Here is a 139744-nt window from a genome sequence, read left to right as displayed (position 1 = left end):
GGCACGGTGACTCCACATCAGCTCACACAGAAAACGTTGTTACTGACATGCAGCATTACTTGACAATATTCACAGGTGGAGGTAGAATATAATGACTAAGAGATCCCTTTATTGTTTAGTGCGGCCGCATATTTTAAATGTACACACACGCACGTCGTCCTGTCTAATGAGGTAATGCTTTGCATAATGACACATGTAATCAAGTGTTTGCTTTTGCTGTTAAACAGACAGCTTATAGAATTTAACACGTTCGTCATGTCTTATCCTGCAGTTCCAGTTGTAATGTACTGGAGCAAGAAGAGCTGTGATTGATTAGTTAATCAACAGTTTTTCCTGCGATTGACATTTGATGGCATTAACTTGTGATTGCTGTTTCATAGATTAAACAATTAGCTGATCAAACCCGAAAAGCCAACTAACTGATTGTTACCCTTGCACTTCTATAGCATATTTACATTCCCCGTGTTCTTAAATGTCTATCATACTTAGTCATACTTTTTTTTATTTATCCCTTTTTAACTCTACTCTGCATATTTATGGAATATTATAAAAGAATAAATCATCTTAATGCTGATTTTTTAATCTTTAAAACCCCTTACATTGCGTCTTTCTTCACCTTTGCCCAAAAACTAATCAGCCAGGTGTCAAAATCTACAACTAACTCATAAAAGCTTATCAAACACAATTATCAAACTCCAATGTGACTTCATTCATAAAACAAATCAAGTGAGGTCACCACACAGACTGATAAAGGTTTCCCCTGATAAGGATGATTCACGTGTTTTTCAGGTTTACGATCTTCCTAAAATAACAGGATTTAGAATTTTAAAGTCTTGCCAGACGTAAAAAAAAAAAGGACACATGTCTGTGCTGCTGTCAGAGCGGGCTCGTGGTGAAGTTTCGGGTCAAAACCCATTGTTACGAAAGCGCTATGATCATCAGCTGTTCTCCAAGTGAGGTTGGATGGTTGCCTACTAAGAAATTATCGGCCCATATCACATCACTTCTAGATAGGATCTCACACTAAAACGCCCACACGATGATCCCATAAAAGTGGTAGCAGAGGGAGCGTGGGTAGCTCTACATTGGACATAAATTTGGCGGCTAGCCTGTTGTCAGCCATCTCATCAGCTCTCCACGGGGAGCCTCAAATAAAGGCTCGTCAACGTCTCAAGAAGTCTCATGTCTACATGTAATGACTGCCCAATTATCTGCTTATTTTGTGCCGCGTGATCACAGCCCACAGATGAATTATTGTTGAACAGCAGCAGAGAAGCATCAGCGCTTTTGTCAGGTTCACTTTCTTTAACTCCTGCTTCCTTTTTTTTTTTTTCATAAATCCCCTTATGTAACCCTAACTTTCACATTAAGATCATATTATACTGCTGCTGCTAACTTAAAATGTTACATCACCTGGAATCAATATGAACACATTTGCTGATGGCAAAGATAAGCTGCATGAATCACGAGAGACGATCTTAGAAGATCTTTTTGAAGTGGAAACCAACACTAAAAAAGCCTGTTTCTGTGAAGTGCGTGTTGGCCCAAGTTCCAGCCTAGTGTAGGAATTATTCAATGTGTTGCGAAGGCAATGCTTGTGGTGAGCTCACAGTCCTCTGCATCATGCGTAGCTCTCCTCATCTGTGCGTGGAGAGCGCAGGCTGGAGCACTTACATAACCTAGTTAAAATATACCCCAGTCACATGTAACATTCAGCCCTGCAGATAGATATCCCACTGTCGCTTGAGCTGCTCTGGCAGCCGTTCAGATATTAGAGAGAGTATAAACACACACACACACACACACACACACACACACACACAGACGCACACAGAGCCATAAAAGATTTGACAGTGACTCGCTGCCAGACATTCTCAACTGCCTGCATGTGAACTGTCTGTGTGGAAAATGGTCAGGGAGCTTTCTCTCTGGGTGAAGCACATGTGACTGAGTGAAGTTGGACCGGGAAGAAGGCGCAGAGGGAGAGGGGAGGGTACATGACGGGGTGCCGGAAGTCCAACCCTTTAAAGTCACAAAAATGCGCCCAGTATCACTTCTCCTCTGACTACATAACCTCGAAACATCAACTCTAAACGCGATTGGCTGCATGTACAACTGGCACTTTCCCCCCCACACACACTGCTGCAGCGTGCCCACACTACATGCAGTCACATTTCTGGTGTGTGGGTGGGGTTAACTTGCGGAACTAGCATTTACTGTAACAGGATGACATATCTGGAGGAGCGTACAGTCTATGTGGAGGAGTAAGCTGCACTAGTGAGAAGTGGAAGACACGTTTATTTAACCAAGACTAACAGGAGTTACAGAGTCCAGACGTGGCGAAGCTCTGATCAAATGTTATTGTGCATGTGGAACACAATAATCAAGCAAAGGCATTTGGAGTGTTTCCGTGCTAAAAAACCTTGAGTATGAGATCCAAGTTACAAAACTCTGTTTCAACTGCACTGATGAACACAAATTAGATTTTAATCCTCTGTAATAGCAGATATGCTCAGTTTATTTCAAAAGATGAGAGGTGACTTGAAGCAGCTGGTCCAAGGCTTTGAAAACATTACAGAAAAAAAAAATTATGTAATCCTGTTATAATGAGGCTAAGAATCGCTGCAAGGACGGAATATTCTGTTCCAACATCAATTGTGTCCAACCAACGAGCATCTTCAAGGTCTGATCCTCGCTGTCACGGCTCACATGTTTGTGTTTATGTTTACGCTGCCTGCACCGGCTTCAGTTGTCGTTATGCAGCTATGAACATTCCAGCCGGGCTTCTCCTTCCTCCGAGCTCAAAACCAAAACCCCGGCCTGGGTATCACTCCTGCTATTAGTGGTTGAGCAGTCATAATGTGAACAATGCTGCGGAAAGCCTGCTGATTGGTGTCCCAGTATAGAGACACACAGTCACACACAAGTGTGGGTGCAGGTTTGGGTGCAGGACAGCAGCGTGGCCCAAAGCCAGGGTGCACCGAGCTGAGTCATAAGCATCTATCTCATTGCAGGGGACAGATGCTAGTAAGACACACAAACATGTTTTCCGCTGCCAGCAGCCCCCAAACGCTCTCACATATAATTCACTCGTATCTACTTGCAACATGTTTGCAGGTAAGAACTTGCTCTTCTCAGTGTACAGCATGCAAGCAAAACAAGTCTGAAGCTACTCCACACGCAAGTGAATGCTGTTTATGGCGAAGCGCTGCATTAAGCACGTCATGCCGGCTGAAAATGAGAAACACATTTTGTAATACTGCGAATTGTACGCACATGTATGAAAGCCTCGAAAGGCCGCACGGCTTGCAAACTTATTTCGATCCATAGGGAGAGGTGTGGCACTGATGTTCCCCCCACGCACACGTGCTGCGTTTTTCCAAAATGGAAGGTTAGACAGGGACAGATGTTCAGTTTATGCCCTATAATAAAGTGGGTGTGAGTCTCTGATTGGGCTTTTATTTTTTATGAATGAGAGAGAGAGGGAGAGACATCCGGTGTCTGTGGGATACAGACTCAGCCAGTCTCTCTGACAAATTGAAAATCGCAGTGCCAGTTTGTGTTGTTGTGACTCATCTCGGATCCTGACGGGAGAATGCACAGATAAAAGAGTTCCCTTTGTGAGGAAATGGCAAATTGCTGCTGTTGTTCTTTATGTGTGACAAATTGCGAAATTGCTGCTCAGCTGAATGGAGTTGGATTATTGTTAATACATAAACATTCCTGGAGATCACAAGGAAGATTTGCCGAAACACTTAGGACAATCTGCGGTTGACGCATTAAAACACTTTCAGCAAGAGACAATGGCGTGCCGTTACTTGCATAAATACAGACGCGGATTTCCCTCCATGTTATGCTTTGTGTGTACACTTAAACATGCTGCATGTATGCACACAAAATATCTCTTTGATCCAAAACAAATGTAGATGACTGTTTCCTGAGCTTTGAAGTGGATGTGATGTATTCCACAGCGACATGGAAGCCTGGGAGACAATAGGGAAACGAGGGTTTGCTGGAAAGCTGTAGGAAGCTCTCTGTCGTCACTGAGTCTGGGGTCACCGGAGGATCTGAGCCTGGGGAGCAGACCTGCAGCAGACTGTTTATGGGATGTTTAAAAGATTGCTGCGGCTTACAGGACAATTAAAATTCAACATGAGCGGCTCTCTGTGCCAGCAGGCGTGTCACCTCGACCAGCTTAATGGGTGCTCTGGTGTCTGTGGAGTGCATTCTTCACAGCAGGATGCGATTAAAGGCACAGCAGTAACCTAGGAGTAAACCCACCGTGTGGACACCAGGCCTGCCGGTGCCCTTGTCCTGGCGGCTCCCCATTTTGACAGCAGCACATAAAGCAAAAGTAGCCACATTCGCTCCTCTATGATCACTTGACCACAAATTGCTCTTAGAATCTAATTACCGTGGCACAAGCTCATTATAGAATGCACAGAAGACAGTCCAAGAAGTCCGACTGAATTTTATGTCAGGCAGATTTGCACCCGGTTGTTAAAGCCGTCTGGGCAGCGTCGTTGGGCTCTGTAAACATCTCGCAGAGCTTTTTTTTTTTTCCACATGTGACCTGTTCGCTCTGGAGATACAGGAGGGAAGAGAAAATGTGTTGTTGTTTTAAATCCTGTTCGTCCTCATTGTCAATTGAGAGAGACGAGCAGAGGAGGCTGGTTGTGCCTTTGGAGTGGGTGTCTCCCTAGCGCACGTGATCCCGTTTGCTGTGAGAGGGTTCGTGACTCACTGGCTCCAGGCTCAGGATTCTCGTCTGGCCTCTGACAGAGTGCTCCTAATCCCACCCTCTCAGGCAGTCAAACAGGGGTCCTGTGAGTCATGCTTTTACCGTCACCGTGCCTTGAAAAAAATGAAAAACATGCACATTAAACACACCGTGCATGCCGTTGTCAATAACAACCAGGTTTCACTCGTGAAGATGATTCAGATTGGATGAGTTTGGCTTGTAAAGAAGAGCAACGTGAAACAATAGAGATTTAATTTGAGTGTAATTCATCTTGATTTAGCACTTAATCAGATCACTCACAAATTAGTGACGTCTCACGGAAACGGTGGAAATGACCAAGTACATTTACTCTAGTACTGTGCAGCTTTGCTACTTGTATGTTGTTATTTTATTCTACTCTTTTTGTTTTGCTTTGTGGATTAAATTTGTAACTACAAACTCAGTTTATAAACAATGATGCACAGTTACTGATTAAAATGACCAAATGGCAGTTGGGCTATAAAGCTGTTGGTCAACTGTAAAACAACAATAATCTCATAATATGGTTATATTAAAATCATATAAAGTCTATTTATGTAGCAGATTCTACAACAACCTGAGTTGACCAAATGTTATAAGGCAGCAAACAACAAAAATATGTGCAAAACGACTCGGAAAATCAATTTCTAAAACATAATAAACTAATATAAAGTACTAGAAAAAAAGGTAAAACAACTTGTAAGAGCACATAATAAAATATTAAGAAAAAGCGTCTGTCTCAAAGTTAGTATAATACTACCACCAATCCATTAATTTATTCAAAATGAATGCAAGTACTTTTTATACCTCACTCTCTCAAACAAAAGTTCAGGCTAAATAAACAACACAACTGTTTGCGTCAATCTTTTTAAGCTACGACAACCAACAAACTACACTGAGTTCGAGGAATTAGCTTCTCCTCTTTGGTCAGAGCTATTTTTAATGACCAGCCTTAACTGTTTGAAATAGTCCAGGCATGTTCAGTCATTAGAGGTGGGGACTTGAAGTAATGAAGGGAATTTAACCCTATTCAGGACTTTCACGTTACCGTACATAGAGGGTCTTTCGGGGTCCACTGGACCCCAAGAAAGAATGCATGCAAACTATTTGTTGGTATTCATTACATACGTGTATACTATGTTAAATAAATGTTCTGATAAGTTGATGTAGTTTTGGTTCCAAATGCATGAGAAATGTCCCTCTTTTTATATTTAAAAAAAATAAATAAATCTTCAAAATTAAAAAACAATACCTGCCACCTAAACCAAACGGCCTGAGGTCCAAAAGTCCTGAACAGGGTTCATGAAGCTACTTAAATTTAGTTTTAAACCAACTGATATGAACACACTACTAAGTTGGTGCAACATAACCCTTGTAAATAATGCCAGCAACTTATTTTATCTAAATTAGTAAATTAGATTTGTAACTTTCCCCCCCACCACAATGCATTTATATAAGGAACACGTCCCTTGAATTACTTCTGTGCTTTCAAATGCAAGCAACTCTAAATAACTTATTTAAGTCTCTTCCTTGTATTCTAAATGTAGCAACCTGACTGTCTAGAGCAAAAGAGCAGACAAAGTCCCAGTCTGGATATAGTCTTCTTAAGTGTCCTTGAGCAAACTCTCTCACACACCACCGGTTGTTGCTGCTGCTGCTGCTGCACAAACTGCTGACTGCGCCTTTAGCGGGGCTCAGCTCACTGACTGGATGCCTGGAGTCCGGCATCATCATCGTCCAGATGATATAATGAGGAAGAATGCCTGCAGAATGACCAAAGCTGGCCCCTGGATTGACTTTTCGCCCAGCTGCTGAAGTGAAACCGATCCGCGTGTCCACGTGTTTGTGTCATTTCCATGTCATTTGCATACATGTAAACCGGCCTCGCCTATTGCTCCGCAGCTGCACCGAGCGCAGCAGCCGATTTGTCGGTCGAGGCCGCTGGAGGAGCAAATGGGAGCGCCGGTCCCCGCTAATCCCGCCCTCCCAGACACGTTGCCTTGGGAGAAGCAACACGGGCCGATCACTGGCTGTTCTGCCTCCTCGATCACACGCCGCACGTCCGAGCTCACCGAGCGACTCTGCGCCCCGACCGACCGACGCTCCTGCTGGATTTACCGCTGAAACAAAGGGAAGGTCCGACCAGCAGCTCCATCCTGGTGAAGGTAGGAAACCACCCCAAAAAAATAACAACAAAAAAAAACAACCTCAGCTCCGATTCTATTCTAAACGGTTGAGATCATCTTATTTGTGTGTGTTTAAAAAAAAAAAAAAAACCTCTCCAAAGGAATTTAACCCAGACGAGGTGATCAGCAAATGCAGTTAAACGTGTTGGAAGGACTGTTGACTACCACTGCTGCCTGCTTTTATATAATCTAACAGTGCATGCTGCCAAATTTACTATGACTGATGAGGAAGTCTATTGTGTCTGTTACCCAACTGATCTGAAAGCTGCATTTAGGCGCATAGATCCGATCATCCACCTTATCTTGGTGCCTTTTTTTTATTGTTCTCTTCTCTTTCTCTGCTTACAAACGTTTGACCTCTAGAATTATTCTCCTATAATTCTGTGTGTGTGTCTTGACTGGTGGACATCTATTTAGGTGCCCCACCTACACAGGTAGATGGAGATCACGAAGCTTGTTTTACATTTTGACATGGACACATTTTTTGTTGGATTAAAAAAACACACACACACACACACATGGTGGAATAACGTGTTATCAGTATTACACCAGCTGCTATTTGAATTTTTATCCCACCGCAGGCCTGTGAGTTGTATTAAAGGCCCAGGGCATGTGGATATTTGGACGAGCCTGGCGTGTGTGTGTTGTTTTATAACAGCAGCACGTGAAATCAGTGGTAAAAACAAGTCATGGCACTCATCTGATGCTTTATCTTCCAAGCTGTGTTGGATATATAATTGACAACAGAAAGGATGAGTGGCTGCTTTTTTATTTTCTCTGCCTTGTAATTATTTTATATCAAAAAAGCATCCATATGTGAGTGAAAAGATCAGCTTATTAGAGGAATTTGTGAGATTTCTTTGATATGTAATGTTGTGTTATATAACACAATTTGTGCAAACATATAAAGCTGAATTGCCCCTGTGTGTGTGTGTTACATAATGTTTGTGTGGTTGTCTGGGATTGAATATTAAAACAGGAGAAATCAGTTTCAGCCAGTCTCGACTCTTGAAATAGTGCTCACGTTTAAAAAAAAAAAATCTGTTTTCACAAAGCCGGTCACCTGTGGTCTCTATGAATCTGCAGTCAGACATACGTGTCTAAAAATACACAAATTAGTTGTCTTGTGTGTGTTCGCTTCAGCAAATCTATAAATCTGTGCTCCACCCTCCTCTGTAACAATAAGATCAGAAGGTGGTCATCCTGAGACAAAGAACTAGGGAGCAATTAACTCTTCTACCCTCAAATCTTCACAGGAAGCAGGAATCGTGCCAGGCATTAACCGTTCAAACACCAAAAATAATCCCTGTGCTGAAAATGCTGTTCTCACTTCCTTCGTGTTCTAATCCCTGTGGAAACACGCCGAAGATCTCACCAGCAATTAAAACATCCGTGAAGAGCATTTTGGTTGCAGGAGTTGTTTCATACACGAGGCATTTTTTTCTGTCGTGAACAAACAGCGCTAGTCTCCCATTTTGTACTTTTTTTTTTTTGTGGCACACAAGTGTCACTTGTGCTGATGGGAGGTCTGCTGCAGCCTATTGAGGCGCTGGTCGCCATGGTGGCAGACCCCTGCCCCTCTTGAATAAACAAGCTAACAATGTTTATGAATGAATGTGGTGGTAGCAGCTGGCGGGCCAGCTGATAGGGCCCGAGCGAGGAAAAAAAAAAATACTTGGGGCTTGGCAACTGTAAAATGTAGAAATTTGTTTGTGTGTGACGTCATGGCGTGGAGGATCACGGCCACTGTAATTCGGAGGGACAAAGATTTGAGTATTTGAGAGCATAGCAGGATGGTTTGGTGTTTGCTTTTGATGGTGGCTAGCCTGTGTTTACTGGCTCAGGTGTTGCATCTGCAAAACAAACAGGTCATTGTGGTCTCAACAACTGAGGTCTCTCTGCCACCATCTGCTCAGAGCGCTCCGCTGTCTCTCTGCCTTTATTCATGTCTGCTTGGCTGGAGATGCAGTGTTTTTTGGAAGGTTTTCGTCCAGGCAAACCTGCAGTGTTTGCTCAAGGACGCTTCAGTTGGTTATTTTGGCTATCGGGCCTCGTATTGGTTACTTTACAGCTGCTGTTCCTCATCTTTATCGCGCTGATCACTGCTGCTTCTTATTCCTTTTTCTGTATTGCTGCAATGTAGTAACGATGGCTTTGTCTCCCTGCCAGGTCAGTGATGGTCAGTGCTAGTTAGAGCCTGCAGCTGAGGATGTCGGCTACAGATTCGGACAACTCCATTGACTGGCTGGCTAGTGACAATGAGGAAAACGAGAGCGAACAGGAGTCTGACTGTACCAGAAAGCACAGCCAGACAGATTCTCCTCCGTCCCCCGGTGCCCCTCCGCACCTGGGCCCGTCTGACAGCAGCTGCCGCCGGAGCAGCGAGTTGAAGGAGGGCGACGGTAACTGGAGCGAGGTCAGGGAGGTCTCCAGCCGGGGATCCCCCGACTGCGTGGAGAAATGGGACAGAGGCGCTGCCACCGGACTGTGTAGAACGCAACACGGGGAAAGGATGAGTGGCAAAAGCGCCCAGCAAGCACTGAAGAGAACTCACGGCTCCACGGAGGAGGAGCGCAGAGAACGGCAGCTCATTTCCAACACGTCAGAGAAAGACAGGATTTTCAGCAGGAAGGTGAGCCCCTCCGTGACTCATGTCTGTGTCCCTCAGGAGGGGGTTGACAGTGTCAGCAAAACTAGAACATGCCCTATCACCTATATCAGCTCCCCTGCTGGTTGCACAGGGTGTCTCACACACACTACATTTCCAGTAAACATGACCCTCCCTTCCCCTATAACTATAGAAAGCACATTCGTCATGTTCTTCTGAAGAACTGGAGTCACTATATCACCAGTCGGTTACCACGCTAAGCAACTTTTATATCTAAATGAGTAGCACTTTGTGAAAGCCGGTGTGCTTTTCAAAAGATTTTTAGATATGTTTTACTGTCTACCTACAAATCAATCTCTTATCATTTTCTCAGTGCATGGAGCTACAATGCTACATTCATCCACTGTCATCAATCCTGAATGGCCTTCGATCAGGGAGATACAAAGAAAGTAAGTCACTCATTTCGAATGTCTTCTGTTTTTTTTTTTGTTTGTTTGTTTTGGATCTCAACATATTAATGCTGTTTCTGAGGCGAGTCCACTTCTCTCTGTGTCTCACTTCTTTCTTCTGTCTCCGAGAAAAACAATAGACTGAATAGGCAGCGTGCCCGTCTTTGTGGAATATGTGTCCCTGAGATTTGAGAGTGAGACGTCTGAAACAAGTATTGTTGTCGGTCTGACTATCACGTTACCACAAGCATTCCATGTGTGTCTTTTATAATGGGGCGCATTCTGGGTAAAGGTTCGCTTAGCAACCACATTGTTTCAAAACTCTCCAAGAGAATAAAAAAAAACAGCTTAAAACATAATTTCTTTTCCCCCATTGAGAGCAAGAAATGTCACACTTCAGATTTCCTTTTAAACTCTGCTTGGCAGAGGTGAGTGGGAACACACTGTACCACCGTCTCCATTAAAGCAGCTGCTGTTTGTAAGTTCTCAGATAGGCGTTATAAGAGCCTGTGGAAGATAGCACCGTGTTCAGACAAGCTCTGAAACTGCTTAGTTTGGGATCTTGGTCAAGCCCAAACCTTGTGTGACCCAACACTTCCTGGCCACAGAAGCAGGGAGTCTGTTCTTTCACACACACACATTTCAAACAACCCATCTGCTGCACAGACTCAGCCCTGCTGTCAGCGCAACTCATGTGGCTCATTCTACAACTTTCTTCTTTTCCAGGACTCAGCAGTTTCCAGGAGAGCGTGGCCATGGACAGGATTCAGAGGATCATGGGTGTCCTGCAGAACCCCTACATGGGGTAAGTGTCCTCAGAGTGACCCAAATACTGTTCTACAATGATATTCAATACTATGTATATGTATATTATTGTTGCTACAAATAAATGGTGAGGCATGTGTGTGCTGCTCTCAAGAGTGGGTTTTAAACCTGGATCACAGTCTCAGCCCCTCATATACATTTACAAGTGCTAGAAATGCTGTTTGCTATGTGTGGGTCAAAGTGGTCTCCATTATGTTTGTGACACATGGCTCACAGCAGGTTGCTGCTACCCCCACACATTCAGGATAAATTTACTGCAGAGATGGTTGGATCTCACTATAGCTGGGCGTCTTGTTAAAAATGTATGAGGCTCCACTGTGGGAGTAGCACACTTGTGTCTGCTTGATTAGCTCTCCACTGGCCAGACAATATAATGGAGGATGATATGACCCCTTTAGAGGAGAAAGTCCCTGCAGTATGGTAATTTTCAAATGTTGTACATCATAAAATGGGAAATAGCTGCCCATTCTCAGGTTCTCTGTTATTGATTTTTTTTACACTTAAGCACTTGGGAATATGGTTCAAATCTCCATCACAATATAAATAACAATGTTTTCTGATGAAACATTACACGGCAGTGCACAAAGCCTAACCTTTACATGTGTAAATAAGAATCTTCCATAACTATTCATTATGCCCGTCACATTTTTAGAGCCCAGTGTGACATTTGAAAATTGCTGGTTTTGTTCAGCCATCAGTTAAACGCCCAATAAGATTTTAAATACAATTCTATAAATAAAAGCAGAGAGTTCTTACATTTGAGAAGCAGGAGTCATTTGTGCGCTAAATTAGACAAGAAAATCTCTCGCATCTAAAAGCACCTAATGATCATATAGACACCATGTGTTTACGCTGAATGTCTTTAAATGAAAGCAGCGTTTCTGATTTGTACACTGAGCGTAACGTGTGTCTTGCTGGGCAGTCAGTCACTGCAAAGCTTTGCATCAAGGTGTACTGATATAAGACAAAGTGCTGCTGAGTCTGGCACGGACTAATTGCAGCCCTCACCCACCAGCTGCTGCCTTCATATGGGAGACAAAGAGTGGGTGTGGCAGCCTCCCTGCAGACAGCCGGGGCAGAGGCTGGGAGGTGGACTAAAAAAACCCCTCCCTCCGTCGCTCCCTGTGCCTGCTCTGTGTTGCCAGCTGGCAGCCCCTGCAGCAACAACAATGGCAGATAGGATCAAAGTGACTTTTTTAGCAGTCACTGTTGTGGATAATCTTTCACATGAATTTAACATGCCCCGAATGGAATACAGCAGGAAGGTCCCGATCATATGACACCGGCTAATCCCTGCTCACCATCTGGTTTTGGCGGGTGGGAGTTAATGGGACGCTGCCTATGCCCACCTCCAACGAAAAACTGCGTCAACTGCTTTATTTCCACAATGACGCTGTCGGAGCCCGCTGTGGCTTTGGTGTTTATATTTAGAGGCGAGGAGGACTATTATACATCAGGCCACGTGTGAGCTCAAAACATGTGAGAAATGTTCTTAAGACAAATTTCCCCCCCCCTACACACACACACACACACACACAGAGGGCAGGCTGTGCAAAGCGAGCAAGTGTGTGTTCACTCGCTGTTCAAGATTGCATATTTCCTGTGTGAGCTTGATGGAGAGATAAGATTTCAGAGAAGAGGTCGGCAAGATTTTTGGTAGATTACTCAGATTCATGCATGATAGCTTGAGTAAATCCCTCTCTCTCTCTCTCTGTCTGTGTCCTTCCCCGCCTCCCCTTCCTTCCTTTTTTCAGGGAAAAATACATTAATATAATCCTTAAAATGGAGGAAATGCTGAAGAGCTGGTTCCCTAATGTAAAACTCCAAGACCAACTCGCTACCACGCAGACAGAGGAAGCCGTTCCTACCAAGAAACTGAAGGTAAAGTTGTGTTTGAAAAAAAAGAAGAAAAAAAAAAAGCAGAAGTGTTGTGTAAGAGCTCCTCCGTAAGATAAAGGCTGCTGCCAAGAACATATGGTGGCGACGCGGTGAAAGAGCGACTAAAATATCTATTATTATTTAATCACAGGTCTGGGACAGGGAAAGGAGGATTAAAAGCTATTTTTACTGAGGTAATACTGCAGTCTCAGGTTCGCTAAGAACAATGACAGAGGAGAAAAGGTAATTTTGGAGGAGTGTCCCTAAGGGGATAAGAAAGGTCAGAATACTGTGGAACATTCCTTAGCTGTTAATTGGTAAGGATTTATTTCTGCGGTTAATCCCGACACACCCTCAGATAAGCAGGAATTTCATGTTTCTCCACAAAGAAGTTGTTTATTTGCTCGGTATTGACTGTTAATCTTCAATCAATATTGTGATATCAGTAATGAGATCATTTAACCCTCCTGTTACCTTCAAATTTACTGACGTCTTCTATCCTTGGGTTCAATTTAAACCTCCAGAAAATATCATAATTACAATTGTTACCCAGGTTTATGTGTAAATAGCCCTTTAAATAAAACTGAAGGACAATGTCAATAACTTATTTAGAGATGTTTAACATTGAATGGGATGATATTGACACCAAAGATAACAGAAGTCATGTGAAAATGTTCCATCATAGTGAGTAATCCTTTGACGTCATGCTAGATTTCTTATAAGTCTGGAGTGCTTTTAATAGCTGGCAGATGGAAATTAGCACAACAGGCAAACGCTGGCTCATTTCTACTATTTTTGATCAATGAGAATCGAGGCTAAGCTGAGTTTCCGTCTTTCCTAACAGCTATCTCCAGTGACCACCAATGCGGCAGCGAGCCCCGTCACTGCCAGCGAGCCTCCAGCCGGCGCCAAAGCCCTGAGAGTCACCGACCTCACTCCTCCCGGAGCCTACTCCGCCAATAACCTGAAGTGGCTCCACACATCACCCATCTGCTCCCCCACAGCAGAGCAGGCCCAGGCTGGTCCCAGGCACCTGCTGTCCCCCAGAGACAGAGACCTAACGCAGGACAGCGCTGTGTCCTCCAGCACGGACAGCCACACTAAGACAGACTCGGTGCCCAGAGGCCCTCCGCCGGGCAAAATCAACGCGCCCTGTCTAGAGAGGCTCCTTAAATCAACAGACAGCATCATCACACGCAAGGGGACAGGCGGTTTGATGGACAGCAGCTGGTCCTAGTCCACACAGAGGGGCTGGGCGTCCAGCGCTTTAGCCTCGCCTTGCCCCCGACACCGCCGGGGAGCCAGTCAGCTCGCTTAGCTCATTCCAGCCTTCAGGAGAGATGGGAGCCTTCAAAAGGGATGTCACAGATTCCTTTGTAATGTGGAAGGAGCGTCGACAAACACGTTGTACTCTCTGTTTGGCAATGTGCCCTCTCTGACATGACAAGTGTCTGCTTTAGTTCCCTTTTGTTGACTTATCTTCGTTTTATCGTTTGCACTCTTGAATAGCGCGCGCGAGAGTCGGAAGGATAGATTTTTACATGCCGAGATAACCGGAGCAAGTATTTTTCACAACTGAATTGTTCCCCACTGGCTTGTAGATGTAATAATCCAGTTTGAGTATCTGTGAAACTGCCATCATGCCTGAAAGGGAAAAGAACTGCGGGAGAAGTTTGATGCTGGGAGGAAGTATTTTCAGATGTCCAGACATGTCAGTGGTCTACATATTGTTGTGCTGAAAATGTGGGTGAAATGTGATGTTGCCCTCCTCCCTTCCTACCCTCCTTCCCCTCCCCTCCATCCCTCCCCTCCCCTTCCCCTCTCTCACCCTCCATGACTCCACTCTTAAGTTTATTGATGTGACTGTTACACATTTGTATTCTTTATAAATAAGTCTTTTTTGGTACAACTGTTCTACCTCAGTGAGCACCACGTCACGGTTAGTGAGTAGGAATGTGAACACTATGCTCAACGTCTGGACACCTCACCGGGTCTGCAGTGAGCCAAACGGCCTCTGACAGCGAGGTCCGCGGTGCAAGTCGCCCTGCTTGTACAAACAGAGGATGCTCTCTCCATAGGGGACGCTCTCATGGCCTGACTGGTGCCATTGTAAAGAATGTCCACTGCAGATTTCTTTTTCGAGTCTCCCTGTAGAAGGCAAACAGTGCCTGTAACGTCAAACTGTGCCTGTAAGCCGGTTTAATAAAGAGAGAGAAGAACCGTTTAGAATACCTGCTCCTCTGTGGGATGTACAAATCAGGAATTCTCACTCTCCTGCCATTTTCCTGTATTGAGTAAATTATTCGGATCTTGCCAACTACTTTCTGTGGTGGAGTAGAACAATTGCTATTTTATTTTGCCACAGAACTGGACAGTATGTTAGACCAGCAGAGAGGGACAAGGTATTTGTCTGTGTAAATCTTACAGAAAGGTTGTCAATTTACCCTGAAAAGTGGCCTTTATAGTGTGAAATTTTATACTTTCAAAATAAATGTGGTTATATTTGTTTGATGCAAAATGCCTACAGATTTGTTTGTGATTTTCTGCTGTTAAAATGCCACCAAAAGGCGCTTTAAACATTTCCTGTAAAGAATTAGTAACCATCATAGCCCACATATGCCTTTGTTTGCTCACCTTTATGTTGAGTAAACTGTTCATTACTACCCAAAAGGCTTGTTCTAGAGGATGAGACAGAAGCCATCTGTGTCAGCAAAAAGAATCCAGCCAGTTTTTTTTTTTTCAAACCTCACCCGACATCTGAAGCAGTCAATTATGCATCAAAGAACTCCAAAGAAAAGGGCGCTATCTGATTTATATCATAGTTGGACCAATTACAGGGCGAGTCGACGGGTAGCACTCAAAGGCAGCTCACTTCCTGAGGGAATAATAAGATTTATTGTTTGTAAGGCAGGGTGTCATTTTAAGTACCTCAGTTCTGCTTTACAAAGTGAAATTGCTGCTTTCACAGGAGTGGAGTGAAATGTACCAGCTCAGTATCACTTCACATTTCTCAGGAAGTGTCGCCACTGAGGTGCTTTCACATGCCCAGACAGAAAAAAAAAAAACACCCTCAGTTTTATGCAACGACATAACCTGCCTGCACAACACAGAGCGTCTTTGCATGTGTAAAATATAACATTTTAGAAACTTTTCCGGCAATAAGCACAACCGCTGGAGGAAAAAAAACACAATTTTTTTCCCCCCCTGCTGTGTTATATAGCCATAATATAGGCAGTTAACTCAGCTGAACTCTGAGCTTGGCCTCGAAGAAACTCTACCTACACTGGCAGAAGGAAACGCTACTCCTGCCAACTGTAAGTCGAAAAGAAACAATTTACGACTTCAAAACTTAGACCGAACACCGCCATCTGTAGGTGAAAGGGTTACTGACGCGAGTTCCTCCTCTGCCGCCCTGCAAGCCGATTCCTGAGAAACGACACATTCTTACAAACTGCCAAGCAATTCTGCTTTGTCGTCTCTTTCGTTTCAGTTTTTACATTTTTTTGCGAAACCGCTACACCGACTGCGGCTTCGGTTTCAGTCAGCTCATGCCAGACACATTTTTCTTTTTTGTGTGTCAGTTTACGTCTATAAAAATAAAAAATCTTATTCACAGAGGGTGAAAACAGAAGTTCGTGGGAGTGCTGCGACCTAGAAAACAATCTGTCAGGAAGTTAAGGAGATTAAAAAATGGTAGAGATCCACTCCTCTTTTGATATGAATTACACAGTAAAGTCACGTGTCTCCTTTTTTTTTTTTTTCCACTCTAAAAGGGCTGATTGGGTCGATTACCCACACTGCATTGTTTCATCGTCGCTGCCCCAGATCCCATCTCCCAGGGCAAGGCTAATGGTCTGGACTCACGTGTGCAGACGACCTGACAGCATCCATGTCCAACGACAGCTGGCACAGATCGCCCCTGAAAACGGAAGTTGTTATGAATGATAGGAAGAGCTGCATCAACAAAGAGGCACCTTTTCTCATAGAGTTTGGCTCAGTCACATTGTGCAGTGATAAGGCTGCCAACATGTGATGTGCCGGGAAATTGCGCAGAAAACACAGGGCAGGGAATATAAACGTAATCAAAAAAAAAAAAGAACGATTCTGCAGACGTGGGTGTGTTGGAACAAAAAATGTGAGGTCACGAGGAGCTACAAGGACATGCTCTAAAAATACTGTTACTTGCGGCATACTTCACATATTTTGCCAGTTTAAAAAAATACCTCACGTAGCTCTGATCCAAATAAGGAAGGATTTCCATTACTGGTGGTTTGTGAACCTAAAAAAGGTAAGTCACGAGTGCACAAAAAAATAAGCAAGTGCCTGAATACACCATAAGTGACGATGAATTAGACCCTCATTTAGTCAATTATGGTCAAATGTTGGTTCCGCATTTCGTCTGTAACATTATAGACGGATATTACCGTGGACAAGAAATCATATTGCTTTTCAAATTAAAGGGTTACAGAGGTTACTCTTTATAAAACTGATTGATGTCTAAGGTTTTTTTTTCCAGACTACAGTATGTGTGGGCAAAACTACAAAGACTAATCATTACTGGAGCAGCAGAGATGCGAGCCTTTTGTTAAAAGCATTCAAACGCGAGTGGGAGAGAAAAAAGGGGAGGGAGGAGGACAGGTCCATGGTTCCAGTTGCAAAAAGCCGGAAGGAATAATAAATAGGGCTTCATTCTCTCTAGCTACTCTTTTATTGTAAATTGGCCTTGATTTGAGCTCCAGCTGAGAGTGAAATGACAAGAGGGTGAGCTTGAATCACAGCCAAGGTGGCGGCGCTTCACTCGGCTCTGTGCGCTGCATTCATGGTCTCTCAGACAGAAAGAGGCAGATGTTTTGCGTGTCAAGTCACTTTTATCAGAAAATGAGAGTGTAAACATGTGTAAGAGAAAGGTGCATCATGTCACACTTTGTGCTATAAAAAGGACTGATGACAGTCAGTCGGTACAAGTTGGGAACAAAGGGGAGACGGTTGCAGCACTGTTGCTACAAGCCTTTTAAAAATCTTCCTCAACCTGTAAAGTATCAGTCAAATCTTCAGTTTGTGTTAATGCTCAACATGGATCTGCTTTTTTTTATATATATATATTCCAATGCCAAAAGGCAGTCACAACCAACACAAATACGACATAATTACATGTTGTGACCACGTATGATTTGCCATCAGCAGATTGTAACCTCCGAGCATCTGAGACCCAAACAGGGATTAGCTGCTCTGTTATTAAACGCAGAGTCCTCAATGTTTGATACTACAGCAACAAAAAATTCATAGAAAATGTGCAGTTTTTCTTCAAACAGCAGGATCTGTGCAAGAAAGAACAGCATGTACAGAACATTCTGTAACTTTTACATGAGACCGTGGCGCCGGTTTGATCCGATCCCTGCGTAGCCAGGAGTGGACTCATTATGTTATTATGAACTGCAGCTGCTTCATTCACACTCTGCAGAGATAATGATCTCATCTGTCAGAGAACTGAGCACCTTTAATTAAGAGACCTGCGAACCCAAAATATCTCATGCTCAATTATTACAAGAGCAGGTTATACAAATGATGAAACAGCCACGGCAATCCATAGCTGCTTTTTTTCACTGGGAATGCCAATCAGCTCTCTGGTTGCAGTTTGCATAAACAATCTCAGCTTCGGTTCACGACAGAATCGTGACATTTAATGTTTTTCTCTCATTTGTTTCGTGCAAAACAATATATACATTGTTTAATTGATCTGGATGAGTCAGTGCTTCATAAGGGAGGCTGTTGTATTTTCCTGATATTGCCGTGGCAACATTCTGGTCTCCAGAGCCAAATGACCACCAAGTACATTGATCACTGATAGAGATGGTGGGGGCCTCCGCAATTCAGTGCAGCGCAATTGATTTTGCCGTCTCCAATAGGTTATCCTCAGCCCTTTTAGGAGAAAGAACAATGTTCAAAGAGCACCACTGCCATTAGCGTGGGTTTTACCAGCAGCATCGATATTGTATTTTGCTTTAAATACCAGGGTTTTTGATATTTCAAAGAACAGCCCAGTGGTGAATGGTTGTGTGAAGAGAACGAGCATATTGTAAAAGCTACAGCATGCATAAGTAGTTGCCAAGGAGGCCGTTATACGGATGATGAATGCCTCAGAGTGCACGCTCGCAGCACAAATGATGAGGCTCATAAATGAGATAATTAAACATTTAATCTAAGTGAATTAACACACGAATGATAGTAGTTTGAAAATACGGTGACAAAACAAATGACTACATTCAGCAACGTTCCACTTGCGATGTGTGCTCTCATAATGTCGCCACCTTTCATTGATCCGTGTCTTACACGTGTTTTGTTTTTCATAGTGTTTTTTTTTTTTTTTTTTTTCAAAGTGTGGACCATTAGCACCTCAGAGACTAATTACGTGAACGAGGCATCACAAAGTCCTGACACCAAAACCATCCACATATTGCCAGCTAATTACCTCTACTTAGTCCTGTAGCAGAGGAGCACAACTGATTCTCGTGGGCTTTTGATCTCTCTGTAAGCAAACGACACTTTAAACGAACAAACAAGAAGCATTTTAGTCCGGTTCATGTGGGACTTCTGGGATTCTGGGAACTCCTTTGGGTGCATGTACATTCTGCGTGGATGTTTTCCACAACATGCACCTACACATGTGACAGCAAGGAGAATGAACATCATAGCCTTGTACCGGTGGGGATGCTTAGAGGCATAAAGGATCATCACACCTTCAGCAACAATAAGATAGCCAGTTCTTTCTTGACAAGAACGTTTATTTGGCCTCTAAAAGGGAATTTATGTTAATCATTATGAATATGTATGAAGATGGAACATATAGCACATGCAGTCCTACTGAAATTAATTAAGAATAATGATGTTGCCTAATGCAAAAACTGCAATCTAAGTTTGCTTTGTCAGATCCACAGCTGCTTTTCCAGCTGCGAAACACAACTTTAATGCAAAGACCAGTCAATCAAATGACAGGATTTGCCTCAAACGGGAGATTCTGGGTATCCTAATGAGCAACACCTCCCCTTGGGCAGGTGAAGCAGAGGATGAAGCACTGACACAGACACTCCACTCGACGACATATCGAGAACACAGGTCCTAAATATGCCCCCCCACCCCACCCTTACTCCTCATTAGGTCTCATTTCCAAGAATAGGGGGCGGACTGTGCTCTTGTAGGTATGAATAATGGAAGCAGCCTCCAGGAGCTCATTTCCAGAGAGTGATCATCACACTAAAGTATGGCCTAATGATCACACAGATAAAGTGAGAGGCTGGCATTCATGATTAATGCCCTCAGGTCCGTCTCCAGAGCTACACGGCCTCGTCAGATCCTCTAACCGCTCCGTTCGCTCGGCACACAGTGTCAGATGCATCAGGGCAAATAAGATGCAACTGTGGATCGCTGGAGTCAGCACATGCACTGCTAACATTTGAGACAACTCACGAGGCGAGCTGTAATTTTAGATGCACTGCATAATCAGTAATAGAATTATTGCACCAACAAGGATTCATATCTCTTCCATGTGGCACGTATAGTTGTGAATATATGACATTAAAGCCTGTGTTGTTTTGCAGACTGTGTTAATATTCATGCTTTTATTATGTTTATATTGTACTGTGCACAATTTATCACTGAATGCACTCATGTGGGTTTTTATTTTGCTTGTTTTTCCTGCATGTTTGTTATATTTGCAATTTAAACCATCCTTGATTCATTGCTAATTTCATCCTAAATTTGTTTTATTATTATTATTATTATTTTACTTTTGCATATTTCACATTGTGTTTTTTTCTCTGTATTGTTTTCTTGTAATAAATTATTTCTTTTAGGTTCCATCTGCTACCGATATTATTGGAGATGTCGTTTTATGCGCACTAGGTGGCGCCATCGTAAAGGCGAAAAAAAAACTAAAAATGCTGCTAAGCAACTTCTATGACTGGACTCTAATTCCTGAATATACAGACAACACATATGGAAATATGTAATGATCTCAGCATCTCAAAAGGGTGGAAACGTGAATATTGGGATTCACTTTCAGCAGAGATCCAGCGTTATAATGACACAGTACATTTGGAAAAAGTCACCATCTAAACTCTGAGTGTGCTCATATCAGACTGCCTTTCAGTGTTAAATGACAATTGTAAGCATCACGATGGTACTTCACTCTTTCAATCCTGCTGGTCACTTACAGTTTGTACTGAGGTGAGTGCACACATAATTCTTATTCCAGTTTGGCCTCCTGACACATCACTGAGTCAAACGCTGCTTAAAAGACATTTCGAGGGACACGTTTCTAGTTACATATAAGGAGCACGGGATTTCTGACAGCACGCCTTATTTGTCTGTGTGAACAGATCATCCATCATCATCCTAACATAAGTCTGCTGGAATACCTTGATCCCACTGAACTGATCCCACCTTACCAGCTGTGACTCTGTTATGCGAGATGCTTCAGACCTCGGTGTAACGGCTGACTGGAAGGCATGTCATTTCACTCTCTACCAATGACAAAGCCACAAAGGACTCAGCTCACATTTCAGTGAGACACGGCTGAGGTATTTACAGTCATCGGCCTGGTCCAACAGGCGCGATACAGAACCAAGCGTGCACTAAATGTTTTCTCTTATCTCATCCTATGCCAGTAACTCACATGCTGTCATTAAACATTACTTTAGCTGCTAACGCAGAAACGTACAACAGCAGCAGTGTGATGCTCAACCTGACAGTGGCAAGTTTAATTTATTCTAGAAATACAGGCAGAAACAAGCTGAGAAACATTAGAAACAACAGTGATTGTATTGGAAGAATGACATTTAATAAAAGGAGACACTGGTACAAGTTCTATCAAAAAAGATGATGATGTATTTGCCAATGTATATGAAATTACAAGAAACCACAAGGTTTGAATTACGTAAATGTTGTTTTGTAAAATGATCTGTGACTAACTTCTTCCGAGGTAGAAACCTTTCACAGTGCTTCTTGTAAACACGGAAACCCTGCCAGCTTTGACATGTGTAGCAGTGTGAAGATGACTTGTGTTCCTGCACTGACATTCGTAAATTACAGTGGAAACACAACTGAATTCCATCAGTACTGTATTGTCTTTCTAAATATTGTCAAATCGGCTGCTTTTTTGGAGCCAAAAAAAAAAAAAAAGACTATTAACAACAAACAAATTGAACTAAATGCTTTTTCACACAGCACCTTGAAGTGTAGTGACTGGATTTATTCAGCTATTAATTTTACACTGAGGCCCTGAGATAGGTCCGTTTATGTGTTTTTTGTTTGTTTGCATTAAGTTAAATTATTTTCCCTTAGACAATAATTTATCATACTTTGCTGCCTTTAAATAAATGTTCCCAATCCACAAAACTTGTCCTTTATCCTAGATGTTATATTTTTAATGTTAACATACAGATTAAAGACATATCGTTATATGTCTGCAATTTACAGCATTGTTTATACATTTTAAAAGAAGAAAATGTTGTAATTTACAGGCAACTACAGTAACTGTTAATGCTGACTACACTGGCAGCAATATTTGAATACAATTGGAAAGTCGAGTCTTAGCATTAAACCTCTTCTATAGACTACTATGATAAGTTATTTTGTAATTAGCTGTTCAAAACTGTGTTACTTCATTCTACTCCACATTCTGCGGTAGAATGAAGTAACACATTTTGCAATTAAGTGTTTAAATCGACTATAACAGCAGCACTTTAAAAATACACTGAGTACCGCGGCGGCTGCCAGTATTTCAATGTAATTCTGTTATTGTATGCTGAACATTAAGTAATTCTCTAAGTGGATGCTGAAGCACAAACAGGCTTACAGATTTCAGACTGACCCACTTGTTGATTATGACTCCTTTCGCACCATCTGTGTGGAACTGGCCTACATTGTGCCGCTGCCAAAATCTATTTAGTTCAGGTCAAATTATCCCTCCAATCTCTTTCAGCCCAACTGAGCCCAAACAGCATTGCTGTTGTGAGCATAAATAACTGAACGGCAGCCAGAAGAAAAAAGACAGAAGCTAACACAGAGAGTGAATTATCACAATTAGCGCTCGTTGATGTTCGGAGAGTTATTGACTGTCAACATCCACGGGGATTTGTGTAACTCTTCCAGTCTTACTTTGGTTCAACCGGGTCACGGACTCAGGACATGACACTGTGAAATGTACGCAGCGTATTTATGGTCGTCTCATGTGGATGTGATTACACCTTGACCGTGGAATCAGATTTTATAAGACAACCCTGAGAGCCAAACGATAATGACGACGTACAGAAGAGGTCTGTTCTGGTTTTTACACTTTGGTGGAATCATTGATTTATCACTTTGTAGAAGAAAGCACTCATGTTCATTAATTTATTAAACACATCCTCAATTTACAATTCATACAAGTATACAGAGAAAAGGTTTGTGTGTTGAAAACAGCGAATGCTCCATTTACTGAGCAAAGATACGAGCAAAAGAGAACTTAAGACGTTTGACAGACTTTATGTCTATTTACACCATAAATACATCAAAGAGCCACTAACAACTGCATCGAAAATTACATTGCAAAATTAGCTTCACATATGTATATTAAGTACTTATATATGTACACATAAGATGAAATGCAGCTAATATAAGAGTCATTTACAGCAATTAAACACATCCTATGTTACATACAGTAAACAGATGCCTCTGAATAGTGCACAGGCTTCAGGTAATTAATCTTGAGGTGGCAAATGAAGAGGTTTACAGTAAACAGTGCGTTTGCGCAGACATCGCCGCGTATTAAGCAAAACAACATGTAAACATTTGGTTATGAAGACATGCTACCGTCTCGTCATGCTGCAGTGGTAATCTTATTTTATACCCCCATAAATCAAGCCATATATGCAGCCTGCACAAAAAAAAAAAAAAAAAAAAAGACTGACTCTAAAGCCCCTTTCAGACCTGCACTTCTTTCCGTTACTCTGACATCTGAACGTGTTGGTTTCACGCCTAAAGGAACACCCTGCTCACTTTTCTGTAAAAGTTGAGACATAAATGTTAGTAGGTCTGACCGAGTGCCATTTACGTCACATCATTCACAGGTCGAAACCACATGTAGTCGCATTAAAAGTCCCATATATTCAACACGTATAGTCAGTCATCCTCAGATGTATTCATACCCTTCCATTAAAGAAAAGGCAAAATTCACAATAGTCACTCAAATAACTAGAAACTGAAAAAAGTAATAATAAATAAAAAATTGCTAAATTATAATTTAGTGAAATAAGACATTGCTTTTGAATTGTGGTTGAAAAGAATAATTTAAAAAACTAGACCAGAGCACTTTGTTGATGAGCAGTGGACCAAAATAAATGTCAACAGGTGCAGAAGTCTGATTGAGAGTCACAGAAAACACTTGATTACAGCGAATGGCTCAAAGGGTTGTTCAACAAAATATTAGTTTACGGGTCCCATCATGCTTGTTGCTTGTTTTCTAATATTTCTGTTGAACCACAATTCAAAAGCAACGTCATAAAATTTCACAATTTTTTTTATTTATTATTACTTTTGTCAATTTCAACTTATTTCAGTGACAGCTGTTTGTTTCCTTCTTTAATGGGAGGGTATGAATACATTTGAGGACGACTGTATGTATAAACCTGGAAGAAAGTAAATAAAAGTTGTGAATACATACAGATGTTTACCCACAACTAGTTAGCCTTCCAGCTTTACAAACCATTTAGAAGTTGACCCAGGTGCTGTGCAATATCTGTTAACCAACAGTCTTTTAGCTCAGACAGAGTTTTCTTCCTTAAGGGGGCAGGAACAGCAGCAGCTCATTGGTTTTCTGAGCAGAACTGTCTGTTCAGAGCAGCCCCAACACCAGGAGTATGTATACAGTCATGGTGAAATTAACTGCTTGTAGTATTTTGGGCTAAAAACCTTAAAAATCTCACTGTGGGGACATGTGAGACTTTGATTAATTTGCTTAAAAAGGGGAACAATATGTGAATATGTGACAACATTACAATACTGACATAGGAAGCTGCTATGTTTAGTGGATGATATGACAACCGCAGAAAAAAAAACAAGGTTGTTCTGGAGAATCCCCCAAACAGCCATAACATGAAGAAAAAAACCAACATTTTTACTGGAACACACTCATGTTGTTGTAAGAAACTCTTGACCTCATGTATTATATGTGACTTGATGTACTGCCCAGTCTTGCGTTTACGGCAAATACTGTCATGGATATGTTTGGATGAAGCTGTGAGGAACAGAAACGTAAAAGCGACCCGCGGTACGCCTGAATGACAGAATACTGTGACTTTAAGAGATTGATGAAGCCAGCAATGTCCCGTGTCTGAGAAGGGATTAACTCTGTGTCAATACCCACATGTCAAACAACAGCTGAAGGACTTTTAAGACTGCAGTTATTACAGGAAGCCGTCTACGTATGTGCTAACATACACACGGGTTCCTGTCGACGACGATCTACTTATATCTTCCTATGCCACAAAACAGTAGCTTCACTTTAGAAATGGCATAAGGCTATTTAACATACAACAGATGATGAGTTGGCTTTGTGGATGAAGCAGACAAACAAATTTGCCTTGACCTGTAAAGATGCTGCCTTAACAGCAGTCACTCAAATAGACACTGTAGTTGATCTTTGCGACAAGCAACAGCTGCAAAAGTGTGCTTTAAAAAGATGCCGAGTCACCGTTTCGCAACTTGCAACACGGTCAACAGACGCGCTGCTCTCAGGAAGTGCTGCTTCTCTTCCTGGTCCTCGGCCTCCTCTTCATGATTTCTTCTTCTTGGTCGCTTTCACAGTCCCTCTGAAAAAACCAAACACATGCTGGAATTAAGGAACAGCTGTACCACTGGTAGAGATGGTGGTAGCCTTAGAGGCCCACAGCTGGAGGAGGCGCTCAGAATGTACGGATTAGGATTTTTTTTTTTTCCATTTTACAGCAGCGTCTAGAATTACAAGCTGCACCAGTAATATGTCGATGTGCTGAGACCAGTGTTACACAGCTCAGATAGGAGCTGTTGTGCTATTGTTGCAAACAAATGTGGCAGAACACAATATCCACTGTAACAATCACCGGTACTCCTAAAGAAACTCTATAAATACTGGATATTTATTTACTTTTCTTGCCAAGAAAGAGACGACCTTCAAGGCTCTGTACAATAAATACATGGCTACAGTCAGTAGTCATAAAGTAGCTTAGCATAAAGGCTGGGAAACAGTTAGCCTGGTTCTTCTCTTAAGGAAGCAAAATCCACCTGCACCTCCAACCTGCCAGATGATTTCAATGAAGCAGTGACTTTCTGGAGTCTTGCTGTCAATGCAAGACTTCTAGCAACCAGTTGAGACTTTAAGAAGTCGTTACATCCAGTTGATTAAAAAATCCAGCACATAACCCCCATACAAAGCACGAATGTTTTAACACTGCAGTGTTTGTATAGATTCATTATATAGTTGTATAATTATAGCTAGATGGATTATGGATTAGGCAGTAATTATGGCGCTTTAGAGGTGCTGGTAGACAGATCTGGTTACCTTGGAACAGAGTCAGGAAGTCTGGTTTACCCTGTTTCCAGTGTTAGAAACAGGGCTGTCGTCATACACAAATGTTTTGTTTAACCTTCGCCAAGAAAGCCAGCATGTAAATTTCAACTGAATCACTTCCAGTGTATTCCTACCCCGTCCTGCTCAGGCAGCTTCTGACTCTTCTTCATTATCCGTGTTAAGTGGTTGCACAGCGCCACGATTCTGAATGACAGCTGTTGAGCAGATAAAAGCAAAGTGAATGAGTCATGAAATCAGTCAAGAGCAACATCTTAGAGCCATGAGTGTGAACCAGATACTGTTCTTTACCTTCCACCTGCGTCTGGCGTACTGTCTCCTAAAGTTCTCCAAGTTGACCACTGATAACCTCTTCACCATGGCCTGTCTGGGATTCAAGGGCTGCGGAGAAACAATGAGGGATGAAATGCCAGAGTCTTTCGTATCAAAGTGAAGCATTTCACTAGTTTCAAACACATTATGTGGACCAACGGGTCTGATCTTGGCAGCGATAAAACACAAAACTTACTTCACCCATTCTATTATCTTTGGGGACAAGTTGACCCCATTCAATGTTTAACATCTCTAAATAAGTCATTGACATAATTTTTTCAGTTTTATTTAAAGGTCTATCTACACATAAACTTGGGTAACTATTTTAATAATGATATTTTCTAGAGGTTTAAATTTCTGGGGTCAAATTGAACCCAAGCATAAAAGACGCCAGTAAATGATCACAAATCACAGGAATTTGGAAACTGGATACATAATAAATGACTGACATTTATTCACGGTGAAAAATATCAGTGTGCACATGAAAGAAGGAGCAACAAGTGTGTTGAAATGCTTAAAAAAAACACTGATAAGGAAGTAAGAAAGACATGAGATCTTATCACAAGTGTTGTTTGTGAACATTTCTAAGAAAGAAAGAGAGAGAAAAAACAAGAAGATTCTTTAAAATAAATAAATAAGCCTTCAGAAAAAGTGCACATTTGAATCCATAAAAAATCCTTCTTTTTAAAAACCTATATGATTACACAACTTATTTTACAAATGGATCACCATTGGTTAAAAAAATAATCAATACACAGTCTGACAAACAGAATGGAATGAAAAATAAAAATAATCCAAAAATATGAATTTTTGATACATTCCATCGAAAAAGAACTGATGCTTGATTCTGTGTCTTATTCTGAGATATGACACAGTAAAATCCTTCATTTTCATTCGCATAACTTGTTCAACTAAAACGCTACACAACTTAACCAAACAAGAGCAACACATAAATAAACCTATAGTTCTATCATCAGTCACTTCATGTTAAGAGTAAGTCCTAATATTGTGCCATAGTTATTCCACTTACAGGAACAGTTTGATAGCTTGGGAAATATGACTGTCTGCTCTCTGACAGAGAGTTCAGATCAATAACACTTGAATATCTGTTCATTCAAATGGAAGCTGAAATTAGCTTAGCATAAGATCAGAAGCCAGAATGACTCCAAAAACAACAAAAGCTTTGTGTTCCATATCATTTCTTTAAACAGAACAAAAAAACAAAAGTGCTGCAATTTCTTTACGGCTTAGACACACAAGACGTAGACATGTGTACATTTCTTTGGTTCTGGTGGGCAGATTTTTTTCTTTACTTTCAGACAGAGCAGGCCACCCTTTACCCCTGTTTCCAGTCTTTGTGCTGAGCTAAGCTCACTGGTTCCTTCCTGTCGTTGAACCAAAGGAAATAACGGTCTTTTCCTTTATCGATACAAGAAAGCATTAAGCATATTTCCCAAAATGCCTATGTGTACACCTGCTACTCCTCTACCTGAAAAGTGTTGTTTACAGAACACAAGAAAGTTTTTTTCTTGTTTACGCAAGAAAAAAATCTAAATAAAGTAAAGTCTATACATTCAAAAATATGTGCCGTTGCAAAAAATCAATGTGTTGAATTCAAACTACAGTCTAATTTTCCAAAACACATTAAGATTTTGAAGGTCAGTTAAAGTGTGTCTTCATTGGTGCATGTTAGTCGGACTCTGTGAGCGGCTGCTCGGCCTCGGGGCACAGCTCTCCTCCGCAGGACTGATGCAGCAGCTCCTTCAGCGCTTGCTTCACATCTGTACTCAGACCACTGCTGTGGATGCTGCCGTTGGCTCCTTCAGGATGCAGAGAGCTCATCACCTCCTGCAGCCACTGCAGCTCAGAGTTCAGCTCCTGCCTCAGAGAGTCCAGCTGGCTCTGCCTGTGGTTGTACTTCCCGCTGATGCTCTCCAGATTGGAGTCTATAGCCTTCATGTCCTCCTGCAGCAGCCTCCTGGTGGCCTCCACTTTACGAAACTCGTAGCAGGCTTGGGAGAGCTGCTTCCTGGCGGTCTCGCTCTCCTCCTTGTACCAGGCCTCCTTGTCGTTGTAGATGGAGAGCAGTGCTTCTATGTCACCCTGCAGGGTGTGGTGTGCTCCCGCAACCTCTGACAGGCCCGTCTCCATCAAGCTGATGTCTTCCACCACATGGGCGAAACGCTCAAAGTTGGCGTACGTGTTGTTCTGGGGCATGCTGGAGTGCGACTGGATCGTGTACTCCTTAAGACGTTTAGTCTTCAACTGCTCCGCTTTCTTCTCAGCCTCATGGGCAGCGCTGTTCTCCTCTATGTGGCCACAGGACTTCAGACAGAAGGGTGGAGGAGGGGGGGACACTGAGTGAGAGGCTGTCTCATAGTTGCATCTTGAAAACACATATAGCGGTGAAAATCCCAGCAGACGCGACACTGTAGGGTTAGTGTGTGACCCTACAGGCAAAAGCCATGGCTGGTGAGGGCGTCAAAAAAACAGCAAACATTCCTGATGAGTGTGTAAGGCTTCCTGGCCTCATGCTTGCGTCCAAACAGGATGAAGACTCCACAGCACAACACCATTCACATGCATTGCAGCAGCCAACGTGGAGAGTAGACTTCTTCAACATTGTAAATTGTTAAATTTCCATGCCATTAAAAGTACAATTAGTGAGATCTTGCTTGAGTTTGATGAGTTGGAGTTCTAGACAAACGGACTATTTCAGAGAGCATGAGGTTGTATGAGATGAGTTCAGCTAAGGGAGTGGGAGGGTGGTTGTCCTGAGATGAAGACAACATACAGTAACTATGATACAGAGTGTTTCCAACAAGCCAGAACATAAACAGTGAGTGGGTGTGAACTCTGGGATTTTGAGGCTGTCAGATTTCTTGACACGCTTCAAGATGGATTTGTGTCTCCGATTAGAAATGACCCCGTCGCCCAGATGTTACCTTTGACATTAACTGTTTTTTTTTACTAGGAGTAGGGAGGTGAAGCACTGACAACAGTTAAATGGATTACAAAACATGCTACACTACAGCATTAATCAGATGCATACCTTAATCCAAGGATGATTCAGGGTGTCTTGTATGGTCATCCGTTTTCTAAAGCGAGGAGAAAATGAAGAACAGCAGCTGAGTAAATACACGCGAACAGCTACATCAGACAAAGAGCATGTTGGTCGCTCATAGGTTAGAATGTGGATCTCTAAGGAATACAATCAGACCTGACTTTCGCAGGAATATTAAGTTTCTTCGAGGTGCATTTAAATGGAAACACATGTCAGGAAACAAGAACACATGCAACAAAGCATTGCGCAACACTTTCCCTGTAATAAATCAGTTTATAGTAAAAAATAATGTTTATTTAGATTATATTATTTAGTGTATCACATTTTGCACCAAAAATAATCTAAATCCTAAATCCCTGCTCCAGATTTCCGTTTACTGGCTGGCCTTTCGTTCTCTGTTGGATCACATAAGGGTTTAATACATCGAAACCCCTGAACACTGGGCTTTGTATTGAATTGTCAGACTTGACCTTTGGCCTTCAGCTGTTTGTTCGCGACCCATTCTTTTACCTCGTGTCCTTTTCCAGGAGCTGTCTGATGAAGCTCTTGGCCAGCTCGCTGGTATTGCTGAAGAGCTCCTCATCGAACTCGTAGTCCATCGCCGATATGTTCCCCAGCGTTTCCTGCTTCGTGTCGCCAAGGAAAGGAGACGCACCGCTCAAACTGAAAGGACAGAGCAAACATTCAAGACCTCCCTCGATAAGCTCCTTAGATACATCAAGAGTCCCGTTCGTAATCACAAATCACCCCAACTTACAGTATATAAGTGATGACTCCAATGCTCCTGTGAAAAATAGCAGAAGGTTAATCCAAAGTTATGCACCGCGGGCTGTTGTATGGAAGTCAGCAGAGTCAGAGGTAATTAAAGGCTCTTACCACATGTCTGCCTCCAATCCCAGCGGCTCATAGTTGACTATCTCTGGAGCTGAAAATAGACGGCGCACACTCGACATCACAAACAGCGTCGGGCCAAACACCAAGCCACCTCTTAAAATGTGCCACAGTGCCAACATATCTCATGTACAAGAAAAAAAAACTCACCAACAAATTCAGGAGTGCCAAAAATGTTTTTGAAATCTGCCCCGGCTTCTATTTTGTGTGCCAAGCCAAAGTCTATGAGTTTGATGCGGGGTAGAGGAACGTTCCTGTCCAGCAGCATTATGTTTTCAGGCTGTGGAGGTGCAAGAAGGAACAGAACAGTTAGCAGCAGATTACCGCTAATGCAGAGATGGCGTAACATGTAATGACATATAAACAACACTAATTGTAAAACAAGTTACCTGGATAAAGCCGCCTTTTGTGTAAGCATTAAAGATAAACAGTTACAGACATCCTTGTTAGTGTACAGCATTAGGAAACATTAGACATCTTACCTATTCACTTTCTCGTCTATAGACCTAAATATTCTCATAGAAGCTACCTGCTAATGTAGCTTAGCACAGAGGCTGGATATAGAAGGAAACAGCTAACCTGGCCATAAGCTGCAAAATGCTGCCTACTATTTATCTGTTTATATTTTCCCACAAAAGCTACAATGTAAAAAACATTTGTTGGTCTGGACAGGTTTCCACACAATCGGCAGATGCAACAGGAGTTTACTGGAATTAAACAAGAATTACAACACACAACGTAAGTGAACACACCACTGCGCAATTTCACTTTCATGTCAAATGATTCAAAATTGAATCACTTCTCAGTAACTGCAGTGTTCTCAGATGATAAGTCACGTATTACCTCGCATGACCAATATGTTCACAACCTGTGAACACCAGAACCTTCTTAGTTTTGCACCTATAAAGTGTGTTATGTTGATGTCTGCATCATGTCTCCATATGTACAGTATTTCCAGAGGAATTGAAAAAAATAAATCTGATTGTGTGACTTCAAAAAGATGGAAATAGGTGCAGAACGATTGGCGACGAGCTAAAAACACGGCCGTCAGGAGGTATAGAACAAGCCACAGAACCACTGATCAGAGCCGCAGTGGCTGTCCTACATTGACACCACAGATGCTGCACTACTTTCACAAACTAGCTCTGAACAAACACATGGGGAAGTGCTTGTGACTGGACACAGAGTTTCTGTGTAGGCTCAGACAATAAGAAGGATATTGCATAACTTTCACCTCCATAGACGGCATCAGAAATAAAACCAAAAAAAAACAAAAACCTTTCTTTCACTTTGGCACAAATTGCAAGCTTAAACTTCTAAACCAACCAACCAAACAAGATTTGTTTGGTTGGTTTAGATTTGGCTCAGCATGGTAAAGCCAGGACTACCACAGTGAATACATGGCCACTACAGTGAAGCACGGAGGTGGGAGTGTGATGATGTGGGGCCGCATGAATGCAAAATGTCTTAAAGAGATGATATATAGACAGCACCATGAACAGCTACGGATATACCAAAATACTGGCTGAGAAGGTAGCACCCGGTCTGCAGAAACTTGTTAGAAAAGGAATACATCTGCATGATAACGATCTGAAGCACAAAAACAACTATGACCTGACCAACTTGACTCCAAGTTGGTGCAACAGCTGCCACTAACATAGCTCACAGAGGCTATATAGGAGCAAACTTTTTAATGCTTCAATCTAAGCAGATTTACATGTTCTGTTCATTTGCACAGTTCTGAATCTCTCTTATATATTCTTGTAAAGTTGTTGACTTTTTCTATATTACATTTTCTATATTTTTATTTTACTTTATTTAACCTTCATTTTGTACCCTGCCCTTATATTCTGTGTTGTCTTTTTGCTTTGTTTACCCTTTTGTTGAATGTTGCTGCTGTAACAACTGAATTTCCGTCTGGGATTAATAAAGTCAGTCTAAGTCTATATAGCTAGCCTGGCTGTTAGTGTGCAGACAGCAGAGTGGTATTCATCTTCTCATCAAACTCAAATTTAAAAATCCAGAAATGTCCTAATTTTCAATTGAAGTTGTTAAGAGACACAGGTTCAGACTTTGCAGTATTGGTCTGAATTCAGTGTCAATGTAAAGGTCACCATCTCTTGAACATCTGCCCCGACTGCATGGAAAGTTTCAACATTTCCGCATAAACCTATTAAAAGCTAATTAGCGCACTGACTGTCATTGTGAACGGAAGGTCGAGGCTTTAGGCAGGTCTGAATCGAGCCCTTCAGTGTTCCTTTTCCTTAAATGCCAAACAAGAAGCATCAGGAGCAAAGAGGAGCCACAGCAGCAGAAAAACACGACAGCGAGAGTCGGGGAACGTGAGCAACAATGCTCTCTGAAAGTGAAAAGATAACCTTGTGGTGTCGGTATCTGAGTCTGGATGTCGGCCACGAAAAACAGGAAGGATGTGTGAATCAAAATAGCGAGACTCTACCAACACGTACATTGGACACCTGCTATATATATTTCACGTGAAGTCCTCTCTGACCTTACATGTACCCATTAGTACAGTTGTTGGTGAGGTAAAGGGTTTCACATTCAACACATTACAAATATAGTTGCACAGATGGAGCGTATTGTACCTTGAGATCAAAATGTGCAATCCTCTTGGAGTGAAGGTACTGGACTCCATCTAGGATCTGTTTGATAAACTGAGTGGCCTCCTCCTCGCTGAGAGACTCCTTCTGAGCCAGGAAATCAAACAGCTCCCCTCCGGAGACCCTGAAACACACACACAGACACACTCTGTCACCGTGGGCTCTGATAATCTGGAGGAAGGCCACTCCACAGCTTTATCTAAAGTGTGTTCTCAGGAATTGGATGCAGAAGTCCTGGATGCCTTAGATATGTTTGTTTGTGGTAACAACTCGGGCCTGATGGGAGTCCTACATAAGAATTCTTTCTATAAACTTAACAAAAAGTCACACAAAGCTTTTTGACCCTCTGGTAGCCCATAAACACGATGTTCTTTTACATTCATTGAACATGTTAGACTGAATGAAGGACAGTGTGCCAACGTCTGTCAGTCAAGTCAGCATTAATTTGATTACACTGAGGCTTCAATTAGTCCTAATTAGGCCCTACTTGTTCCCAGGCACTCACTGGACCCAGATGGAGGCCCGCTGAGGTCTCTTTTCAGCCCAAGCATTATTGATTTTGTAAGAGACTTTGGCTCTTTCTGGAACACGTGAGCTTTTCAGCAAACACAGCTTCAACAAACAATTCATGTACACAGAAAAAAAAAAAAACTCACAGATCAGAGCATGAACACGAGCTAGTGTTTTGCTATTTTACCAGCATTTATCTTAAACATTCAAAATAATTTTACTTTATATGAATTACAAAAAAAAACACATGAAGCATAGATGTTTGGATGTTTTCAGACGCTGCTGTAACTTGGAAAGCATGATGAAACTCTCCTTGTCCTGAGGGTTTTCCAAGGTATTGCGGAATCCTGCAGTGACTCACAATTCGAGGATGAGCACCACATCCGTGCGGTTCTCGTACACGTCGTGCAGCGCTACGATGTTGGGGTGTTGAAGCTGCTGCAGGATGTCCACTTCCCTTTCAATCTCCTCTCTCCTCACCCCCCGTCTGCTGGCCCGACTCTGCCGCTTCTTGATGAACTTGGCTGCATATTCGGTTCTCGTGCTCTTCTCTATGCAGCGCTTGACAATTGCAAACTGCCCACTGCAGACACAGAAACAAAAAGACTGACATCACTTAATGCAACAAATGATCCAAATCTTTCATGATCTCATTTATTTATTTAAGTTTTCTTGTGGCAGGTGGAATTTTTTTAAGAGACAGAGCGATGTCTAATGAAATTCTTCCTCACTTAACAACAGGATGTGACTAGGCAGCCTGACATCAGGGAGGAAGCTGCGTGACAAAAATGGATGAAATATTGTAGAATGGTTTACTGCTTCCTGTTACCCGGCCAGACAGAAAACAATCAGACAGGCCGGTAGTGTGGAGAGAGCTTCTGTCCTCCCACTACAACTAACATCCTGCCAAATCTCGCCATCTTCAACTGCTCAGTCCACTGAAAAAAAATCCCAAAAACTCTGAATATTTCACAACAGAGGTGTGGCTTAGCGATGATCTCCCACTGTCTCATTGTGTTCTTGTTTTGCTTTTTACAGTTGATAGACTTACGACATATTCCACCTCAGCGCAGCATTGTCCTTTGTTGTCACCTCTCCCTAACATAACTCATGTCTCTAATAACTGTCCTACTGACAGATTGATTGAGAAATGCAAAAACATTTTCCAGCTCTGTCACCCAGTGGTATGCGGGGAGTCTCCATTGCCTTATTATCACACCAGCACTTGTAATCTCAGACTTGGCTAACCCTGCTCCCCACTCCTACAGCTGTAGTTTGCTTCTTGCTGCTGTGGGCCAACCTGCCCACTCCATACATTCAAACTTCGAAAACAAACCTCTTGGTCACTCATTCTTCAGAATCAGGCCACAGAAAGACATGAGGGTGAGCGTGGTGGCAAAGAGCGGAACAGAATGGTTATACTTAGGCATATGGAGCTAAAAAATGTATATTAAGGCGGCACAGACGGTGAATAGGGCCCCACAAGGAGGGGAAATGGACAATAATTGTCAGGCATTTCATACATTTTGGACACATCTGTCCACACAGAGATTCCAGAGTGACTGTGAGAGGCTGTTCAGATTCTGTCTAGTGGGCTAAGAATAGCATCGCTCTCAGGCTCTTTCTCCACCTGCCTCCTCTCTGCTCCTGCTGGGGACAAGAAAAAGAGCCCGCTGAGCTGCAGGAGTGGAAAGAGAGGAGGCGTGCTGGGAGGAGCTGCTGGACAACTAACATATGGATCCCCACCGTGCCGCTGCTGGGCTTGCTTCACACAGCATTTTTTTGTATACACTTGTACTTTACTTACACTCACTTTTACGTAGGGGCAGCACCGGCGCATCACAAAGCAAACTAACGGATTAAGTATGATTAAAGACAAAGCAGCCGTCTTTGTGGCTTAACACAACTACTGACTCTTTAACTTTTCCTTATCCGCATTAGCGTGGGATGGTCGAGCCAGTTCTTTCGGAAGGCACACCCTGTCCTGCGCTTACTCAGTTCTATAAATCACATCTGGAAGCACATCCACTGAACGTACGAAGCCTCCAGTTAAACATGACTCGCTCAAAAAAACAACAGAACAGGTTCACTTTCACCACACAAGCACAGATGTTCGATGACTACCACGCTGGAGGCAGATGAAATTCACACATTTCAAATATGATGCAATCGAGTACAGCAGCACCGCTACACAACTAAGGTGGTATTCATTGCAGGTCACGTGTATTGGATTGCATTAGGTTACACAGGTTGTTTCATTGGTGTGTCTAATAAAAAGAAATGCTTGGTCTTTTGTTGAGTTTGTGTACGTACCACAAAGCCCCTAGTGGTTATTATTAAGGCTGTAATTTGTGTCTATCTCCCAATAGAGAATGCATAAAAGAAGCAGAGCGAGTGAGGAGGTATACATTGCACAAATGACCCACAACGAGGCACATGCTGCAAAGGAGAAATCAAAACAGAGAGGGGTGGAGCAGCGTGGAATCTCAAATGCTCCCTCAGTCTTTTCTATTCACAGGACATCTCCGCCCCTGAGTCGCCCCCTGAAAGACTGACCCCGTTAGAGACGACTATGATAATGTGTGAACTGAAGAGGAGGGTAAGTCGCTCAGTGAATTCCTCTTTGCAAAAACAGGCATCAAGTACCCCAAGGGGAGGAAACGGTCACATGGCAGGAGCAGCAACGGTGCCCTTGATTCGTCTGTGGAGCGGCGCTGACCAGGCCGACCCCTGCGTTATGATGGTGGTGCAGCTCAAATGCGAGAAAGCGCCCAACACAAATGTCAGCGTTGGGGCTTTACTCGAGCGTTGTTACGAAGTGTAGAGTAACAGCGGAAAGAGCAGTGATGCTAGGAGTGGTATTCCGCGACGGGCCAGGCGTGCCGTTTGTCTTAGCTCTAAGCCGACCAGTGGGGCTGAAAGTACCATCTCTCTGCAGAGTTTCCACTTCCAACAGCTGAAGGTCATTATCCTCAGCCAAGGTTGGAGGAATGCTCGGACAAGTGGCGCCGACCCAATATTTAAACACATTTCTCAGCTGAGCAACCTCTGGGGCAGCATGACAACGACGGCCAGATTCATAATTGACCGAGCCCTCTCCCTAACCAGCCCTGCAATCTGCAAATCGAGTGTGAAGGAGGACCAAGGAGGCGGCTCCAACTTCTAAAGTGTGACTCATCGCTGCAGGAAAACTCACTTCTTTCGCATCTGTTGTGCTTAGAAACACAGATTCACTTTTTGTAAGCCACTTTATCTGCCATTTACTTCCCTCATCGTTTATGCCCTCACAGTGTTCTGGATTGTCCAGATTCCTATTGGTTTCAAAGTGCCGCCCTGTCAACAAAGCATCTGTGGAGCAGCAGGGCTGTTTGCTGAGACTAGAGGGATGACCTCTGTCTGATGGGAACTCGGGGAATGTCCAAAAGGTCAGCATGGAGTTCCCTCCGTCAGGCTGCACTGAATAAACACATTTTTTACTCGTTCAACAGCAGGGATGTCTCCTCCTCCTCAGAGCTGACTACATACATTCTTGTCCTGCTCCTTATACATGCATGCCTACAGCCTGAGCTATAGATACACTGTGTACAGTAAATCCCTTTGGAGAAATTCGAGGACTTTACTACTGTGTTCCTCAGCAACACCTGTCTGTCTCGCGACTGTGATCTCTTTTCACTTCAACACGTCTGGCGTGTGAATACTGCAGCCTAAAATGTTGTCCTCCACGCATCCATCTCCAAAGACAATAAACTTCTGCAAACTGAAAAGATTTCTCTAATTAATTTCCTTCTGCTTTAACTTGCCTCGCACTTCTAAAACTCATAGTTCCTGAATACCAGTTAGGGAAATACTTCGTTAGATATGACCTTATCAGCGTCCCTGCATTCTCTTTAAACGAGACATTTGAGTAATTTAATAATATGAACATGAGTGGTAGGATGTAACTAAGTACATTTACTCAAGTACTGCACTGCGCAAGTTAGAAGCACTTGTACTTGAGTCTTTTCCTTACACTTCTCTACACCTCAAAGGGAAATATTCTTTTTTTTTACATTTATTTGACAGTTTTAGTAACTAAACACTTTACAAATTAAGATTTTTTTTTCACACAAAACAAAGAGCTTATAAAAAATAAACTATCCATGGGCGCCCCAGTAGTTCAAAAGGTTGAGTGGGCGACCCACGTACAGGGCTGAAAGTCCCCGAGGCGTGGTCTGAGTCTGACCCACGGCACATTAGCTGCATGTCCTTCCCCCACTCCTTTCCCCACACTTCCTGTCGCTCTCTTTCCACTATCATCTATAATAAAGGCTAAAAGGCCAAAAACATGCATTTAAAAAAAAACAACTATCCAACAACTTTTAGCAGAAATGATGAGTTGATTACTAAACTAGTAAACTGATAGAAAATCGGTTTATTTTCAGAATTTCAGAAAAAACTACAGATTATTGGAGAAAATAATCAGCAGATTAATTTGTAATGAAAACAACCACTGGTCACAATCTAATATAAAATGATTCAAATTAAGTTAAAAGTCAGTCAATATAGTAAACATTAAAATCCTGCTTTTATATCAATTTAAGAGTAAAAAATAATTCAATGAGCCACATATATGATATTTAACATATTCATTCAAATAAAGCACAGTGAACTGAACTGTATTGAATTTATATAATGTATGTTGGTATTACAGTCACAGAGGACATTTTTTATGAGCTGAGCAGATTAAAGCAGACTTTTTATTAATTAGATTTACATTCTTTTACTTCAGTAACATTTGTAAAACAAAGATTTTTTTTCTGCCTTTGCATAGAATTCAAATACCTCCTCCACCACTAACACTAACGTCACACTAACGGCTCTGTAAGACTGTATTTATTTATTTGACCTTTCTCTTACCAGGTAAAACGTTAGAGAACCAGTTCTCATTTGCAAACACGATCTGGCCAAGAGGCGCCAGCAGGAACAAAAACACATGTAAATTACTGACAAAAATAGACACATAAACATAACATAGAAGAAAAGTAAACAAGTTAGAAGCAAGGGAGCATGTAAGTGAGAAAAGAAGTGCATGAGGCGTAAGAAAGGGTGTGCGTATATATAAGTATGTGTGTTGGAGTTTAAGCTTGAAGGTGGTGAGTGGAGTCAAGGTGCAAGTTTGAGGGCGTTTTGTGAGGTGTTCTAGTCGTTAGCTGCTGCAAAGGAGTTTCATTTAGGGACAGTTGTGGTTTTAAATTGTAACTGCATGCAAACATGTTCAGAATTACAAACCTAACATGTTGCTGTTTAACAGATATTATGTTTACCATTGAAAGCTATCATGCTTATGTTTAATGTTCGCTATATGTCAAAACAAAGTGCAGCCGCAGCTCATGAAAACATGATCGGCTTTGCAGGCATTTGTTGACTAGAAATCTAAATTCTAAGCAGATGATGGGGTTAGATTGAAAGTTAAAGGATCAGCAACTGCTTACAGTTCATCCAGAGGTGATCACAAATGTGTGCACCAAATGTCAACGTCAAAGTAATGCAACAAGAAAAGTAAAAGGGTCATCCCCTGGGGATCATGATTGGCCAAAATTTCGGTAAGTTGTTACAGTATTTCAGTCTGGACCAAAGTGGTGAAACTGCAATTCAATATACTAGCATTGCCACCAGTCTAAAAACACACCACACTGATAACTGTATGTACAACCCAATGTGAAGCCTGTTATGACTCATTATAGTGGAGTTGTCATCTATATGATAGAAGTTTGTGATGTATTGATCTCGAAATTTGGACTAAATTTTCACAGATTTCCAAAAATATAATTACAGTCGTGACTTGATAATCCGACAATAAATATAAAACCTTCTTTTATGTCGGATAGCAAGGCTGTCGGATTGTCAAGACGGAGGTCGAGATACAAGGAGGGCTTGATGCTTGAAGGCTCATTTGTTGTTAATATTTATTGTTTATACTTGTTATAATAACTTGTGTATTGCTAGAACACTACGCATCGCTGGATTTCACACCATTGACTGCTGCGATTGGGCATGTTCCGGCCAGTTCCACCTCGTCGGAGTGGAAGTGGCCGGAACACACAGACAGTATTTGGCTGCTGATGCCAGTTTAGTTAGCGGTCACAGTTCTGTTTCCACCATCGGCGGCAGCAGGGGAGTGGCGGGCAAGACACGCTCCACCATTACCATCCATGTTTACTTCCACAAACACTGAGCACGCTCACTGCGTGTGATGTCGTTGTGTCCTCTTCTGCACATACGGGACACTTTTGGGTCGTATGAAGTTCACACAGCAGATCCCATACAAGTTGCATTTAATTTGGAAATGTGAACAAACTCACAAAAAATTGGATTTCACGAAAAATCCGAATTGTGCATTAAGTCCTGCAGTCTGAATGTAGCCAGTCTGTCAGATTGTTAAATCAGTTATCCTTATTTGTGACATAAAATGTCATGTCGGAGTTGGAATCCAAATCTGTCGGTATGTTAAGGCTATTTTTAATGGGTTCTGCTTGTTTTTCCTAAAAACCTGTCGGATAGCAAGGTTTTTGGATTGTTAAGGGTCGGATTATCAAGTCACCACTGTATATCCAGTTGTTTCGACAGTACTGCCGTAAAAGTTGTCAGCTGTTTTAGCCAAACAAGGACAAGAATGAATTTGTTGTTGACGCATTCATCATGAGTCCATCACCTGTGCAGAAGTCTTTTTTCTCAGACTTGCCCTGACAGTCATTTGCGTAACAGCTCACCACAGTCTTAACGGGCTCACAGGAAGGCCAGCAGCAGCTGTAGGCTCACACTGTGACACTTCCTACTGTATGTCATCAAGTGTGTCATAACTCAGATGGTAAGACGAGTACAGTTGGCAGTAAATACCTCACGTCTCAAGCAAAAGGTTGTATTACAGACAGGTTTACCCAAAACTCTGCGTCATTAGTGGAAAGAACTACTGAGTACAACTGCGTGGGGCCCGGTGACATTAAAAATCTGTCAACGGGAGAGCAGAATGATGAATTAGTTTTCCTCTAGCAAATGGTTCAATAGTTCCACAGAGCATCTTAAAAGTTTTTGGCCCCTTCATCAAATTTCCCCACCCTCTCAAGAGGGCAGTTGAGTAAGAGTTCCAGTGTGGTGTGTGGTGTGGAGGTCTGAGCCCATGAGGCTCTCTGAACCGTGGGCGGGGTGAGATGCAACCTCTGAAGCTCACTAGAAAGCTGTCACAGCAAGACAAAACAAATGCAAGCAAAAATCCAGCTGCGCAGCTCGAGATGTTGTCGCGGTGCTCTATGACGGATAAAGTTCTTGTTTTCTTCTACCTTTAACCACAAGATTCTGATCATTCTGATAGCAACCCGCAGCCGAGTCGTCTGTTCGAGCAGCAAGTTTTTAGTTCATAAACAATTCAGTGACGTTATCAGCCTTTAAATGATGCATTTCCACGTCGGCCATGTATTTATTGAGTTTATAATAATCTTTTAACTTTTTATAAAATTCTCAAAAACATGTATAAAGCATTTTTAGAACTCCACACAAAGGATTTATCAGCTGTAACTAAAGGCTTCATTTATTCAAATAAATTAAATACTATTGCATCACAGACAGGTCGTGAACTGCAATATAAACAACTTTAGAGAGTTGTGAACAGTATGTACTTGCTTTGTCTTTATCTGGCAGCTAAAAAGCCAGATATTTCCTGTTTTGTCCAATTTTAGACCCGTGTGTATGTTGCTGCTTTATTAATCTTCTATATTAACAACCTCTACAGTAAAAGGTTGCAACTTGTGTTGTACGTTGGACTGCAGTCGCTTTTCTAATGTGGTGAGGACGGTCACTCTGGATCTGTTTGTAAGTGTGAGAAAGGCCAACGGTTTCAAAAGGAGGGACTCACATGCACAGTGCATGGTCAGACTGGCTGCCAAAACGTTAGCTGCAATGATGACGATTAATCTGTAAATTATTTCCTCGGCCGATAAAATGTTAGAAAACTGTGAACAAATGTGCGTTTCTCAAAGCCCTGTCTGGCGCCCACTTATGTCTTTTTATGTCCAGGATGTTCAGGTTACTAACACAGGGGGGTAAAGAAACCAGAAGACGTTCATACTCAAGAATCAGACACATTTTTTCTACACAACTGATTCACTGATTGTCAAAATAGTTCATTCACTAGATGGCAACTAATCGAATAATTGATTAATAGTTGCAGCTCTAGAAAAAATAAAAGCTAAAAGTGCAACACACACACAGACAGCGTGACTTCAGTCTCTACTAAGGATTTTTTCCATTATATCTTTACATAGCATGTCGCTGTTTGCTGCTATATTTTGCTCGATTTATATTTCCAGTTTTGCATATTGCACCTTTAACTAGTTGTTGATAACTGTATGTTGCTTAAGATGCTCTACGGCCAGTCCGTTTGACTTAGTATCCCAAACACAGTTCATGTAGGCATATCTTCTTCTAGAAAATATGTTTTGCTTCCTCCTAATAATTCCCTGTTTTCAGTGTATACACCCCCAATAATCAGTGCCTTATTAAAAAATTGGATCCATGCTAGCTCATCCTAAAGATATTTCCTATTTTTCTTCAGAAAAAACATTTCAAATATTTCACAAGACAATATGAGGAACCTTAATGTAAAATTAATGACTTTGCTGGGAATTCTTTCTCTTCTGGGGCATCAATGCAGCTGCAGCAGCTGTTTCAACAGCAGGTCTGGGTTTTTCCTGTCAGGGTGCGGCAGAGAACCCTCACAGCGAAGGCCAGCGAACACTGGGACATAGTGTTTAGGCGACCAGGATTAATAGTGAAAGGTTAGAGGTCAAACGCTTTCCTTCTTCACCCTCTGAATCTGTTAGCGAGTGGTTTACATGCCCTGTCCTTCCGTGCAACATTTATGCGTAGCTTCCTCAATCCATATTTCACTCTGCCAACTTCCTTTAATCTATTTCCCCAACAGACACCGTTTCCTTGATGTCTGCTCTGTACAGGGTTGATTAACAACACGCGGATCCACCACCCAGAATCACCTTTTTGCAAAAGCAGTAAAACAAATTTCATTTTTCAGACTGAAGACAACGTTCCCAACCGCGGCTCGTTTTCTGACAGTGCGTTTGCTTTTGAAACTTTATCTCTTGCTGTAAACTTCAGCCTACTTCAACGCAGTGACACTCCCTAGTTCAAGCTTTAACAGGCCAGCTGTTTGTAAGCGACCTGCGCTGCAGAGCTGAATCACTCCCTGACTCACACAAACCTATGGGGGATTGAATAGCTTTCTTTTGACACGCTTAATGAAACAGCTTTGAAGTGTGCTCACCTTCCCAGTTCTTCTCCAATTTCATAGAAATCGTCCACATTCTGTTGCTTGAATACAGCCATGCCGGGTGTCCTCATTGATGTAGTTATCTCCTTGATATGCACCTCTAAACACAGGCGATTTGTCTCTCCTGGAGTAGGATTCCTTTTCTCCACAAGTTCAACCCTGCAGATACAAAGAAACGTTCTTGCTGCTGTCTGACTGCAGTGATGAAAACGTTCACATGTCCCAGCTTGCTGTTACAGCATTCCGTCAATGAATTTCGCACACTTTCACCTTTCTGTTAAGCAGGGGGAAAAGAAATTACGGTCTAGCTGCTGATCACTGGCTTATAAATTAAAAGTACAAGCCACACAAGTGTGTCAAGCTGGGTAATATAACAGCTGTTTAGTTCTTGTGATTATAACAGGATTACAAATGAAAAGAAAAGAGCATTTCTGGGTAACTAGGGCAGGGCATCTGTTGTGAAACAATGTGTCTGGCAGCAGCATAAGCTTTGTAAATATCAGAACACTAAGCATGATTATTGGGTACGAACATCAAAACTAAATGATGATAAAACTGCACAGCATGGGGAGTGAACACATGTACATGCAAGTGTGAGAAACTGAAAACTGAAATACCACAAACTTCCTTTCTGGTGAGTTTCACACAAGTGGCTCTACAAGCAGAAATCATGTCTTACCTTGTGTTCAGATGAAGAGCTGGTGATCAACTTGCATCAGTTCCTGCGTCTCCTACAGCTGCTCTGGTCTTCCCATTGCTGGAGTTGAGTCAGAAAAAGTGCTCCTTTAGCGTCTCTGTTGTTTTCTGTCACTCGTGAGCCGCACCATCAGGCTTTTGTCTCCGCAGAGGTCCCTCCCCCTGATGGCTCCATTATGAAACTGCAGCATCAGGGAAGGCAGACTATCAATAAACATGACTGACATGTTTGGTACTCGGCCTGACCGAGCGTTTGAGGAATTGAGAGATCACCAAAGCGAGGTGTTTGACACCTGAGAAATGAGACGCAACGCATTCAGTCAGCTGTTATTTATTGAATTTGCCTTTTAACTGGTTTTACAAAAACATACAGAGGCATATACGCAATTGTGAAACATAAAAGCTTTGCAGTTTTCATTATTAAATGATAACAATTAGCAACAAACAGGATAAGAGAAAGATTTATATCATACAAAAAAAAAAAAAAAAAGGGAAGTGCCCTATACGATTCTGAATTTATTTTGTCATTACACTTGTGCAATAAACTGCAGGACAAAGCAAAATGAAGAGAGGAAATTAAGAGAGACTGAAGATCATTTTAAAAGTAGCTTATTCAATGTGAACATCAAAGTGACATAAAATATAAAGAGAACACATGCAAACTAGTCTTAGAAGAGAAGCTGTGCACCGAGTAAACACTGACATTTGCTGTATGAGCCTTTTGACAATGTGGGTAGACAAAGGAAAATGTTCATTCTTAGAATTTTAGATCCCCAGAGAGACCAGCTCTCGTGAAAAAAAGAACTATTTCAATTTCGACCTCTATTTCATTTACATTTCAACCACCGAAACAAACTAATTTCTGCCATTTGTCCACAAGTTCAGGTCATACGTGAAGAGGAGACGGAACGCCATGGCTGACAAAGTGGTCGATTTTGTACTTGAGAGTAAAGAGATCTCTGTAAACAGCTTAAAGTGGATTAAGAATAAAGAGCTGTAAACAATACATCAGCACACAAGAGGAGGTGAGAAACCTGTTGCTCTCTCTCCATTCAGCTACAGTTTTTCTGATGTCATCACTTTGCCCATTCTGGTTTGTTAAATGCTTTTTTTTAAAAAAAGAGGAGAAAGAGAGATTATAGTCACAGTGCTAAAGAATCTGTAAGTACCTGAATGTGGAAGAGAGAAAGACTTGACTACACATGACGAGAAAATCTCACGAAATACTTCCCTCATAGATTCCGAACCATATTTCCAATCACGCCGACAGACAGACGTCACAATCATTTCATACGAACTATTTAGTCACACTGTGTGGAAGGTACCTGTGAGCGAGTGTAACCTGCAGCTAGATAAATGTTATACTGCCACACTGAGGACGATCAATGCAAATACATCAGCGTTTTCAGTGGTGGGGCTCAGAAAAACAATCCCAGCATTATACAAGGGGAAAGTGGACCCTCTGAACACCTCGCGATCCGTAGAAAAATAGGAATATACAAATGTGATCAAGAGCTGTAGTCCGAGGCCAGGGTGCTTTAGGGCAAATGTTTTAATACAATAGTGAGATAATCAGGTAATTTTAGGGATGTTTTGAAGCTGATGCCAATTTTAGACATTCTCTTGATCAAAACCAGCGGCCTTCACACGACTTAACACGAGTGTAAGTGCAAAACAGTGTGAGCTTTTTAGATATGTGTTGATAAATGTAAGTAATTACATGTTTTTTTGGCAATATACTGTAAATAATGACACGGCCAAATAAGTCCAGATGAAACTGGACTCTCTAATGTCACCTGAAAATACAATATCGGCTCAGAGCATTAGTATGATGGCTTAACTGGTGTGTCTCAGGTTATTTGATTTAAAAAAAAAACTCAGTCTTCCTCACCTTCAATCCATCCTTTCATTGCATTTCTCTGAGCGTGTTTTTAACCACACACAGCTGGGAACTATATGTTTTGAAGGCCTTAAGACTTAAGTTTCAGCAAAATTTCACTTTCAGCATTAAGTGATTCGAGTGCATCAAGACCCAGGCATCAAATACAAAAGATGTGTTGCTGAGTGGCAGTTGGAAAATTAAAAAAAAAAAAAATTAAGGTAAACAATAATAAAGACATTTATGTAAGGAATTGGAGACAAAGAAAGAGTTTGAATTCTAATGAGAACAAGAGTTTTTTAAAAATAATGCAAAAATTCCTTCAACGGGCATAAAAAAAAAAAATCAGCTTGTTAGAGATCACAGTCATATGTTTAAAAATACTGATTTGGACAGAAGTTGGCACTGAAGAGCCGCGGATGAAGCACACTGCTTTGGTCATCACATGAACACATACGCGTACAGCATATAAGGCGTTTATAAAATAAAAATTAAAAAACAATGGCAGGAATACTGATAAAAAGCCCGCTTGGCCTGTAATGTTTTGGTCCTTTGATGCGATTTGACTCAAAATGTAGAGAAAGTTGTTCGTTCCAGCTCTGATGCAGAGATCCAACTCCAACGATTAAGTAGCGAAAAGACTCCCTTCAACACATCGCCGGTCCGCGGAGTGATCTCTTTGTCTTCATGTTTGGGCCACATGGCCTGGAAAGCGTGACAAGCTCCAGGTCAGTTATCCTCCTCATCGTCGCTGACGAAGCTGCGTCTGTCCTGACTCGTCTCTCTCTCCCTGAGGAAGGTCTGTCTGATCGCCTCCAGCTCCGTCAGCTCCAGACGCACTTTCTCCAGGTGGAAGGAGCGGCGGTTCTGGATTTGCCTCATGGGGAACGGGTTCATGTCCACAAACGCGATGTTCATCAGCTTCCTGGAAAGTAGAAAACAACAGTCCTGTCAGCCCAGAATGTTTTTGTCTTTTATTTTAATTCATGCTTGTTTCTGTGTAGATGCGCTGAATTGTATTTGACATCCTGATGTCCCTGTTGATTAGGTTTTGTTATAACTGTCATTGCATCAGTTTACCAACGTGTGCAGGTCACTGGTTCACAACTGTCTGGAATCTGGATTGAATTATATCAGCAAGTATTGGTGGGCTGCTATGAAATGCAAAACATACATCTTGGACTGATGATGACATTTCACTGCAAAACTCATACATTGTAGAGACGTTCAGCTACCCAGAGGTGAGGTCTCATCAAATATTTCTAGGTTCTTCTCCTTTTAGATGCAGACACACTGTCCTCAGAAATGTCACACTTCTCAAATTGCCTCCCTGCTCGCATGCAGACTCATACTTTTTAATTGGAAATCAAATTCAGCCCCGTCATTTCTGCAGTGGTTGAGGGATCTACTTTTTTCTACCTGAAGAGAAACTGAGATATAAGATATGTAAAGCCCACAGAAGCTTCACCCTGACCTGGAGTCCCTTCCTGGAGTTTGTAGAAGGGTTTCCCTTTCAATTATATACCTTAACACTATTTGTTCTGGGAAGTTAAAAGTACTTTATGACATTCTCAAAATACCAGTTCACTCAACACACGATCAGAGGTTCCTATCTGACTGTTTTTGTAGTTGCTCTTGTATTTTTCTGTTTTAATTTAATTTCTGTTTACGAGCCTTGGGAGGTGGGCGCATTCCTTCTTGTATTTTCTTTTTCTGTGTTTATGTATGAAAGGTGTATGTTAATAGAAAACTATAAAATGTTTGCCTATTTTTCGACTGCAAATTCTAAAACTAGTTTCATTTACCTTGAATCCAGGATTGTGCGTGTGAAGTATCTGAGATATTTAAAGATGGCTGTGGAATCCTGCAACTTCAAAAACTCCTCTTCTTTGTACTTGAAGAGAGCCAGGGCGCAGCGAAATATGATCTGTGGAGAAAAATAATCAAAGCTGTGAAATCCAACTCGTGAACTTCCCCTGAGTGACTGTATAGCACAACGGTATTTATCCTGTTTGGAGGAACGCCTGGACACGACGTTTCCTCTGAACACACTGTCCTCACTGTGTCACATTGAGGCAAAAACTATTTATTCACTGAGTTCACTGGAGTGTGACAAGATTCGCTCAGTGTGATGAAAACCACAAAAAATTACCACTGAACTCGTCAGTGTCCCTCAGCTTTCTAGTATCTTTTAACTCTTTGTTTTTGTTGTCTGGTCTCCCAGATTGTGCTGTTTTCTTTGAGAAAGCTCGACAAACACCCCACTACCTGTTCAGAATCATCGTTGGCGACGAGCTGGGGGAATGTAGTGACGCATTTAGCAGCTCAAAACTCTGATATTTTCTTTAGGAGAAATCAAAAAAGGAGAATGAATATTGGACTTGGAGTCATCTGGTATAAACAAACACAAATTCCAGTGTTGGTCATCACGACTGAAGGTCTAATGAAGCAACTGTTTGCTAAAAAAAAACAAGATGATGATATGTCATTGTGGTCTTCAAAGATTATTTTCACTATTGAGTGGCCAAAAATCATGTATTACATGTTTAATGTTGTGTAAATTCTTCAAGAGACCCAACTGGGGACCACTGACTATGTGTCATTCTCATCTCTCTACAAAAATTCCCAAAAAATCAGTCCTCAAATTAAATTAAAAACCCTTCAGATACAGTAGCATTAATTTGGATCCATCTCACAAATTCTGACACTTTTCTTGGTTGCGTCTTGGTTTGATTTGTAACATGGTAGGTGTTGCTTCTGGAAATGAGGATTAGAGCAGCAAGAATTTGAAGGCTTTAAAAGCAATCAACCATCTGAAGCAGGTTCATTAATACAAGAAACTACGCAAGTATTTAATCCATTGTCAATGAAAGACAAATAGCGGAGCTTTAACTTTGCCATAACTCTACTACAGTGCTGCCCGTTTATTATCATACCCTCAGTCCAGGATGGAATTATGACTGTATCCGGGATATTCAAAAAAACAAGCTTCAAGATGGCGGCGAGTTTATACGTAAAGCCAAAATAGGAATGTTTTCACAAGATCAGAGGGACGGTTACTTTGAAGATCAAGAAATGTTTATTCAAATGGAGATTTATGGTTTTGCTTTAGTAAAATTTCATGTTTGTCGGTACGAAAAGCCACCCCATCAATAAGTTACTTCCTTTAATCAGAGGGTATACAGAGGATTAACTTATCATGATTAACTAGCTGAGCAGTTCAGTTATGAGTGACGACACGCTCTGCAACAATGCGATTCTCTTTAATGTGTCCTAAGTAATGTCAGGCAGTGTGTGAATAACTCAGTGAAGCAGCTCTCAGGTGAGCAGGCCATTGACAAACAAACAAATTGCCTTCCGACGCTCAGCCTGTGAGCCGGAACGATCGGCCGACCATGACTTTAAACGTTATTCCTGGAATCAATTTCAGGGAATTTTGTTATGACAAATACCAGGATTACGACATTATTCTATGACAAACAGGCTTTTTTTTAGTGTAGGTTATAAAGGAAATGATTCGTAACTTTAACATTTTATGATTATAAATGGGATATTTTATAAGGCAGTATGACATTAAGTGGGCAGCCCTGTACTTTGTTTGCTAAAAACTAAATCAGACAAGCGACCTTTGCAGCAGGTAAATTTCAACTCAGCCAACAATTTTCAAAACTCTCCTTATTTCATGTCCAGTTTTGCTTCTCCCCCTTGCCTCTTACCTTTGGTCCTTCGAACAGAAAGGCGTCCCAGATCTTAAAGAGGATGTCGCTCACCACGCTGTCCACAAACACCACCAGGAACCAGTTGAAGGTGATGAGGGAGAAATCGACCTTGTGCAGCTCAAAGTGGGCATGAAGCCGCGGCAGCTTCTCGCTCATCAGGTCTTTGAACACACGCTGGTCAACCTGCACAAACCAAAACAAGACGTTTTAATCTCTTTATAGCTAAACCGAGGCCTTTATTTTCACAGCAGATGTGAGGTCAAATCCAGCAGAGAGAAAGGAAACAAAGCGGGCTGACTGCTGTGTTGCTTTCCTGCTCTGGTAAATCAGCAGCAGCAGACAGAGTCACCTGAATGTGACATCGCTGCCACCAGAGAAACTTGTTCTGTAAAAAGGTGAGAGTGTAACTGATTAAATAACCTGTGAGCCGAGCAGAGTCTTGGTGTAATAGTCTCTGGGCATGAAGACCTCCACAATGGCTATAAGGGTCCAGAAGGCGTCCTCTTGGTCTAAGTAGAGCAAGGCGATCGCTGCCAGCCTGAAGAAATGACAATAAATAAAAAATGTATGTTGACAAGGTACAAAAAAAGAGAAAAGAAGAGAAACTAGATCCACTCCGGTACCTGTTGAGTCCCTGACAGTAGCCAATATCTGGATTCCTCCAGGAGAAAGCCATCAGCACGTTCCTGAGTTTCTGGATGCCGCCTGCGCTCGGGGAGGCGTAGTGCTTGTTGTTGGGCAAAGTACGCAGCAAGTCCAGCTCGATCTGCTTGGAGGCCGGGTTGGGTCTGTCCCGGGCCACATTCAGTAAGGTCTCATAATAGTCTGGTGCCAGCTGGTCTCTGAACTTCTTGACGTGGAAGGAGACGCACCAGCGCCACACCTGGGATCGGTGTTCGTGGGGAACGCCGCAGCGAATCAGCCCCTTGAGCTCCGGGGAGCGAACCAGGTCTCTGTTCATGGTGCTGGCCAGGTAGTTCTCCCACTTCACCCCGATGGACACCTCCTGATTCGTCATGGACAAGGACCTCAGCTCCAAGGCCCTCACCTTTGCAATCAGCTTCTCCTCCTCTTCCTCCTCCTCGGGGACCGTCTTGAAGCCGTATACATCGTACTCGCTAAATCAATTCGGAGGGAAAATGAGGAGAAATCATCATCAGCCAGCGATGCAAAAATAATTCAAAGATTTGTTGAAAGCTGGCAGGTTAACTACATTTCCTCAACTTGCTTTCTGCTCCACATCACTCAGGGGTCTCCTGAATTTCTAACAATACATTTTTATGAGCCGCATAAGGACGTGCCTGAGCTTGCAGGGAAGTCGGAGCAAACAGCAAGAGAAATACCAATTAGGAGAGCTAGTTTTTCCAGTCAAGGATAATTCCATGCAGCAGTTTATCAAAGCAGAACAGGTCTTGTGAGTGCATTGTATTTGAGCCTGTTGAGGATACAGAGGCAAAACCAGTGTCTTCTCTCATGTGGTAATTTTTTCCTTGATTTGTTTTCAATTCTGCTTTTAAAAAAAAAAATGCCACGTCTACATAAAACTGCACACCTTTGAATGCTGAGGGCTTCACTGTGGCCTCTCATAACACAGACTGTTATTTTGGTGCTAAGCTACAGTGTGACTATGTTTAAAATGCCTCCCTGTAATTTGACAGTTTATGTATTGGTGCTGATTTTTTATTTTTAATATCAGATCTGCTGAACAATTTAACACTCTGAACCGCGAAACCCGGTGGCAAGCTTAAAACGAACATTTAAAACTGCAAGATTGTTGGATTCTACAACTTTCCAACAGTCCATGAACTACTCATCTGTGTCATATAGATCCTGTGGAGAAATTAATCTAATCTCGTCATCACAAATCACTTTATTTTACAGGTTTAATTTAAAAATTCACTATAAACACCCTATGCTCTCAACATATTTTGTAAAAGACTAAAGATTTCGTGCTCCTTGGTGCAGCTGTGAGGCCACAAGTGACTTCAGCTGCAACCAACATGACAAAATTTTTAGTTTTTGTAAGACAAATAATCAAAGACAATTAACATTTGCTGTTTTTTTAGATATGTGGCATTATATCTTTATTTTGCTGCACCAAAGACATTTTTGACTTCTTCCTCTGTCTAGCCATAGTTGTGCTGTTTCCACAGAGGTGCAGGAATTTAAATTGCGGTGAAAATGAGCCAACAGTGAGCAACAATGTGACAGGAGTAAATAAAAAAAACATAGAGAAACTGCTTTGATTTCAGAGAGCTACTATCAATTTCAACCTGGAAAACCCCAAAAAGCACAAGTTCATAAGGCTTTTTCTCTTCTACCTGACAGTGTTTGGTTTGAAGATGTGGTGTTCGTGCTGGTCCGGGCTCTCTGCCTGCAGCGCGTCCTCTAATAATCTGGAAATGACCTCTCGGGCAGGACTCTGCTCCGAAGACGAACACACTGGAGTCTTCACCTCTTGAAGCAGCACCAAATACTTACTCTCCACCTGACACAGCTTGGCCTCCAGGGCCGTACACTGCAGCAAAGATCAGAGGAGAAGGCACAAACAGTGTTTTTTAAAAAATTATTTTCTCTGTTTGGCATTTTTAGGTTTGGGGGCGTACCAGCTGAGGTCAATGTTGGACTTCCCCTACAGCTACTTAGACTTCCTTTTTCTATTAACAGGGTAATGTAACATTAACCACCAAACACTAGCTCGTACCTTTGCTTCCAAGGCCTTCTCTCTACTCTCTGAATTTCGGCGCAAGACTGTCAACTCCAGGATCTCTTTGTTCAGGAATTTGTTCTGGGATTTGTAGCCTTGAAGACTGTCCTGAAAGTGAAAAAAAAAAACATGCAGTACGTCAAGTTAATCAGAATTTAAAAACATGAGAAAATATGTGCTTGATGTAGCACTAAAGCATCTACAATGACTTCTATAACACAATAACAACCTTTCCACTAACTCCACATTATATTCACTCCTCAGAATAAGTGCTTTAGTTTATTTTAAAGCTGCATCTTCAACTAAATCAACTATAAATCTGTTATTTTTTTCCCTTCTGTACCTTGAGGATGTCCACCTCCTGCTGCTCTTTATGAGGTGGTGATGAACCGCCGTCGTTTGGATTTCCGCTCTGCTCCGAGCTCGACAGCTTCATGATGACCTCATCCTTCGCCTGGATGGTCTCCATCAGCATTCCCAGCTGGTCGTTAATCTCCCCCACCTTGATTTTCAGGCCCTTCAGCTCCTGCTGCAGGCTCTCCTTCTCCAAGCCCAGACGCTCCATGTGAACACAAAACGACTGAATCTGTCCATCTCTTTCCTGAAGCAGGGCCTCCAGCTGGGTGATTTCTTCTTGTGGTACTACTGGAGTTTGGGCTTGGTCCGGAGGTGCAGATGAATCTGGAGCCAGGGTTGGACGGCGCGCTGTCGGCGGGTCACACTGGGAGGTTCTCAGAGTCTGCTGCAGAAGTCTCACCAGCTCCTGGATGAAGAAGAACATTTTTTTTTGGTCACATCATGTTGCAGGGTCAGCATCAGGATTCAATATGTTCTTGTTTTTCTGGGGTAAATTTACAAATGCTGTTGTGGGTGTACGATGCAACCAGTCAGCTCATCTCAGCAGCTCATTTAAGGTGTTTTTTCACTGCAGGAACAACATTTACAGGAACAGAACCCTAATCGACCATTTCAGTCTTTTTGTTCCCACCGCAGCGTAGGATCCACTGGACTCACAGGTGAAACCAAAAGTTTACGTACATTGTATAAAAAGACATTTTTCTCTCACTTTCTGACATTAAATCATACTAAACCGTTCCTTCCAGTAGCTTCTCACAGTAGTTTTCCAGACTTTTGGCCCATTACTCCTGACAGAACTGGTGGAACTGAGTTTCTTCAAAGTCAAAAGTTTACATACACTAAGATGCCTTGAAATTATTTGGGAAAGCCCAGATGGTGATGTCATAGCTTTGGAAGCTTTTGCTAGGTTAACTGACAACATTTGAGTTAATTGGAGGCACACCTCAAACACACTGCTTCCTTTTGTGACAACATGAGAAAATCTAAAGAAATCAGCCAAGATATCAGGAAGAGGATTGTGGACCTCCACAAGTCTGGTTCATCCTTGGGTACAATTTCCAGATGCCTGAAGGTTCCACCTTCATCTGTTCACACAATTATATGTTTGTATGTATTAATGTGTCCCAGAGATTAAGTGTTTTGGTGAGAAATCTGCATATTGACCCCAGAACAAAAGACCTTGTAAAGATGTTGGCTGAAGCTGAGAGAGTCATTATCCACAGTGAAACGAGTCCTGTACTGACATAGGCTGAAAGGCTACTCAGAGAGGAAGAAGACTGACAAAAGCAGACTACAGTTTTGCACACAAAGACAAAGACCTTAATATCTGAAGACATGTCCTGTGGTCTGATGAAACTAAAACTGAACTGTTTGACCGTAATGACCATCGTTACATTTGGAGGAAAAAGGGGGAAGCTTGTAGCCTGAGAACACCATCCCAACTGTGAAGTACGGGGGTGGCAGCATCATGTTGTGGAGGTGTTTTGCTGCAGGAGGAACTGGTGCACTTCACAAAATAGATGGCATCATGAGGAAAGAACATTGTGTGGAAATATTGAAGCAGCATCTCAAGACATCAGCCAGGAAGTTAAAGCTTGGGCTCAAATGGGTGTTCCAATTGGCCATTGCCCTTAGGCTTGGCGCCGGTTTCTTGCCAAGTTGCTTTCGGGCCACCAAGTTCGTTTTTTTGGGTTGCCCTTTCCAAGGCCTTGTTTTCATTCTTTTGGTAATTTTTTGGGCAAAGTTGAAGGGTTTTTTGGGGCAGGGAGCCCAGGAACCTTGCTTCGTTTCCCCCGTTTTTTTTGGGGGGATTGGGCCTAATTTCGCGCACTCTTGTGTGAGGCTTTTGTGGGGGGACCCCCAACATTTTTGCCCCGTGTTATAGTTTTTAGGGGCCATTCTTCCATATTCTTGTGTGTGTAATTTTGTGTTTTTGGAGAGTGTTATACAACTCTCTCTCTCTCATTATTCTGGTGTTTAGCAAATAGAAATAATTTTGTTAATCCTAACGGACCTAAAATAGGAAACGTTTAGTCTGATTTAATGTCAGACAGTGAGGGGAAAATGGTTATGAGTCTTTTTATGCAGTGGATGTAAACTTCTGGTTTCAATGTAAAGGAAAACTTTACATTGTTGATAATGATGTTTGAGAGAAGATATCTCGAGATATCTTGATCTTCCCCAAGTTTAGCCCATCAACCCTGAGCTCCACTTGGTAGATTTTCAGTCTCGCTCAGAAGTTTCTACCCTAGAGTAAGTACTCTTTTCTTCCACAAAAACCGCCCTGAAAAAAGTCCTAAAAGGGGAGTTAAGTCAACCTAAAACATGCTGCAGTGGAAAACAGTATTTTATTTGCAGAATGGGCAGAATGGACTACATTTGAGTGGCTTATTACAAATGACAATGTGTGGGGAAAAGAAGATCTCTGCCTCAGTTTTGTAGCCTGTTACTGTACCTCCGTTACAATTACAAAATGATTATATTAAAAAATATATACATTTATGCCGTTATCTAAAAACTTCGTGTTGCTTTGTTCATGCCATTGCATACGAATAAAGTCGTGTTCATCAGCATCTTACTACTTCGGCCGAGCAGTTTCCTGGGAGAGAACTCTGCTCGTGAACAGCGTTCGACAGAAGCCACGCTGACCGCAGCAGCATGCAACACAGGCACCACTGTGCTCAGATAACCCACCTCATCAAATTACAGAGCATATAATTCAAAAAGAAAAGTTTACCATAGCTGTGTACATCATGACACACGCTGCAGTGAGAAAATGTGGCCAGTGTGCAAATACGTACATTCACACTGATGAATGCGCAACACGTGCGGTTACACAACCTACGTGCTGTTGGTCGCATAGACACTGATTAAGTAACTGTAGGAATGACATGCAGCTGTGTTTTTTAGGAACTATATTTCTAACAAAAAGGTAGTGCTCACAGAGAGTCTGAGGATTTAACTGCAACACATCACATCGCTCATGAATCGCTGCTGTTAAAGCACCATAGAGGAAAAATAACTTTGCCTGCAGCTTGGATTAACTTAAACTGCAATAATGGTATAAAGCAGTAGAACTAATGACATCTGACTAGGTCCAACACTACACACAAGCTATGAAGCAACAGTAGTAACAATACAATGTCTTTGGTCCACTTGACCTGAACAGTCCCAAAGGTGACTGAATACTTCCACATGTTCATCAGTGCTTACTGAGAGACAAACAGCTGACTTAGCGAATCACAGTTACTCAATTCATTCCTGTTAAGTTTGACTTGGAAGTAGACCAGACTTCACCAGATAAAGCTCACACACATACTGTATTTACTCATCTGCCTGGTTGCAGCCATTGTGGCCATTTGGCTCTTTTAAAAACACAAAAAAACAGAACAGAGAGTAATGGGAAGGAGCGCCACAGCTGTGATTGTTGTCAGGAGAACTGCTGTTTCCTCGTCGCTTGCTTAAGTGTGACTAATCAGTTTTCTGCCTTCCTGTGTTAGTGAGAGCATCAGAATAACACCAAGCCACTCAGTCCGACACCACAACCCCAGGATTGTGCCGCTTTAACCCAGATGATAGTAAAAGCGCTCTAGTCACTGTAGTAGTTCCCCTAATGGCGAAAGTTCACAAACTATGTGTATCAATAGTGGTGCTTTACAGCTTTACACCAAACCTCTTTCTGCCAACAGCTCTCCCCTAGAATCTAAAGTTTTTATGTGATCTGTACACCAGCATCAAATACAAACATTAGGATTAATAACTGTACCTTCTGACTGGCCAGCTCTTCTCGGAGTTTGATCTGTTCCTGCTGCATCTGACTCAGTTCTTCCTGCTGGCTTTGGAGACGAAGCTGCATCTCAAAAGGTTTGCTGCCGTTGCACTCCACCGCCGAGTTTTCAGCACCGCGCGTCTCAGCGCTGCGACCGAACCGTCCAGAGCCCATCATGTCTCGAAGCAAAGGCCTCTTGGGCCGCGAGGTGTTGCGCACAAAATCGAAAGTAAACGCTGATCCAAAGGAATCTGAGAGAGAAGAGAATTTTATCAAATGCTATCTGTCATCTGGAATGTAAGCTGAGTATGAGTATTACTCAGGGAGTGCGTGTGAGTGAGGCAGCAGAGAGTGGACGTACGTCTGTGTGTGTCTGGATGAGGTTTCTGTTCTGGGAAGTCCTTGGGTGGAGCATCCACCATCTCCCACTCGTCTGCGCTGCTGTTGTTGGTGTAAAACACACTGCGCCTGTTGTCACCTGCTCTGCCCGGCCGCAGATAAGACATGGAGTTCCTGACAGAGAGGTAAAAGCTGTTCAAGTCCAGTAGGATCACCTGATGCTCTGCTATTTTATAAATGTTAACATGAACAGCCTTTGTTGATGTCTTTATGGTGCACTTAGCAGGCCCACAATCATAGAAATGCAGCTGCAGAGAAATAAAAAACAAACCAGAATACAGCTCCACAGCCTGAGAAATATGCGCAAGAAAAATAGTAATAACATTATCATGAGAGGAAAGCGATGCATTAAATTGCAATCAGGAAGGCATTCTTGAATGAAAATAAACACGGATCTTGATGGACGATAACTCAATTCTATGATAAACTCAAGCTTTTCACACTTTTAAAGGTGACATTATTGCAACCACAAAGAAATGTGGTTTATTTATATCAGAGGTGTTCAAGACAAATGTTTTTTGCCGTTCACGCCTCACAGAACAGACGCTGCATTTTAACCAAAACAGTCATCTGCAGCAGCCCCATGATGGGTCACACTTCAATCATGCTTTGTGAGCACAACTGTGAGTCAAAGCGTCTCCGAGCGTCACAGTTTTGTTGCTAGTACTCTTGAGCTTTAGCTGCTTCTGTTCTGATCCTGTGTTCTAGCTTCACAAACTGCTACACCTACAGATTTTAGGTAGCACAAAATAGCTGATCCTGGTGTCAGTAAGAATGATTCTGCAGTTGTCTGGAGGCAACAAAAAATAAATCACACAACTAGTTGCTGTGTGTAAACAGTACAAGCCATTACTATTAGGCAACACTGCAGCTCCAGATTCCTGTGCACCTTAATAAGGAAACTCTATTTCCATCGTGGACACAAAGCAAATTCCAGTGTCACATTTTTAGCATTTCAGCATGTCACGTCTTTTGAATAGATGTGTTGTACGTCCCTAAAGGGGAACTGTTGATGGCTGCATACTAGAGCAACTAGTGAACCATGGATGTAACCATTTCCTCTGCTGCAGTCAACCTCAGGAAGAAGTGAAGTGGTATTTTCTTTCCTCAATTCAGCTTTATCAGGGCACACAGCCGACAAACTAGTTACGCCTGTTCGGCAGGGACTCAAAACAAAGACTTGAGAATACACTTCCTTTTTTAAAAAAATCAAAAAAATTGTCAGAAAGCTTTCACTGGCCTTACCTGAGCTCTGTACCAAAGTTTTTCAGGGTGTTGAGGGGGTGGGTGGACGCAGCAGAGGGCCCTCTGGCTGACTGGATCCCCACCATTCCTCCACCATCCGATTCCGTCTCCATGGCAAAGTCGCTGCGGACCTTCTCCATGCTGTCACTCGGCTTCTCAAAGAGGAAAGCGTCTGAAATACAACACAGAGCCCATTCGAGTAAGGTGATAATAACGCATTCGTCCTATCACAACTCAGTTTCGTCGATTTCTAAAAAAGAAATGAAGCTGAATAAATTCCAGAGAAAAGCAGCAGTCTGTGTTACTCAGAATGCTATTTACAGCCCAGTGGACACATGTGACTCCATGATCACCTTTTTACCCGTCACTTACACCTTGGTAGCGTTTCTGCAAACAGCGTACTATCTATACGTTCCTGTGAAGTACAAAATTAGTTGGGAAAGTGAAACCTTTTATATAAGACAAAGCAGCTGGAGGGGAAACCAGTGGTCATGAGGACATACTCATTCCAATGCAAATATGACTATTTGAGCTTATTTGGAATATTCAGGAGGGGGGAAAAAAAAGCAAATCCTTTTATCTTCTCTAATCCTGAGCCAGCTTTAATTAACACAACAAATTTATTGATGGCAGATTAATGGGCGCACATGTTACAACACGCTTTCTTTTACAGTCAAGAGCACGAGCAGATAGTCCAGCATCTCGGTAATTATGCGAAGGAGCGCTTAGACATGTTAATATTTGACTCAAAAAAGAGCAACATAACACAGAGCTGGAGGGAAGATTCTAGTGAACTGAAAGCCTGGCTGACTTCACACGTCTCTCCCAAAGTCCGTGACAAAAGGTCAAGGTCTACTGAGGCTGAAAAAACACAGGATGTGACTAAACAGTGCATTCAACTGCTTTTGTATCACTTACATTTGATTTCAGGAAAAGCTGCACTTCAGCCTTCGACGGTGTTAAACTATTCCACTAAGCTCGACTTTGCAACTAACTGTTAAATCTAATACTCAATATCAAATTCAGTGGTATTGATTAACTACAAAACAGAAAAACTAGGACTCCACAAACAGGATAGAGCAGAAGTAAAGTTACTTATTGTGGGACAGTAAATAGAAAAGCTGGAGTTTTTTGAATTAGCAGTTGTCTAGAGTTGTCCTTTATGTCAACACACATCACCGCTGATATTAAATATGCACAGAAAACACAACACAATAATGCATTTAGCAGTTTAGTTTTTCTGCTCATAGAAAAGAGCGCATGTTAAAAAAAACACCCAGTTTCATCTCACACAAATCTGAAATTCTGAAATTAGAACGCCCTAGTTTATTGTTTTTAAAGTCGTTTTTGGTCGCACACCTGTCTGAGCTCACCGCAGCCTGCAATGTGGAGCGTTTAGGAAACATCTTGTAAATTATAGCGTCTATCAATAAGAAAATGTTCAGCGAGTCATATGTTTTGCCTGTAACAAAGGTGGGACCAAATGAGAAAGTTGGTCGCACCAGTGCTCCCAGTGAAAAAGTTAGTGTGGAGCCCTGTTCAGTGAGCGTAAACAAGAGGAAAGATGAGTTATTGTAGCTCAAAAGTAATATTAATTGACATGAAATTTGGTTAGACATTATTGCAAGATTCAGATCAGACTTATAGAAAAACTAAATTCTAATCAACAGCTGTAATAAAAAGGTAGCCAGAGATAACTCTCACACAATGTCTTGCATGGGAGATGAAACCAAGTGTAACACACTGGATTAAATACCACCATACTGGTACTGATGAGCAGAGATAACAAAGGCAGACAGGCACCAAGAGCACTTTGAAAAACAAAAACACATGTGTCAGGTGTGTATGATGGCAGGAAAAAGGAAGAAAGACTCACAGTTCACTTCACTCAGCTAGAACAGTCAAAACAAGCAGAAGAGTTCGCGTCGCTTATCTGTCTGAATCTCAGTCCCTTATTAGCAGCACATATGGATGCATTACATCGTCTTTTCAGGATAATAATGCGTTTCAAAATATATTAATATCTGACACCAAAGCTGCATTCAGCATCTAAGTTGAACTATGTACACGTAGAAACATTTTAATCAAACTCCAGAAATGTTGACAGCAGCTCCCGACAAAACAGTAACCCAAACATTACCTGCAAAGTCTGAGGTGAAACCGACTCACAGCCGTTTCAGATTCAATAAATAAGAGCAAAGGGAAATGGATCTATACATATCTGAAACTTAGCAAACCATTTAGAAGTTATAGTTACTGTAGGAGAACTGTGTGCACTGCATTGTCAGGGGGAACCTACATGTATTCAGCTGGTGATGCAGAAAATGCAAAAATATGTCTTTATGCTTGGGCCTGATTTGCTGCCAAGTCGGTTTTACACTGCTGGTACTGAAGCTGAAAGAACACAGACTAGAAAATAGAGGAGTCTATCAGTAATCAGCACAGAATAGATGATATTCTATCAACAACATTATATTCACTTTGATTTGGACACAAACTAAATTGACTTCCACATATCCGTTATGTGCAGCTGTGACCTTATAAATAAGTAGTGCAGTGGTGAAATGAATATACCAACTTACATGACTAACAACTTTCTACTAACATTCCTGTCTTGCATCATCGGCAGAAACAGTGGTTTTAACCGTAAACAACTTCTCATAGCTCTCCACTTGTTCCTCTTGACTGAAGCACACGATCATTCATTGTGTGAAGAAGTCAAATATCAATTGGCGTATCAAACATCCCCTTTTATGGGAGCGTATACAGAACCGGATGAAGAAAACTCGAGTAGGCAAAGATAAACACTGCTGGGCTTTGAGTCAGCTGATACAAAAAAAAGGCCTGGCTGTGTCGAACTTGCTTCACAGGACAGAACTCAGCTTCAGATTGAATAAATAAAAACAAAGACAAAATGTAATTAAGACATCTGTAAAAATGAGCAGAGGCAACTATTCAGTGATCTTCTTACAGCCAGGAGGACTGTGGGCACATGAAAACAACTGAGTTTAACACCAGGTTTGATATCAGCTCCTTTGATTCACAATCAAGTTTGTTAATTAGTAAATAATAAAATAATATACGGTCATCCTCAAATGTATTCATATCCTTCCATTAAAGAAGGAAAAAAACAGCTGTCACTGAAATAAGTTGAGAAAAGTAATAATAAATAAAAATTTAATGAAAATCATGACATTGCTTTTGAATTGTGGTTAAACAGAAATATATATATATATAAAAAAAACAAGCACGATGGGACCCATAAACAAATATTTTGTTGAACAACCCTTTGAGCCAATCACTGCAATCAAGTGTTTTCTGTAACTCTCAATCAGACTTCTGCACCTGCTGACAGCTATTTTGATTTCACTGCTCATCAGCAAAGTGCTCTAATCTGTCTGGGACAGTTTTTGTTGTTTTTTAAAATTATTCTCTTCAACCACAATTCAAAAGCAACATCATATTTCACTAAAGTATAATTTAGCAAATTGTTATTTATTATTATTGTTTTCAGTTTCTAGTTATTTGAGTGACTATTGTGAATTTTGCCTTTTCTTTATTGGATGGGTGTGAATACATCTGAGGACAACTGTGCATCCTGTATACATTGTAAATGCTCCTGAGCTACATGAACTCTCTGTTATGCTTGCTTTGTGTCAACACTAGAACCTTGAAAGCAGCAAATATTACACACGATAAGGCTTCTGAGTGCATTAAAACTAAAAACACACCCCAGATAAAGCTGACTTGAACTCCTTCTTTTCGTCCTGTGTTTATTCTCATTTAATCAGAGCCTGACAAAGCCACTCCCACATAGTGTTTCTGTAGGAAAGTAGGGAACCTGGCACGAAAATGGCTCGTGTGTTTGTTGCAGTTGTGTAAATATGAAACCATCAGTGTTTACCTTGAGCTGGACATGATGTGGCTGAGCGGTGACCAAACTGTACGTACCCACTGTATAACTCTGTGTGTGCGCCTGCTTACCATTATCTTTGCCTACAAGGCCGGTGGGAGGGTAAGCCAGCGTCGGTGAGCTCCAGCTGTCTCTTTGACCTGTGCCTCGGGTGTTGCTGTACTCCCATCGTTTCTGCTGCAACTGCTGGAGCCAGAAATGCATCACCTGCTTGCTGGGGGCCTAAAAACACACAACACCCAGCCACAGTTAGTCAGCTGAATGGATAGAAATAACAACTTCATCTTTCAAAAGTTTCAGTGTACCATTTTGAACACAGTAATTTCACACTGTCCCACATGTTAATAAAAGTTTCACATGTCACATTTAATTTAAAACACAGCAAAGAGGATTCATTTCGCCTCACTCTCTATAACCTCTGGTTTTAGTTCTGTTCTTAACCAGCTGTTTCAGTGTCCGGAGCTTTAAATACAGCTGACCTGCTGCTGTCCACTTCCCATTCAGGAAGAAGACTCTCTGTGCATCTGTGATTTGCAGTAAAACAGCTGACACAAACGTGATTAAGTGTGTGAGACCAAGGCCGCTGATTGTTGCCCAAGCGATAATTTTACATGGTCATATCACCGAATTCAAAGCACAGCTGTGGTGTTTGCTGAGTTTGTCAGATGAAGATGTGGTCGTAAAACCAGTAGTTTAGGTTGTAGTAAAGCTGCAGCTTGAAAACAGCAATGAAGTGATGACTGGTTAACATATTTTCACACTTGTTCCATCACCTGACAACAAAAACAGAAACATGTGTAAATGAAAAAAGGTTTTTGGGAAATCTGTCTGTGTGAAAATGCAGCTTCTGTGAGCACAGAGGGCAAGAGAGAAGCAACCAGATGTAAACACAGAATGAGTTTAGGTTTCACTGAAGCACAACAGGGAACATAAACACATTACTCAAGCCAGTTGTTGTTCATTGGTTTAGATAGATAGATAGATAGATAGATAGATAGATAGATAGATAGATAGATAGATAGATAGATAGATAGATAGATAAGAACTTTATTGATCCCTTTGGTACAACCTCAGGGAAATTGTTGGTTTCCACCATTTCTGATTTCTGATTTCTGACTTCCCTATTGTTATAATGACATTTCCATCAGATAATAAAAGCAACCAACTGTGTCCTCAGTTCCTCAGATGCTGGCAGTGCATTAAAACTCTTGTGTTCACTCTTGCAGTCAAAAGAATAGATTAGAATAGCTTTATTGTCATTATACATGGGGGGGCATGACGAAAATATAAGTAGCCTCCTCTGGACGGTGCATTGAACAAGCTAAATTAACAACCATCAATAATAAAATCAAACGTACACATAAAGGAGACGATACGAAGAATCCCAACATACGCAAAAGAGGCGAGATATATACAGCACAGTGAGGAGGTAATGAGATCAAATAAAAACCAATAAAATAGAATAAATATGGGCAGGGGATTGCTCATAAGCAGCATTATTAAAAGTGACACTGCGCGTTATTTCTTTTGAGTTCAGAAGTGTGATGGACCAAAAGCAGAACATCAGATTATTTAACAGAAGCAACTCCAGAAAGTAAATAAACCCAGTAGACAGCGAGGTGAACCTGGAAGCAGCTCCTAGTGAGGGGGATGAGGGTTGTGCAAAGTTTGAGATACACAACTATTGGTTCCTTTGTTTCTCTGAAACATAGCAGCTGAATAAAAGTGACTTGTAAAGGCTAAAGGCAGAAGTAAACGTCTTCATATGCTGAAAGCTTTTGCTCCTCCAAGCTTATGTCAACCACAGAGCACAATAAAACTGGATTTTCAACATGCGGGATCTTTAAAAGTCAAAGGTTAAATACTCCATGCGATGACACCTTGAATAGGAAAGTGAAAAAAGCTCCGTTACGGCTCTTCTAGAGAGCAGGTCACTATTTGGCTCCGTCATGTGAATGAGCAGACGCTGGTTTCAGTCTCAGTTCCAGCCTCTGGGTACACAAGCTGTTTGGTATTAACCATTCACACCATCTGCTGAGAACTAACCAAAAAAAAGGCACTCAGTAGGAGCCAGGCTGGGTACAACAACCAGGGGCACCTGTCCTGACCCTGAACCTGTCACAGTCATATGACATGGGCAGTAAAGGCATCATCACATGAGATGCAGTGAGCCATGAGGGCAGGATGAGCTCATGTAGACCAGAGCCTGGACATAAACAGTGGTCTCTCTCTGACACTGGGTGGAAATCAGCTGCATCATTTGCTGATTAATCTCTTAGGTCTGGAAGTGATTTCCAGTGCAACTTTTCTTCTTAAACTGTGACTGAATCACGTCCCTGTCAGCAGAAATCAGAGCTGAGGATAAAAAATGAGTGAAGTTACAAAGGGTGTGTCTGCACAGAGAGAAAGGAAGTGACAAATGACAGCAACAAAAAAAACAAAAAAAAAAACAAGCTCTGCGTTGCACTGCTGTCACATTTTAAAACACACATGCTGGAAAGTTTGTACCTTGAGCAGAAACTCCTTCTCGGCGGTGCGGATCTCAAACTGACCCTCCTCCGCCTCCACGTCGTAGATGAAGCACGCATCGCCGATTTCGATGTGTCCGAGCGGCAGCGCGTCCTGGGGAGTCTTGAAGTAATACAAGTAACATTTCCTGGGATCATACACGAACCACCGCGGCTTGTACCCCCTCAGAGGCCCCTTGCCGGACAGTTTGTTCAAGTAGCCGCACAGCTTGGAGGCCTGCTCCTTGGAGCCCTCGACGTCGGCCACATCCACGGACTTGGAGGGGACGATCCGCGACGCCGTGCAGGAGTGCGCCTCGCTGCCATCCTCCTCTTCGTGCATCTTTCCTCGAACTTTCTTCTTCGGGCGGCGCAGCGGATGCCCACTCCTGTTTCCATCCGCATGACTGCCTGCCTCCCGGACAAGGGCAGCATGGGAGATGTAGTTTTTGCTGCCAAGGTGACGTGTGTGTGGGGAGTGTGAGTGGGTGGGACGGTGCAGGGTGTCCACTAGGAGGCGCTGTTCGTCAACATGAGACACACAGGAGTGGTGAAGCACCAGTCCTGCAGCACATGCTGACAGGGGTTCCTCTCTTCAGTAAGAAACCACCCTGAAGAGCAATCTAGATGCATTTAAATAGACAAAATAGTATTAAACCACCTCAAATCTCAAGTGGCATGATTACTCTGTAAGGAGGCCACTGCCAGAAATTTTCATGGAGGAGGTGAGATGATACTCGGGATGCACGATATATCGGGCGACTACATCTGTATAAGCCGATATTAGTGTTTTTTTCCCGTATGTCGGTATCGTCCGATGAACAAATTTAGCCGGTGGGAAAAACCAATGATTGTTAAACATGAGCGCTTTTGTCTCTACATTTGATATTGCTGCTGTTTCACAGATGTTTTTACTTAAATGAGCACTGAGTTGGTGTATTTAAAACTCTGTGTCCTTCTGAAACCTCAGCTTGGGATGTGACGATGTCTTCTTACATGGGACTTATAGGACGGATGGAGGTCCTCTGAGAGACTGTTGAGGCCAAAATTGAATACTTCATTTAAACTGGTTTGTCTGGAAAAGAGTGACACTAAGTATAATGTTTACCTATATTTGTCTGTGTTTCACTCCATTTCATATCATCAGATTTTAAAAACTAGACCATCTTTCTCTCTCTCTTTCACTAAAATCATAGACTGTATAAAAGATGGACGATGGAAGTGTAAAAAACCTGCAGTATCACTACGTCCACTAGTCCTGGCTCCAAAAAGCCCTGGCTCCCATAGAAATGAATTGGAAAAGAAGTGGTCACAGATCACAAAATACCTCATTCTTCCAGCTCAGGATTTTTTTAAAATTAGTTTTCATGGTCAAGTCCAGAGATCAGGTGGCCAATCTGAAAATAAATTAATACTGAATTTTTAAAAAAATGTCAAAATTTTGTGGGGCAAGGGGCGTGGCTGGCTTGATTGACAGTCGGCAGCGACCATACAGAGGAAGCGAGCAGAAGGCGGTAAATGTGGGCGGGGCAGAGAGGGCCCACCTCTCAATCCGTCTGACCAATCGCTTCTCCTATGGTTCCGCCCCTGTCTGACGATTTTTGCATCACTGGCTCCAAAAATCCAAGATGTCAACCAGGAAGTAGCAAAACTTTATTTTCTCAGTGCAGAAACGAACGGGTGACGTCACAGTAGCTACATCCATCTTTTATACAGTCTATGACTAACATATACAGACAGATAGAAAGATGGACAGACTGATACTCTTCTACATGGCTCATAGTTTTTAACATCCTAACAAAGTCCACGGATTGTTCTGCTGCTCTAACTTGGCGAATCGTGTGGCTCATAAGTTTTTCTTAGCTTCTGCTACGTCCACTTACCAGCTAATCTGAGGGGATCGTAAGATTTTCTTAACCTTTGGTCGGTTCTCCAGTGGGCAGGAAGAGTGTTTCTTTTTTATACCAAAGAATACACTTGTTGCTCAACACTAGGATCAACAGCTCATGGTTCAGTTGGTTTAACATCCCTGAATCTAGCCTTCTGTGTCAGTTTCATCTGCTCTCTTTTCCTTAAATCTTTTTCTTTCTAACTAACCTTACCAGTGTTAACCAGGACTATGTTTTTTAACGCACACAAAGCAGATGGCGAGCCAGCAAGCAATAAGCACATTCAACACACCCTCAGTCACGCTGTCCACAACATGGCTTTGACATGCAGCATCTACAAGCTGTTTCACATCACACTTTGTTTTTCCTGCTTCTAGTTCAAATTTGTGACATTAATCAATCTTATATATCGATTTTTCTACAGACAAATACAATTACAGTCACTCAGAGTGACTCATACATGGGTCATTCCACCTCAAATCATCAAGGCCGTTCTGCTCAACCATCTCTGATTATCTTGAGTCTATTTGTTTATCAAAAACTAAGGATTTTTACATTTGTATGTGAAACTTTGTCTTGCTCCCTATTCACTTCCTCAACATCGGTTTAGCCCTCAGACCTCAGGTTCCTTACCCTGATTATAGCCGTTACATACCTTGATGCTGACAAACTACACAACAACACACGTCTGAATACTAGTGACTCTTGTACACAACAGCTCACAGTCTTCAATAAAAGTCTGGATTTTCTCAATCTCGTGCTTGCTGACTTGGAAGGCCAGTCGCCCTAACAATGTCCACTCATTGTTCTGCCTCTACAACGACAGAGCACATGGTGGCTCGTGATTTTTAACGGTCTACAATTCTACAATTTCATTCAGCAGACGCTTTTATCCAAAGAGACGTACATCTGAGAGCAGATACAACACAAGCCAGGATCTAGTCAGGAGAAATCAATCTAGATACGTGCCATTGAACAAATTCAAGTGTGATAGGGCGTTGATGCCAGTAGCAGGCTGTGTGGGAGGTAATAGGATTTTTTCTTTTTGTTTTTTTTTGTTTGTTTGCTTTTTGTCTGTTTTCGGCAGTCAAGTGCAAAGGTGTTCAGTGAAGAGCTGGTCTTTAGTCTTTTCTGAAAGATTTAGAGCAGGGGTGTCGAACTCTGGTCCTCGAGGGCCGCAATCCTGCATGTTTTAGATGTTTCCTTCTTCCAACACACCTGATTCAAATGATCAGCTCATCATCAAGCTCTGCAGAAGCCTGATAACGATCCTGATCATTTGAATGTCCAGATTGCGGGCTTGTGATTGGTAAAGTAGGACACGTCCCAGTGGTTTGGTTTACTCAGCAAACAGCACAGAGGTACATTCTGGTTCAGTTAAGCAGCTTTTTGACATTTGGTTAAATATCTGTGTTTTAATTTAATGTGTGTAAAATGTCAGAGATCAGACTCGGACCGGACACGTCCTCAGAGAAGCTCACCGGAGGTCCGAAGCTCCTGAGAGACAGATGACTTACGCTCAGTCCTGCGTCCTGTGGCTGTTAACTCACCTGGTCATGCTTGAGAGCGCCATGAGAAATCAGAGGGTGAGGTTCCACCTGAGTCTGATTTTATAGGTTTTAAATAAGAGCATCATGTGATAGAACTCCTGTAGTGTTTGTTTTTTTTTTGTTGGAGTGTTGGAGACATGATCCAGCCCAGACCATGCGATGTCGTCACCTTCCTCTGGAGCCACCTTGAAAAGGACTCGAAGGTGTTGGGACAGACTCTGAATGAGAACATGGACAACACGGCGGTTAAGGTTCATCTGATTCTGACAAGATTCACCACAGGTAACGCTCACTTTATGACTTTACAACATCTGTGCCTCTTCCGTAAAAAAAACGGCAACTCTGCTGAATGTTAACGAAGGTGGAAGAGTCCTCCAGACAAAGACGGCAGCGCTGGGAGAAGCTCATCTGTGACTCTGCCATCAACCCATCCTTCATGTAAGGAGCGCTATGTTTTAAAAAGTCTGTAACTAAGATAAGACAAAAAGTTATTAATGCCAAAGGAAATTCTTTGGCCAGACGTTGCTCAAAAAAACAAAATTACCTAACATGAGAATAAATGCAGTGCTTAACAGTAAAGCAATAAGATATAAGTATGATGCACGACTGAAAATAGAAATAAGGAAGCTAAAATAGGACAAGAATGAAAAAATTTAGAAATAGTAATACTGGCCATGATTATCATCACACATGTTAAACAAATGTTGCTGATGATTTTTTTTTTTTTACATGATAAAGAAGAATTGAAGCAGATTTTGCATCGAGATCCGAAACTCTTCACCTTAATGCAAAAACAAGGCGTCACTTTGGAGTTTTCCAACAGAAATACATCAAGATTTATTAGTTATTCATGTTTTTTTAATTCTAAATCAGAATCTACGGCATAATTAAAGCTATCGAATAAATGTAGTGGGATGAAAAGTGCAGTAATTGTAGAATAAAGTCAGAGAAAATGGAAATACTCAAAGTGTAGAATGCAAAAAAAACCTAACTACAGTACTTAAGGAAATGTATTTACACCACTGGTTTCCCTTTTGTGTTGAAATATAATGTTTTTGTTGTAAAATGTTAGGTTATTTTTGTAAATTAGGATCTACGGCAGAGCTGTGTTACACGTCTGGGCAGGTGTTCCTAATAAAGTGGCCTCTGAGTAGAAAACTGATCTTCACGTGTAGAACCAGTGAAACAACCTTTAAATAACTGTGGCAAGGTATTTGTCACTCTTTCTGCTCTTTGTTAAACCCTCAGTATCAATAAGTCTGGTCCAGGCCGGTTTTTATCTTCAATATATGCTGACATGCGCTCAGCTATTTGTTATTTACAGTGTGACTCATCTAGTCAAATGAAGACAAAGGAACAAAGATCTGTAAGAGTTTACCTTGTTGGAACATCTCCTACTCAGCACATATATGAGATATTGGGTTGACTGATGTTTGCAGATGTGAACCTGTCGTAACACGATGTACCGTATGTGGGCTCCGGTACTGTGAGTAAACAGTAGGCGACAGGTTTTATGCTGGGAAATACACCTATTGTTTTTCCCATCAAAACTCCTGTTAAAGACGAAACTGGAGCTTCAGAAGAAGTCATAAAAAAGTTTTTAAAAAATAAATAAAAAAAATGTAAATCATCTGTGAAAACTGTCATCATTACAAGATGCAGTATAATTCTGGTTAGTTTCATATTAGGCTTACTTGTGGGAGCATTTGTTTGTTTGTGAGGATGCCTGACGTTTAAAGCAAATGTACACAAACGGGTTGTGTTGTAATGACATTTTACAGGCCTTAACTGACTTGTGACCTTTCAAAGACCCACATCCCCCTCATAGGCGTGGCGCCAGAAGGTTGAAAAAAATATCCGGCAGAGGAGCCTTTAGTCTGATAGCTGTCTGATAATCGGATTGGTTTTTATTTCCATTTACCTCACAGCTGCTGAGATAAAATACACTCTTCACATATTGTTTGCATATTCACGGCGAGATCCTTTGCACATAATGTTGAACAGATGCTCGACAACCACGGATACAGTGCTAACATGTGACCCCAGATTTCAGCACTCCCCCAGAGGAGCACACGATGACTCACAAAGAGCCCGACAGAAGTCACTGTTAAGGATATGTTGAAATTCTGAGCCGCGATGCTGCAGCAATACTTAGTCATACATGGAACATAACAGTGCACTAGAAGCTCATCCATCACAGGGAAGCTTATCATTTCTGTACAGTGTAATAGAGTTAATGTTGCATTTATTTAGCGCCACTGATCTGAGAGGTTTTGATCCATTGTATACAAACCAGAATAGCAGCGTGTGTTGGTGTTTACAGTAAGAAGAGCTGAGATCCAGTCTCATCCCGCTCAGTATGACACAGACTCTTTCTGGTTACTGTCTCTTCCCCCACAGGGAGTTCCTACTGCGCCCCACAGAGCTAACACTGATGGAGGTGATTCACGCCGACTGTCTCAGCCATGGGGGGAATGAGTTAGCCCTTTTTGTCAAAACCTCAAAAACAACCCTGGGTAATATCCCATCTTATTAGGGTTTTGTTTATGCCCCTCAAAATCTCAACAAACACACTGAATCTTCCCAGATATTTCCACTCCTTCACTCAGCTGCTCCTGCCTCACCAACACATCATCTGAATTTATTGCACACCCCAAGTCAGACAACAGAAAAGATCGACGGCTGACGCAACTCCCCTCCCATTGCTACGGTAATCAAACACTCCATGGTGAAACGTCTCCTCTCGCCAACCAATGCACTCGTGCGCACATAAACCACAGCTTGCTTTCCGTTTCTCTTCAGGAAGCGCTTGCTTTGTTCAGCAGCTCTGAACTGCCTGTTCTATGCAAATGAGCTGTATGAGCTTGCCGTGCCGTTGCCGACCGCTTTCCAGACCAGTGGAAAAGTGTGTGTAATAGTAAATGTCATCTCTCTATATCTCCAGTGTAGGGCCGTACTCCCTCAAAACACTTTCAGTTGGAGATTAGAGACAGTTCAGAAGTTAAGAGAAGCATTTTACTGTTTGCTGAAATGACAGCAAGTTCAAACCCCACACTGGTAATCTCAAGGACAGGTACGTACTCTCTCTCTCTCTCTGCTGAAAAATACTTTACAGAAACAGTAAGTGAGTTTAACAATACATTGAATCCTTTTTATTCTTTTTCTAGGGATTGAAAGGAACTGCTACAGACAACAGAAACCAAGATCTGAAAAGTTCTGCCACTTTTCACAGTCAAGACAAAAGGATCAAAAATATACAACATCGCCCTACATTAGGACCTGTTTCAAACTTTGCTTCAAGGTAAGAACTGCTTCCAAATCTCACTAGAGCTTTTCACTTAAATGACTAACTTATTAACTACATACCTGCATGCAAAGCTCGTCTTATATCAGTGACATTACGGCGCAGAAGGTCAACAGAAGGCTTATTTGGCTGAGCTAACTTTCAACGTTTTTGGACTCGGAATGGATTTAGTGGAACATGTAAAACATTAATATAATGAAACAGTAAATATTTGTTGTTCGCTAAAGCTTAGAAAACAGAGGCTGGGGATGCCAGTTTTGAGAACATTGAGCTGCATTCATGGTCTGGTTGACACCTCCTGGAAAATAAGCAAATTAGACTGTTAATGTACTGCCTCACTGCAGGCACTGAGAGGTGAATGCTTGATTGTCGTCTTCATTGGTTGTCCGTGTGGTTTTGATCAGGATCGGGCGAAGATGGAGCAAAGGGAACCGACAGGGGATCCTAACATTGAAGGGAGACTCAGGGAACTGGCCTCAAAGTGGTTCATAGACACTCAGGTGCCACTCATCGTCAACAACGGCCTCTTACCCACTTGGTTTCTGGGCTTCATCAGCAGAAAGTAAGTATTTTTTGATTAAACGATTGCTCAAACTGCTTAAGAATTAAGTTTTACTCTCAATGTTAGTTTAAATCTTGTGCCCTAAACTGACAAAATTCCTTATTTTTATAGAGAATTTCCAAATCAAATGTAAAGATTACTTCTTTTTTGTTTTTTTTTGGCATACTTTAAAAAAAAAGAAGAAAAAAAAGTGATTTTTTTTTGGCACTTGTTTGTCTAAACAAGTTGCAAGCAAATTTTTTTCTCAAATGGAAAGTGTCCACTTGGTAGCTCACCCACTGTTTCTTGCTGCCCTTTACGTCTGACAGACATAGCAAACGTAGACACCCACACAAAGAGTACAAGGGACAGTTAAGTCAGATCTATGTTGGTATTGAGGTTCATGGAAAGGGCTTGTAACGAAATGGATTTTCCAAGACGAATTACGCCTCGTTCTGCTCCAAATCTGCCTCACCGTTTCTGTCAAACTTTTGCTAAATCGGCTTGAAACCATCACTGATGTACTAAAAAGTTCAGAAGTTTGCATTTTAAATGTGCTGTTGTTGTGTCTACAGGGATGCTGAAGACATCCTCCGAGAAAAGGAGCTGGGCTGTTTCTTGATCCGTCTCAGCGATAAGGCCATCGGATACATACTGTCCTATAAGTGAGTGTTGGTTTGGTCTAAACAAGCCACAACATCAGATTAAAATGTGCATTATAATCATGTGCTGCTGCGTGGATCATTCCTACAACCTAGCTCTGCTTCTACGAATTTTTAAGTATAAATTAATTCAGTGCCGTAAAGATCCAATATTTTTAAAGATGGCTTTCAAGCTATTCTTTTGTGGCTTAAAAAGCGGCTCTAAAAGTCACATATTTGACATTATGCTGTTTTTTAAGTTTACTGATAATGTAAATGTTGTTTCAGCCATTTAAATCTTTTTTTCTGTTTCTATCCATATTTTTTTTCTTATTTATTTAAAAATTTTAGCTACATTTTCAGATCCTGTTAGGTGTAACATTGGGGCCAACGATAACGTCTCATCAGTGCTTTAACAACATATTTTTTCCTGTTTCAGAGGCAGGGATCGGTGTCGACACTTTGTGATAAACCAGAGTGAAACGGGACAGTTTGTGGTCTGTGGAGACACCGAAGGACACGACACGGTGCCTGACCTGATAGAACACTACAAGACGAGCCCCATCGAGCCGTTCGGAGAATATCTGACGTGTTCGTGTTTTGAGGTGAGACAAAACTCCTTTTCTGATACCTTTCTTTTAACACTGATCCAGATGAAGGTCTGACTGGTGTTTTGTTCTTGCAGGAACTGGATGAAGAGCTGTATGATATCATCCAGTTCAGCCCCAAAGAAAAACCTGTTGTTCCCGTCCGATCTGTGAACAACAAGCGACAGCAACAAAGTAACTCAGAGCAGCAACCTACACTGCCACCAAGGAGCAACAGGACATCAGAGGTGAGTGTAGTGCATTAATTACTGAGAAGTTATCCTGTCTCATGTGTTACAATGAAATTAGAGCCGTTTTATTATCTTCAAACTGACTTTAAGAAACTGTTTCATACAACAGGAAGTACCACCTTTGCCTCGGAGGAGCCGGCACCTCGACAGCAGCCCCACCAGCGACCAAGACAGGGTTTTGTACGCTCAGCTTATGAAGCAATCCCCCCGAGCCCAACACATCAGCCAGGACAGTTTACCAGGAAGAGCCGAGAGGTCAACAAACAAAGACATTGGAAGGTGTAGTCCTCCATCAGGACCAGAATCTTCCTGCTCTGAGCTCGGCCTGCTGGAAGGCAAGAGCAGGTCTCTGCCGCTGCTGGACAACATCTCTGACGGAGAGCAGCTGTACAGGCTGAGCGTACCTCCCGACACCCCGCCAAGACTTTCCCCCAAACCACTCAGACAAGCCACCAGCAGCGTCCCGCAGCCCGAGAGGACGGATACGCGCAGCAGACCGAGCAGCAGCCACAGCCTGGACCGCATGAATGACGGTGCAGTCTATCACCTGGCTGGCCGGCCCGGCAGCCCGCACACTACACCCTTTGACACTAGATCATTAATCCCAAAGCAGCACGGAGATTCTGTGTACGCCGAGGTTTCCGGTGAAGTTCCCGCCGGGTGCTTTCCTCGTGACAGTGCATACGAGCTGATTCCCAGCCACAAGGAAACAGCCCAGCCTAAACCCAACAGCAACACTTACGAGCCTCTGGAGGACATCAGACCCAAACATAACTCATCCTGGGGGTTAAAGGTTAGTTTGAACTGATTTAGTTTAAATACTTCCTTGTCCACAGTGAACTTGATGTTTATCATATTTATTTGGTATTAAAACTTATTTACCTCCCACAGAATGACAAATGGAAATGGCTGTTCCCCGAGGCCAAGAGGAAATGGTGAAGAGGTTACCTGACTAACTGCTGACGAAAATGTTTTTTTAAATTGACACTACTGTGCAGCTGACTAATATGCACTCTGTGACAACTTGTTTTAAATATTTAACATCAAATGACGTCTTTTGTATTTTTATGTATTTATTTAAAAATTGTGATGTTAAAGTTTCATTTTTGTTTCCACGTGTAATTAATTAAACTGTGTACTGACATTTTATGAGGGCATATGTCTTTTTTATTTAAATAATTGCTTTCTGTCTGATAATTACAGTTATGAAAATTTATCCGAGATAAGGGCAAGTTTCAGGTGCGGCAATGAAACAAAAAAACAGCAAAAAAAAAAACTTACAAAAAAAAGCTTCCATCTACAGTGTGTGATTCACAGTAAATGACAGTTTATGTTGCAGGAAATAGTTTTCATCTCATCAGTACAGAAGAACCCGAGTGAATCCCCTAACAGCAAGTTACTGACAGATTACAGTTGAGAACATTAATAGTTTTTCTCATGAGGAAATAGAGGACGAGGAAGAAAACTCCTGCTGTGTGCACTCCTGTAAAACATGAGGCCATACTGATACAGAGAAATACTGAGTGGAAATTCATTAAAGGCCTTTATGTGCACGGATGTTTAAAAATGTTTTGACTACATGCCGCTGCCATCGGTGCCGCGGCATGTAGTCAAAGTCACAGGAAACTTTATTTGCATACAGATCTCAAACGTCTGCATGTAGCAGCGATGGGGAAGCGGGTCGAAAAGGTCATTTATTGTCTTTTATCAACTGTTGCTCTTTTGCTTTCCTAATTCTAGTTTGAGCGGGGCCGGTAAATCGACAAAAAAGAGGTTAGCTCTGCGTCAAATGCTTTCATAGTCATCTTCTTAAGCAGTTAAACACACGTACAGACACACAAAGGACACGTTAGAAAGACATTAGGAAATAAGGTGTTTCCCCGAATTTATGTAATGCAAACTATGATGTGTTAAACCACGAAAATATCAAACATCCAGCTTGGAAGATGAACAACTTTGTGACATTTCTGTCACCTGCTCTTTCACAGCTGAGATCCACATGATAAAGCGTCACTGGAAAACAAAAGGCGTAAATTCTGTTAACAGATAAATAAGATGTCGTAACTGCTCGGTTGTGTGTCAGTGGGTTTCTGCATTTCTGTGTAACACCGATGTAAGAGAATGTACTATATTAATGCTAAAATACTAATGAAAAGGAAGTAATTATGACAACATCTAATAATACATACACACATGCCCTTTGACTTGGTCACTATGAAGTGTTATTTAGCATTTAGAACTATACAAACACTTAAACTGTTGGGATAAGTTAGTTGTAAGCAGGATTATGGACATTTTAAGTCCTAATTAATGTAATTGACAACAATTATCCATAAGTTAATGAAAGGTTAAGAGAACAGGGTAAACTAATTTTACATAGGCAGCTTTTAAGCTGTTCAAAAATGTGGTCAAAATTCATAAATAAATATAAAAATAAGCTCAAGTTCCTTGTTTTGGAGCTTGGAGTTGTCACAGAGCAAAAGTATTTGTCATTGATGTCGACGAATACATTACAAACTCAAGAGTGTCATTGTTTATGCTTGTTTATCATGTTAAAATCCATTTAATAATTGTTTATTTACAGCTTGTTAATGGGATCAGGTAAGAAAAATGGAAGCAGCACCAACTTTCCCAATAATCTCTTTGCTATGAAACAGTTTGCGACAACCCCCGCCGTTCTGCTGTGAAAGCTAAAGGCATCGTCTTAAATCAGATCAAATTAACGCAAACAAGGTCTCATGCAGTGAAACCAGTGTGACTTTCACACTGTTTGGCTCCTCTCTACCTCAGAAACAGTTGCCTACAGTAATGGCTGCTTTACAGCTCCAGTATCACGTTGCACCAGAAGCTTCTCTGCTGGAATGAGCGAGACCAGTAATTAATGAAGCCACACAATCAGCACTGTATTACTCTGAATATTTGATACTGCCCTCATAAAGGGAAGTGGAGATAACGGGAGGGGAGAATTAACTGGCTGCTCTGATGACTGCACACTGCTTAACAGACTTAACAGACAAATCCTCCTCCTTCAGTCGAAATAGGGCACACGGTATCATTTTTCATAATCAGTGTGACTCTATTTTGTACACTTGTGTTGCTCAGATGTGTTTAGGTTGTGCAGATGCTTCTGTTTTGTACGTGGCCCGAGGTGCAGTTTAAAGATTTCTTAAGCTCATTTCTTGTGTTTGCATTACTAACAGCTAACAGGAGAATAACCAAATTGTTTTCCCACTTAAAACACATGCAGTGGTCTCGGTGTACCCTGGGATGTCTTGTTATTTTATTTTGTCGCAGCCTGCAGCTGGTGTCTAAATTTCTACTTTGAAGCTGTTGTGTATGTGACAGATTAAGCAGGTCATATTCATTTTTGCAGACGTGACGTGACTGTTAGCAGATGCGTGGCACAAAACACGTTGATAACAAGGCCTCCATGTGCGGCTACCCAACATGCAATTGATCATGAGCTGTACAGGAACAAAAGTACACTGTGCTTCATATGTACCTGATGCAAATCTGCACCCAACAGCCCACAAACCACAACCCGTTAATCATCGACCGGCACGGCTCAGACCATCTCCTCCGGCTTTCCGCTCAGATTAACTGTGCGTGCAGGACGTAATCATGCTGGTGGTGAATGCTGAGGCAGCTCGCTCCTATTGATCACATCCTCCTTAACAAGTTATTACAGCTCACATGATGGGCAATGCAGAGGCGCAGTCATTTCCTGATCTTTACTGTGCACAATCTGTGCAGGGTGGGTTGGTCGGATGAAGAACTCATTAAAGCTGCAGGTCAGGACGGTCGAGAATAATCCTCACGGATGCAGTCACACGAAGCGATAAAGTCAGAACACACGGGGGAAAGAAAAACATTTATTCAAAGAAAGACAAATTCACATGAAATACTATAAAATACATATCCAAAAGATGGCTGTAACTAACATCTCATGATAATGGCTGAGGCAGAAGATGAAAGCTACCAATATTTAGTCCGGATGACAAAGCCCTTCAATCTAACCGGAGAACAGTAAGATATGATTGTCATCATGTTCCAGTTCCACCACCTAAACACTGCACCTACAAATACTGCATAGCTCTTAAAAGAATATCTGTATGCCCTTAATGTCAGTGCTGTGTTTTCATTCACGTCAAGCTTTCTCCATAGTCTTATAAATATACATAAAAATTATAAATACTGACTATTTAGTGTGTCGCTGTACAAAGACTTCACCTTATGTGCAATATAGACAGATGAGCAGTTTTATGCATTCTTCAATGTGCACAACAGGCACAAATCCAGAGTCTGGCTCATTTTGGACATCATATTTAAACCTTAAAATGTAGAAAGAATAGCCTTTTTTCCAATTCAGGTCAAGCCCTTTCATAGGTAGTAAAAGGAACATATTTGAATCTACAGGAATTGAGCTTTATCCAGTATTTTGTTCCCTAACTTAGCAGTCTTCACTGAGATAAGGACAGCTGGAGAAGAGGCCGCAGAGGATTGATGTATGCCTTTTTTGACAACGACGATGAGAGACAGGCAACACGGTTCAGCTGGAGTCCTCAGGTTCAGCAAGACCTTCGAAAACGTCCGTTCAGCGCCCTCAGATTCGTATGTGGAAGGTACTGGAAAAGCAAGAGAAAGAATACAAGGGATCAGCTTTGATTCAGCTGTTACATACTGTCTGAGTGTACATGTGAGTGTAAACACAGGATTCCTAAACATGTGACGTGTTTGTCATTTTTAATGGGACAGAGAGGGATGAGGCTGTTTGCATTTTAACCCTCTGAACCCCCCAAGCTGCTCCTGGACGTTCTTTGCTCCGGTCACGTTTTTACTAACTGTGAGCTCATTTTCACTGCAATGTAAAGTCTTCTCTACAGAAACAGCTATGGCTAGAAGTAGAGAGAACTGCAAAAAATGTCTCATGTGGGGCATTGCAAAACTACAATGCCATAAATCACAAAAAAATTGACTTTTTCTTTTTTTTTTTTTTAATGCAATTTCTTTAACTGTTTCACAAAAAGAAAAAAGAAAAAATGGAATCAATATGTACAAGATTTTTCCAAGAGCCAAAAGATTTTTTCCAAAAAATGGGGTTGCACTTGCTATAGATAGGCTATTTGACTGGGTCTTCTACAAACTACTCTGCACATCAACATTAGGAAGATATTTCAAATATGCTGAATGTATCTTCCAACAACTTGCTGACAACTTGCTCCTCTGTGCCTCTCTACATTTACTTCATTTATGAAGTATGTGTTATTATCCTCTCAATCTCGCTATTCGTCTCTAAACTGCTCTGCATCAGCACAACCTGCAGTTCATCCAAAAAGACCCTGAATTTTGCGACATTACTGTTGTTCTTTGCTGAGTCAGTCATGGCGTCTCAGTTGCAATGATTTTCTGTTTGTTACACAATCTGGTTCCTGCAAACTTTATATTTTGGGCCATTATAACGAGACACATAGAATAAAATGATTTGGATCAAATATCTCAATTATAAGCTGATTTTTGGCTGTGTTTTCTTGGCAGAACTGTACTGAAAATTAAAAAAAAAAAAATCCAAGGATATTTGCCATTTGTACTGTTTCTGGCTCTGATAAATGGTGGAATTGTGTTGATTTTTTAACAATAACACATCTTTCAAACCTGCTGCCAGGTTTTTGGGTTCAGAGGGTTAAATAGTGGAAGCTCAGGATTAAAAGATATAAACATAACTGCAAAACATTGGTTGTCTTTAGTAACATGCATTTGATTACCTTAAAAAGTCCGGAGCCCTGGATATCATATTTTCAAAGTCAGCAAAAGAGAGTTTGTTGTCACCGTCCAAGTCTGCCTCCTCGATGGTTTTCTCACACACCAGCTCGACCTCCTCAGGAGTCAGCTCCTCCTTCGTCAGCCTGTTAAGAGTCTTTTCGAGGTCCTCTTTGCACAAGTAATTATCCACATTGAAATCTATGAGCAACAGAGAACACAGTAAATATCTGTGAAATCTAATTCCATTTAGTTCTGAGATATTTGCAAAAAATTGTGACGGATGATTAGAAATGTCTTGTTACCGTATATTTTAAAGGCGTAAATGGCCTTGAGTTCTCTGGGAGCCATTTCACTGAGGACTGAGAACATGTCCACAAACTCATTGAAGCTGAGATTTCCCATCCCATCCTCTGAGAAAGACTCCACGATCCTGTTACGAAACGGGTTTTCCTGAAACAAGATGGCGTTTGAATTTATACAACTGCAGACACATTAGCCTAAATGTAATAACCCTCGTAACCAGGAGCACCAAATAATTTCTAATACAGCACGTAGTTTGGATAAAATCTATGACAGTTTCATTAACATGCAGCATCACATACGAGCTGCAGAGGTGTAAACGTGTGTTCTGCTGATCACAGGGTTCAGCTGAAAAGAGCTGACTCTCTCTCTTTGCCGGTGTAGTGAAACCAATATTTTCTCCTCCGCTGACCAACCATAAGTTGCTCCTAGGAGTTCTATATCAAAGATAATAAGGTGGTTCGACACAACTTGGAGTAAATTCCCATTTAAGAGGACGGTGTCAAAGGAGACTTGTGTTCTCTGCGCCTGGCAGCAATGTTGTCCTGAGTTTGGGGTCAACACAAGATCAGCAAAAGAAGACAATAAATTGAAGTGATGCCATTTTTGACTTGATATCCGAAGGCAGTGGAGCCTGAATCACTCTATTTGACTCTACGCAGCTCATTAGTCTTCAAGGAGATAAGGATGTATTTATGGCTATGAAGTTGTAGGTGCTTTGGGTGACTGTGCATCATCTGGGCCTCATAGATCCTGCCTTCAGTGGTCTCCATCTTTCTCCTGCCATGCTCAAAACCCTGACAGTTTTACAAGCGAGGGCCAATTACGCCAAGAAGAGGGACACATTATGAGTCTCTGCGCTAACCCCTCGGCGGATAAGGAGCCAATATTAAACAATACGGCATTCATGCGTGGGGGGGGAAGAAAAGTGGAGGCAAATGTGGCTGTGACGTTAATGCCATTTCTAAAATTTCTAGATGTTCTTTTCAAATGGCAGCTGCTTAAAAATAGGAGGGAATGAATGTGTCAGCATACAGAGCCAGAGCATTTCATGGCACATTAACTTTCATAAGCGCACAGGATGCGGTGTCATACAATCAGATCAGGGATGCTGACGGTTAAAAATCAATTCCGTCCTCTGGAAGAGAGAGCGTATTGATTAGGTGTTGGTCAGGGTGTGTGTGTCCTTGCAGTGCGATGCAAAATACGCAAACGCAACTTGGTGCAGATGGCTGGTGGAAGACAGAGAGCAGGTAGAAGAGGCTGATTAGCATTTCTTTTTACCTTTAATTCTGGCATGTTGACTATCAAGGCTAACGGCAGCTTACAATCAGGATCATTGGTGTAGTCCATTGGTACAAGATGTGGAGCCAACTCATGGTATCTGCCGTGCAACCTGAAATTAAAAATACAAACACTTATGAAGCATTGCGTCCCTTTTTTTTTGCTTCTGACTTGCTGACATTTACAAAAGCATCAATGCACGACTCAGTATATTCCTGTAAACACCTTAAAATGTGAAGCACCACTGATGTAATATGGACTTTTACAATTAGCTTTTCCTTGGACACAATCCCTCTACTATAGAGCAGTATAATGTGAATAACATCATGTCTCTTTCATTACATGTTAACTGTAATGTTACTTATTACAGAGAATAATGTCTATAAACTGTCCGGAGGCTGTATGAGTGATAAGAGCACGACGTCTGGACAGTCTGTGTTTATCCTCAGCCTCCACTCCATCCTGTCCTTTCACTAATCTCGTCAGGGCGAACCTTCATTTGCAGAGCCGAGCCATTTATCAGCAGGGACACTGGTCTTTGAGGACAAACTCACTACAATTAAATTATATAAACCTGCCAAAGTGATGGAGATTTAAGGCTTTGCTGCCGGAAATGATGAGTAAACCTGCAGTTTGAACGTGCCGTGACCCTTCAAAGCGTTTCATCTCATGAGGACAAAACAGCATTGTGATTTTGATTACGTTTAGTAAGTTTGTGTTTCCAAAATGACGGCTCATTTGAAAATAGCAAAACACTGAAATGATGATCTGATGTTAAAACGCCGGATTTGGCAACAGGGTTTAAATCAGTCTGGACATCAGTGAGAGCCTCTTTCCCTCGACGTTACATAACTGCGCTGTTGCAGCTGTGGACGGAAATAAGAGTGTTTTATGAAGGTCATAAAGTGCAGAACCCTATTACGCCCTCTGCCGATTGTCAATTTTGTTTCCAATCTGCTGGTAGCCCTGGAATCAAAGTCAATCCAATATCAGGAGGTGGAACAACTACATGCACACACACTTGTTATAAAAGGAAAAAAAGGACAGAAATATATTGGAAAGAAAAAAGCAGCTTGATGAAGATGGAATTTAGAAAGTCTTGCTGACCACAAATGAAGTAATCTTGTGGCTTTAATGTAGCACATCTTATCTCCTCTGCTCAACAAATAGAAAATATAGGAGTAACATGTTGTATAAAATGTTCTTTCATTCTTGAAAGTACCACAGCACCAGAGCGTTAATGACTGCACGTCTTATTAGAGGAACAAAAACCCTCCTGCAACCTGAACAAATCAGACACCAAATTCCTGCAAGCCTTGCATCACACAACTCTCATCATTATGTAACGTTACACTGCAACATCCTCCAGTATGTGCATTCAATTTCTTTAAGTAGCTGTTTATCTTCCAGCATCTAGAACCGCTGACAAAAGATACTGAAACGTGAGCGTCTCTGGTCAATTCCATTAAAAAGAAAACCCACGTCATTTATCCTCGTCATCTCCTGGGTGAGTGACAGGGAGAGAGAAATGATGCTACCCGGTGAGTCATGACATCCAGTTAGATTGATTTTTAGTTCTTTTTTTTTCAAATGTTGGGGATGCACATGTTGAAAGAGGTAGAAATGTGACACTTCATCGGGTGGCGCTGAAAACAACACCTCAGTCAAAAGGTCAACGTGACTTCCACAGGCTTAGGTAACATGCTGAGCTACACGAGAGAAGCATCTAGATCTTCACTGACGACAGCAATCTGCACAAATAAAGTCGCACACCGTGACATTTAGAGATGCCATGTATGTGTTTGGGTTTTGTGTGGCATCCTGTTTATGCTCATCAGCAGTCATTTGAGACACACTGTGCCACATTAGCTGTGGTTTCAGAATGACCACATTTAGTAATTTTGCTTTGCGTCTATAGTTTTATGTGCGTTTTGTATGAAGAAACACACTGACATAAAAATGTACGTTACAAACTATCATTTTATTAGTGTAAACTGCATGTTCACAGAATAAGACAAAAAAAATCATTATATGTTACAGCAGTGAAATTGTGCTTGAATGTGAAAATTCTACTTGTTTGAGTCCCATTGCTCTAAATCAGTGTAATCAGAAGCCACCAAACATCCATCCATTATCTATACACTGCTTCATCCTCACTAGGGTCGTAGGGGGGAGCTGACTTCACACCTACGCACAATTTAGAATAACCAATTTGGACTGTGGGACAGACAGAACCCACGCTGTACGAGGAGAACATGCAAACTCCACACACTGGTGCCTCCACCTGGACGCAAACCAGCGACCTTCTTGCTACGAGGCAACAGTGCTACCAACTGAACCACCTTGCAGCCCAGCCACCAAACAGTATTCATTCAAACCCGTCCTAATAATCAACCAATACACATCTAACGGTTAACTTTAATTATGCCAAACTAGTGTTGATAATGTGCTAAAATGAAAATAAGTTTAATGAATAAAAATTGCACATTGCAGCTGCTAATGAAACCTGAGCATCAAGTTTCTCAGGTGCTCTGAGGATTTAGCTCATGAATGAGACACTTTTAATTCCTCCAGCAGGAGATCATTTCAGTCTGAAGTGGTCTTTTTTTTTTAGGGAGTCTTGCAATGCATGTATTGTTTGTGATTTAACCTACAGTGTGTGCATGCCAAAGCTACAGCCACGTGTTATCTGCAGTGCACGCAGCAAGAGCTGACCACATGGAGACAGACTTATTACACTCTGGTAACACTATTATGTGTCTCATGGCTGGAGCAGGTGGTGAAACGTGTGTTTTACTCCGGATCAGCAGCGACCAAAAGATACAGCTAATAAAACTCTTACCGTAGAATTTCTTTGCGAGTGAAAAACGTACAGTCCTGCAATGAGAGAGAAAAAATAACACTTTAAAACACAAATACACTGATTAAAAAACCCTGTATTTTCTGACATTTTTTATTTAAAGTTCCAACAATAAAAAAACAAGATCACTGACACATCTGTGAGTCACACACAATGACATTACAGTTCCTCTGAGGTCACGTGATCAACCATTACAGTAAAACGCACTTCTAGGTGTCTGGTTTCTCTTAAATGATGATGTGTGTGACTACACGAGGGAACATGAGCTGCTGTTGTCTGACATGCATGTGTTGGCACACGCGTTCCCCAAACAGCCCTACCGGAGGCAACTCAATTTACATTTTGCTTTTGTGTCCATCCTGTCTGAGCTGTGCTGCTGGGTGTAAGAAGCAGACAGCTGGGATCTACAGACAGTGTGATTTAAAAAGAAAATAAAGCTTTCCTGCATCCTCCTTTGCTTTCACGCCAAGACGGAAGATGTTTAGGTGATGATAAGTGTGTGAGAGTGTATTTGAAGCAGTACCTGACTAACCATCATGACCTATTACACTCTGAGTTAAGCCCACACATGAAGAAAGATAACAGAGACGTGTTCGTGAAGTTAAACTCTTTGAACTTTTTGAACAAATCAGACCAGTCAGCTGATGTTGTTGCACCTTTAAATAGCAGAAGTAAAAACTCAAGAGGGAAAACAACAACTTTAAGACAAACTGGAAGCAACAGCGTCCTAAGAAGGGCTTTTAACAAGTAGCTGGAGTAACCAGAGAGGCTCTTGAGAACTAAACTGTGTCCTGAGAGTAGAGTTTCACCGCATATCACGCTGGCTTAGCATCAATTATTAAGCCCACGCCTAATCACATGATAAACCTGTGCACCTGAAGATGTCTTTCTTCATGGGAAAAAAAAAAAACAGGTAACGGAAGGTCAGGCGCTCTCGGACGACGACTCCGAGTGCATCAGATCCTCCAGTTTGCAATGAAATCAAAACCTTTGGCTATTCTCACCTATCAAGACGGTGTCAATATTTAAAGAGAGCAGAGGCATAACTGAGCACAGGCTGGCTGGAAATAGATTATTGTGCATCACTAATTAAATGGATGGGGAATCCAGAGGCACCTGCTTGTGATCAAGACTGAAAATTTGCTGTTTTCTCCTTTCAGTACCATTAAAAGTTGTTTTTAAAAAAGCAGTAATGGAATGTCAGTTTGAAAAAATAATAACTGAAGCATTTATACTCTGAGCTAATAGGCATCCCAATGCTCTATAAGCACATACATCTTTGCTTTTAATCCACTTTTTCTTCCAAAAACACTTTTATTTTTTAATTAGCTGATCATCTGCTCACATGAATGAATGACAGGACGTTATTTGACATCTGTTTGATCCAGTTGGACTTACTGTCTCCACACGCAGCTCCACATCTTACCTGGTAAGCATCAAGTTGCTCGTCGGTAAATATAGTTTGTTTATTCCCCATTTTTAATCAGGTGATCTGCTGCTCGTAAACATTCACAGCACTGAACGTCCGAAGCCTTTTCTCAATGAAAGGCATTTAAGGAAAGGTCCGCGGAGTCAAAGTCTCCGCACAGGATGCGCTGGTTTCGATGCAAACTCTTAAAAAACGTTATTGATGTCCGTCCAGGAGAAGTCCGCCATGACTGATGAATGATGCGTGCATGAAAAGAAAAAAAGAAAAACAGGAAAACAGGAAAAGGAAAAAAAGTAGAGGAGCAGTGTCCAGTGATGTCGGAGGCTGCGGATGTTGTCTGCGGACCCAAAGGAGCGCAAAACCTCTTAATGGTGCAAACGGATGTGGTTCTCCTGAAGCACCCAGGTGGCGTCCAGAGAGTCCGCACGGACCAATCAGACCTCGAGGAAATAAATAAAGAAATGCATGTGAAGCACAACCTGCTGGATGATGTAACGACAGGAGAAAACAATGTATAGAAATCATATTATTAGTAGTGGTTATTTATTTATTTATTTATTAATTCTAGATCACGTGGTCACTGTGTACATGCTTTATCTGCAGTGAGGTGAAGATCACAAACATACATTTCCTCATATTTCCACCTGAAATATAATAAAGTATAAGAACAGTTTTTCAGTATACAGTCTAACAGCCATGTGTAAATACTAAACAACACGAATGCACTAAGACAATCTGAAGAAGACCCCTTAGATACTTAAATCTAGTAAAAAATAAAAATAAACAAATAAATTAGTGTTTGTTTTTATAAATTAGGTTATCTAGCAGCTAAGGGCACAAAAAAAGATATAACTGAAAAGAATAGAAAATAAACATATCTTAAAATTATTGTAATTGAAATAGGTTTTTAGATAGATAGATAGATAGATAGATAGATAGATAGATAGATAGATAGATAGATAGATAGATAGATAGATAGATGGGTGAAAATTGTATTTTGATAGAATAGCAATGCGTATAGAGATTATCCACTTAATAAAACACATTCAACACTGGTTATATGAACCTATACCTCTGTTATTTGTCAACATGTGTGTCTAATTTTTTGAAATATATTCACATTATTAGACTTGAATTGAACAGTTTCATCTCTTCAGTTACACTAGTAAATATCTGTGATATTACAATAACCTTTCAAATGTATTTTGCCTGTCTGTTTATGTCCACATTTCATTTTGTCTTATAAACATGATGATTTATAGGGTTATTCAGTTACGGTTTTAAATCATTCACAATCTGTTTTTATTGATGTTTTTGTGTCTTTGGGGGGAAACAGTAAAAAAAAAAAAAGCGAATTAGAGATTTTTTTTCCCCAGTCTTCTCTAATTAAACTAACATTTATTGTGGGTTATTTCTGCCCTGACTGGATTTGCCTGCTCATTTATTTACTCCCTCTTTTATTCAATCAACGTGTCCCATTATATTTATTTGCTCTTCGCAGATCCATTATAAAGCCCTGTAGCAGAATCATTCTCCACGTCGTTGTGATGAGAACAAAACTTTTAATTGATAGAGAACCTGTTGCACGGAGGTAACATGTAACGATCCGGGAGCATCCCATCCAAGCCTCGTCCTCCCCCTCTGCCTCCCTCCCCGCTACTCACCCCTCTGCCTCCCCTCCGTGCGGATCCGGTGCTGGACTGCGGAGGCTCGAGGTCCGTCTCTCCCACCTGCCTGCTGCTATTACGGCGCAGCAGTACAGTAATCGTGTCCTGACGGCACCTCAGGACAGATGACAATTTCACACTCCCCAAAACTAACCACTGCCTTGCCTTTCCACCTCGCTGGTTGAAGCTGTCGTTGCGTTTGGTCGCTTTCCGAGCAGCAAAGTTGCCCAGGATGGACTCGAAGCGAGAGAAAGATCAAGGTAAGTTGTGATGGATAGCTTGTTGCTACGGCGCTATGCTAGCCGCTAGCGGCTAATGCTTGCTAGCTTCAGCTAAGATGTGGCTATAAAACCTAGTGTTTGTTACAAAACATTTTTTGCGTGTGTCATCACAGGGAAGAAGAAGAAGAAAAAAAAGAGGAGGGGGGGCACATTTACCATTTCATGAAACAACACACCCACTTTCATCCGGCTGAATCATCCTCATGAATCCACGCAGCCGCCGTCATACTAACGACGCTCAAAGCTAACACAGGAGCAGCTACTAACATGAGCTAACAACATTAAACGCTACCGTTGGCAGACCGTGGAGCGAAACTAATCATCGCCTTTATTTCTGCAGGTGACTAATGCGAGATATTCGTCTGTAGCTCCTACATATCCCTCCCACTGCCCCCTTTCATCTGTATTTACTTGTTTCATACACCTTGTCTGCCAGCCCTCAATTAGTTCACATACAAAGTGAACTAAATAAACCATGTGTTGGTGTGAATCTGAAAATGTCACAGGATGAAATGGGTTAGAAAAAGAAGCAGACATCATTATCTCTGGTTAGTCTGATTTTTCTCTCAGCCATCCCCCTTTTTTTCATTTGAAAAGGCTTTCATGTCTAATACTGACACTGCCTGAGGAAATTCAACCAAATATAACTCCCTCAGTTGTTATTTATTCACGCAACAATGCAGAGAAGAGCACATCTGCCAGTCTGTGACCCTTTCCTCCGGAGCTGGCAGAAGGGAAAAAAATATGTGTGTGTGCTGCCAGATATGAAATTCAGAGACTGCATGAATTGGTGTCTCATGTTCAGAGATGATTGCAGGGGTTATTTATTTGCTTATTCCACTGTAAACTGAACAGACACAGCGCTTCCAGCATTTTTTTTTTCCTTTTTGCAGCGCTGACTCACAAATACAGACTGTAATTGTACTGCGTGTATAAGAATAGAAAAGTGAGTATGCCTTGTTAAGCTGCAGTCTTGTCACCCTGACTCTCTCAGATGCAGACTGCGAGAAGATCACCGCCGTGCTGCTCAAGTCTCGTACAGGAGAGTTCGATCTGGAGTCGATACTGTTTCTCAAATTGAGAGGTCTCGGTAAGATGAAATGGATGCATTCGTATTTATTTCTGCAAAATTCTATTGTGGTTTTTTAATGTTGTATCCTGTCTTATAGGTATACATGATCTTGGATGCATCGGGGAGTGTATAAATCTGGAGAGACTGGACCTGTCTGGAAATAACATCTCAAATTTAGCTCCTCTGGCATCCCTTCGGCTTCTCTCTGTACTCAATTTGTCTGCCAACAGGATCTCCAATTTGGGTAAGATTTCAGGAGCAAAACATGTCAAGTTAATGTGTGTTATAAATAGATTTAAAATCTTCTTCTTCTATTTCCAGATCCCCTGCGCAGCTGTGACGCTTTACAGAACTTGAACGTAGCTGGTAATGTTATATCCAGGTACGGCTACAGAGTGATCTAAAGGAATATGTCACCAATTACTACGTTAAAACAGTGAAGTATAGCATTGAATAATTAGTGATGAGTAATTCTATCTTTAAGAGCGCGTCTGTTTTGTTTTGCATCAGCACTGAGAACCTACACTGCCTTGTTCCTTTGAGAAAGCTTGAAAGTATACGTCTTAAGGACAACACGTATAATTACACTAATCCAGGTAATTTTTAGCGGCTTCATTTGAAAACATTTAAGTGCACGAAAATCTTGATTAGTGAACTAACAATGACGTTCTGTCCGTCAGTGTGCAGGAACGTGTCGTATAGAACCGTAGTTCTTGAGATGTTCCCCAACATCAAAGTGCTGGATGGTAAGATTTCCTTTTGGCTGTATTAAATGTGCCCCAAGATTTGGACATCTTTACTTAATTATTTCCTTAATCTGTTTAAATTGTAGGTGAAAGAGTTGTTGGACGCGGGAGTGACTTGTACCAGTTATGCAAAGACATTGATGACACCATCAAAGGTATATTTTTTTAACGAGTAAACTAATTATCACACTCCATTCATTCATCTTACACAGCTACGTTGGATAAATACTGCACAGCTATGTTTGCTTAAAGTTGTTTCATTTGACTAAAATGTTTTTATCTGCTTGTTTTTTTTTTCTCTATGAATGGTTAGCTGGTCTATACAAGAACGGACAGCTTATTGAACATCCCGATTGCAAGCCATGGGTGGAAGATACCTACTGGGAGATAAAGAGATCAAACAATGCCATTGTTGAAGAAGCTTACAAACAATTTAATGGTAAGAGGTTCTCTGCAGAGCTGCATTTTTTTAGGAAAAGTGCTGCATATCACCTAAGCAAGTGTCAACTGTGCGGAGGTATTCTTTGTAATCCTTGTCTTGCATTTGTCTTTATCCAGATGTTCTTCATGAATGCAGACTCCTCAACAACAGAGCCACTCATGTAATTTCACAAACTGAAAGATCCATGAGCCTGAAGAAGCAGCCAAAGCAGTTTGCCATTTAAATTGGGCTATTTTTGGACACGTTTCGTGTGCAATATTTAGCAACTTTTTGTTGTTGTGCGATATACCATGACTAATGTACTGTAGGTTTTTCAAATTACCACACTATATCCAAATGCTTGATAATTATCATTGCCGGGAACACATGCTCTGTGTTGCAGTGTGTAGCATTTGTTCAAGTTGTACGCATCCTATGCATTGGACGAAACATGTACGTGGTTTGAAAACCTTTACCCATACTGACATCCCTCAGTTTGGCTCAAAGATGTCTTTACTTGCACAGTGTGCATTTTGTACCATGTTGTAGCCTGCTTTTATGCTGGAAGCTATGCTGCTTATGAATTTCTATAGGTTTTCGTAATTAAAAGCTTTTTTCCATTTTGCATTGCTGGATAATTTGGGGAGTTAATGTGTCCCATGCTGTATGCTTTCCTCGTAAGTTGAATTTTTTGCAAAAAAAACCAATGTGATTGAATGATTGTTGCAGCCGTTTCTACTTGTTTTATACCATAAACTTTACTATGTGTACAGCGGACCTGTGGAAAATACAACGCTTTCAAAGGTGTCAAGGTGTACTGGTTTGTTGATTTATATTCATATTTACTTATACAGCAGAATCTGGGGCAACTTATGCATAACATACTATGAAGTGTTTGTACATGCAGAGCCAAAGATCATGTATTATTCAGGTGTTGTGTGGAAAAAACTGAGCAATCTGTAGAAATCCCTCATGATGAAATTAGTGGAGTCTCAGAAACAGTCCACTGGTGCCTCCTGCTGGTGGAATTGTTTCTTTGAATCTGCTTTATCTTCGAATATGTGCAGAAATATCCAGGCCATACACACTTAAGATCAGGGATTTTTCTTTTTTTTTTGTTATTGTTTTATTTAATTATGTTTGCAGGGACAGCACTCGATTAAAAATAATCGCACCGGATTTAGCTAGCAGCTAATTTATATCTGTTGTCCATGGGCAGGTAGATGGAAGAACAACCACAGAATAACAAGTACACTGCACAAAACAATATAATACATGAAAGTCCGTCTTTGTGAGATAATAAATGGAAGAAGTAAATACAGAAAATAAAAGGCAGTCATTGGTAGGGACATTTTGGGTCTGACTTCAGCCAAAAGCTTGAGGCTAGTGTGAAACACTGCACATCTTCCTGAATCTCTTGATATATTTCTGGGGATAGAATTCCATTTCCCCACAGCTTTAACTAAGAAAGCAGATTGACCAAAAGCTGTCCTTCTGAAATGTAGTACCCAGTAACCTCTAGTGGATGCTGTAGTCCTGCACTGCTTCTGCCTGGACAGGCCAGGCATCTTCTAAAAGGAAGGGATAAGAAATTATGAATAGCTTTAACCATCAGACATGCATCAGAGTAAAATAGATTTTTTTTTTATTATTATTGTTGCTGTCTATTTTAGCATAGTGCAGTGATGATGATCTCTTTTTTTCTTTTAATCAAATACTTACACAGACTTGAGTGTAGTCACACCTGCCTGTGACCAAGCTGTAATCCATGTTAGCCCATTTATAATAATATATAGATGTTATTTTGTATGAAAAGCTTGATTTCAATTTTTTTCCTAGTGTTGCTACTGTAGAGTAAAAAGTAAAGTTTTTTTTAAACCCAGTGTCTCTTCTTCCTGAGGATATCTACAGTAAGAGCAAAACAGTCATGACTTTAATGTTGCAAATAGTTTTAAAATGAACACTACAAGCTAAAAATAAATAAATAAATAGGCAGATTTAGAAGTTGCTACTACAAACAAATGGAAATTCGCACTAACAATAACGTTATCGACTGTAAAAGTATTAAATCAGAGTTTATTTTGAAGAACAAAGCGTACCGGACAGACATCCGGTGCGTACTGTCGTTAGCTTGACAAGTGCTGCTGTTGCTACTGCTTCTGCATCGACCTTGGCTAGCTCAGGATGGCAGGAAAAGCGTGGAGGTCAGCGGTATGTACTGGAAAAAGCATGCAAACCTTTCATAAGTGTTGCAAAAAATGCATTATATTTTGTTTAAATGTATCAGCTAACGTTAGCATCCTTTATTGTCGTTCACAAAATCAAAGACTACCGGCGTACCGGAGACAGAACCCACACTGCTAACTGCTTAGCCTAGCTAGCACTTCCTGCTTGTAGTTACTATAGCAACCGGACTCTTGACTGTTGATTAGCTAGCTAGTGAGCTAACTGGATGTTTATCTTATGTTATTATGCATTGTAGTGAGAGTTTGTATAGCTGACTGCTCAAGCTGATCACGTTCTGTTAAAACTACGTTGTGGAAACAAATGTCTATCGTCTACAGATTCTTAATCTGCTAAGAAAGTTGGGTTTATCGATCAATGGCAAGGATAAAATCAAACCACAGGAAGTAAGTTGAGCATACGTAACTATTAAAAATGCTAACTGTCCTTGCTGCGTTAGAAAAAAAAGAGCTAGCTAGCAGTCTCCCTCAGTAGTAATGTTTTCAAATCTGGGATGGGCATTTTGGTTTGCAATGTTTTCCAAGGCAGAACGCCATTGCTGTCGCACTTACGCAATTTCTGCTATTTGACCGAGCTAAGACAACTCATGGTGACACACTGGCTTCAAAACTAAACTTGCCTCTCCTTTCCTGTTGGTCATCTACTTTGCAACATCGGCTTGCTTCCTCTGCCCTTGTCCTTGTCTTAGGCCCTTCTGAGGGAGGGTATGGGCCCTTAACCCACACCCATACACACTGTGTTTTACTGAACTGCTCATAGTCATTCATACTAAACAAGGCTGGAAATTGCCACACTAACATGCTGTTTATGAAGGACTGGCAGTTCCTTCATAAACAGTCTATCTATCTATTTATCATGCTCTTTCAAGGATTTGGCATAGCAGTACAATTACATGCATTTTTGATCAAAAAGAACACATTATATAACAGCTATTTCCATCAAGCATGCTGTACATGACTGCATAATTCTTCTTGGGTCATTCTGCTCTTAATATCTTTACTATTGCAGTAAACTATGTTCAGTTCATTCCTCTAAATATCTCTATTTTAATGCTTTTCCTCATTGTCAGACATATCCAACAAAAGGGTGATTTATTGTGTGTTTTGGCCCTTTTCGCCTGACAGGTGTCGAGGGTTGTCGGCGCGTTTAGGAATGAGACTCCACAATCCAGGGCTTTCACTCGGGGGGTGTGTATCTTTCCCGCTAAAGCTCCAGTGATTATTTTCTTGCAAGACTTTTTGCAGTACCTTTGGTGCTTGTAATAAATTTAGACTATCTCATAAGTGTGTAATTTTTCCTACGTCCTTAAATATTGTGTGTCTTTGTTCTGCCTCACAGATGCAAACCGTTACTTTAATCCCTGGTGATGGAATTGGCCCAGAGATCTCCGCTGCTGTCATGAAGATTTTTGAAGCAGCTAAAGTTAGTACAGGAGGAGCAAAAATAAAGAAATAAAACATCTGTTCACTAAACCAGCAGTATTGTTTTTCAGGGTGCAATAGAGAACAGTGTACTAATATGACTTCAGCACTGATGTTTGATACAAAATGCACCAATAAAAAAGACAACAGAAATGTAGAATTAGTTATATATATATATATTTGAATGTAGTTTAAACTGTGTTGTGTATATGCTTTTGATCTAGGCACCTATTCAGTGGGAGGAAAGAAATGTTACAGCCATTAAAGGACCTGGTGGCAAATGGATGATTCCTCCAGATGCCAAAGAATCAATGGACAAGAACAAAATTGGCCTGAAAGGTAACCTTCTAAATATATTCTTACATTTGTTAAAATAAAAATGGCATGGTTGTTACAGCAAGCTATTCCAGATGATAAGAAGGATGATTTGCATATTCTTCCTGGGGAATAAGAACTAATCTTTCTATATATAGCTTTACCCTCATTTATACCCACAGCAAAGGCTAATGAATTAAGGTGAAGATATGTGACTAAACCTTTGGAATGAGCTTTTGTAAAAAGAGCAGTACATAACTGTATTAGACCTTGTTTCTTCTAAAGAGTGTTTTCTTTTTGTGCTCATAATTTTTAATTGCTTAATAATTTACAGGTCCTTTGAAGACACCAATCGCTGCTGGCCATCCCTCCATGAACCTGCTGCTGAGGAAAACCTTTGACCTCTATGCTAATGTGCGCCCCTGTGTGTCGATTGAGGGCTACAAAACCCCCTACACTGATGTGAACCTGGTGACCATCAGGGAAAACACCGAGGGAGAATACAGCGGGATTGAACATGTGGTAAGACCCTTTAACAATGCTTGTCTAGATGTTTCAGTTTATTATTTTCTTTTTACGAAAGCACTGATTTTTTTTTTTGTTTTTCTATTTGATTCATTTATTTTTGCTTCCCCTGCACAGACACTGCTCGGTGTTTAAGAACAGAGCTTTTCTTTTAAAGCATTCAAATACTAACCACATTCACAATGTGTGCTTCTCATTTCAGATTGTTGACGGAGTCGTGCAGAGCATTAAGCTGATCACTGAACAAGCCAGCCAGCGCATTGCAGAATATGCTTTTGAATATGCAAGAAATAATCAGAGGGCCAGTGTTACCGCTGTTCATAAAGCGAATATCATGTAAGTTGTATTGAGTAGTAATTGCTTTAACTGATTGGTCATTTTAAAGCTATTTGCTGAAATTAAATGATTTTCCACTGTTGACATTTTTTTTTCGATAGGCGCATGTCAGATGGACTTTTCCTGCGGAAGTGCAGAGAGGCTGCGGAGAAGCACAGAGATGTGAAATTCACTGAGATGTACCTGGATACTGTGTGCCTTAATGTACGTTCCAACAGCTTTTGTTATAAATTAATTTAATGTGAATGCATGTTTTTGATAGATAAGAAATTATGTTTTTTGGCACGCTTGACATTCCTAATTAATAGGGGCATTGTTTTGACACTCTTACAGATGGTGCAGGATCCCACACAGTTTGATGTACTGGTGATGCCAAACTTGTATGGAGACATCTTGAGGTACGTGAACATCACTGGTGAACCGCTTATGGTATCATATTAATTAGATAGATGATGAAATCTACATTGTTTGTCAGTGAGAGTACATGTAGATATGTGTTAGAACCAAGAGAGCAGTGTGGACTGATGAGTCGTAAGAGAATTTTAGGGTTGTCTGAACTTTAATAATTTAACATCAATCAAATAATCCGCATCTAAAACGTTAAAAAAACAGCGAAGATGTGATTGCAGATTAGTTGGTGATGATGCATATTAACAAATTTGTTTGCCAGTGTGTATAATAACTAATCAGCAAGACCATGTAAATAGCGTAAATGTAACTTGATGTGTTTACTATTGCAGTGATCTTTGCGCTGGATTAATCGGAGGTCTTGGAGTGACTCCTAGTGGAAACATTGGTGCTAATGGTGTGGCCATATTTGAGTCGGTATGTCGATATTTGTCTCATTCGTCAGACTCTTTTATATTTTTTTGAGGTACTCACATGATCAAAACAAAATACAATTGCGGTGTGGAATGAGTTGGTGTGTGGCGTACTTTTAGGAAATGTGATATTTATAGAGCATGATGATGTGCTGTGATTAATTCCTCCTGTCAGGTTCATGGAACTGCCCCAGATATAGCAGGAAAGGACATGGCCAACCCCACTGCCTTGCTGCTCAGTGCGGTCATGATGCTGCGGCACATGGGCCTGCATGGCCATGCCAAGAAGATCGAAGCTGCCTGCTTTGACACAATCCGAGACGAAAAGGTAATTTGCTTTACATGAGATTCCGCTTCGGATGTATAGATATTCCTTAATCTGATTTATAATGCTTGTGTTATCCACTTTCAAGGTTCGAACAAAAGACCTGGGCGGAAACTCAAAGTGCTCAGAGTTCACAGATGCAATATGTCAAAGAGTGCGGGACATGGACTAGTAGAAAGGCGCTAGTGAGGCCAGGAGTTACTTGGTAGGATTTGAATTACTTAACTTCATCATGTCTTATTGTATCAGCACATTTTACCAAAATATGTATTTAAAAGAAAAGAAAAGACTCAGGAGATCCTGAATGTTTTATTTTTCTCTTTGCACACTCCAAAGCACTGTCTTAAAACATTTGATCAACAGTTTGTGTATATGTGATATGTGATGGTACTGAAATGTTTAACCTGTAGTGAATATTGTCTATTTATTGAGTGACTGTGACCTTTAATGTGTTTGATAGTTATTTTGAAACTGAATTCCTACGATCACTTGAGAAACAATCATTCATCAGCAAGCTAAACTCTTCAGTCACGTGCTTCATACTTATGTGGTTACAAAGGATGAATTCAAACATAATCAAGCTTCTGTAACACATAACTTGCAGACATTTTGCACTTCTTTTCATTACAAGCTGTTTTTTCTTTCTGCAACATCATGAATGTATAAAGTAAACTGGATAATACAATGACTTCAGAAATGACAGACTTTTTATTCAGTGTTATGCAAATGACTCTTGTGGGTGTAATAGGATCTCTGAGCAGCTATGATTGAATACTGGTAAAAGTTACATCCATGATTTCATGAGTTTTTATCCAAAGTGATAAAAAGAACACAAACTGAATACTGAAATATCTGCACAAAATGTCAGATACTTTCCTTTCATGCATGATTTTTAAAGAAGTAAATGTGAAGTGTTTGCGAGAGACAAATATGAATTGGAGACACATGTTTCAGTTAGAAAAAGATGCATTAAAATTGTGCGACTTTCTAAAATGTCTAGGATAATAATTGTAATTATTCACTATTTAAAATATCATTAAATAAAAATATTATTAAAAAGTAAAATAAGTGTGGTTCCGCTGTTATTTTTGCATTCTTGAACGTGACACTAGTCCTGATAAAGGCTCTCGATGACTTTGTGGTACATCTCTGAGACGACAGGGCGACGGAGCTTCATTGTGGGACCTGGAGCGAGAAAACCGAACAGAATAATATGAGAGGTCACTGCAGTGTCACCTAATACAAAAAGCATCTGTTTATAATATAATATTGTTTTAAACACTGTTAATATTATGACAAAGTGTTCTGCTTAGCATTCAGCTGATTGATGTTCTGCTAAACTTACCGAGCTCTCCTCCGGAAACCGAGAAGTCCTTCCCCACAATAGTCCACTTTTGTATGCGTTGCGCATTAGAGGTGGCTGCAGAGTTGACTCTGTCGATTCCCTCTTGGATTGCCTGATGCACTTCTTTGTCTCTTCCTTCAGTTACGTCAGAGACTTTGGTTGCTTGGCTGCCAACCTGTTTGCAAAATTCCACAGCCTCTATGCTCAGCTCCTCTGTTGGCTCCATGCTTTCTGTATCAACACAGCACTGAAACAAAGAGTTAAATCGCTTAATGTTTTCATCTACTTTATGCTTCCAGGCTTGTTACAAGAAGAAAATCAGAGAGTTATTTGAACTTTATGTGAAAAGACTGTGCGCCTCCATTTCATATGCACATCCTGCTGCTATGAACATGAAATATTAATGGCAGTTTACCTTCAGGGTTAAAAGCATGGACAAGAACTTCCTCTTGTCTCCGATCAGCATGGCATTGCTGATGATAGGTAGTTCCTTCTTCACCGCTTCCTCTATGGGAACAGGAGGAACGTTCTCCCCTCCAGCTGTGATGATCAACTCTAAATGGAAAGAGTGGGCAGCCTGACATTTCAGCTTTTTATGGCTCATTTAAAAAACAAAGAATAATAATAAGGAGAATAAAGGAGACATATCTTGTGTCCAGAACAACATGCACTCAAGTGTGTGAATGCACTGTTACAGATCGTGAGCTGGTGACCTAACATTTGTAATTTTCTCACAATAGCCCTCCTTGCTTAGATAACGGTACCTTTTATCCTTCCTGTGATGTACAAGAAACCCTCTTCATCAATCTTCCCCAAGTCTCCAGAATGCAGCCATCCATCCTCATCCAGCGCTTCTCTTGTTTTGTCTTCCATGTTGAGGAAACCCATGAAAATGTTGCGTCCCCAAAAGCAAATTTCCCCCGTCCCCTCGGAGTCCACATTGGCCATTTTATACCGACAGCCAGGCACCACCTTACCGCAGCTACATGTCAGGGAAAAGAATTTGTCCTCTTGTTTGATATTCAGACGATTCATATTGAAAACATAAGAACCGCAAACATTATGTACAAGTTTTACGATTTGTGAATTTTTACCTTGGTAGTTTGTAAGCTTTAGGCCCTGACATGAAGTGAGGTCCTGTGCTCTCGCTCATGCCGTAGGCCTCATACAAGCGGATGTTGAGGCCCAGGAAAAACTGCACTGTTTCACTACCGATGGGCGCTGCTCCAGAGAAGAACTTCTGACAGCAAGACAGGCCCAGCTCAGCCCGAAGCCTGTGCAGCACCAGGCTGTCAGCCAGGGAGAACAGGAACGGTCTCTCGTCATCCCTAAACATAGATAAACATCTATTGATGAAATCTTTCCAGCACCTTGACTGTATGCTGTGTGTTTGGCAAGATAACCCCAAATGAGCATCCTTAAACTCTGGAGTGTGCATTGTGTCTTGTACTTACTTTAGCACACACTTCTGATTGGCTTCCAGGCTGACTGACATGGCCCATGTCACCAGTTTCTTTTTCACGTATCCACACTGACTGATTTCTTGTTTTATCTTCTCCATCATTTTCTCCCACACCCGTGGGACACCCATGTGGGAAGTAGGACAGACCTCCCGCAGTGTCGTTACCAGACTTCCCTGTAGTGAGAAAAGCAAGACACTTCTTTTAAAAAATATCTTAAAAAATCATCAGTGGAGACGTTAACGTGTGGAGAATCAGACTGCTCAAATCTGAATTTTAACTGAGTGCATTACAGTATTCAGTTTGTTCCAACCAATATTTCTGCTTCTATGTGAATACATTTCTATTAGACACACTTGTAAAACAAACACACAAAAAAGCTTGCAGTAATTAAACTGATTTTGTCAATGGTCTTATTCGTACACAATGCATCTCAACCTCAGGCCTGTTCCTGGACATTCAACATACCCTACATTGTGTACGTACTAGAACCAACATCCATGTGACTAAAGCATTTTTACTATTTACCTTCAAGGCGTCAGGTTGTGCAAAGTACACCAGCTCCCCCCACATGATGCCTGTCCAGAGATCATAGAGCTGGGCGGCGATGTGGCTGAGAGGCAGGTAGCTCACTAGTGACTCCTGCTTGGTGTCGGCTGGCTGCATGTCTCCGGCCCTGCTGGCGTGACTGGCGGTCCATGTGATCTGTATATCCACAGACCGTGACAGAATGTTGTTCGGTTATTACCTCTGTGCTTTGTTTTTTTTTTTGGTAGTACACATTCACAATAATCTCATGAAATCTTACATTGTCATGACTGAGCATGACTCCTTTCGGCTTGCCTGTGGTGCCAGACGTGTAGATCAGGACGCAGCATTGGTTTGCTCGCTGGCTGCTGATGATGTCGTCCAGTTGTGTCTCAGGAACATCCAGACCCAGATCCATGAACTCCTCCCACTACGAAAAAATACAGCAATAGACTGCTTGGAACAAACACTCAGCAGTCACTTTGGTCTGGATTATTTTAGTGTGAATGAAGGACGACCTGTCCAGGGTGTTCCCTGCCTTCACCCTAAGTCAGCTGGGATAGGCTCCAGCCCCCCCGCGACCCTAGTGAGGATTAAGCGGTGTATAGATAATGGATGGATGGATGTCTGAAGGACTCACAGAGTAGAGATGTGAGATCTTCTGCTGGAGCTGTCCGCTGTACTGCACGATGGCCTTCAAATGGGGCAGTTTGTCACGAATCTATGATAACAATAGAGAAACCTTTACGCATTGCATCACATTTAAAACAAAGACGTGCATATTTTGAACATAAATTTACATACAGTATATCTAGCAGTACCTGCAATATCTTATCCAACTGCTTTTGGTTTTCTACCACGATAATGTTGGCTTTGGAGTCACTAGCCACATACTGGCAAGCTTCTGGTGAGTTTGTGGCATAAATTCCCGTCATTATTCCTCTGGAAGAAACAATACAGGTTGTTATGAGCATGGGGGAGAGAAAACATGTATGGAATTGAATAATAAAGGGCACATTAACAGCTGTACAGTATATTACGTGCAGATTAAATCTTAATGCGGATCTGTTTGTTTCTCACCCGGCCATGACGGCACCGACTGCAGAGAAGAACCATTCAGCTGAGTTGAATCCTAGTATTGCCACTCCATGGAATCGCTCTAAACCCAGCTACACACAACAAGAAAACGCTGGTCTTTTCCTTTTTTTAAAATCTGACCATTTGTAGTGTCATTTTTACGTTTATTTTTGAATGATATACCTTGATAAAGCTGCGGGCTGCTGTCCGGCAGAATTGATAATACTCTAAAAAAGTGATCTTTTCCCACTTGTTGTTCTTCTTGCTGGCGAGGGCATGCATGTTTCCGTATTTTTCAACTGAGGCTTTGAACATTTGGTGAACTGTGATGGGTTCGTCTGGACATCCTTCTTCTATCCTCAGCCTGACTGAGCTTGTAGCATCACTGGTCCAATGGGAATGAGCTGGAGCAAGAGATGAGCTGGCAAACTCCTCTTCTATGTTTTTGTTTCCTGCGGTGAGAAAAAAAAAAAATCAAATCTAAATAAAAACAAATGCAGTCCTTTCACAGAGGTAGACAATCTAGTTCTGCTCATGTACATGTTCCACCATGATCTCAGCCTCACAGTAGAGGTCCTCTCATTCAGCAGAGCCATGTGCTCATAACTCACCTACAGAGACGAGTTCTTCGCTGTCCGTCTGCACGTGTGCCATGGACTCCTGAGCTCCCGCACTGACACACACAAACACAGAGGAAACATGGACTGCAAACAGCTCATATACACTCCAGCTCAGATTCTGGCAGCGGTTTATGTTGCCGTTTTCATTTCATCACATGGGTCTAATTTTTCAGCGGCATTGTTTAGCCAACACAATGTGAGGCTTGTGGCACAGCTAAAGCCCCCTTGCTTTGTCCGACAGAGTTTATTCAATGAAAGCAAAAAGACTGTTCACTCCAACTCATTAACAATACTGTTTTCATTGACATTACTTGCGTTACAAAACAGAGTGAACTGTTAAATTAGATTACATTGAATTTGAGATTTATGTTTATAAAGAGGTGGCAAAGGGCGATTTCATATTATAATAGCATGTTTATTTAACAACCTGGGCAAAAGTGATGACACACTGAAGGGTACAGAATAATCTTGACAAAAATCTTGTTTAGGTGTCACCACGCTTTTGCGTTGTGGGGAGCTTGCATGCAATTCAACTGAAAACTGTTAGAATCTATTACACAGCCAGTAGTGGGATGAAACCAAGTACATTTACTCAAGTACTGTCCTTAAGTACAAGTGTGAGGTACTTATACTTTTTCCATTTTATGTAACTTTATGCTTCTACTGCACCTCAGAGGCCAGAACTGTCATTTTTCCACCACTTCATTACACATTTGACATATTAAGTTACTCTTTATATCTTTTTTCAAATCCTTCCTGTCCAGTGAAAGTCATACATCTCCAAATTTGGTGATTTTGAATGCATTCTTTTCTGATCACAAGTATACATCCCTATATTGGTTGAGAACATTCTCATGCTTCATAAGCTGTATAAACTATTTAAATATTAAAACCCCCTCACTTATCTTATTTTTTATACTTAAATCTCTTCTATTTTTCTTTTTTTTTTGCTCTTTATTTTGTACTTTATTATATATGGCACTGAAGGAGCTGCTCTCAATCTCATTGTACAAGTGTATAGTGACAATAAAGGCATTCTATTCTATTCTACTTAGCTGGGAAGTGCATCAACACATAGCTGAAGACAGAATAGCAATGCTTCAAACATATGATGATCTCACAAATTATGATGCATTGCTAAAATAAACTACCCAGGAGTAAAGTAGTTCAAACTAGCTCAACATTTACCACCTACAGCAGTAAAATACAGCATACATATTAATGCAGCAATAATATAAACCCAAAAAATACAACATACAATTGCAAAACGCTAACATGAAACATTTTCCTGCAGAATAAATACTTTTACTTTTGCTACTTTAAATACATTTTTTTCCTAATGTACAGTGTTGACTGCATGATGAAGTTGAGTGGCTTTGACTCAGCAGAAATGACAAAAATAGAGAGAACTTCAGTTTGATTGATATTGTCTCAGGTAGACGATGGAAAAGTGGGTTTTCTGAAGGTTTGTGAAGACGGAGTTATCTGTTTTTGCAAATGAACTCTTCATTTTCAAAGTATGCGATTCCTACTTTTACCTACGTAAAGGATCGGAGTACTTCTTCCAACACGGTCCATAATATAGTAATAAAGTGTTCACTTCTTCTACCAGTACTGGTGTAGTTTAAACTAAAGAAACAAGTTGCTTACCTGTCCTCAAGTTGGTCAATGACCTTCTTTTCTTCAGGAAACACCATCCTGCTGGCTGTAGATCTCCTGCTGGTTTGGCAATGTTGGATAAGTCCTCAGAACTCGTTCAAAGGAGACGCATTTCACATTCCAACTGATGTGAACCAAATAACGTTTCTTGCTGGACAAGTACTCCTTTAATAACAAATGTTTTCAGCGGACTAAGACGACGTGCAGACCAACAAGAAGTCTCATGAAGTCATCAATGGTAGTGAAACAAATCAAAAAGACCATGTGTGCACTGCATTGGACCACTCGCTCAAAGCCATGTCCTGAATTTCAATGAGCTCTTTCTTTTCATGTGTAAAACAGTTCCCTTATATAACCCTTCTCACATCACACACTGATAGGTGAAAAAAACAAAACATTTCATTTTTACCTTCAGTTCTGATAAAGCTTCATCTAAATGAGTTAGATTTTAGATGGATGTGTTTTGACATCCCAAAAGTTTGAGTTTCTTACTTACAGTCCTTTAACACGTGCAGCTGTGAATTAAATATCTACAAGAAGCAATAATGAGACAAATGTATTAAATGTGGGACTTACACAATCATATTTCTAACCACTAGTGAGCAGTTATACTATTTCTTGCCCTTGTGCAACAAGTAATTTTCCCTCTGGGTTATTGTCTCTCTGTCTCTCACAGTCGTGGCTGAAAGTTGGAGAACTTGTACAATATTGTAAAGCTATAATCCCATAAATCATGAAGATGTTCAATTTCTTTGATTGCTTTTTTATTCAGTTTTTAAAAACATGGAATCAATATGTTAAACAGTTTTCCAAGTTCACATAGGAGTTAGCAAAACTAGGGGAAAACAGTGGCTCTATATAGTATAGATATTTTACCACTTACATTTTTACACCCTGTACAAACTAGACATTTTTCACACTACTATGCACTCACCTCAGCATTTTGGATTTTATTTTCCTTTTAATCTCTCCTGTCTGCTCAATGCAAGCACAGCCTGCAGTTCAGTAGAAAAAGTTTTTTAGACTGAGGTCACTCCAGGCTTCTTGGTTGCACTGAGGAGCACTTTTTTTTTTATATACTGGAACAAGAGATTATTTTTGGCATTTAAAAAAAAAAAAAAGACATTTAGAACAAATTTTTATGGAATGTCACAATTTTTGATCTCTAATTTTTAATTGTTGATTCCATTGATTCCATTTCCTGAAGTTGAGAAAATCGATGATTCTTTCTGTTTTTATAGGCTCTGGCTGATATTTGGTGTAATTTTGCCAATGTTTTAATATACAACATGCCTTTCAAACCAACTGACACATTTTGGGGTTCAGAGGGTTATTAACATGTAATCCTGTGGCAAACATACATGTAAACATCACAGCCACATAATATGTTACTGTACAAGTCTGATCCAGTCTGATCTGGTAAAAAAAAAAAAAAGTTTTCTTTTCAGATCATTAATTTGTAAAATAGAATAGCAAAGTACATCAGAATGCAATTTCTTGACTCTAATTCAATAAATAATTAATTTGTTCAAACTTTGTTTAAACTCAGAATGCATTGAGGTAGGAAGGCCTTATTTACAGTGTAGTAGAGAGTTGCAATAGAGAATAGCAAGGGGATAAAAGATGTTGGCACACAAGTCAACTCGGACAACAATAAAATAATTAAAAGGCAAAGTAAGCAAACTAAAAAAGTTTAAGTTAAAAAAAAAAAAAAAAAGACTAAGACAAGAGCAGCTGAAAGTTAAATAGAACCTGAATTGCCTGAAGATTAAAAATGAGTCAAGCTTTAGGTTATTTTGTAAATTCTTCCATGCTGAATATGCAGTAAAACCAGATTTTCCAGGTTCAGTAAAATCAGCAGCATAATCCAGTCAGTTAACCCTTACATACTGTTTCAGGTCAAATTGAACCAGTTTTGACTTTTGACAGCAGTAAAAATACCCTGAACACCATTCGCTTAGCCTGAAATTTGAAGATGTTTCCTAAAGTGACCCAAAATACACAAAAATGAAAATAGTTCAAAATTTTACACTTTGCTATAAATGCTTTCAGACTGAGCCTGTTACGGATCAGATTTTACCTGCATCCATTGAGATGGATTTTAGATCTAGCAGTGTGGGTCAAACCAAAGGAAAATGTTGGTTTTACAGAATCTTGAAACTGTTTTAAGTCGTATTTATTAACATTTATTAATGTCATATAGGCTGTTCAGACGTTCTAAATAGGAACGCTTCACAGTATGGGCCGAACCATACTGTGAGGGCATAAAATATGAACAGTGAGGGTTGGGCTTGCATTGTAAGGGCACACATTAAACATATAGACATGGATTTCAACTACTACACAATACAATAGAATGTCTGCAAATTAGTTATAAGTCGTGCTTTTTGTGTGCAACCTAAATATTTCCAGTCACCCTTTCTGGGCACCCCTGTGGAAAATATGTGGAGGCGCCCCTGTACGGTACTATAAGAGCAACAGTGCACCAAACGAGTTATAGCTGTTTAATACAAAATGCTTATGAACCCACTGACATGCCGCCCTTCAATTAACCCTATAATTAAACAGGGTTGTATAATCTTATAACTAAAGCACATCAAACTCAGAACCGAATCTAGAAACCTCCACCCCTCCTCCCTCTGTGAGCTGCTCAGGTCTCCCTAACGTCCGGCCCCTCCAGTCAGAGCTCTCCAGAAACTTCTGCACCGGCTATAAGAGCCAGCCATCTTCCCCCAGCAACCACACAGCCGCTCGGGCAAAAGCTTGGATAACCGACACCGACAAAGTAAGTATTTAACTCCGCAATTTGAGGGAACATTTAGCGACACGGACACAAAATGGTAGCGGTTTAATTCAAGCTTAATGAGAGTTAGTTCGTGGTTGACATGAGGCTTTAACACACGTGCTGCCTCTCTGTGTGAGCCATGTGTTAGCTTACTGTGCTTTAGCCACAGGTTGATTTTTAAGAGTAATTAAGCTAAGCTAGCATAGCACTCAAGCTAATGGGAACTTTATTTTGGTGATTCTAGCTAACGGTACGGCTCTGGGTAATCTTAGCCAACGGTAATACTCGACCTGTGGCTACTTTAGGATCCTAAAATCACTGACAAAATAATAAGTAGTAGCCATGTTTGATATGTTGGTGTGTTTTCTGTATTATTTCAGACCAAAGTCACCATGGTTCACGAAACCGGCTACTACGATCTGCTGGGTGTCAGCCCCAAAGCCTCGCCGGAGGAAATCAAGAAAGCGTACAGAAAGCTGGCGTTGAAATACCACCCTGACAAGAACCCCAACGAAGGAGAAAGAGTGAGCCACATTTAGAGACCTTTTACTGTGTCCCCCCTGCAGCCGTTTATGGACCGACAGAAAGGCTCTGTCTAATTTTAAACCCGCGCACGCCATGTTTAAACGGGCAGCGGGAAAGTTCTGGAAAGCTCTGGTGTGTAGGTAGAGGAAGGTCCGCCCTGTCACAGCAGGGGAGCGGTCTCAGGTTACACTGTCAGGAGGCTGGGAAATTTATGTTTTAGTCAGTGTCATCACCGTTAATTACATCACACGTGTATATTATGTAACCCTGGTAAAGCCTCTAAGCCAAGAAATATGATATATCATTAGCACTTGATTGATTGTAGTTTTTTAAAATGTGACTTAGAAGTCATTTTTTATTTTCACAGTTCAAGCACATATCTCAAGCATATGATGTGCTGTCAGATCCAAACAAGAGAGATTTGTATGACCAAGGAGGGGAACAAGCTATCAAAGAGGGAGGAACTGGAGGCTCTAATCCCATGGACATTTTCTCCGCTTTCTTTGGAGGTGGAGGACGGATGCAGAGAGAGAGAAGGGGTACGATTTGTTCAGTAACAGTTTTTAGGAATTTAAGCTAGATGCTATTTGTAGAGTACACATTCCTACATCTATAATATTTCTTACACATTTTTCCTACAGGGAAGAACGTTGTCCACCAGCTTAGTGTTACCCTGGAGGAGATGTACAATGGTTCAACTAGGAAGCTGGGACTCCAAAAGAATGTCATTTGTGAAAAGTGTGAAGGTAAGTCTTGTGATTTGAAAAAAAACACCAAACATCCCAGTAATACTAAGATGTGTGCAGCTGTATGGATAAAAAAAAATGTTGTTTTTTTAAAAAATCACAGGTTATGGGGGTAAGAAGGGTGCCTTGGAGAAATGCTCGTCTTGCAAAGGAAGAGGAGTACAAGTCAGAGTGCAACAGATCGGACCAGGCATGATTCAGCAGACCCAAAGCATGTGTTCAGACTGCCAGGGACAGGGCGAGAAATTTAGCTCCAAGGACCGCTGCAAGAACTGCAACGGACACAAAGTAGAACGCAAGAAGAAAATTCTAGAAGTTCACATTGACAAAGGTAAGTTTTTTTTTGGTTTTTTTGTTTATCATTATCTAAGGCATTCATTTGTTTGTTTTAAATAGTAGTAAATCTGTGCTCTAAAGCAAATTAAACTCAAAATAAATGTGTCGTGCAGGTATGAAAGATGGTCAGAGAATTACATTCCACGGAGAAGGTGACCAGGAACCTGGACTGGAGCCCGGGGATGTAATCATTGTCCTGGACCAGAAGGAGCACCCAGTTTTCAAGAGACAAGAGGATAATTTAATAATAAACGTGAACATTAGACTTGTTGAGGCCCTGTGTGGTTTCAAGAAGAGCATTCAGACATTGGATGACAGAACACTCATCATGACCTCACAGCCAGGTAGGCGCCTTACATCGGTTGGCATAGAGGGCTGATTTTTCTGGTGTTTTGAATATTTTTTTTATCATACAGATTTCATGAACATCTGTATTTTTGTCAACAGGTGAAGTCATCAAGCCCAACGACATCAAGTCGATTCAGAATGAGGGCATGCCACTTTACAAGGAACCTTATGAAAAGGGACAACTTATTGTTCACTTCCAGGTAAGACACAAAACTTTTGACCAGTTTGACACAATTCTGGATTTAAGCCTATTATGTTGTAGAGAAAACATGCAATCCAGCTAACTGCAACTTATCCTGCAGGTGGAATTCCCAGAGAAGGACTGGCTCCCAGAGCATCTAATGTACCAGCTGGAAAGACTGCTTCCTCCCAGAGACGATATGATAATTACTGATGAAATGGAGGAGGTGGACCTCTGTGACGTAGATGTGCACACACAGCAGAAAACATACAGTGGGGAAGCTTATGAAGAAGATGACGATGAAAGTCCCAGAAGTGGTGTTCAATGTCAGACACAGTGATTGCAGTCCATGATGCAAACACTGTATGAAGTGTGTCTGGGTTTTTGTTGATGATCTACTTCTTTTATGTTTGTTTTGTAAAAGACATTCAACCCATATCTTTAAAATCCCTCCTCCATAGGGTAATGCACTGTAAATGTGTGGCATTCAGTTTCAAACCGTTACCAATTTTGTGGTATATTCTGGGGACATGGATCTGCAAGTCAAGTACTGTTCTCCCAATGTTATCAAAACTGTATTTTGGTGTTACTGTCATATGTTGTCTATTTAAGATCTGTATGTGTGTGTTTCTTATGAAATCACAAATGTTCCCTTTTCATACAGAAGCTGAAAGGGCTACTTGTATGCTTTCTGTGAAGGTAATTTCAGTCAGAACACTTCTGGTTATTTGTCAATGAAAGTCTCAGAATGCTTCAACTTTTGTGAGTTTGTCTTTATTATCTGAATGAGATTTTACTTCTAAGTATCTTTCTAAAAATGTTCCGACTAAAAGTCTATAAATTTATCTTAAAAGCTGGACATCTGTACAATGACACATCTTGTCATTAAATGCACAGCACATTGTAATCAAAGAGGAAAAAAGGGATTTATGAAAAGCATGACTTCATAACAGACATGATTGACAGCATAGGTCCCCTTTAGTGTTGCTTCCTCCTGAAAGAGCAACCTGGAGAACAAAAACCACAATAAGTTAAGACTGCATTCCTCAAAGACGGTAATATGTACAGCTAAATGTAGTGATAATCAGCTTTATACACATTTATACCTTGACTGCTTGTGCTAAAAACACTTGTGAAACATTTTTGGATATCTTACCCTCTGTCAGTCTGGCCTTTCCTCCTTTTGGCTGGCACAACACTGTTGAGCATCCCACACAGAGCACCACTGTCTGTGCATGACTGAACACAGTGGTGATCTTGTAGCAGCCTGTGGACGAACAGTGTCAAACTGTTAAACAACAGGTCCGGCATACGTCGCAAATGCATTTAAAAGTTTCCAAAAATGCCAGGTATGTGAAATGTGGTCAAGTCACCGCAAAAAAAACATGACAAAGAAGGCCACCAAAAACCTGGACTGGAGCCTGGAAATGTAATTGTTGTGTTGGATCTTAACATCCAGCCAGCAAGAGCCAAGATGATAATTTAATTAGAAAGGTCAACATAAAACTTGTTGAGGCAATGTGTAGTTTAGACTACAGAATGCTTGTCATGAGCTCACAGCCGTGTAAGTACCTCATGTCAGCTGCGCTCATGTGCTGACTTGCATTTTGGTTTTTAATTAGGTCTTAACTGTTTTTAATACAGATGTCATGAACCTGTGCATTTCTATTAACGGGAGATAATCCAACACACAATGTGTGACCAAACAAATGGCCTTAAGTCAATGCATCAAACCTTCAGCTGCATCTACTCTTGATTTTAGAGCATGCACTCTTCATGTACCTGGGCACTTCACGTCCATGAAGTAGGAGTTGGGTATCTGAACAAGTCTCTTCTTTTTATGTTGTCTTCTCTCATATTCAATCGCAGGGTGGAGGAGGTCTTTGGCTAGCTGGAATGTAGAATTGTGCAAACAATTAGTCACGTTTCATCTGATGAGACAGCTTTCAGTAGGTAAACAGCAGTCAGATTTACTTAACTGAAGGAGGGCAATAGTGATGTTAGAGGATTTAGTATAATAGAGCTATCTAATCAAAGCACAACACTTGAGATCTCGCTTGCAAATGTCTTGGTAGGTACAATTCTCCTGTGAGGAGAGGTAATTTATGTGCCAAATAACTGGCTAACGTTTTTGCAGTACCATGAGCGATGACAACACATGGCACCTTGGGCAAACAATGTATTTTTTCAAGTAAAAGTAGTGCTAAAATTTAGTTAAGAAGAGGGGCCTTGAAAGAAAACAGGTACCGACTACTTCTTGGCCCGACATTACTCCGCTACAGGTTACACGGCACAGCCGTTTAATACCGTTGTGTTCCAGCAACTAGTCGTCGCCCGAGTCAGACAGCTACGTTAGCTAACGACCACTCCATGTGCTGCTGCAGCAACTTATCAACAAACAACAACTTTCAGGCTTCACACCGCGAACAAAAAATGCAGCGTTTGACGGCCGGGACTCGACAGCAACATGCACGGATAGCTGACAATACAGCATACGAATTCAGACAGAGAAATTTACCACAAAACATTGCAACTTACAGGCATTTTCGCCGTGCTAGCTGGGCTCGGTGCATACGTGTGGTGATTGGACGGAAACAGAAACTGTGGTAGTCAAACAAAGGGGGCTGCGATAGTCAAATCGATAAGGACAGCTTAAAGCGTGAGATAAAACTTGGTTAAAGGGTTTAAACATTTTTTTCCTTTATCGTTTTATCACAGTTTCCACGTGTCATTCGTGATTAAAACTTGTCAGCGTCGAATAATATCAAAATTGTAAGAGATTTTGTGAAACCTTTTTCAGACGCCTCCAGTGTTTTTGTGCTGTTTGGCAAACTGTTTGTGACAAATGATAATAACAAATTAATCAGCGCAGGGGGAAAGTAATATTAAACCAAACTTTATGGCTTAATTTCTTCTGTTTGTGCAAGATATGACGTTGTTTAAAAAAACTCTCTAAACTACACGACCCACAATGCACAGCGCAACGTGACGTCACTGTCCTCGGCACCGGTCTGCTGCCAGTCTGCCCGAATCTGCAACAGACAGCCGAGGATTTCCAGGCGGGGTATGCCGGCTCGTTACGGCCTTATAACATCGGAAACGGAGAGCACAGTTTGTTTAAATGGCGAAAACGTACGATTATCTGTTTAAACTGTTGCTCATCGGAGACAGCGGAGTGGGCAAGACATGTCTGCTGTTCAGATTCAGCGAGGACTCCTTCAACACCACCTTCATATCCACAATAGGTGAGTAGCCTGCAGACGCCCCTCTGGTTAAATCTAATGCACTGAATGCCCACATCAGTATAATACAGCGGTTTACTGCGTTGTCCGGATTACTATGTTTGCAATAATACCTATAAGCTAGGGATTGTATTTGTAATATGCAGACCCACAGTGTGTAAAAGGGCAGCATGCTAACTGCATAAGAGCAAGACAATGGGATTGAGAGACAAGTAATTATAATATTCTGTCCTTGAAAGCTCATAATGCACCAGTAAGGTCAAATATAGAACGAGATCAAAGCTACAGTCAAGACTTTTGACCTTTTGTAGACCTTATTACACTGCAAGCTTTTTTTTTGATCACATCAGGTTTGCTATAATATTGCTATAATCTCCTCTGTGCTGCAGCTAGTCTTGCTGCTGTCTCGAGTGTTATTTGCCTGCAATTTGACACGAGATTTATGGTTCATTAAAAGTTCTTTTGGCTTACAAAGAGCAACCACACATGACAGAAATGCCTGGTTTGCTGTGCTGTGTCTGAGGCATGTGACAAATGTGGTGATGTCATGTAACTAATCAATGCAGTAAGCATGAGCCTCCACCGCTCTGTCTGCGTTTGTCTGTTCAAATGCAGGGATAGACTTCAAAATCAGAACGATAGAGCTGGATGGAAAGAGAGTCAAACTTCAGATTTGGTAAGTATAATTTCAGTGTTTTGTCTGGGGTTTTTTTTTTTAAAGATGTGAATGTGTACTGAATCTGCCTTGTGGATCTTATCTTTTCGATTTGATGTGTTCAGGGACACTGCAGGGCAGGAGAGGTTTCGCACCATCACTACAGCTTACTATAGAGGAGCGATGGTAAGTCCTCCCTTTCTCAGTTTGCCACTAAAAGTCCCCATTTCTCTTACTTCTCAGGGTTCAGGAATTTGTTTTCCTTTACAGGGTATCATGCTGGTCTATGACATTAGCAACGAGAAGTCCTTTGAGAACATAAAAAACTGGATTAGAAACATTGAAGAGGTGAGCTTTGAATTTAAACTTAGTCATTTGAGTGGTGCTTTTCCATAAATAAACACATTTTAAAGACTTTATTAGACCTTCAGAGTTTTGTACTTTAAATAGCCTTGCATAATGAGTCTTATTAATTCTCCCAGCATGCCTCATCTGACGTGGAGAAGATGATCCTGGGCAACAAATGCGACATGACTGACAGGAGACAGGTGTCTAAAGACAGAGGTGAAAAGGTGAGTCCCTGCAGTCCTTGCTAGAAAGTAGCCTCAAAATAATTCCAATGCAGCTTTCCAACTTGCAACGAGGGACACTGACATGATATTTTCATCTCCTTCAGCTTGCTATTGATTATGGAGTGAAGTTCTTGGAAACCAGTGCAAAGTCTAGCTTAAATGTAGAAGAGGTAAGATGTCTGTTTAACATCTGAAGGGTCCATACAACATGATTTACATGTATGTGTACATGTAACATTTGCTGTGTTTTTTCTGTCACACAAGGCTTTTTACACCATGGGAAGAGACATATTACATAATCTGAGCTCAAAGACTGTAAGTAGTTTCTTAAAATCAATGCTCAACTACTTTTTTAATACTGTATGTATTAAGTTTCCTCACTGTTACATCTTTCTTGGGTAGACTGACAACAATGCCGGAGGATCTGGCAAACCGGTCAAGATCACAGAGAAGAAGTCGAAGAGAATTAAATTCTTCAAGTGTTCGCTCCTCTAGGGTGCTCGTCCCTAATGTTCACGTTTCCAGCGTGGCCTTGATGTTTTTGGAGGGTTCCTGCCTCTCGGGGTTTCCTCACAGCGACAGCAGCACTGGTCATAATAATCAGAGGACCTTACTGCCAGCTCAAGTTAAAGGTTCATGGCTGAATGAGACCATGACCTGCTGACCAGAAGAGGATCAATGAGGAATGAGGCGTGATACTTTATATCTGCTCATGCTAAAGACTCGTGCATGACCCACAGCAGTGGTTTGTAGCTTGACCTGCAGTGCCTGCTCACAGTAGGCAGTGTTTCTGCTGGCATTTATATCACCTCTGTTGGATATCATACAAATGTCTCAATTGCACATGGTTGTCTTATAAATAGAAAAAAACAAAAAGAAAAAATAACCTTCAGATACTTTCATATATTGTAGCATCATTTTATACACACTACCTATTGTCATATTTACTATGATGACTCTGTAAGATAAACATATCAAGTCTCAGCATTGATTGTATTTATCTGTGTGAATTCATGTATATTAATAAGCTTATGGTCTCCAGTTGCACTGGCATCATTTCTATTTGTTCATGTGTGCCTAGAAGGAGTCACAGTATTGTGATAGACAAGTATAAATACAACCTACTGTATGCTCTTATTTTTTATTTATTCCTTTATATTGGAACCTTTATTTATACAGGATCTTGTGTCAACATGAAACTGTGAAAGGGTTGTTTGTTTCTTTGAAGCTGTACTTAATACATATTGTTATACAATTGTCAGTATTTGCATGAAAGCTGTAGAGGGACCTCTGAGGGGTCAGTGTTACGCATCTGAAGTATCTCAAAAAGAAAGTGTTTACAGACAGTATTTGAAAATGTATAGGAAGTTCATGTTTTTGCTGTTCACACTGTGTATATGTCGGCACAACTAACCGTGTTTATATTTTATTTCCTCCAGGAGCAGTAGAGATCCGTCAGGTTCCTTTTACATTTCCACCGTAAAAACACAATGACTGGGGAAAGCTGTAATGTGAATGATTGTCTTTGTAAGCTACTGTATGTTACACCAATGAAAAGTAAAGACAGTAAAGAAAGTGGATCTTTACAGGAGAGTGTTGATTTTCACTGCATGATTGAAAAAGACTTTCGTAATGATTTTTTCCATCACTGCCTTTCTGTTTTTTATCAGTTTTCTGATAACAGTTTCAACAACTCATTCAGTAGTGATCTATGAAATCAGTTCTGTTTTGCTGGCATCCGCCTCTTCTGCTTCTTTTCTTATTCTGTTTTATTATCATCTGTCGGTGCTTTCATCAGTCTCTTCTTTAATTTCTACTTGTGTGCATCATCTTCTGCCTCCGTCTTCTTTTCCTCATCCTCCAGTCCAACGACCAACACCCTGCTGGCTTCAGCAAGGTTTCTCGCGCTGCTCGAGGCCTTCATCTCCTTGCTAACCATGAAGGACTTTGCTTTCCTCTCGCTGGCGTTCCAGCTCAGTGACCTGGGACACGGCAAATACTTTTGATCCGCCACAGTCAGATAGTCAGTGGTGTCCGAAAGGTTTCTCTTCGCCTTCATCTTTATTTGGTCTTCCACAGGCTCAGTCGCTGGAAGAGTTCCCTCACTTTCTGAAGGAATTGCATCAGTCTTGTTCTGATTTTGAAGCTCTGCGGGTGCAGCGGTAGTTTGAAACTGCTGTGCAAGGCTTCTGACTGTGGAAACTTTAGGTATGTGGCCCAAAGTGCTGGGATGCACCTGATACTCCAGATTTGAAGGCCACTGGTTGGGAGTTTTAGTGACCTGCTCTACCAGAGACCTGTAGTCAGCAGTTTGTAGGAAGTCGTCGCCCACCTCAGCTGGGTTGTAGATGATGCTGCTCATAGCCCTCTTCTTTGTGGTAGGAGAAATCTGGCTTTGGCTTTCAGTTGGCAGATATCTGAGAGATTTAGTCCTCTTTGGAGAAGAGGAGGTACCTTGCGGCAGTTGGGGTTTCTCTGTGGGTTCAGCAGCATCCTCTGGTTCATCAGGAGGGTTAATGATGATGGTGCTCATCGCCCTCCTCTTTGACAAAGGAGAGGTTGGTTGGTCTTCAACTGGATAGTGTTTCAAGGATTTAGTCCTTTTCGGAGAAGATGAAGGCTTGAGTCTGTTTTTATCTGAGAGCCTATCTAGGAACATTGTGCTGCCTTGTTTTATGTTGGTTATGGTCTCTTGACTCGATGCTGCAGAAGCAGGCTTTTGTTCACATGGAGATATGAGGATGTCCACACATGAGCTGGGTCGTGACCTCTCTAAACCGCCGACCTCTAAAGTCTGACCGCCCTCCTTGGGGTTGAGAGTGCAAATGCTCCGCTGTCTTTCAAGGCCGCTCTTAGCTGTCTCCTCCGTGTCCTTTTGCTTGGTAGCAAACTCCTCCATGTCCATGTGGAAGCGGTAAAGACTGTAACCGTCGGCGCTGTTGATGCTGCCCTGGCGCAGGAGAGAGGAAGGATCGCACACAGAGGAGTTTCGTGAGTAGGTTCTGGTCAGCTCCAACCTGTCCACCCCGGCAAGTTTTTCCAGCGCGACTGCCATGCGCCCGTGAATCTCCTCGAGCTGGGCCAGACGCAGATCCACAGTCTGCAGGGAGGCCTTCATAGTGTTCTCCCTCTCATTGACCTCCTCCAGACGCATTGACATATTCTCAACTCTGTTAAGAACATGAGGAATACAGAGTTTATAAAAAAATAAATAAAAAACTGTATACGCTTTGAAATATCTGCACCATAATAAAAAAAAAAAAAATCAGTAAATAGATTTTGAAACTCTGGCAGCAAGAATGCCAGAAAAAAAACATTTAAAAAATCTGTGGAATACTGTAATGTTCAAAAACTGTGAAAATAGTGGAAAATATCTGTAAAATAATTATATTTTCAGCTGGTTCAAATACAGTAAAACTAACTTTGCAGTCACACATTGTAAAAGAACAAATTCTAAATTGTGAAAATTCAGATTTTGGATTTTATGAGCATTTACCAATTTTTAATACAGTCAACATGAAAATAATACTTGCTACTGTGATTTAACAAGATATTGTGTGTAATTGAACAAAACTGGGAAAATCTGTAAAATACCATTAAAAAAATCATTTAACATTTTTCAATCCATAACATACATAATGTTCTCTTAAATAATGGCAAATAGCTTTAAAATAACAATATTTCTTGCTGATTTAAATACAGTAAAAATAGAGTAGTTTTACAGTCAAATATGGAAGAGAAAAAAAATGCTATTTAAATTTTCTTTTCATGTGGACAATATTTACATTTTTTTCAGTTTTTTATGGTTAGTATGTAAATAAATATTTTTCTCTATAGTGTATATATTTATATATATATATATATATATATATATATATCAACAATTTCCCTGAGGTTTGCACCAAAGGGATCAATAAAGTTCTATTCTATTCTATTTTTCTTGTAATTTCACAAAACAGGGGAAACAGTGGCTTGTTCAAAAAAAAAAAAAAGACAGATGAAAAGTGTTTAAAAATGAACACCTAAAAGCCATTTACCTCTCTGAAGTAACCTTGATGCGTTCATCACTGGAGGACTGCTGCTCGTCCTCTTTCTCGCGGAAATATTCCTCCACACACTGTTCTTCAAACTCGTACAGATTTTTCAGCTCCTCTGGATTCAGCCTGAGCTCTGAAGGAAACAGATGACATGTGTTTCCAAAAGTGCATCTGTGTATGTATGCAGTATGATTTTAAAGTTCTTAGAGTGTAAAACATTGATTAAAGCTCCATTATCCTGATAAAACTGTGTGCATGCGATGAAGAGAAAGTAACTAACTAAGTCCTCTGTCCTTCTCGTCCAGCTCTCCCTCCTGTTTCTTCCTGGCACATCGTCGAAACAGCCTGTTGAAGAGGATGTAGAGGTGGCTGAAGATGATGAGAGGCGGAGGCAGGATGGGACGGTCGTGGAAAGTCATGATCAGCTGATATCTCTGAAACTTCCACACCTGGTTGGAAATGGACTTGACTTCAAAGAAGGTGTTGCTGTGAGGAGAGGGAATGCAAGCCAGTGAGTACAAACTGTAACGGCCGACACAAATGACAGAACAGACAGACACTGGAGCGTATATTTACTTGAACACTGCAATGAGCAGGTTGACCAGAAGAATGTTTGCCACGAGAAGGTAACAGGCCATGATGGCAGGTGTGAGCCAGGCTCCAGGGATACATGGAGGCAGTTTCTTTCCATCCTCATCATATAGATGTTCACCACATGGAGCTGTGGGGAAAGAATAGAGTTATTCTGAGAACTTAAGCTAACTGATTAGATCTACATTCTTGACTTGAACACTACTTACGGTTGATTTCCATCGCATAGACTTGGAAAAAATCCCAGAAAGGCGCAGTCCCGCAGAAATATGGAGAAAGCGTTACAATCAATGAAAACATGGGATTTTTTTTATTTCATATTTCTGTCAAGGTCAAGCTGATGTCCATGAAAGAGAGGACTGATGTCTTCAAAGTGTTCTTCCAACTTAGTTATGATCATTTTTTTTTCATTTTTGTGATGAATCTGATTTTCAGGTTAGTTTGTACTTTGTTCAGCAAATCAAGACTTTAATAAATGTGGGCTTCAAACTTGCATTTTCTAATATATATTAAACAAATGTCTAATTCTATAAAGTAGCCATGTTAAATTTATTAACACTCGCTGCTAGTTGTCTTCACCCTGACAGAAAAAACCCCTGACAGAAAAAGAAAACTCAGAGGCAGATGATCACGACTGACATGATGACATAATGATTCTGCTCTTACTCAATGCTACGTTACTGCAATTTAAGCTCATCACAAATGTGCCAGCAGGGGGAGACAAAGTATTGCACTGCTACAGTGTCATGTAACGTCTCTAACCATCACAGGATTTAAGACAGAGAAATTAATGCAACACTGATCATCTGCCCAGAATCAGGAAACAGAATCTTACTATGAATTCTAGTCTTACGGTCTATCGAGTCCGCAAAAACCTCTCCATAGATCATCCAGTAGGGCATGTAGAAAATGTTCCTGGCCAGGCGCCACGTTGGCTCCTCGTCGGGGTGAAGGATGGCCTGCCGAGCCACCCCGAAGCTCATGAGCACCACCAGCATGATCACCACGAAGTACATCATATCGATCATCTGAAAGAAAAGAAATTTGAGCTTGTTTTATCTGTACTCGTATCTATCTGTTCTTAAATGGTTTGTTTAACGGTCATTACCATCTTCCCTATCATCATCACATAGGGACCCAGGTATTTGTTGACTCCAAAGATGTCCAATACGCGAATGTACCAGAAGATGATGTCAATACAGTAGATGACTCTGCCGTAGCCCATGTATGGTTCATGCTGCAGCCGCAACATGAGCCCCAGAAGGAAGGTGCAAATGGCCACCAGGTCGGTGATGTTCCAGTACTCCTCCAGCCACACACTTATCTTCTGTTTCAGCTTCCCTGGTTCTGACATTAGAATCTAGACACCAAGATTTAAATGTCAAACCATTAAAAAAAGTCTTTCACACCTTTTTGATGTTCTGCCATTTGTGGTTTATTACCTGTCTGACTTTTTCAGTGCCAAGTGTGAGGATGTATGCTATGACGGTCCACTCCTGTAGAGATGGCCATCGCTCCATTTTCACCAGGATGATGTAGTTGTACAACATTAAGTAGCCCAGATAGCAAATCTGTCATAAAGTTATAAAACCATTTTACTGGAAGTGATAAATACTTCCAAATGCATGCTATAATTCTACTTAAGCACAAGAAGGGAACTTACGGTGTTGAACCAGAATTTGGTGAAGGGTGCGTCGTAAAACTCAAAGAACCTTTTGCCAATGGGGATTTTACGGACTTTAGCGCTGCCCTCCTCTTCGTCTCCCTTTCGGGAAGTAGCATCAGCATTCCCCTCCTGCAGCATCACAGCAAACATCTCAGCTTGACATATTTCACTCTGACATTAACGCATGTGAAAACAAACTAATGTGATAAGATCAGTAGACCTTGCTAGACTTTGTGTCATCATCCTTGTCTTTTCCATCTTCTTTGCCTTCAGGTGCATGATGATCGTCTCCGATACGGAAATCCAACAGTAGAATGAGAAGAGGAAAGATGATTCCCAGAATGACCTAGTGAGACATCACAAAGAGTTAGTTGGTAGCTTTTGTGTGTGTGTGTGTGAAGCCAAGAGTATAACAGGAGTCATTGTTGTTATAAAATATTTGCTGTGGTTGCTGAAGATGAACCAATTTTCATGTCAACCTTGAGGCCAGGGTTTTTTCCGATCCTTAAGCAGCCCATCCACATGTCAGTGAGCAACATCTGGCTGCAGGTGTGAGCGATGAAATCACGTTGCTTAGCAGCCACGGCCAGCTTCAGACAGGTGGAGTTACTCCAGTTAACCAGCTCATATGTTAAGAGTTTCATGGCCACCTGTTCATCGTGCTTATAGGACTGGTCCAGCAGCTCGTAGGCCAACTGGCCAAATTCTCTGTGAAAGGGACAAAACCATAAATTTAATTTCTGTACAGCTCTACTTAAAAGAGTTTGAAATAACAGCAAACTCAAATAACAACAAATAACAAAAACATACAGAGTTGCACAAGACAAAGTGTATAAAACATGAAGTATGTGGGCCTATAGTAGAAAGAAAACACACATAAAGATCCCTAAATTAGAGTGATGTGCCTGTTTGCTTTGTGACAACCTACGTGAAGCGTGTTCACTGTCATGTAGTTTTAATTGACTTTGTTATTTATTCTGTGGCACTGACTTGGAGTTGTTCTCCAGATCTTGGGAGATGTCGTCCACCAGCTCGCTCTCAGAGCACTCGTGGGCCATTGCTTTATACAGTTTACAGGCCACCAAAGCCTTTGCCATAGCTTCTTCTCCACGCTGCCAGAGGAACAGCGCCATCTTCTGGCGCTTCATCAGCACCGCCCACAGCATCAGCTCATGGAAGGGAAACTTGAATCTGCAGACTTCAGGGTCGTCCACATCAATTTCCACCTCTTCCTCCTTCTTCTTTTTTGGCTTCTTCTTGCCTTTGGGCCTTGGTTCATCATCCTAACAAAAAGAAAAACAGTCAGGATAGAATATTCTGCTGTATGGATCTGATTTGTATTTGAAGAAAGACTCCTCACCTCCATTCCTAAAAGCTTCAGCGCTTTCGGCTGCAAGAAGTGAAAAAGCGTTGTAATTGTTATCAAATGTTACTTCATGTAATGAATCGGCCATTGTTTTTTTCTTTTTGCTTCATCCATGCTTACCCTTTTTAGTCCATATAAATTATTGTAGAGGTTGCGAAAAACCTTCCTGGTGTAATTACTCCTGTAAGCTCCACCCATGAGGTATTCCAGCACCAGACCAATATCAATCAAAGTGATCTGATAATCTGGAGGAAGGTTTCCCTGCAGAATCACCAGAGTAACGTGTTATATAGCAAGCGGCTCAAAATAATCTAAAATTACAAATAATCTGAACTGATAGAGGTTATGCTCCATCGTGTTTAATACTGTAGGAAGGGTCACTTCACCTTTTTGACATCTCTAACCACAGCATGCAAAGTGTTCGCAGGTCCAAGTTTCTGAGGGAAGAGAAGGCAAGAGAGGAGAAGGAGGACAGTCAGTAAAGAGTGTGAATTATTTTTTCCATATTTGCCACATCTGTCTTTTCCATATATTGTTGCCCCTTAGAACTGATGTTCCATTTATTTGCTGCCTTTTCTCAGACCCACCGTGTTGTATAACTCCTCCAGCCTGGGAATGGTGAGGAAATGGTGAATATTGACGCCATTCTCAAGGAGCAGTTTGACAAAGTCCACTCTGTCCAGCACCAGAGCATCCATCATAGCCTGCTCCAGAGAGTTCACCTGAGAGAAGGTTATATGACACAGAGGAACTGTTATTTATGTCTTCGCTCTATCCTCTCAAACTCCCACCTTAAGGGTTTGACACAATCCCCATTCTTACCCAACGAATCAACTCCAACTTCCTCGGGTCTGTCTCCTCTGGAGGTTCAGGTTTTGCTTTTCCCTTCCCCTTCCCCTTTTTTGCTCGGGTCTTGTTGCGAGGAGCGCTGGCGGGACTCTTCGTTTTCTCCTGGGTTGCGGCTGCAGAGGTTGTCGTGTTGGCGATGGCACCGGCAGGCTAACAAAGCAGGAGTCAAAGAAGAAGAAAGTTGTGGCTCCTCTTTGGTTGAAAATTAGTTCAACTTTTTTTTTTTTTGTATTTGGGAAACACAACTCATTTTACACGGGACTGTACTAGTTTAAAAAGTCTTAAAATTACACCTGCTGTGTCTCCCTTAAAAAATTCTGAACCTTTTCTGAAAATTTTCATTTCATGAATTTAGTTGCTGAATGACAAGTCATCTGTTACGTCAATGAAAAGTTTATTCACTCTATATGAGCACTGAAGGCTTTCACATCACTCTGCATACTTTGCCCAACGGATTCAACAGTTAAATCTGAAAACAGCTTTCTAGTGTCAAACTGTGCACATGCATCATTCTGCACAGTTACAATCATGTAAAGTTAACAATAAGCAAAACATACTTTTGAGCAGAGTAGGACTTTCAAAAGCTCTGTTGTCAAACTCTTTCTTAATTGCCAAAACCACATTCTTTCCGTCAGTCCTAAATACATCTTTGGCAACTTTACAAGTGTGGAGGCCTGGCGTGCACTCGGATAATTAATCCCCACTATTTAAATGCGAGGACCACTCACTGGTAAATTGTGTCCATAAACAAAGATGTGATTGCGAGCAATATCCACTCTGTTCCAGGCCAGAGCCAAACTGAGCTGATCTGCTGCCGAAGCATTCGTGCCTGAAGCAAAAGGAGACAGAAGGCCAGAGAGACAAGAGAAGCAGAGGAGAGCAGGTATTTGTAGTATGCAGTGAGAGAACATATTGCTGTTGGAGAGGGATAATTATTTGTGATGCAGTTTGATGATGATACCTTTTAACAAGGCAGTGAGGATGGCCATTTCAATATCTTGTTGTCCCTCAGAACCCATTCGAAACACTGTGATCTAGGCGTGAGAAAAAAAAATGGACAAAGACGGAACGATTGCAGATGTGAGCTCGGCAGTAGTTTACAAACTACATAAATGAATGGATGAATGAATGCACAAGTGAGTTTGGTTCAGGAATGCGTGGCAGTAAACATGTGCTATCAAGTGATTTTTCAGCAGGGCTTCTCACTGCAGCGCTCTTGTCGCTGACCTTTCGAGCACTAACGGCTAATTTAGCGGTCAGACGGGGTGATAGCGCTCGCCTTGTTACAGACTCAACTATATCAAATGAAATTATGCTGACGGCTCTGTCACATGTGCAGCCGTGGTGAATGGAATTAGATTGGCATGAATATGTGGCACGGCGCCAGAGATTTCCGAGCCGACCTCGGGATGCGTTAATAATGAGCGGCCTGAATCAATATGAACACTGAAAACTTTTGTTGCTCTTTCAGTGTTTTTTTTTTTTTTGCAAAAACAGAGACCTTTATAATGGTTACCTCATAATTTGGTTAAATGTTGCATCTTGGTGTCACATCACAGTCTTCTAAATCAGTATTTTTATTTTTCTAACCCAGCTGTTCGCTCGGGATGCACTTTGGATGAAAGGATTATGCGGAGACTAGACAGCCGCGGTTTTTCACCTGTAGGTTAGTCGTGCCACTTTAGTTTTAGAGCCGGCAGTAGTTTAGTTGTGCATGAACTTGGCAGCTTTTTGCCACACTGTCTGGACCGGGAATCAGTGAAAACTAAATGGCATAGGATGGAGGGGGGAAAGCTCAAAGTGGTGTGATCTTTAAAAAAAAAAAAAGCAGTTTAAGTTGCTTATCTGAGTATGTTGGAGCATTAAGCGGTCTAATACATGAGGGATAGAGAATGCGGAGTGAAGTGATAGCACTCTGGTGACTGAAAGCCTGGGGAGTGGAGAGAGGAACCTGGCTGAGGATTAGGGAGATGGAGCCTCTCCTCCATCTGTGTGCTGCATGCTTACTGTGAACAGATGAAGTAAGAGCCTCTGCTAAGCAGGTGGTAGTGTGCACTGATCTTTCCCACCCATTATATGCGCTGGGTATTACAAAACTACTAATCACATCACTTATGCCTACGGGAATCGTCTGGAGATGCACAGATACCGCCGCTGTTTACGCACCAAAGTCAAACACTTTGGAGAAACACTGGCAGGATTAATCTGCGATCTGTGAAGACTCTTACCAGGGTTTGTGCTGAACTGTGTTGTTTACATGAAGATAAGGAGTTTAACACCGCAGAATTAGACGTCCGCCACCATTTCACAGGCGTGCATGTGCTTACATACATACATACATACATGTGGGTTAATGATGGTCCACAGTAAAGCTGCGAATGCCCTGGATTATATGACAGACCACACATGGCCACGGAACGAAGGAGAAAAATGACAAGCAGGTTGTGGGGATTATGTTTATTCAATATGTTAATGGAAATACACAGATGAGTGGAAAAGATGAACCACGATGGAGACCAGATGCTTCACAAGTCAAAAATATTTATTGATTGACAGACATTTTCAAACACAAGATGATCTGGAATATGTGAACAAATGCAGGATTTGAATCTCTTTGTTCTTCTACTCACCAGTTCCCTTTTCTTCATGCACTCCATTACCATGAGCAGGATCTGCTGCGATTGGCTTTTGCTATAATTGAACGTCTTCTGAATAGTCACTAAAAGTTGATCTCTGACGTCATCGTTAACCAGGCTGCAGGGAAAAAAAAAAGACATTTTAGCTTTTCACCAGAGGAATCTCAAGAGTATAGCAAAGGACGAATCATGTAAAACCTCACCCTCCGTCCTCTGAGAACTTGTGCGCAAAGGAAATGATGTCAGAGGCGCGACCGCTGCCGTCACACACCACCACAGGGATGGGAGGCTCGTCTCTCAGACTCTCCAGGGCGATGGAGATAACGTTGGGACCTCCCTCCACAATCAGACACACCAGAGGGACACCCTGACCCAAACCTGGAACACACAAGGAAAAAATAATCAGTCCTTCTGTTTAACTATTTCAGCACTAAAGTGTAACTTTGCAATCACAGAAGTTAGAGAATGACATGATGAAGCAGAGTATCTTCGATGTGATGCGTGAACAGACAAACCAGAGGGAAGAGGGAGTGAAGTCAGTGGTGACAGCTGAGCATCCCTTTGCTGTCCCTGCCTTATCCGAGCTCCAGGCATAGGATGACAAAGGGAAGCCCACAGGTCACAGAGGAGCTCTCCATCCACTTGTCCAACAAGATTCTGCCTCACACTCGCACACAATGAAGGATGGAGGATGTTTTACGACACCGGCGGAGCGCTGCGTTTACTTACGAGTGTTGATCTTCTGAAGGGAGATGTGCTTCTCCAGCAGCCGACGGAGTTTGACCTCGGAGCCGTACTTTCCGCAGGTTCCGTTGTCGGTGAGGATGAAGTGGGAGTGACTGTTGTTGAGCACAGCCAGCTTGCTAAGTGGGTTTGCCATCGTCTGATAGGGTCTGGTTACCTGGAAAAAGGAGGGGAAATGATGTTGGAATGATTGAAGAAGACATATTATGAAGAGAAGAACTTCTTAATGTAAATGCTCTCACATCTTTTCCAATGAGGTCCTCTTTGTTTTCCAAGATCCCCCATGGAGCAATTCCTATTGCACACACTTTTCCTCGTGACTTTGAGGAATGGTCCTTTAAGGCGTCTCCGACATGACGGATCACCCCTGAATGGTAATGAACAGAATAAAGCAATATGAATAATAACTCCTCCAGATACCTAATGGGGCCACATTAGGGAACATGCTGCGGTTGCTGCACGCTAAACCCACACAGGCTGTCATTTGTGATGAATTTTCCCACTAAAGCTTTAATTATAGAGCTTAAACCTGCGACAATGGGTTGGTCAAATCTCCCCCCAGGAAATTGCGGAACTGGTATTATGTAATGACAATTTCAAGCAAAGGTAATCTTCTAATGTCACAAGCTGATATTTGTTAAGTGAACATTAAAAGCGTCATCCTGTCCTACCCGTGTTGACTCCACCCGTGAAGATCCAAGCTCCGGTGGTGACGGCCGCTTTGATCAGACCTTTGCCAAACACTTGCTTGAGTTTGGGTTGGAGGTCGAAGTTCTGCAGACCTCCGTGTACGGAGATGAGCAGGGTGGGCAGCTCCAGTTGCCAGTCCTTCACCATCAAATGCAGGAGGTTGTCGGGTTTGGTGTCGTATGAAACCCGGATATACTAGGGAATATAAGGACAGAATTGTGATCAGCACCTGTTCTGGAGTGAGTTCTATGTTTTATTGCACTATAGGTAATCGTGGCCTCCCACTTCTCTGTAAACACAGAGATCATTTTCAGTATCTAAACTCACCATGGCCTTGTTGATGAAACCTCCTCCCTGGAACTCGATGATGCCAAAGGAGTCCGTCGGGTACGTCCTGGTGTGCTTGATCACGGACCATTTGTCCTTTGGGGTGTCAATCTGCACCAGCTGGTGGGCTTCCTCTAGTGAGTTGGCACCAGGAGGGATGGCCACGTGCTGCGTCGTCAGCTGACCACAGGCACATCTAGACGGATCACATAGTGCATGAATCACAACTTTCAGTATGTTTTCCTCGAAACACGCTGTGGACGGGTTAATTCATGGCTGTACCCATTTCTGGGAAATATGTGCCTCGATGAACAAAAGGGCTGCAACGCCTCACTGCTCTCAGCAGTGCAGGAGCTTTGGAGACCAGGATAGTAACCTTGTCCTACAATACTAAAAAATCTGCTTTAATCCTGATGGAGGTCTGATAACCTTTGCTCACAGATTTAATGAATGAATGAACTAATAGGAAGAATTGATCTGTAATTAATTAGTGATGATAGAGCTGAATGCCATCGTTATATTTTAATTTCTATAATAATCACTGTCATGAGTTATACATTACATTAACAAAGGCCCAGTTGACAAGGAAAACAGGACACATGGGGCAGTGTGTTCTCTGGTTAAACCATTTTCTCTGTAATCTAATTTTATTGTTGCTTTTTATTGCTTTTGTTGTTGAAAATCATTCTCAGACTTCCTGCATTTTTAAAAGATTTTTTTCTGAACTTATGCAGATGAACATTGTGAAAAGCTTGAGCAGCAAACAAAATAAAAAAGCAACACTATCTGTAAAACCTGGATAAAATTAATGGAAAAAGTGAGTGAGTTTTGGGGCATTGCTCTGCATGTTCTCTCTCACATTAAACAATAATGACACAGCTGCTGTAGCAATCTAAGGCCATATATTTACCACAAGTAATAAAGAGCCATTTGAAGGCAAACTTGAAGACCATAATTACCTGGTTGGATCCTTGCTGGGAAATATGTGAATACATTCTCTTTTCACAAAGGTCCTCTCAATCCAAGCTCTCTGTGCCTGTAAAGACAAAATCAGACACAAAAAGTGTTGGCTTTACGTGCTATCATACCAGAGTCACAGGGAGATCATCCTTACGATATCTGAATCTAAGTTTCACGATCAAAATCCTCTTAGCAGTAATCCTTTCTGTAAGATCAGGGCTGTTTGCATCCTCCAGAGAGAGAGAGGAGAAAATATGATTTGAGTAAAAGTATTTCTGCTGAGTCTCAAAATAGAGTGAATACAGTTTTTTTTTATTGCAAATTGAGTGACATGAACTGGCAAAAAACGTTGTGTATCACACACTAAAGTCAAGCCTGGTCTGTTATTCCTGAGGTTATTATACCAGAATTGATGCTGACTGACAACTTTGTGGAATTGTCTGCTTTTATAGTCTCTTCAAGTTTGATAAGCAGCCAGCGAAAAGCATCACACAATAGTACTCTGCCCACTCACTTTGGCAAATCCTGTTCTGATTGCTGTCTGATCTTATTCCAGCGCTGAGCAAAGATAACCTGAGTTCAAAGCCGAGCTTCTCTGAGGGCCTTTGTTGACAGCGGAAGCCCAATTAAAACTGAATCACTGGAAGCAGAGCTTTCCAAGAAAACACCGGGAACTCAAGTGAAAAACAGCAGTGGAATCTTACCGAGCGTGATTAACTTAAAACACACTAAAAAGAGAATCTGTCTGGGCTCCACCTATGAGCCTGCAGTCATATGAGTATAAATTAAAGACCGTAGATGAGCTCTATTGAAGTCTTGTGACCGTCACAAGTGGCCCTAACACAGTACCGTTACTGTTCTCTCTGTTTGTCTGCTCAGACGGCCTCAGCCAGCAGGGCGGCTGCACTGGAAAACCACAAGCTATTCTAAACTATCCTCTAAGTTCAGCTTTAAGAAAAACAAAAAGGAAACTTCTGGATTCCTTTTCTATATCTGTATGTTCTCCATTCATAAAATAATTAGTAATAAAGGCAATCATTTGGCATCAAACTTTTAGGAATTCAAACAGTTGCAGATACAATTTCTATAAATATTTCTTGTATGAATATTGGCTATCATTTGTTACTATTTTCACTACTAATAATCACTATCTTGTTGTACTTTATTTTTTTGTGCTAAAGAGTTGAACTGCAGCATTACTACTGTATAAATTATACATCCAGATATAAAATATTAATGTTGCATATCATGTATTTAACTATAACTACTGATTTTCATATGAGAGCCAAAGAATAATCATTTTGTCTGAATTCAAAACATCATTAGATACTGGCTGAGTAGATAAAATTACTCTATTTGCTAAAATAGCAGATACAACTACTTTTAAATAACCTGCCTTGAGGTTTTTTTTGTTTTTTGTTTTTTTGCGTTTTGTACCTTCCTATTTACCCTGTAGGTTTTGGATGCTTTTTCGCAAAAATATTCCTATCCTGTTGCCGTCCGTTTCTCTTGTCTGTCTTGCCTTGGCAGTTTCCCGTCTCGCTGTTCTCATGCATCATTAGGCACCCAGAGCCCATGCAGCGCTGCCTGCTCACATTTACCACATCTGAATTCACTTTCCAGCGTCCACAATTCAAACCAAATCCGCTGCCGTTAGGTCACATCTATCTAGATTCTGTCAGAAAAGAAGTGAAGAAATAAAGTTTAAAAAGAGTTGGACAATTGCAGAAACTCACTTACACACAATCCTCCGGTGGTGCTTGCTGCAGAGTCCTATCTCTAGTGCTGCCGGAGATTAAGGCTTCGAGAGCGGAGAAGAAATCTACAGTCTGCTGCTCTTGTGTCAGAGCTTTCCTCTGGTGCTGCACTCCCAGTCAAGTGGTCTCATTGAATCCCACAGGACATGAAACTTCTTCACTTTATGAGGGCCGGTTAATATGATGAGCATGTGAGCAGGGTCTTTGTTCGCCCAAGTCTCATGACTCCAGTTCAAGGTAATCCTTTTGGGAGTCCCATGACCCCTTCTCCATGCCCACAGGGTATTTTCATCCTTCGCTTGAACAAGGCACAATAAATCTACTTTGATAACCGGCCCCTAATCTCCCAATTTGTTGAAACTCCTTTCTTTGTGTTCACTTCACAGTGTGGAAGATCTTAGCTAGTGTGAGAAGACGGAGCAGAGTGGCCAAGCTAAAAACACTGCAGTCTCGTTCAGAGGCTCCCCAACTTTTCATTTGAAAATTTTCACCCCCTCCAACTACTTTGATTTCAACCTAATTTGCATAATTGAGAGAATTGGATGCAGGCATTCTTTTGGAAGGCGCCTTGTTAAGACATGACTGGTCTCCAGTTGGGGGCAAGGTCAGTCAATGCTAATTGCAGTTAATCTCTATTTCCACCAACCATGTTTTTGTGGAGGAAAAGAAAGCTCAGCAGACCAGCTATTCAGTATTCCTATAATCTTGCTTTTTAATGTTGGTAAAGTGGATTTGCATTGCAGAACATCATTGATTTTGCATAGTAAATAGTCTCACAGCAGGCGGCTTTTTAAAAAAAATCATAATTATCCTGGTGGCTGCATTGTGTCCAAGTGTTAAAATGAGCATTCGTAGGCTTCTGTGTACAAAAAGAAACAGAATTTAAGTTTCAAACAAGTCCTGTTTATTTAAACTTTTGAAGTGCTTGCTTAAATAATTAGAGGACGGCTTTAGGTGAGCTCCAAGCTGCGATGGAGTTAACAAGCACAGAGTTAGTAGACATCTGCTTAAAACCCTCCTCATGTGAATGATTTGATAAGTGCTCCTTTTATGGTTGAAGCGAGCAGTTTGAGCCCGACTGTAACTCTCACTGACAAAGACGAGGGAAGGCTGGTGGTTGATGACACAGAAAGACAGAGAGAGAAAAGCCTAACATCCCCCCCTCCGAACTCCCCACTTTTTTCGTCCTGCTCCGGTAAAAAACACACGTGGGCCACTGTTAATTATAGCCGAACAAAACAAAAGCGCATTTCCAGAAGGGTTTGGCCAGTATGACGCAGTTATTTCAGCTTACTTAAACTCATTAACCACAGCAATTAAAACCAAAATCCAGTCAGCAACCAGCTGGCTCGTTAAGAGCTGCCTTTGAGCACTTAACAACACAAAAAAAACCTTGAAGAATTAGATACTGCGGGATCAGATTGTGTCACGCCAAGCAAATTAACAAGACTTAAGACAAGCCTCGGAACAATAAACAACATTCATTCCAACGCGCAGAATTTTCTGATCACCGAAAACAAAAGACAGTTGTGTGAATTATAATTGGCGGCTTGCGGAGGAAGAAACGGAAATAAGTGTTTTTCATCAGCTGTACTGAAACAATTATGTATTTCCTTCAAACTATATGTGGGATTCTAGTGCGATGCGTCGCTCTGGTTGTGTGTGTACATACATCTGTTTTCTAATTCGATTCGTTTCATAACGCAGTAGATGTAGCATTTGTGTTAGTCGCAGACACATGCAGGCCGCAGACACAGCAGCCATACATTCATTCCTTTTCGCGCTGGAATCACATGGTGCCGGTCTCCTGACCCACAGCTTAGCAACAACTAGATCACAGCTAATTTGTTCCAGTGAAGCCACAATTACACAGATTATTCAGCCCCAACAGTCATACGAGAATGTATCATAAAGGTTACCATTTGACCCAGACGGTTTCAGTGCATTTTGAACACATTGTTGTTTTGAATTTATAAGTCCAAAAAAAAAAAGTCATATTTACTCTGAATGTTGTCCTAACAGTGGAATTCGTACAACAAAAGCCTCATCAGCACAAGTGAAACGGATCAGAAAAGATTTGGGGGTCCTGCGAGGAATGTGATGTCACCAAGGTTGAAGATAAAAGCAACTAATTGCTGGGCTTTGGTATTGAATGGCGATGTGGTTAGAGCTTGATGCACTGTGACAGGAAGGAAACCTGTGTGGACTCTTTTTTACCGTCTAAAAACAATATTCCAGACTCATGGTCAGTCCACATGGGCCGAATATAAAGCCGCCTTTGACGTGTTTTCTCTTGAGGGGAAAAGATATTTCGACACTCGAGTTGCAGACTCTGGATAGGCAAATTTGCATCAACTGTGAAACTAAGTGTTTTCAGTCAGGCCTGTTTGTAAATGCACTCATTGTGCTCCTGAGTTTGAAAATCCAGTTAGCCATCACGAGTCCAACATGTCACTGATTATCCCCAGGAGTGGAGGGAGTCATAAGACATGTTTTAAAGCTGCTGTTTTTCCTGTTTTCCCCCCCAAAGGAAAGTCGGACTGAAAAAGAGACCAAATACTAATTTTACTCAAAATTCAGGCATCAGAATAGAAAGAACAGCAACTTAAAAACTAGCAACAGGTGGATTAAATCTTATTGTAGTGAAAGTTAGGTATTAGTCAGCATGGGTGTAGTTTTATGTGACTTCTAAAAATGATCAGTCTCACAAATTTAGAAGGTATCATAGTAGATCACTCGTCATTTTTAAAGGTTTTGACGGTAGTTATACATGTTTTGTTGAAATATGAAGAGAAAAATAAGTATAAATAGCCCCGTAGCAAAAAGAAAAAAAGAAAAAAGCATAAAGAATTTACTTTTCGAATGTTCAAGAGGTTCTGTTGTTGTTTCTTGAATCGGTTTAGGGTGTATTTTGTTTTGTGCTGTGGATCGTTGTCGTGGTGCTCATTGACTGCTCGATCATATTTGCTTCCTGAATTTTGTGGATATTCGGTGGAATTCTTTCTTTCCTCTATTCATGCAGTGCTCTTGGGAATTTGTACTCTTTCTGTGCTTTTGGTCGATTTCATGTCTCCACAGCTTGTACTTGTTGTTTGACCTGTTTCATACAGTAACTTTTATGATGAGATCGCAGGTAAGGTTTCCATCTGATGACTTTTCCATGTGAGACTACGGCCAGCATCAGTCCTGCTCTCTGTCAGTCAGCTAAAACCCTCCTGCTGGTTCTTTAGACACATATTGAGTTTTTTGCTTTGCCTTCCTGCCCAGCAGACGAGCAGTTTTATCTGAACTTGGTCTTTCAGATCTTGTCGTGACTTCTACAGTTCCAAATGTCATTTATAAATCACATTTTGGCCAGTGAAGATTGTAAGCCGGTCATGCTTTGTGTGCACAGTGCGCTAACATTTGAAAAAAGGCTCATTTTTAACATCTACTCACTTCAAAACTCACTTCGTCCCGAGTTTTGCAAAGAACTGTTCACCAACATGTAACTGAATTGGGTGTAAGAGTTTGCCACCTCCATTGCAGGATTCAAACTTTAAGGCATTTTCCATTTGCTTTGACCACATCTCTTATAACATCATTTATTTCGATGTATAATTTAGATACAACAGCAGAGGCTTGTACTTAAGCAATGAGCAACTCATTTAACTCTACTGCAGAATGCTGCAACACCGGAGGATCTTACTTGTTAAAGCTTTCATTTTTCACAAGCTTTCTTCACACAAAGGCGTCCGCTGTGGCTGTTGCTCAGCCCTATTCTCAGTTACACGGACCTTAATCATGAAGCTTTTTAAGGATTCTTGGCCCTCACCTGACCTGAGCCTGACGCTTACGTCACACAGTCATATGAGCCTGAAAACCCACAGGCAAACTCGTAGGATCCGTTCACTATGTTTCTCCTGGTTTTGATGCTTTTGCAGTTTTTACTAGTAAAGGTTGTTTGGTTTTAAACATATGAGTGTAAAACTCATCCAAAATGATTTACTCCCATAGGCTAGAGGGGCTTTCAGGCCATTTCTTTCATCGCTATGAGTCCGATGACTTTTCAGCAAAAGAGAAAAGATGAATTTCTTTTATCACAACAGGATTATATATTATACCTTAGTTCATGTTTCTGACAAGCAAGACTTTGATTTTTTTTTTCAATTTTTAGATGTTTACTCTATTTTAAATTACTATAAAATAAATGACTATGGATAAAAATAAAATAAATCCCAGTTCATACCACGAACATGATGTGTGTTCCTATCATTTGAGTAAAGAAGATAAATCCATGATTATAGACAAATGTGCGTGATCCGTAAAAGAAAAAAAAGACAATGTTTTTTCTCAGCCGTCTGGTCTGTACAGCCAATGAGTTTATATTTAGCAACATATCGGATCTCATTATCAGTGCAGCACTATTCACTTGAGAGGCACGGCATTGCTGATTGCTTTACAGCATAAAACCCCGTATAAAAAGGCTGCGGATTATACAAGAAATTTTAATCTCAGCAAATCAATGCTGTGATGTATATAAACCTGTCAGACTAGATTGTTTTAATGGTGTCAGATTTGCTGTTGGAATTTCCATCACGGGCGACTGATTCGGCCGCAGAGTGAACAGTTTGTCCTTAGTTGTTGGTGATCATGAGTGTAGACTATGTACAGCATCAACAAAACATGAAACTGAATATGCTTGTTTTACGTTTCCTCTGTTTCAGAAACTCGAGGCATTCAGAGTTGTTTAGGTTCACTCAGCTGGGTTTATTTTAAACCTTTTAAATAGAAGAGTTTTTTTGTTATTTGCCCCTACTCTAAGTGTCGCCACTGTTCTGTGCTTAAAAGCATCCACAAATGCAGTGCCAGCTGAGTGAGCTATGTGTGCTCTAATTCCATGATACGTTGGACTGGGAGTGGAAAAGTATGTACGTATATAAAAAATTACATCTTTCTTGCTTTCAAGGACATGTCAACGGGAATGTGTTAATCACATGAAAGCAGACTTTAGCAAGATAAAAGTCTTTAATCTGTCGTGGCCGTGGTCGACCACATTGGGCCATTATGAAGGATTAAACTGCCGTACTGGAGCGAGTGGCTGCTCAGCTTTAAACACCACTTAATGGTAAACTTTAAAGCGTTGGGAGAGCACACTGTGTGCTTACCAGTATGTGACCAGCAGTCCTGAATGGTGCGTGTCTTTATGCCAAACGGAAAGGCTCTAGATGATTGGTTAGCATGTGCTCGGGCCAGTAATGGTGCCATGTGACATTCTGTGCAACGCAAGTAACCGGAATAATAACACAAAGTTCACAAAAAAGCAGCTACGATAAACCGCAGTTTTTCATGACATTAACTTGAGAATAATACCAAACTTACTCTGGAAAAAAAAGCCATTATAATTCAAGTAAAAACTCAAAAAACATACTTTTCCAGATAGTCTGATACGCTTCAGAGTGGAGACAGCACTAAAAAGTCATACAGAATCACCTGTTGAATGTGCCATCGCTGCCTGCAGGCTTCATCTTACCTTCTGCGAGCCAGATGTGGAGCGTTTGAGGGAGGACCGTTTAAAGGTGCCAGGCTGGCCCTTGGGATCCATGTTGAAGACTCAAGTCAAGAAAAGGATCCTTAGAGAGCAGCAGCGACAGGTCAGAGTTCAGCAGCAACAGACGGAAACCCTCGAGAGCCTCCGCAGAACCGAGGCATGACAGCTACCTCTGGACTGACACTTTAAAAGTTATTACGCTTCACTATCGCTTCAGGTTTCGGTGCTTCGCTCTCCTCTCTGCGGCTTACTCCCGACTGACAAGACAGAGATCCCTGCCAGGGATATAAATCACTCGATGACACACTTGACACATAGACCCTTTTCCTCTGCTGGGCATCCCATAATCAGGCTTAATGCAGCCAGCTCTTCCGAAGCCTCAGACTCTAATGGATAGAGATTTAATAAATGGTTATTGAAGGTAAATCTACTTTGGCACACCACAACCCCAAAAAAGGCTTAGAGGAACCATGCAAGCTGTGAGGCTAAAGTTAGCCGGCGGAAAGCCAAAGGTTGTCCCTCCAGATGAGGCTCAGAGTGTCTGACAGGAGGGTCCCATCAGGGTGCAGACAGATAGGCATGCAGAGACAGATGCAGAGCCAAAAAAATTAAAACACAGTGAACAATGCGTCGACTCTGCCTGAGGCCTGCACCTTTCGAGTAATACAACAGGAATATTTTAAAATGCGCACCCACTCTACCTGTTGTTATACACATTCAGAAACAACAGGGATAAAATGTCCTGCTATGTTTTGGGTGCTGAACATAATATAAGCAGAACTTCCTCTTGCTTCATCAGGCGTTTCACATAAAGTCGACACAGATGCAGAACAGCATGATTCTAAATGCGTCTAAGAGTTTGACCTGTGATATAAAACAAACAAAAGTAATGGGAAATGAAACTATTACTACTGATTACGACCACCGTGTTGCATTTGGCCAACCCTCACAATTAGAGCAAATGTTCTGCTCTTCATTACCAGCGTTTGAAATATGAGAGCCTGAAACCATTACCAGTAATAAACTGCATGACTCTGATAATAAATCTATCACTTCCAGAAATGTGCTGCTGCTGCTGCACAATATCATTATGGCTTGTTGTATCTACTAAATGATTTGCGTGGGAAAAAAAAGGTCCAGATTAAATACCTGAATTTCTGCTATTTAAAAAAAAACAAAAAACTATCTTGCATTCATTCCCAACAGGAGGCTGCAAAATGTAAATGTTTCTATATCTGATCTGAAAATCAAATTACAAAGCAACCATCTGGGCTCCAGCTGGATTCAGATCAGTTTAGATGGATAAATTAGATATCCAGCAACTCCCTCTGCTGGATGCTGAATGGAATGTTTGAAGTGTGGAAATAAGTTGATGCGTTTTAAATTGATTGACAAAACTCATCCTGCATGTGTTGCAATGTTTTCCAGAACAACATCCGGAATCACCAAGGAAACACGTAGAGGAGGGACGCGGCAGCCTTTCTCGACTGAATACCTGGCCGACAATGAAATCAGCCGACGAGATGAGAAATAAAAACCCTTTCTTATTCACATGTAAGTGCACAGAAACACATTGTGGCACACCAAACTAGAACCACGCGAACCCCCGTAAAAGTCAAGCAACGAGGGAACTAATCAGCTAATCCAACGCTGGAAATCACCAAACATCTGCTTTGTACTATTATTGCTATTAATATTAGCTTCAGGAAACAACAATACCTGTTGCGGTCAGCGAAGAAAGTCAATCTCAATCCGTAACCATGAGGACCATGAATGGATGATTTCCTCTTTTCCCTCCTCCACTGCGGCCATGTGCGAGGGTGCTGTCTGCCTCTAAGAATGGATAATGCTTAATTTCTCCTAGTAAGCAGACACAAATGAGCTTTATCATCTGTTAGTGGCTTTGCATTGGTCAGTGGAAGAGATTATTTATCTCCAGGAAAAGACAGAGCAGCGACTGCAGCAGACGAAAGGAGCAATGCTGACTTAAAAACAGGAATTTGAAATGTGCCTCTGCAAAAAATCCAAACCAGATAATTATTAGCACGCATGAAGTTGAAGACATGCTGATAGAACTGAACATTTGAATTTAGATGAGTGTTAATCGACAGTTACTTTTTTTGTAAAGGTTCAAATGTAGCATCTTTCAACAAGAGACGAACATGCAGACACACAGTTGAACTGAATCCTCACTCCTTTGATAGTTTTCAGGGAGAACACACACGCTGCTTTGATGGGATGGAAAAAAGCATGACTTGTGTTGCTACAACACAACATAAAAGTGTGCGTTAAAAAATATGTTTTCCATAATTAACCACTAAATCAAAGGAGCCCCCATGTGCTTTAGAAGTGCTCGTTATTGCTGCGCGTGTGGTTGGCAGTTTGGCTTTTTATGATGTGTGACTGCTGACATTATCTTCTGTTGTGTTTGCTGCGTAGCTCTAGCACACTGTAAATTACTTTAAGTTCATTCGGCTTAGAGGTGTAGATTTTTTTCTGCTGCCTAAGAAATGGGATGATGAATTAGTCTTTTGAGGTGTGAAAGAGCTGAACATGAGAAAAACAAGTTAAATAAACCTTAAATATTAAGATGAACCAACCTGCCACAAACGCTCTTGTGGCAGAAAGGCTTGGTTCGCTTTTATGTTTTCAATTTTTTCACATTTAAAGAGATTTAAAGAGAAGTTTACGGGACAGAATTCAGTACAAACCTTTGTCGTTCCTGTAGAACTGTTTTGATTATTATGAAAAGTAATAACCATAATTTACACAGCAAGTTTCCACTATGTCTAACTATAAGAAAAGTGAGTTTTAACTCTCTAACAATGCATTCTGGGAAGTCTGCATAAATGCTACTTTTGTGTCCTTTAAACTTAATTTCATGAATCGAATTCATTCATTCAACTTATCATTTTAAGTTCAACAGCCGCAAGTGTTAAGAACCTCATTTTTAGCCATTTTAAGTTTAATTAACTAGAACTTAACAAAGCTCATACATTTAAATTAAGTAAACTAGATATGTTTACTTAATTAAACTCCTTAATGATGTTTATGTGTAGCGAGTAGTGTGATACTATAAGACTTTAAATGCCTGTCAAATGTATATTTCATTTTCTAAATGTACTGATGCAAATGAATTATTGTTTTGTCCTTTTGGGATGTTATGTTGCGATATCATTACACTACCATACGTCTTAAGGGTAACTATTTGTCTGTATGGGATAATAATCATCTAAAAAGCACTATTGACAAACTTTGGCAATATGTGCTGCGACAAAACGACATAAACTACAACAGAATATTGACATGATCTCTGTTCACAGGCAGCAGGTTCAAGTAAATCCATCTTGACATAAAGGCAGCGCTGAACAAGCCACTGCTGGTAAAGATGCCTTGTCAGTAATAAGGAAACGATATCTCCCTCATGCTTCAATGTATACTGACAAATTTTACCATAAAAATGTCATCGTACATCAGCCCATCCAAGCAATGCGCGTGTTTTTAATTTATTAGTCAAAGTTAATATGACAGGTTTATGCCGTTTAAACACAGCTTCTGCCAGACTTCATGTAACAGCAGCAGAACATCACCTCAGAGTACAGCATGTACGACACAGCTCTGACTGTACGAAGCACATCTGTAGGCGCAGGTTTTAGTCGAGCGGAGAATTGCTATCGACGAGCACAAGAGGGCGCTCTGATCTCTTCTATGGCCTTGAACTCGGTGCAAAAACTCTAAGCAGAGAGTAACAGACTTGTTGTGAGAAACGCTGCTCTAATTCTGTCAGGTTGTCTCAGAGGTTATTTGTATGTCAGACTCATCCATACAGCCAGAACCACCAGAGGACATATGCATACACAAACAGATGAGCCGCACCGGTTTCTCCTGTACTGGACATTATGTGCGAAGCTCCTGCCTCCTGCTTTGCATCAAGCTCACTTTACCTTCACTTGTTTTACTTGATAATTTGTAAATGTCTTGTGTGACTAATCTCATCACTTAAACCAGATGGCACGAAGCCAGCTGCTCGAAAGGAGGGTCGGGTGAAACTACTTCCACATGTGGATGGGAGACACTGTTTCAGGAAAAAGGCATGTTTCACTTTGAGTAGCTCAACTGAGCTGTGGAAGTTCTTTCTTTGTTCGTCTGGAGTGTTTACAGGCACGGCCCGTGACGGGGAAAACCAAACAGAACGAGAGTCCTGTAGAAACCTGTGGGAGCAAAACACCAAACAAAGACATTTGCATCATCTTTTGTTTGTGTGTGCGCTGTGTTTTTTTAATTTCTTCTTTATCAAGGTGATCGGCAGTGACCCTACTGTAACCAAACAATGAAAGTTGTGTGTTTTTGACTCAGTGAACAGCCAGTGTTTATCCCGGTTGCTAAGGAAACAAGACAACACCCTCACCTGAGACCTCGTGCTTCAGGTGTGTTCTGTCCCTCAGTACTGCAGAGGAGGACAAACACACTCGGCTGATAATAGCATGTAATGCAGTTGGACAAATAGAAAAAGAGAACACGACGTTACATGTGGAGAGGGAGATAGCATATCACAGCCTGATGTATGTGTGCTGACATTTCACTTCTCCTCACGGACCGAGCACTCCGCCTGAAGTTCAGGCCAGGAAATGGTCTTTAGTGGTTTGTTACAAGTGGGCCATGCCAGGACATGTTTCCTGTGCTCTTTGCGTGTCCATGAGTAGCACCTCTAGCTCCCCACATAATAACAGCTTATTAGGCGTAGCACAGTAAAAACTTGATTTGTATATCCTAAACCCAACAAAAGGAGACATTAAAAAGGAGTGGCTCAAAGCCCCGAATCAGAATCAGTCCAGCTTTGAATTATAGGCCACTGATACTGTTGTAAGGAACTTTTTTTTATTGAACAAATAAAAGCTAATCTTACAAGTAAAAAGGTGAATTCACAAGCAGTAAAATGTTCCTTTGTTGAATTTGTTGAATGGCAGCTTATGGTGGCTAACGTCAGACATGAATCTACTTGTGATGCTGTTGTCTTTTACCGTAATGCTTGCTTGTAGCACAGACTTTCTTTAACCAGTCTTTAGAGAACAGAAGAGAAAAACCTGACGATACTCTGAAGTGTGCATTTTGTAGTTCTGGTATGTACGATGAGAATAAAATCTAATCTAATCCTGTAGCGAGTGGTTCTTCTGTGCTGTGCTGTCAGCACAAAATGGATTTTAGGGAAGTAGACAGGAAGGAGGCGTGGCAGACTATAGCGCTGCTTGTGGCTCACAGCTTCACTAGTGAGCACCAGGCCAGGCTTGTGCACACCCAGCTGTCTGCTTCTGCTCGCAGACCGGCTCATTACACTCCACTAGAGCAAAACTGTTCCTGGAAACCTGTCCCCCAAGAGTAATGCATTTCACAAATCCCCCGCCTGAGCCTATAGCCAGTGTGCATATCTCTATTCTGCTGCTCTGTGAGGACATGCTGCGTTACAGAGTTTCCAGGATTGACCTGGGGCCCACACAAAGGTTAACAGGGAATCCATATGCTGCAGTGGGGCTGTAAAACAGCAGCTCTCTTAACCTGCAGGAAGTTGCTTCAACCGTTGACTTCATTTCACAATCTGCCACCTTCCTTTGATCGGAGGGAGTTTCTTAAACCTCCATGTTTGTGATTGCAGTATCTTTCCCATGGAGCAGAGAAGCAGATCTTTCTCACTGGATGAGGGGGTGCCGAGCCCTGCGCTCTCAGCTGCGTAAACTTCCAGAATCAGCTTATCGGCCAACATCCAAACAGCCAGATGTGGGATTCGCACTCTAAAGTCCTTATTTCCCCCACACACTTTGCCTGACCTTCTGTAGGACCGACATGGATGCAAGCTGAGAAAAATTCGAGCTGCACAGAAATAACAGGCGTAAGATGGGAACAGACCGCTGGACAGACAAAAAAGCACAGAAGTGCTGATCAACACTTTCGCACTGGGAAGTGAAGCCGCATGATACCGCTGTCTTTGCGTCACAGCGCGACCAAATAATAGCGTTAAATAAAAGCCAGAACTGGATGTAAACAAGCGAAATCAATAGTCGTTGCCATGCTTGTTTGACTGCATCCTCGACTAATGAGCTGCTGTGAGTGGGATTACTGAGCATTACGAGCCGGCGGTTCAATTTCTGGCTCCACTTGTCCACATTTCAAACTGTCCTTGAGCAAGACAATGAACCCCAAGTGATCCCAGTAGAACAAAACGGGTCAGATTCACCAGCAGCTCTGACTAGACTCCACTCTCTGGGAGAAACAGCATAAAGCGCATGAACACATCGCGGCCAATGCCAAAACATGCCTTTACCGAATATAATGAATGATGTTACATTGTGTTTACGTGCCTGTGACAACACGGGGCTCTACAAGCGTGACACAGAATAACAAACACCTGCTTGTTAAAGGAAACTGCATTGTTAGTGTATCTGAGCAGCAGACAAAGAGTCCGTCAGGTTCTCATCTCCTCATTGATTGTCCAGGTTATGTTACAGACCATAAAAGCCCAAGTCAAAGCAAGTCGACAAGCACCTGTCTAATCCTGCTGATCATAGCAGCATTGTCATTATCTATGGGCTTTTGCCTGTGACTGTAATTAGAACTGCCTTGGATGATCTGAAACACAGATGGCGGTGGGAGACTAAGCAAATAGCACGAAGGTAATCAGTTGGGGCTGTGGGAGCAGACAAATCTTTAAAGACCCGAGGGGCTAAACGCTCGTCGAATCAAGTCAGGACTAGCCGGTCTGAAGATATTCACTGTAGCATCTTCATTTTGGTGACATGTTGTCAAGAAATCTTCTTCAGCTACGTTACAGCTATTCTGAAAATGTGGTCTGACGGACCTGAAATGAAATTCTAGGAAATGCAGTTAATTAAACGGGACTGTTGACTGTTAAATCATCTAAAGTCAACATTAAAGGCCAACAAATAGTGTCTGGACTCTCATCTAGTCAGTCTAACCTGAACCTTTTGGTGTGCTACCTTTTTCAGATTTTTTTGCTGTTGGCACAAATCAAGAAAATTTCCCGCGAAAAAAAACCCCAACAGCTTCATGGCACTCACAGACAGCATGGTTTGCTTGAGTCCAAGCTGACGTAATACAGAAACTCCCTGCAGCAAAGTTCATACCTTGATGACTCCACATAAAACTGTAGAAATGATTTATGATTTCCACTTAAGATTAAAATGAAGCTCAGGGCGCTTTGCTTTTTTTTTTTTTTTTAATGCTTGGTTCATTCCTGACCCTGGAAACAGCAGATGACAAACCGGTTGGCAAACTTAAGTCTATTTTGAACGTCAACTTCTAACTGAACAGAATCATGCAAAGTTCGAGAAAACTTGTTCCGCTTACGAGAACCTCGCCTTTATTAGGCACTATTAGCAACCTATCCAACACTACAACTCCACGCATCAATAGTTTTAGTGTTTTCCTCAGGACATTTTACTTGGCGTCATCCAGAGGTGAAAGCCTCGACTGTTGGGTTTGTGGATGCAGGTGCGGAGGTGCTGAGCGGTCATGCAGTCGCACCATGGAAAGGATGAACTAGGAAAATGTCACATTTAACAGAGGCACCACTGACACGAGTGGGTGAGGCACAATCCCACCCTGTCTTATGTAGTTTTTTTTCCCCCCTTTATACCAGCAATATGTAAAGATTTACAGTGTACTGCACATGTCTTCCTGTGTGCTTTTTTTGGGCTGCCTTAGTTGTTTTACTGTT

The 139744-nt window shown here is 41.4% G+C and overlaps 13 protein-coding genes across 17 annotated transcripts; 6 read left to right on the top strand and 7 right to left on the bottom strand.

The window, feature by feature from the left end:
* The first annotated feature begins 6747 nt into the window (after positions 1–6747).
* Positions 6748–15225, top strand: ciartb (circadian associated repressor of transcription b). The gene is made up of 6 exons (XM_008276808.1): positions 6748–6924; positions 9115–9577; positions 9927–10002; positions 10729–10807; positions 12582–12708; positions 13550–15225. Exons 2-6 carry the CDS (start codon positions 9155–9157, stop codon positions 13940–13942), a joined length of 1098 nt encoding a protein of 365 aa, XP_008275030.1. The 5' UTR covers positions 6748–6924; positions 9115–9154; the 3' UTR covers positions 13943–15225.
* A 9108-nt stretch (positions 15226–24333) lies between these two features.
* Positions 24334–43826, bottom strand: dapk2b (death-associated protein kinase 2b). 2 transcript variants are annotated; one of them, XM_008276807.1, is made up of 12 exons: positions 43702–43826; positions 43017–43181; positions 34065–34286; positions 33179–33317; positions 30723–30852; positions 30558–30606; positions 30439–30465; positions 30192–30344; positions 29670–29715; positions 26597–26686; positions 26422–26502; positions 24334–25550 (listed from the first exon to the last, which is right to left on the bottom strand). In XM_008276807.1, the coding sequence occupies exons 2-12, from the start codon at positions 43091–43093 to the stop codon at positions 25473–25475; spliced, it is 1092 nt and encodes a 363-aa protein (XP_008275029.1). In that variant the 5' UTR covers positions 43094–43181; positions 43702–43826; the 3' UTR covers positions 24334–25472. The 2 variants fall into 2 exon arrangements, with proteins under 2 accessions (XP_008275029.1, XP_008275028.1); XM_008276806.1 differs by lacking the exons at positions 24334–25550; positions 26422–26502; positions 26597–26686 and adding an exon at positions 27035–28942.
* A 207-nt stretch (positions 43827–44033) lies between these two features.
* On the bottom strand, positions 44034–70156 carry tbc1d2b (TBC1 domain family, member 2B). 2 transcript variants are annotated; one of them, XM_008276805.1, is made up of 14 exons: positions 70152–70156; positions 64215–64268; positions 61778–61928; positions 57794–57965; positions 56511–56662; positions 56147–56400; positions 52367–52786; positions 52021–52131; positions 51638–51834; positions 49940–50434; positions 49737–49854; positions 49314–49499; positions 47403–47524; positions 44034–46522 (listed from the first exon to the last, which is right to left on the bottom strand). In XM_008276805.1, exons 3-14 carry the CDS (start codon positions 61908–61910, stop codon positions 46327–46329), a joined length of 2556 nt encoding a protein of 851 aa, XP_008275027.1. In that variant the 5' UTR covers positions 61911–61928; positions 64215–64268; positions 70152–70156; the 3' UTR covers positions 44034–46326. The 2 variants fall into 2 exon arrangements, with proteins under 2 accessions (XP_008275027.1, XP_008275025.1); XM_008276803.1 differs by lacking the exon at positions 70152–70156 and having other exon boundaries at positions 64215–64647.
* A 113-nt stretch (positions 70157–70269) lies between these two features.
* LOC103353698 (SH2 domain-containing protein 7-like) lies at positions 70270–74125 on the top strand. Its single transcript, XM_008276802.1, has 9 exons — positions 70270–70362; positions 70597–70725; positions 70820–70953; positions 71361–71518; positions 72073–72162; positions 72578–72743; positions 72824–72973; positions 73086–73769; positions 73868–74125. The coding sequence occupies exons 2-9, from the start codon at positions 70683–70685 to the stop codon at positions 73913–73915; spliced, it is 1473 nt and encodes a 490-aa protein (XP_008275024.1). The 5' UTR covers positions 70270–70362; positions 70597–70682; the 3' UTR covers positions 73916–74125.
* Positions 74126–76830: 2705 nt separating this feature from the next.
* Positions 76831–86280, bottom strand: cib2 (calcium and integrin binding family member 2). Its single transcript, XM_008276800.1, has 7 exons — positions 86274–86280; positions 84607–85049; positions 83163–83197; positions 80321–80432; positions 79039–79186; positions 78739–78934; positions 76831–77601 (listed from the first exon to the last, which is right to left on the bottom strand). Exons 2-7 carry the CDS (start codon positions 84655–84657, stop codon positions 77580–77582), a joined length of 564 nt encoding a protein of 187 aa, XP_008275022.1. The 5' UTR covers positions 84658–85049; positions 86274–86280; the 3' UTR covers positions 76831–77579.
* A 39-nt stretch (positions 86281–86319) lies between these two features.
* Positions 86320–89603, top strand: lrrc61 (leucine rich repeat containing 61). The gene is made up of 9 exons (XM_008276801.1): positions 86320–86536; positions 87552–87647; positions 87727–87873; positions 87951–88011; positions 88140–88225; positions 88310–88375; positions 88462–88530; positions 88689–88814; positions 88934–89603. Exons 1-9 carry the CDS (start codon positions 86509–86511, stop codon positions 89038–89040), a joined length of 786 nt encoding a protein of 261 aa, XP_008275023.1. The 5' UTR covers positions 86320–86508; the 3' UTR covers positions 89041–89603.
* Positions 89604–90928: 1325 nt separating this feature from the next.
* On the top strand, positions 90929–95848 carry idh3a (isocitrate dehydrogenase (NAD(+)) 3 catalytic subunit alpha). 2 transcript variants are annotated; one of them, XM_008276796.1, is made up of 12 exons: positions 90947–91007; positions 91361–91426; positions 92165–92227; positions 92379–92462; positions 92686–92800; positions 93111–93298; positions 93504–93637; positions 93739–93841; positions 93971–94035; positions 94378–94462; positions 94634–94786; positions 94872–95848. In XM_008276796.1, the coding sequence occupies exons 1-12, from the start codon at positions 90981–90983 to the stop codon at positions 94953–94955; spliced, it is 1167 nt and encodes a 388-aa protein (XP_008275018.1). In that variant the 5' UTR covers positions 90947–90980; the 3' UTR covers positions 94956–95848. The 2 variants fall into 2 exon arrangements, with proteins under 2 accessions (XP_008275019.1, XP_008275018.1); XM_008276797.1 differs by lacking the exon at positions 91361–91426 and having other exon boundaries at positions 90929–91007.
* Positions 95074–99850, bottom strand: acsbg1 (acyl-CoA synthetase bubblegum family member 1). The gene is made up of 13 exons (XM_008276798.1): positions 99805–99850; positions 99377–99645; positions 99197–99285; positions 98938–99058; positions 98757–98837; positions 98397–98546; positions 98117–98293; positions 97595–97764; positions 97223–97474; positions 96893–97110; positions 96544–96683; positions 96129–96375; positions 95074–95968 (listed from the first exon to the last, which is right to left on the bottom strand). Exons 1-13 carry the CDS (start codon positions 99845–99847, stop codon positions 95892–95894), a joined length of 2034 nt encoding a protein of 677 aa, XP_008275020.1. The 5' UTR covers positions 99848–99850; the 3' UTR covers positions 95074–95891.
* A 4298-nt stretch (positions 99851–104148) lies between these two features.
* On the top strand, positions 104149–107150 carry dnaja (DnaJ heat shock protein family (Hsp40) member A). The gene is made up of 8 exons (XM_008276799.1): positions 104149–104257; positions 104638–104781; positions 105150–105321; positions 105424–105528; positions 105632–105859; positions 105978–106208; positions 106312–106412; positions 106515–107150. Exons 2-8 carry the CDS (start codon positions 104650–104652, stop codon positions 106731–106733), a joined length of 1188 nt encoding a protein of 395 aa, XP_008275021.1. The 5' UTR covers positions 104149–104257; positions 104638–104649; the 3' UTR covers positions 106734–107150.
* A 6-nt stretch (positions 107151–107156) lies between these two features.
* On the bottom strand, positions 107157–108937 carry rps27l (ribosomal protein S27 like). Its single transcript, XM_008276795.1, has 4 exons — positions 108932–108937; positions 108176–108284; positions 107550–107660; positions 107157–107400 (listed from the first exon to the last, which is right to left on the bottom strand). The coding sequence occupies exons 1-4, from the start codon at positions 108935–108937 to the stop codon at positions 107372–107374; spliced, it is 255 nt and encodes an 84-aa protein (XP_008275017.1). The 3' UTR covers positions 107157–107371.
* Positions 108938–109129: 192 nt separating this feature from the next.
* Positions 109130–112448, top strand: LOC103353690 (ras-related protein Rab-8B). The gene is made up of 8 exons (XM_008276794.1): positions 109130–109638; positions 110251–110311; positions 110416–110476; positions 110561–110638; positions 110773–110862; positions 110967–111032; positions 111127–111177; positions 111265–112448. Exons 1-8 carry the CDS (start codon positions 109515–109517, stop codon positions 111355–111357), a joined length of 624 nt encoding a protein of 207 aa, XP_008275016.1. The 5' UTR covers positions 109130–109514; the 3' UTR covers positions 111358–112448.
* A 227-nt stretch (positions 112449–112675) lies between these two features.
* LOC103353733 (transient receptor potential cation channel subfamily M member 1-like) lies at positions 112676–120390 on the bottom strand. The gene is made up of 18 exons (XM_008276849.1): positions 120333–120390; positions 120100–120200; positions 119345–119521; positions 119110–119244; positions 118909–118959; positions 118643–118783; positions 118517–118546; positions 118147–118439; positions 117636–117864; positions 117377–117502; positions 117154–117285; positions 116933–117061; positions 116599–116850; positions 116344–116518; positions 115476–115620; positions 115180–115385; positions 114900–115032; positions 112676–114032 (listed from the first exon to the last, which is right to left on the bottom strand). The coding sequence occupies exons 1-18, from the start codon at positions 120388–120390 to the stop codon at positions 112676–112678; spliced, it is 3870 nt and encodes a 1289-aa protein (XP_008275071.1).
* Positions 120391–121892: 1502 nt separating this feature from the next.
* LOC103353689 (transient receptor potential cation channel subfamily M member 1-like) lies at positions 121893–132069 on the bottom strand. Of its 2 annotated transcripts, XM_008276791.1 has the most exons (8): positions 131998–132069; positions 124728–124804; positions 123769–123964; positions 123423–123636; positions 122994–123118; positions 122737–122908; positions 122211–122385; positions 121893–122125 (listed from the first exon to the last, which is right to left on the bottom strand). In XM_008276791.1, exons 1-8 carry the CDS (start codon positions 132067–132069, stop codon positions 121897–121899), a joined length of 1260 nt encoding a protein of 419 aa, XP_008275013.1. In that variant the 3' UTR covers positions 121893–121896. The 2 variants fall into 2 exon arrangements, with proteins under 2 accessions (XP_008275013.1, XP_008275015.1); XM_008276793.1 differs by lacking the exon at positions 121893–122125 and having other exon boundaries at positions 122207–122385.
* Between the last annotated feature and the right edge of the window lie 7675 nt (positions 132070–139744).

Source organism: Stegastes partitus, unplaced genomic scaffold, assembly GCF_000690725.1.
Source record: "Stegastes partitus isolate 25-593 unplaced genomic scaffold, Stegastes_partitus-1.0.2 Scaffold81, whole genome shotgun sequence".
NCBI classification, from domain to species: Eukaryota; Metazoa; Chordata; class Actinopteri; family Pomacentridae; genus Stegastes; species Stegastes partitus.
Note: the sequence above shows the minus strand (reverse complement) of the source record. Positions and strands in the feature narration are given on the sequence as shown.

Coding starts and splice junctions, on each gene's coding strand:
- dnaja (XM_008276799.1), top strand. CDS start 104,650: ATGGTTCACGAAACCGGCTACTACGATCTGCTGGGTGTCAGCCCCAAA. Junction 105,529..105,631: donor CATTTGTGAAAAGTGTGAAG/GTAAGTCTTGTG, acceptor AAAAAATCACAG/GTTATGGGGGTAAGAAGGGT. Junction 106,413..106,514: donor AACTTATTGTTCACTTCCAG/GTAAGACACAAA, acceptor CTTATCCTGCAG/GTGGAATTCCCAGAGAAGGA.
- LOC103353698 (XM_008276802.1), top strand. CDS start 70,683: ATGACAGCAAGTTCAAACCCCACACTGGTAATCTCAAGGACAG. Junction 71,519..72,072: donor CTGGGCTTCATCAGCAGAAA/GTAAGTATTTTT, acceptor TTGTGTCTACAG/GGATGCTGAAGACATCCTCC. Junction 73,770..73,867: donor ACTCATCCTGGGGGTTAAAG/GTTAGTTTGAAC, acceptor TACCTCCCACAG/AATGACAAATGGAAATGGCT.
- idh3a (XM_008276796.1), top strand. CDS start 90,981: ATGGCAGGAAAAGCGTGGAGGTCAGCG. Junction 93,638..93,738: donor GTTCATAAAGCGAATATCAT/GTAAGTTGTATT, acceptor TTTTTTCGATAG/GCGCATGTCAGATGGACTTT. Junction 94,036..94,377: donor TTGTATGGAGACATCTTGAG/GTACGTGAACAT, acceptor TTACTATTGCAG/TGATCTTTGCGCTGGATTAA.
- tbc1d2b (XM_008276803.1), bottom strand. CDS start 64,556: ATGCACGAAGAGGAGGATGGCAGCGAGGCGCACTCCTGCACGGCGTCG. Junction 61,929..64,214: donor AGAAGGAGTTTCTGCTCAAG/GTACAAACTTTC, acceptor GTGTGTTTTTAG/GCCCCCAGCAAGCAGGTGAT. Junction 56,663..57,793: donor AACTTTGGTACAGAGCTCAG/GTAAGGCCAGTG, acceptor CCTCTCTGTCAG/GAACTCCATGTCTTATCTGC.
- lrrc61 (XM_008276801.1), top strand. CDS start 86,509: ATGGACTCGAAGCGAGAGAAAGATCAAG. Junction 88,226..88,309: donor GTATAATTACACTAATCCAG/GTAATTTTTAGC, acceptor TCTGTCCGTCAG/TGTGCAGGAACGTGTCGTAT. Junction 88,815..88,933: donor AGCTTACAAACAATTTAATG/GTAAGAGGTTCT, acceptor GTCTTTATCCAG/ATGTTCTTCATGAATGCAGA.
- cib2 (XM_008276800.1), bottom strand. CDS start 84,657: ATGGGGAATAAACAAACTATATTTACCGACGAGCAACTTGATGCTTAC. Junction 83,198..84,606: donor AGCAACTTGATGCTTACCAG/GTAAGATGTGGA, acceptor CTCTCATTGCAG/GACTGTACGTTTTTCACTCG. Junction 80,433..83,162: donor ACTCGCAAAGAAATTCTACG/GTAAGAGTTTTA, acceptor TTTTAATTTCAG/GTTGCACGGCAGATACCATG.
- LOC103353733 (XM_008276849.1), bottom strand. CDS start 120,390: ATGGGTTCTGAGGGACAACAAGATATTGAAATGGCCATCCTCACTGCC. Junction 119,522..120,099: donor TTTATGGACACAATTTACCA/GTGAGTGGTCCT, acceptor CTGCTTTGTTAG/CCTGCCGGTGCCATCGCCAA. Junction 115,033..115,179: donor CGAGAAGGACAGAGGACTTA/GTTAGTTACTTT, acceptor TGTTTCCTTCAG/AGCTCAGGCTGAATCCAGAG.
- LOC103353689 (XM_008276791.1), bottom strand. CDS start 132,069: ATGGATCCCAAGGGCCAGCCTGGCACCTTTAAACGGTCCTCCCTCAAA. Junction 123,119..123,422: donor CACGGGTGGAGTCAACACGG/GTAGGACAGGAT, acceptor ATTACCATTCAG/GGGTGATCCGTCATGTCGGA. Junction 122,909..122,993: donor AGGACCTCATTGGAAAAGAT/GTGAGAGCATTT, acceptor TCCTTTTTCCAG/GTAACCAGACCCTATCAGAC.
- ciartb (XM_008276808.1), top strand. CDS start 9,155: ATGTCGGCTACAGATTCGGACAACTCCATTGACTGGCTGGCTAGTGAC. Junction 9,578..9,926: donor ACAGGATTTTCAGCAGGAAG/GTGAGCCCCTCC, acceptor TCATTTTCTCAG/TGCATGGAGCTACAATGCTA. Junction 10,808..12,581: donor CTGCAGAACCCCTACATGGG/GTAAGTGTCCTC, acceptor TCCTTTTTTCAG/GGAAAAATACATTAATATAA.
- acsbg1 (XM_008276798.1), bottom strand. CDS start 99,847: ATGGCACACGTGCAGACGGACAGCGAAGAACTCGTCTCTGTAG. Junction 97,111..97,222: donor AAAGCTTACAAACTACCAAG/GTAAAAATTCAC, acceptor CCTGACATGTAG/CTGCGGTAAGGTGGTGCCTG. Junction 96,376..96,543: donor CCATGCTTTTAACCCTGAAG/GTAAACTGCCAT, acceptor TCTTTGTTTCAG/TGCTGTGTTGATACAGAAAG.
- LOC103353690 (XM_008276794.1), top strand. CDS start 109,515: ATGGCGAAAACGTACGATTATCTGTTTAAACTGTTGCTCATCGGAGAC. Junction 110,312..110,415: donor AGAGTCAAACTTCAGATTTG/GTAAGTATAATT, acceptor TGATGTGTTCAG/GGACACTGCAGGGCAGGAGA. Junction 110,639..110,772: donor GGATTAGAAACATTGAAGAG/GTGAGCTTTGAA, acceptor TAATTCTCCCAG/CATGCCTCATCTGACGTGGA.
- rps27l (XM_008276795.1), bottom strand. Junction 107,661..108,175: donor CATGGACGTGAAGTGCCCAG/GTACATGAAGAG, acceptor GTTCGTCCACAG/GCTGCTACAAGATCACCACT. Junction 107,401..107,549: donor AAAGGCCAGACTGACAGAGG/GTAAGATATCCA, acceptor TTTGTTCTCCAG/GTTGCTCTTTCAGGAGGAAG.
- dapk2b (XM_008276806.1), bottom strand. CDS start 43,093: ATGAGGACACCCGGCATGGCTGTATTCAAGCAACAGAATGTGGACGAT. Junction 30,853..33,178: donor TTGCACATTTTGATCTCAAG/GTACAATACGCT, acceptor GCACCTCCACAG/CCTGAAAACATAATGCTGCT. Junction 30,466..30,557: donor GGATTGGAGGCAGACATGTG/GTAAGAGCCTTT, acceptor TATTTTTCACAG/GAGCATTGGAGTCATCACTT.